Here is a 123,018-nt window from a genome sequence, read left to right as displayed (position 1 = left end):
ACTAAGCATAGCTATAGAGGAAGCAGGAAAAACAGATGCATTCGACAGGATTTTTTTTGTGTGTGTTGTATATTCAATGCCATCAATGAACCCAAGTGACGATCAGACAAATCATGTGCATCAATATATATTCATTTAACGAGAATAGTAGCTGATCTGCAGTCACTATATAGTATAAGGAGCTGTAATGCCCTTATCTGTACACCATTTACATCCATCGGTGGAGGTGCCAGGTGTCGGAGCCCCAAAGGATAAGTCGGAATAAAAGGATGTTCGGATTCGTCGGTTGTGACTGAACTTTTGTCCAAAGTTTAGTTCAGGAACCAGAATTCTACCCGAATTTGAACCCAAATCCCCCAAAAATCAATGGGTACAAGATCTTTGTAAAATGGTCAGAGTAAGATCTAGGGGTCTCGCTCCCTCACTCCTCCTGCAACTCTGAAACGGACTGATCTGAGTTCAGCACTGGACAGTAGGTGTCCGGTATGAACCCCGAACTTTACAGTTTGGGTTTGCTTATCTCTCACTGTAACCCAAGATCAGGATCCAGGACTAGAAAAAGACTAAAAAGAACCACCATGGTCTATAGGCTATGTCTGGTATTGTAGCTCACCTATAATCATTTGAATGATTAGATGCAAAGCTGCACAAATCACTATTTGGGTACGTACCCTTTTTTTTTTTTTTTTTTTTAAAGATACATTTGAACAAGTCAATGACAGATGTTTAAATGATTGTCAACTGAATGATTTGCCATGTTAAAAATATAAATAAATAATAAAAACAATAGAATCCTTGAAAAAGCTATAAGCGAAACGTGGTTCTGAGTCACAGTGGTTCTCTAGTATTTCATTTTCCCAGACTATTAGAACACCAATTCAAAGAAAATACGTAAATATCGACCTATGTCAGAACATTGCACTTTTTGGGAATTATGTGTAATTTGACAGTATTTTATTGCCCTCTTTTGGCTAGTTTCCTGTAATACAATGCGTGGTATTTTCAGCTAGTTTCTTTTTTAAAATTGTGGTATTAATTGTAGGACAAGGGGTGTTTGGTTTAATATTCTATTTTATGCCAGCTTTATGGTCCTGATTGTTTTGTAGGTCAAAGATGGAGATTTGTGCTTCTGGACATTTTCAGGTGCAGTTGGTAATGACCAACCTCTTAGTAAGGTAATTCTTAGGGCTCATGCACACACCATGCCATATGGAGATTATTATTATTTATTTATATAGCACCATTAATTCCATGGTGCTGTACATGAGAAAGAGGTTACATACAGAGTTATAGATATCGTTTACAGTAAACTAATTTACAATGTCAGACTGGTACTGAGGGGAGAGGACCCTGTCCTTGCGGACTTGTATTCTATGGGATAATGGGGAAGAGACAGAAGGTCCAGGGTGCAGCAGCTCTGGTGGTGGTGAGGCGGCAGCTCTGGTGGTGGTGGTGAGGCGGCAGCTTGGGTGGTGCTAAGGCGGCAGCTCGGGTGGTGGTGAGGTGACAGCTCAGATGGTGGTGAGGCGGCAGAATGATTATTGCAGGCTGTAGGCTTTTCTGAAGAGATGGGTTTTCAGGTTCCGTCTGAAGGATCCGAGGGTGGTGGATAATCGGATGTGTTGAGGAGTGAAATTCCAGAGGATGGGGGATATTCGGGAGAAATCTTGGAGGCGGTTGTGTGAGGAACGAATAAGTGTGGAGGAGAGTAGGAGGTCTTGGGAGGATCGAAGATTGCATGAGGGAAGATATTGGGAGATTAGTTCAGAGATATAGCGAGGAGACAGGTTGTGGATGGCTTTGTAGATCAGTGTTAGTAGTTTGAACTGGATTCGTTGGGGAATTGTGAGCCAGTGGAGGGATTTGCAGAGGGGTGAAGCAGGGGAGTAGTGAGGAGAGAGGTGGATTAGTCAGGCAGCAGAGTTGAGGACAGACTGGAGTGGTGCAAGAGTTAGCGGGGAGGCCACAGAGGAGGGTGTTGCTGTAATCGAGGCGAGAGATGATGAGGGCATGCACAAGAGTTTTAGTAGATTGTGGGGTTAGGAAGGGACTGGCAATATTTTTTGAGTTGGAGGTGGCAAGAGTTTGGACGTGCGGTTTTACGGACAGGGCAGAGTCAAGAGTTACTCTGAGGCAGCAGATTACAGGTGCAGGAGAGAGTTTGATGCCATTTACCATAATAGATAGATCGGGTAGGGGAGATACGTGAGATGGGGGAAAGATGATGAGTTCGGTTTTGTCTACATTGAGTTTTAGGAAGCGAGAGGTGAAGAAGGAAGATATGGCTGACAGACACTCTGGGATTCTGGACAGCAGAGAGGTGACATCTGCCCCAGAGAGGTACATCTGAGTATCGTCCGCATACAGGTGGTACTGGAAGCCGTAGGACTTTGAGTTGTCCTAAGCCAAGGGTATAGATGGAAAAACGTAGGGGCCCCATGACAGAGCCTTGAGGGACACCATGGAGGCAAGTGGACAGTCTGTGTATGGCTCCATACTATAGAGTTTAAGGAATTTCCTAGAAACAATCCATGATTGTTGCCTCGTACTGCAGATCACATGCAATGAAGTGAATAGGAAAGAGCAGCAATATCGCGCACAACCTATCGTTATAATAATAATAATTTTTATTTATATAGCGCCAACATATTCCGCAGTGCTTTACAAATTATAGAGGGGACTTGTACAGACAATAGACATTACAGCATAACAGAAATCACAGTTTAAAACAGATACCAGGAGGAATGAGGGCCCTGCTCGCAAGCTTACAAACTAAGAGGAAAAGGGGAGACACGAGAGGTGGATGGTAACAATTGCTTTAGTTATTTGGACCAGCCATAGTGTAAGGCTCGGGTGTTCGTGTAAAGCTGCATGAACCAGTTAACTGCCTAAGTATGTAGCAGTACAGACACAGAGGGCTGTTGTGAAATTGGATTTTGGGCTCCCCCGGTGGCCACTGGTGGAATTGAACTGGTGTGCATCATCCTCTCTGTTCACCTGTTTCCATCAGGATGTGGGAGTCGCTATTTAGCCTTGCTCCTCTGTCACTTCCATGCCGGTCAACATTGTAATCAGAAGCCTTTCTGTGCATGTTCCTGCTGCTAGACGACTCCCAGCTAAGTTGGACTTTAGTCCTTGTTTGTTTTTGCATTTTGTTCCAGTTCACAGCTGTAGTTTCGTTTCTGTGTCTGGAAAGCTCTTGTGATCTGAAATTGCCACTCTGATGTTATGAGTTAATACTAGAGTCTTAAAGTAATTTCAGGATGGTATTTTGATAGGGTTTTCAGCTGACCATGAAAGTGCCCTTTCTGTCTTCCTGCTATCTAGTAAGCGGACCTCAATTTTGCTAAACCTATTTTCATACTACGTTTGTCATTTCATCTAAAATCACCGCCAATATTTGTGGGGGCCTCTGTCTGCCTTTCGGGGAAATTTCTCTAGAGGTGAGCCAGGACTATATTTTCCTCTGCCAGGATTAGTTAGTCCTCCGGCCGGCGCTGGGCGTCTAGGGATAAAGCGCAGGCTACGCTACCCGGCTACTGTTAGTTGTGCGGCAGGTTTAGTTCATGGTCAGTTTAGTTTCCATCCTTCCAAGAGCTAGTTCTTATGTTTGCTGGGCTATGTTCTCTTGCCATTGAGAACCATAACAGAGGGCTATTAACTGCATAAAGTGTATGAGAACATGATGCAAGGAATCTGATTGTTTTTTTTTTATTATTTTTTTTTTTTAATAGGCCACACAGGGATTGTTAGGTTAATGCGTTGAGGCGGTAGGCCAATCTGAACAAATGAGTTTTTAGGGCACGCTTAAAACTGTGGGGATTAGTCGTATTAACCTAGGTAGTGCATTCCAAAGAATCAGCGCAGCACGTGTAAAGTCTTGGAGACGGGAGTGGCAGGTTCTGATTATTGAGGATGCTAACCTGACGTCATTAGCGGAGCGGAGGGCACGGGTAGGGTGGTAGACTGAGACCAGAGAGGAGATGTAGGGTGGTGCTGAGCCATGGAGTGCTTTGTGGATGAGGGTAGTAGTTTTGTACTGGATTCTGGAGTGGATGTGTAACCAGTGTAATGACTGGCACAAGGTAGAGGCATCGGTGTAACGGTTGGTGAGGAATATGATCCTGGTGCAGCATTCAGGACAGATTGGAGCGGGGAGAGTTTGGTAAGAGGGAGGCCGATTAGTAGAGAGTTACAATACTCCAGATGAGAATGAATAAGTGAAACAGTAAGAGTTTTTGCAGAGTGGAAAGTAAGAAAAGGGCGAATTCTAGAAATGTTTTTGAGATGCAGATAAGAAGAGCGAGCCAGTGAGGAGAGAACACGAGGAGTTCAGTTTTTGACAGATTCAGTTTCAGATAGAGGGTGGACATGATGTTAGAGACAGCGGTAAGACAATCACTGGTGTTTTCTAAAAAGGTCGGCGTGATAACAGGAGAAGAGGTGTATAATTAGGTGTCGTCAGCATAGAGATGGTACTGGAAACCAAATCTACTGATTGTTTGTCGTTATGTGATACACTGTTCTTGGAGGAACTGAAATCATTTTCAAATATTCTTGTCTATGCTTTTTTAAAAAAAATGTGCTTCATCTTTTTTGTCCTTCGGTTCCTGAAGTCATGGGAGGATTCTGAACATTAGCAAACCATTTATGGTCCAGCTGAACTGGTTAGGTTTTTCCAATAGATTTGAAGAATGGAGGAAAGACAGTTTCTCAGGTGCTAGTCAAGATGTGCATATCGTGACCCTTCTCCTATGATGAACGTTAGTTAATTCAACCCTACATAATATGATCTTTTGCTCTTCAAGTTGGCCTCTGAGAAGGTTCTCACCATCCTATATCTGTGACTACTCCAACCATGGCAAAGGTGAGGGAGTCAACATATTCAACAACTCACTGTATTACAATTGCTATAATGTAAGTTTCGTGTAAATACCAAAGTAATTTTGCGTAGGACCCTCCCAGGTACCACCCTCAACAATCGATCCTCCTAAGTTTCCTCCATCTGGCAAGACATTGACTCATCCAGTGATGAAGATGGCATCTATGTAATTTACTCTAAAGAGCAAAATGCTGGAAACATTGTCGATAGCAAATGAAATTCTTATGAATGAATGAATTCTCATGAATAAGACCTGGATGACACCATAATACATGCTAGGTGCCACCAATGTCTTCACGGTGTGGGTTGTTATTTGACACCTGAACTGTTCACAACAGAAGAGATCTTTTACACAAATGGTGCCAAGACAAGTCGGCTAAACATCTTCTTTATTAAAACGATGGAGAAGGTGCAAAGTTTTTCCTACAAACCTGATGGCAGCAAGCTCTACATGTACAGTGATGGCCGCTTGGCCACATACAATCTATACTTTAAGTCACTACCTAAGCCTGCCTAAAAAAAACCTCAAATTTATGAATGGAGACATTCCATCTAAACATCAACATTTCTCCATGTTTATTTACATCCTTTAGTCATTTTCTTAATATATCTTTATAGCTCTTTTATCCCACGCCTTTCCAGTGCTGATGCTCTGATGGTCCCCACCAGCCAAACTGTGACCTCAGCTGCAGTGGCGGCATCACTTGCAGTCCAGCAGAGACCATTGGAGCAACATAGCCTGAGCAGGGAGGAGGGTCCAGTAGTAAATATGGCTTCTTTTTTTCCACTTATGAGACACTTCTTCCTTTGCCCCCTTGCTTCCTGAGCTTACTGTCCACTTTGTCAAAGCAAGACAGACTGCCAGAACAGTGAGGCGTCACATTACACCTCCTATAATACTTTATGGGTAGGAGAGCGGTGAAGAGAAATAAAGGGATGGGAGACACACAGGTAGGCAAGCACTCGCACAGATCAAGCAGTAGCTTTCCAATTGCTGGATTCACAGGTACACAGGTCAGTACATATAGGTACATACTGTAGTTGTATAGGTTGAAAAAAGACACACTTTATGGGGAGGGGAGCAGGGAAGAGAAGTGAGGGGCTGGGAGACACACAGGTAAGCAAGCTCTCGCACAGATCAAACAGAAGCTTTCCAATTGCTGGATTCACAGGTACACAGGTCAGTACATATAGTAACATAGGTTGAAAAAAGACACTTTATGGGGAGGGGAGCGGGAAGAGAAGTGAGGGGCTGGGAGACACATAGGTAGGCAAGCTCTGGCACAGATTAATCGGCATCTTTCCAATAGCTGGATTCACAGGAACACAGATCAGTACATATAGTTACATAGTTATATACTGTAGGTTGAAAAAAGACACAGGTCGACGTAAGTTCAACCATTCTCCACCAGTTATGGTTTCTGTCTGTTCTCTGCATAAGGTAATAAGAACAGGAATCCCTTTTACTGTATTAGACAGCAGCTCATTTCCACCCCCTAGCTCAGAGACAGCTGATAATTAGAGCAAGAGCCGGCAGAGGGAAAAACTGGAGAAAAATGCGAGTCATAAGATGTCCATAAATAGTGGTATTCTTCAGGTGACGACTCCTTCGGAAGAGTCACCAACTTAGTAGTTCAATGATTTAATTTACATTATTGTTCATTAATAAGAAATAAAGTCAACGATCCACAATATTTGATTAAAAATAAGCATTTATTTGACCATTTAAGCTTCACTATCAGCAAAGTGTAAAGAAATATATATTTCATTTTCATATACAAAAAAAATATGTATGTACATTTGTAACAAAATTGATTGTAACAAAATAAGTAGAATATCCGCTAACGGATAATTCTGTCACGTAAATATGTCACTTTGTCCCAAAGAGGTTTTTCCCACGCAAACACAAAATTAGCAAAATATGAAGATTTCATTGCACTTGTACAGTGAGTACTACTAGTGGAATGTAAGACGTACTGTAATAACACCTAGTGGTCCCTTTGCTTTTAATGGGTGCAACCAACCAAGACCTTAAAGAGTAACTGTAATTTTACATTTTTTTCCCCATAAGTCAATAGAATATGTGAAAATAAGAAACATTTTAATATATCTTATTATGAAATCTGCTTCTTTCTTCTCTTGGACTGATCATTCATTCTCAAAATTCTCAATCATGGGTTCAATGAATACAGTGAATGAATACAGTGAATACAGACATTTGCCATTACTGAGATAGGAGATGGCAGTTGGAGCTCGTCAAGTTCTATGGAAAACTGTAACTGTAGTTCCTCCTCCTCCTCCATAGAATTTTAAAAGCACCAACTGTCATCTCAGATCTCACTAATGGGAAAAATCTGCCATCACTGATTATAGATTCTACACATTTTACCCAGGAATTGAGAAACCATGATCAGTCCAGGAGGAGTAAGAAGCAGATTTCTCTGGTACGATTTATAACAAAGCTTTTTATATTCACCTTATTTATTGATTTATGAGATAACATTTTTTTTCAATCTACCTTTACGTACAGTTTTTTTATAATGTTTAAATACATCTAAAATTAAAAAAATGAAGCAATTTTGCAAAATGATCTTCTTTCCTTTTCACATCTCCTATGTTGACCTCTCTGTATCTTTAAAGGGAATCTGTCAGGAGGTGTTTGCTGTGTAATCCGAGAGCAGCGTGTTGTAGGGGCTGAGACCTCGATTTTCCGTTTAATAGCAGACTACAAACCCAAAGTGCTCTGACCCTGCAGTCATTCTTCCTAACCTACTGAATGTTTGTTAGTAAACAATGAAAGATAGATGGCAACATGACTGCAGGTCCTGACTACACAGAGATTATTTGTAGTCTGTTAGCATGGAATTACGAAACAATTTTTTCTTTAGTCTATTTACAAAGTTACCTTCTTTTTCTTAATTTAGTTACATAAAAAAAGAATGTACAAAGGTGGACAAAGCTTTTAGGAACAAGTGACAGCTATAAAATGATTTTTTAGATGAGAGGATCTGCCATGGTGAACAATTTTCCTGCTTTTGAGTGAGTAGGCTTTTAAGTGCAATTGATAAGGATCATGAACAATTCTAAGCTGGCAATTTCTCCATAATTCATTGTCTTATTGAAACACCCTATGGTCGGGCATGGATCGTCTACAGAATATGGAAACTTGTTGTTTCGCCATACAGAGCTGTGTCAGGGAGTCTTTAGCTCAAATTACATGAAGCCAAAGCCTTTTACCCACCTCTTCCATTAGACTACCAAATGGCAAGAAGTCCCTTATAGATCCAAAACTTTGGACATTGGCATTTCGATATGTGTAAGGAAGTTGTCCCACCTCGGCAGATCCTCTTTCACATAATATCTGTCTTCAAAGTGTCCAAGTTCTTGGCTTCATGTCTTATTCATATATGGTATGTTGCCATGTTGAGCACTATCTCATCAAGAGTTTTCGTACCTCGCGGACGTCGTTTATCATGACCATAAGATGCAGAACTACGAAAACTAAATACCACCATCAAAGAATGGATGGTCTTGGACGTTGAAGCCGTAGAATGAGCATCTACATAAGGGAATGTTATGACTCCATGACCGCGGCCTTACACAAGAGAACTAGGACGTCCCAGGTGGTTATATAATAGGATCATTTATTCTTAGCATGTGGTATTTCCTCTTCAGCACCGACAATACATTCCGCATTACAAAAGGATCTGTCCAGGACATGAAAAAGGTCTTCTTCTAACCCATCCACTACAGCTGTAATATGGTGATCACGAAGCACAGCCTATGGTCAGACATGGCACTGGGTAGATCATTAGAACTACGGCTGGAATATGGTGATCAACCAAGCACAGCCCATGGTCAGAAGTGGCACTGGATAGACAATTAGAACTACGGCTGGAATAGGGTGATCAACCAAGCACAGCACTTGGTCACAAGTGGCACTGGGTAGATCATTAGAACTATGGCTGGACTATGGTGATCACCCAGCACAGCCCATGGTCAGAAGTGGCACTGGTAGATCATTAGAACTACGGCTGGAATATGGTCATCACCAAGCACAGCCCATGGTCAGAAGTGGCACTGGGTAGACCATTAGAACTACGGCTGTAATATGGTGATCACCAAGCACAGCCCATGGTCAGAAGTGGCACTGGGTAGACTATTAGAACTACGGCTGAGGTATGGTGATCACCAAGCACAGACCATGGTCAGAAGTGGCACTGGGTAGATCATTAGAACTATGGCTGCAATATGGTGTTCACCAAGCTCAGCCCATGGTCAGAAGTGGTGGCATTGGGTGGATCATTAGAACTACGACTGGAATATGGTGATCACCAAGCACAGGCCATGGTCAGAAGTGGCACTAGTAGATCATTAGAACTACGGCGGGAATATGGTGATCACCAAGCACAGACCATGGTTAGATGTGGCACTGGTAGATCATTATAACTACGGCTGGAATATGGTGATCACCAAGCATGGCCCATGGTCAGAAGTGGCACTGGGTAGATCATTAGAACTACGGCTGGACTATGGTGATCACCCAGTACAGCCCATGGTCAGAAGTGGCACTGGGTAGATCATTAGAACTACGGCTGGAATATGGTGATCACCAAGCACAGCCCATGGTCAGAAGTGGTAGCATTGGGTAGATCATTAGAACTACGACTGGAATATGGTGATCACCAAGCACAGGCCATGGTCAGAAGTGGCACTGGGTAGATCATTAGAACTACGGCTGGAATATGGTGATCACCAAGCACAGCCCATGGTTAGACGTGGCACTGGTAGATCATTATAACTACGGCTGGAATATGGTGATCACCAAGCACAGCCCATGGTTAGATGTGGCACTGGTAGATCATTATAACTACGGCTGGAATATGGTGATCACCAAGCATGGCTCATGGTCAGAAGTGGCACTGGGTAGATCATTAGAACTACGGCTAGAATATGGTGATCACCAAGCACAGCCCATGGTTAGATGTGGCACTGGTAGATCATTATAACTACGGCTGGAATATGGTGATCACCAAGCATGGCTCATGGTCAGAAGTGGCACTGGTAGATCATTAGAACTACGGCTGGAATATGGTGATCACCAAGCACGGCCCATGGTCAGAAGTGGCACTGGGTAGATCATTAGAACTACGGCTGGAATATGGTGATCACCAAGCACAGCCCATGGTCAGAAGTGGCACTGGGTAGACCATTGGACAACCCCTGAAGTAATGAAGAAAGGTAATAGACACAAGTAGTAAAGAAAATATCGGAAGAGTGCACGGGTGTGCGGCAGTGACAACTAGCTGGTGCTACATACACTTCAAACACAAAAACTGTTAACAACATACATTATACGGCAGAATTCACCCTTCTAACAGAGAGTGCTAAAATCAGTAAGGATTTAAAGAGACATGGACACCATCCCTTTTACTGCAAGGTACCATAGCCGAAGTGGCCATGCAATTAAATCTCACATTTCAGGGTCACCCCAAATGCAATATACGATAACACACACTGGCGTATAAATAATAATGCTAAAAAAAGGGAATTCTAAAAACACCAAAATGTTTTGTTTTGGAAAAATGTTAATGCCCCTTTTTATCTTGTAAGAAAATAAATTTCGTATCCATCTTATGAAGGAAGATTTTTACTGTGTTAATTCTTACAGTGAATATTGTGATATTTTCACAAAATAACCTTACCTGTGCTGAAATACAGCATATTGATGAAGGGGGGGAGATCTGAGGGGCCAACCCTAGACAATTTAATTTGGTTGGGTTAGGTGAACCTCAGGTGGCAAATATAACATCCGTTGACCTATAACTGTACTTATCTATCTTAGTCCCTTTACCCACCTTGGCCTAAAAAAGGGCCTAAAAAGAACTATTTGGTATCTACGAGAAGAGCAAAACTATTGAAGACCCGTGATAGGTGGGGACCCTGCTGAACATTTACATCGGACCTACAAGCTTCAGTTGACAGTACTGAGCATAGCGTCAATCTCCATGAGGAGCTGCATGATAATACTGATAATCACCTGATCCAAAAAAAAAGATCTTGAATCCTAGAAGTGTTGTGGTACACGGAGCAGCCGTCGTCCCATGCAACCAGTTTTTTCGAGTTCCCTTTTTTCTTTCGTTTGGATTTATGATCCAGAAAAGAACCTTGATCATTGGGTTTGTTCAGTTGGTACAATTGTATTTTTTTTATCATAAGTTCCTTATGGGCATGGAGATAAATCACTTGACCCCCTGAACTAGAATGAAAAATGTTCTAAAGTGCTGCTTATAGATTTACATATTTTCTGTACATACTGTATAATATAGAGAATCTCTTATCCATGAACAACCATGTCCAAATTATTGGATTAGTCATGCCTCTGGGCAATTAGCTATAGGGAGTGCACAGGTATCGGTCACAGCCGAGATTTGGAGCCCAAGATATCCCGATGGCCTCTAAGTCGAGTTTATTATTATAAATGGCACATAGTTAGTAGGGACCCAGATTTAGTTATGCCATAAAAGGTCTTCATATGGGCCTCTAAGGCCACTACACTTAATTCTGAGTCCTATCTGCCTCCTGGTCTTGCCACCAAATCGTAGACCGGTGATGAACAAATCTGAGAAAATTTACCAGGAACCATATTTCCCTTGAATTGCTCCATGGTCTATAGCTGGTCTGTGCTCGTAGTTGTAAAAAACCTTCAGAGATTTGTAAGGAAATAATTAGGAGAGTTATTTACTTATATCTTGTTAGTTTGGCTTGGTACCTAATGGAAATAAAATACACAAATAGGTCTAAACACACCATTGGACGTTAAAAGGGTTGTACAAGATCAGAAAAACATGGCGGATTTCTTCTAAAAAGAGTGCCACCCTTGTCCACAGGGTGTCCATGGTATTGCAGATTAGTACCACTGATTTTGACAGCCAAGTTACAAAACCACACACAACCCACGGACAGGTGACACTATTTTTGTCAAACAGCAGTGGAATCCTCTACAACCCCTCGAGTAAAAATTTTCTACAATTTTAGCCTCAGGGCTCCAAAATGTATACCTTTTCTAAATGATCGACAAATTTGATGTACCTGGAGAACAATACTGTAAAATAAATGGAAATGCAAAGTATACCGCACAGACAGAAGTAGAAAGTAGGGAGATTCCATATGTTTGCATTAAGTACTATGGCTTAGTCGAAAACGCGAAGGAAAAGCTCATTTTTTTTAGCATTGGGAATGTCCTGTTTTATCTGAGTCTACAATAAAGTTTTTGAAAAATTTTTTATCCAGAAAATGGTTGGTTTCTCCTTACTTTCTAATTCATTGTTACCACTGTGCAGGAGTGATTTTGTTATCCGAGCCAAGGATCGCTGGCAACTTCAACTTGGATGAGCTGGTTCACAACTTATTTCATATAACTCTTACACACCCTTTAGGAACCAATCAATTTTGTAAAAAAAATATGACTTTTTCGTCCACATCACAGTTCATTCATTCAGGTTTCCTTTGACTGTGGCACAGAAGAGATATTTTAGGTGAGTCGTAGAACCTCAAGCTCAAGAAAATGAAAGTCGTCAATTATATGTGCCAAGAAATAAAAAAGTGTAAAGCCTCCATCTCTCCTCAGTAACATTTCATCGTATGTTGAGTTCACGTATTATTGGGATGCTCCAAGTTTCTCTACAATTTTTACATAGTTCATTGTACGACAATATAAAAGGCTTGTGAAGCCATCGTCAAGGCAGTACTGTCATGACTATCTAGCCATCCTTCATTTTATGCCAGAAAACCTAAGGCATTTTGTTATTTTTACCAGTATTGGTCATCAGCACTGAAATTGTTGAAAAGTTGGAAGACCAAGGACATTTTTTTACTTAGGCAATGCCTTAATATTGAAATGGAATGTTCAGACAGTTGTTTAAGGTAGAATTATTTCACCTAAGTCAACTCCAGATGTCTTGATGAAATATTTAAGAAAGATTGAGCTTGTGCTTATTATCTGGACCCTTGTCCAGCCAAGAGCTCTTCCAAAGTCCCTTCTTCTAAAGCAGAACTGTACCGTGGATGGTCTGTGGACACATTTGTGAGGAGTCTTGTGGCTTCACGACTGGGACACATCACGTACCGGTTTGTGTTCTCTGGTTGATGGACCTCGACTGTGACGGGAGTGGCTTTTGAAAATATGTCATCGCCAAAATCCTTTGCATCCAAACCACCCACAGCTCCAAGTTCACCATCATCGCTAAAGGAAGAGGAAAGGGGCTCTTCCATGTTGACATATAGAATTTCTTCGGGATCTTTGGCCGGTGGTAAATTCTTAAGAATTATCTCCAATTCTGTATGGAGCGTTTCAAAAGATGGCCGATCCTTGGAATTTAGCTGCCAACAACTAGCCATCAACTCGTACCTAGAAGAAGATAAAAAGCGCTGATCATGAAAAGAAAGTCTGAAAGTAATTTACCAAGTGAGGAAAGTTTAAATGACATAAAATGGTTTGCAGTCCATTATACAAATAAGGGTAAAGACTAGTGATGAGCGAATATACTCGTTACTCGAGATTTCCCGACCACGCTCGGGTGTCCTCCGAGTATTTTTTAGTGCTCGGAGATTTAGTTTTCTTCACCTCAGCTGAATGATTTACATCTGTTAGCCAGCATAAGTACATGTGGGGGTTGCCTGGTTGCTAGGGAATCCCCACATGTAATCAAGCTGGCTAACAGATGTAAATCATTCAGCTGAGGTGAAGAAAACTAAATCTCCGAGCACTAAAAAAATACTCAGAGGTCACCCGAGCGTGCTCGGGAAATCTCGAGTAACGAGTATATTCGCTCATCACTAGTAAAGACCTGATCAGACAATGAGTCAGTCAAGTTTGTGCGATTACTGCAAAGGAAAAAGAAATTGAATTTCCACATGTACTTTTTGAAGCATATTTTTTTACATTTTTGCCAGCGACAAATGACAACATGGAAGGGTTGAAAAATAAATGTCCACACTAGCCTGTTGCTCTAAAGTCAGCATGAAAACAACATGCATGACTCCATTCTCATAGTTCTCGAAGGAGTCTTCAGAATCGTAGTTACAATACGACATCGATGTTTGATTAGTGGTGGCCCAACCTCTGGGGCTTCAGCCCACAAGGGCATTGTGTCGAACGAGCAGCGATTGCCTTGAATAAAAGCCACTTATTATAGTCTGAGGTTTTCTGACCACAAAGCATAATAGACAAATGAGCCAGGAAGGTGTTAAAAAAAATCATACTCATCTACCTTGTTGCCTATCCGTGCCGCTGGACCTCACCACCAGTCCTCCACTGGATTCTTATGTCCCCGCTTCGCTCCAGCCTAGGTCTCCTCTTCACTAACATTTCTTTCACTACCTACACTTAGACATGTGGGGCAGCATATAAATATGCACCATCTAGATGGAGACGGAAGAGTTGCTAAAGAGCAAAGCGAAGACAGGTGCCAGAGTAGATCAAGGACTTAGGAAGCTTGTGCATGATCAGCAGGTAGCTTAGGTGGCAGGGACAGGTGTGGGGCTAGGTGAACATGTTATTTTAATTTTTTTTTATCCCTTTCCTAGTCCATGTGATTCTAGAAAAATGGCAGCCAAGTGGCCACCATTTAGCAGGATTCGCTTGTATCAACATCCCCCAAAAATTCACTTGCAGTGAACAAAAGAAGTTTTTTTTCTGCTCTTAGGTCTCTTGACTCCAAAGCATTACAGATGATCCAGGAAGGTGTTAAAAAAACAATAAGAAATTATACTCACTTAGCCCATCTCCTGTCCCCCATCCTCCACTGATTTTCTAGGTGCCCCCTTGGCTCCGGCGCCGGTCTCCTTTTCACTCTGTCATAGCACTTCCAGCACTGTCTATGCCTTGACGTATGTTCTGATGTCATGACATGTAGAGCAGCTTATATCATGCTGTCAGAACATACGCCATGACCTAGCTGCTGCCGGAAGGGTTGGCAAAAAGTGAAGAGGAGACTAGTGCCGAAGCAGAGAGAAAGCTAGGAAGCCTGCAGAGAATCAGCAGTTAGCTGCAGTGGCAGAGACAGGAGAGAGGCTGAGTAAACATGTTTTTTTATTGCTTTTTATCCCTTCCCTGTCCATATGAATCTATATTGGCATGAATCTAATTCCCCAATGTGTAGGTTAATTAGAAACTGCACATTTTGGGAAATTCTAAATGAATTTCATCTGTTTAGAACTCATCTGTTAAAGAGTGTGACAGAGACTGTCGTATGCTTGCTCCTGAAAACAACAATTTGTGTAGTGTGAATACTTTTAATGCGGTTTTATTGCATTTTATGAAAACATGTAAAGTGTATACAGTCTAAAGTAACTAATGTAAAGTGATTATAGGTACTGATGCTGCTGCTTGGGTACTGCAAGGTAATGCCTAAGGCTAGTTTCACACTAGCGTCGGGAACAACCCGTCGCTGTGCGTCGGGCCGACGTTCCCGACGCTAGGGTGGTCTCCGCCGCACAACGGGGGCAGCGGATGCATTTTTCCCACGCATCCGCTGCCCCATTGTGAGGTGTGGGGAAGTGCGGGGAGGTGGGGGCGGAGTTCCGGCCGCGCATGCGCGGTCGGAAAAAGTGGACCGTCGGGAGCAAAAAATGTTTTTTTCTCCCGACGGTCCGCTACCACACGCCCAAGCGTCGCAAAACGGACGCGACGTTTGGCAATGCGTCGCAAATGCGTCGCAAATGCGTCGCTAATGTTAGTCTATGACGAAAAAACGTATCCAGCAAGAACTTTTGCTGGATGCGTATTTTCGGCAAAACGACGCATTTGCGACGTATTGCAGTTAACGCTAGTGTGAAACTAGCCTAAGATAACTATGGTACACTTGGCCCGGGGTTAGGGAGAGTATAGCATAAAGGTTAGTACTTAGGTAGTGATAGATAGGAACAATATGGAAGATAGGTAGTGGTGGGCCTTATTAGTGTATAATTGATAGGCATAGTTTAGGATATTGTTAAATGTTTGGGACCAGCCCAGGATGGGAGATGGAAAAGTCAAGTAAAATAGGGAAAGATCAAGTTCAAGCTGAAGTGGGCTGGAGGCATGTGGAGTACATATCCTTCTGGCAGCATGTGATCATACCAAATTTCCTGCTGACATACCTGTAATATCTGGAGCCTATGGCCCGAACTAGTAACTGGGAAGTGTCCCTTAATCCATTCCATACAGAGTAAGCCGGACGGAAAGCCGCATGAGGGAAATGTAACGGATCTCGAGGGTGCTATGGGGCCGGATAGGAAATCCTTGGGGCTGACCAGAGGATCAAGCGTAGGGATAGTCCAAACTGAATGCAAGCAAAAGCTTGAGATGTACTGTGTTGATGGAGCTGGAGGGTGCTGTGCCCGAAACTGTGTGTTAAAGACTGTTGTATCTGAACTGTCCAGTAAAGTTGAACTTGTTAAAGTGAACCAGGTGTCCCCTGATGTGCGCGACTGATCTAGAAACTGAGGACATGGATGCAGCGGAGGCCTCCCGCCTACAAGCGAGTGCAAAGCAAACTTCACAGCACAACACATATGGACTGGGACACTGTTTGTTTGTGTTGGCAGATATGCAACAGATACAGACTTATTTGTGTACTGGAGGAGTTTACACTTTCTGACAGTAGATGGCGATGTTGTTACTGTTATATGCTTAGTTAAATGTAATGCATATACTTGTTGTACTTTGGTTTCACTTTCTCTCTGGTAAAAGGTCTTTCAGACTTCATGTTAAGCTGTATTAAGAAGCTGATGTATGTACCTCATGTTCTGTGAAGATAAAAGTTGAATTACCCCATATAATCTACTCTCACAAGTTTCTTCTGCGACCAAACTGTGCAACAGTTTGTGGGGTGCCATGCTGTGGCCTTGGGCACCTTACACATCCTTAGTTATTCCTTTCTGAGCTTATATTCCCCACCATTCCCCGCTTGTTCGGCATCTGTATAATGATTTGAAACTTTTATGCACATTTTTGTTACTCCAGCAGAATGATATCGGGTTAAACAGAGGCACAAACACATTCCTCCACACACCATGTGGTTTAGACTTCAAAGGTTTCTGTCAGGAATCTCTTGTCAGATGTCCTAGATGTCTTATGCAACGGGAAGTGGTTTAATATCTTTCAGATCAAGAATGAAACAATTTCCCATTCTGGTTCAATATCATAATGGATGGCAAGCAGGGATTAGAGGCAAGTTCATGATTATGCAATGGGAAGCTATTATGTAAGGGAATAATCACAACTTGATGACAATAAATGGAAGAACATTGAATTTGAATTAAAGAAGCACCGCTCCTCCTTCCATCCAAGTTTTTATCCCCTTCACATTTTGCAGTCATCATGTTATACAGCACTGTGTACTTACAATTGCTCATTTTATCTTTCTAATCAACTAATTCTTCTCTTTTTTCTGCTCATGTAGAAACAGGAAGTCTCTTTTCCCTGCATTTATCATTACCCTTTTCACCTCCTCCCTCTACCAGGGACTTTTGCAGCGACTCATGACTCATGCAGGGAGAATTGACTTCTGTTTCTTCATTATTAGGCTATGTGCACACATTGCGGATTTTCCCGCGGATCCGCAGCGTTTTTTTCCGCAGCAGTTTTCCATGAGGTGTACAGTACCATGAAAACCAAATCTGCAACGTGTGCACATAGCCTAAGGATTCAACTAGTCAGTATGTAAGTGCAGCGCCCCAGAGTCCTGGTCGTTGCAGTACTGTTGCTCCGCCGCTAAGGGGAGCTATGGTACGTCTGATGGCACTGAAGGAGTTCATCTGACCAGGTATCACAGACACCAATACATTTCACAGTCTGGCCTCCAGGGGGAGCTAAGGGTTCTATTTATTAGGCCACTCCTCACAATCTGGTAAAACTGGGGGTTAGGCAGGAAGTTAGAAGAGAAAGCTGACTGGGTTGGAACCAGGCAACACCTTGTGGCAGAGGGTGTTGTAGGGGAAGATTCAGAGGGGTCCCTGTCAGGGGTGGGATCCTGACAGAGGCCTAGCAACCAGAGAGAACGTTACGGGACCGCGCCTGCACGATATAGCGGCGGTACCCCAAGAAAGGACAAGAAGCGAGGTTTATTGTGCTGAGTGAGAAACGAGATCAACGCAACAAGGGGAATACCAGTAGGAGTCGTGCTGTAAGATGAGGCAACATCCTATTGAGGCGCATAACCGGTGGCCGGAACGCCGAGGAAGTATAGAGCTCCAAGCCAAACTTCAAACCTACGGCAGGACAGTCAGTTATAGGCGGGCTGTCTCACCCAATTGACCTAGGAAGACACAGGGGGGTAACAACAGGAGTGGGGCGACGCTAGAGTCCCGGAAGAGCTCCGAGCCTCCCCGTCATATGGGTGCGTCCTAACCATAAGATCTGGGGGACGTGGAAGAACATCAGAATCGAGTTGTGAGGGAACACGAGAAACAGACACAACAGTTGTGAGGACTATCCCGTGGTGCTCAGCAGGGAAGGACTACAACACACAAGCACTAGAGGGTAGGCACAGATTTTCACCTGCAAAGGGAACTCTGGATGTGCCATCGGATCGACCAGGCTTGCGCAGCCCAGTTAACCGTATTCCGGATTGAGGACCCTGAAGCCTTCAGTAAAGAGGTAAAGAGACTGCAACCTGGTGTCCTCGTTATTTACCGCACCGCACTACCACCACCATCCACACCTTTCATTGGGCGCCCCTCAGCAGGGTCACGGACCGGGTCTAGCCACCGTGACAACCCCAGAGCAGAGACTCAGAGGCCCGGTACCGGGTACCCCTCGGCCCTGTGGCAGTGGGGGCGCTGCATAATCACGTGATATCATTGATCTAATGGAAAAGAGAAGAATTAACTGGCAATAAAGGCAAAATGAGCAATTGTAAGCACCCAGTGCTATATAATGTGGTGACTGCCATATATTTAGAGGATACAAATTTTGATGAGAGGAGGAGTGCTACTTTTAAAAAAAATGTAGTAGATATTATAAAAAAAAAGAGTAAATTATTAAAAATGAAAACATTTGGTACTTCATTTCCTATGGAACCATGGGGAAAGGCATAAAGGCAGGGGCATAACTACCACGGTTGCAGAAGTCGCCACTGCGACTGGGCCTGGTGGGTCAGGAGCCCGACAGATCATATGCACGCCGACACCAGCAAAAGTTAAAATCTGTTGCCGGGCAGGAGATTCCTCCCACACGGCAACAGACAGACCTGCCGTCCAGCACATGAAGAGTCCAGGCTTACAGCGACTTCTCTTATAAGGTTTCTGTTCCTGTCCAGCGGACATAACAAACACTTGGAGCCGGAAGAGCAGGCACCTGGCCGGGAGTGAGTGATGACCTCTCCTCCCCCTGCCCTGGACACCTTGAGGAAAGTTTCACAAGTTGCCCCCGCAACTGTTGTTACAGCAAAGGGGAACAGGGCTGAGCTGACGACAAAGCTGCGCCACCGGGAAGTAAAGTGAGAGGTGGCTCGGTAATGAGCGCACAGGCTGTGTAACGCTCACACACTCAGCAGGTGAGAACAGAGCGGAGAGGGCACCATCTGCTGCTCACACAGCGTAGTGCAGCCCCTGGGTCCAGTGTCTGGTGCCCTCATGCCATGTTTATGAAGCCCCTGTGTGCCACACTCTGGTGGTCTTGGCAAATGCTGACCCTATTGCTCTATATATTGTTCTAGGTTCCTTTTTGCACCTTCACCACTTTTCTCACTTGGGCTGGGGATGACTTATTGTAACTCATTCTCTTTTAGATGTTTCAATAAGGTGGGCCCATGGTAACCTGTATCTGACCTCCACACAGTGACATATGTGGGATCGCAAGGTTCCCACTGATCTCTAGACTAGGGGTCCTCATACACAGGGCAGCTCATGGAGAAGAGTGATTAGTTACCTCTTTCAGTCCCATAGACATTGGTATAGCGGTAGCGCACGAGAGACCACTGCTCCATTCAATGACCGCCGCTCCATTCCAATCAACATCAGACTGGTCCTCTGGAAATACTGGCAAATGCCAGATAGGTGGTCTGGCGGTTGGTCGCATCGGCCCACAACACTCATAATATTATATGGAGGACTATTGGGGGTGCATTATACTTCTTATATGATCCGCATGACTTCTATGTAAGCCCCTGATTAGTATAATGGTTTATTTTCTTTTATACACTGCTCAAAAAAATAAAGGGAATACTTAAAGAACAGAATATAACTCCAAGTAAATTAAACTTCTGAAATCAAACTGTCCACTTAGGAACAACACTGTTTGACAATCAATTTCACATGCTGTTGTGCAAATGGAATAGACAACAGATGAAAATTATTGGCAATTATCAAGACACCCTCAATAAAGGAGTGGTTCTGCAGGTGGGGACCACAGACCACATCTCAGTACTAATGCTTTCTGGCTGATGTTTTGGTCACTTTTGAATGTTGGTCGTGCTTTCACACTCGTGGTAGCATGAGACGGACTCTACAACCCACACAAGTGGCTCAGGTAGTGCAGCTCATCCAGCATAGCACATCAATGCGAGCTGTGGCAAGAAGGTTTGCTGTGTCTGTCAGCGTAGTGTCCAGAGCTGGAGACGCTACCAGGAGACTGGCCAGTACACCAGGAGACGTGGAGGGGGATGTATGAGGGCAACAACCCAGCAGCAGGAATGCCACCTCAGCCTTTGTGCAAGGAGGAACAGGAGGAGCACTGCCAGAACCCTGCAAAAATGACCTCCAGCAGGCCACAAATGTGCATATGTCTGCACAAACAGCTAGAAACCGACTCCATGAGGATGGTCTGAGGGCCCAACGTCCACAGATGGGGGTTGTGCTCACAGCCCAACACCATGCAGGACGCTTGGCATTTACCACATAACACCAGGATTGGCAAATTTGCCACTGGCGCCCTGTGCTCTTCACAGATGAAAGCAGGTTCACACTGAGCACATGTGACAGACTTGACAGGGTCTGGAGACGCTGTGGAGAGTGATCTGCTGCCTGCAACATCCTTCAGCATGACCAGTTTGGCAGTGGGTCAGTAATGGTGTGGGGTGGCATTTCTTTGGAGGGCCGCACAGCCCTACATGTGCTCGCCAGAGGTAGCCTAACTGCCATTAGATACCGAGATGAGATCCTCAGACCCCTTGTGAGCCCATATGCTTGTGCGGTTGGCCCTTGGTTCCTCCTAATGCAGGACAATGCCAGACCTCATGTGGCTGGAGTCTGTCAGCAGTTCCTGCAAGATGAAGGCATTGAAGCTATGGACTGGCCCGCCTGTTCCCCAGACCTGAATCCGATTGAACACATCTGGGACATCATGTCTCTCTCTATCCACCAATGTCACGTTGCACCACAGACTGTCCAGGAGTTGGAGGATGCTTTAGTCCAGGTCTGGGAGGAGGTCCCTCAGGAGACCATCCGCCTTCTCATCAGGAGCATGCTCAGGCATTGTATGGAGGTCATACAGGCACATGGAGGCCACACACACTACTGAGCATCATTTCCTTGTTTTGAGGCATTTCCACTGAAGTTGGATCAGCCTGTAATTTGATTTTCCACTTTGATTTTGAGTATCGTTCCAAATCCAGGCCTCCATTGGTTTATAATTTTGATTTCCATTGATGACTTTTGTGTGATTTAGTTGTCAGCACATTCAACGATGTACAGAACAAAGTATTCAATGAGAATATTTCATTCATTCAGATCTAGGATGTGTTATTTGAGTGTTCCCTTTATTTTTTTAAGAAGTGTACATTACAGAACAATGGCAGTACGGGAAACAAATATATACCAGGATGGGGCACTGGATAGTTACGCCACTGAGGTCAGACTATACAGCATTGTAACAAAGCTATAGTGTGCAAAATTAATTGGGAAAATGTGAATTTGGGTGGAAAATATTTTGGCATGGGGGGACCCATTTGAAAGTTCGCACCAGGGCCCATAACCTTGTAGTTACACCATTGCATAAAGGCATAAAAAAGCACTTACTGAGTTAATTATTACTAGCATTTTTGAAAAAATATTGATAAATGATAAGTTTACAACACTCTGTGTGACTGCAGACTTATGAATCCCCCAGCGCACGCTCTGTTCGCTGTGGCGATTCGCTGGTTTCTGAGCTGGGACTGGCGGGTATGTAGGATTTATACGCACTCCTGGCCAGTGGCCGTGGCCTCACTCCATGCACTTGTATGGAGGGAGGCTACACCCTCCAGTTGGCCACACCCACTGGCCATTACCTAGGCGCTTTTTCAGCGTTTTTTATTGGGTAACTTTATATTGAGGTTTTCTGGATTTTTTAAATAAATTTCCGAGCGGAAGTATGTTACTTATTTTAACCGTTTGGCGTCCTTGTTCTGCCATTTTTAAGCATTTTTAAGCAAAGCCTCTCACAAAAAGGAGGAAAAAAAGCAGTGTGAACATACCCATACAAGAAAATGATCGGGAATGAGATTTAACAAGACTGATTCTTCTCTCCTCTTGAAATCATCAGGTGAGAGGTGAGGTCCATATGTCAATGTTTTATTACCATGGGCAACATTGCAATAAAAAAGATACTCACAATCCATCCAGACAATCTGGTGGCTGCTTCAGCCGATTCCCTTGTCTCAAGTAGTCATAGATTTCACTGTTTTCTACACCAGGATATGGCGTTTGGCCCCTTGTTGCAATTTCCCACATGGTGACTCCAAAAGACCACTGACAAGAGAAGAATATTAGTCACTCTAAAATTTTGGACCAAACCCTTTTTTTTTTTTTTTTAGAAATGTCTCCTGGCAATCATCTGATCTCTTGTGGAATCCATTATAATCAATGGGACTACTTTGCAGCAACTGTTTAATTTTTCTACAGTGCCCCCGCAGGTAAAATGAAGAATTACACAATGCAGTATCAGTTGTCTCAATAATGGTTAGAAATTAAGCAGTCTAATTTATATGGATTAATCGTATTTGTTGCTACAGAAATACATAGCGGCGTCACTCACCACATCGCTCTTGGTGGTGTACACGCGGTCTGCCAGGCTTTCTATTGCTATCCATTTGACTGGCATTTTGGCAATCCGACCTTGCCTATAATAATCTCCATTGTAGATTTTCTTGGACAGGCCGAAGTCGGCCACACAGACGTTCATGTTCTCATTTAACCTGGATGAAGGAGAAATGGTCAGTAAGATCGTAATCACAGCTAAGCCACAACATCTTAGGGGCCAGGAGTCCTCCCAGCCACTAGGAGGAGTATAAGAAGCTCCTGTATTGGTCAAAATAAAGCTTTGGCATTGGTGCTCCTATTAGCTAAGCTATATCTGTGACGTAAAGCCTTAAAGGGTTCCTCCATTACTTTTATATTGATACATAGTATAGATAATCAATACCATATCAGTATCAGTGGGGCTATGCCACCCGCCACCCCCACCGATCAGCTGGTCTCAGTGCCGGCAGCGGACGAATGTTAGCAATTGTGGAGCTCAATAGTACAGGTCTGTTAACTATTTAGTGGCCATGGCCTGTTACTGCACTTCTACCCCTAATTGAATGAATAGGGGTTTATTTTCCGGCCACAGCCACTAAACAGTTGACAGAGCTGTTCTGTTCAAGCTCCTCAACTGCTAATGGCACCGAGAGCAGCTGATTAACAGGGGTGTCAGGTGATGGACACCCACCTTTCAGGTACTGATGATCTATCACTAAGACAGGCAATTAATAGGTCAACCCCTTTAAGTATGGCTAAATGGACTTCATAGATTAGGGGCATCTGTGATTTGTTTAATGCAAGTCTATACATATAATGTCTGAGAGGGAATGTTTCTCTTTGTAGAGGATACCAAATCGTTGTAAGGAGACTTATAGGCCATGCAATGCTCCTCTTGGAATTAAAATATGCAAATTGTCTCTTCGGGAAGGAAGGGGACTTGATGTCTAGTTCCACTTATTGGATGTAGATACTAGAAAAGTCAATAGTGACCCTTTGATGAGCCTTGCTAAATCGGACGCTCCATTGCAGACACGTTTCGGGGTGATTGACACTCATCAGTGCAAAGCAAGAGCCTTGATGTGGTTAAGTCCTCTTCATCTCTTAAGAGGCTATGTGCATATTTAAATTCCCAGAGGCGCATCGCATTGCCACTTTAGAAACACTGCCAGAGGCGTCTCACTCAGCCAAATCAGACCTCCTGTTTGCACTGATGAGGCGCAAACACCGTGAAACATGTTTCTGCAAATAGAGCATCAGGTTAATCAAGTTGACTAAACTATTAAAGAAAAATAATGAAAAAAAATGCAAGAATAAGAAAATATCACTTCTGGATCATTAACTATAGCTGTTCTGTGACTGTCCACATAATGTAAGAGTCTTTTTACCCCCAGAACCTTACATGCAATTCCTGGCGGCCAGATCTCTGTGAATGAAGTTCTTGCTGCTTAGATAATCCATACCGCTGGCAATGTCGGTCATGAACTTCACCAGCATCTGCGTTGGGAGGTACTACAAGCAAAAAATTCATACAAGGTCACAGAGTGCCATCTATATTCAGACATTTAGAAAATTGATTTCTGTAAAATGTAGCAACACAAGTGTGGATTTTGTGCCGTTCCTCTTGGAAATATAGAAATAACTTGACAACAGAGTGTTACCGCATTTCTTGTCAAAAAGGTGTGAATTTACATCATCTGACACTGGCAGCACTGAAATACCCAGATGTAAAGTATTTATACATTTCCAGGAGGAATACCAGAGGAACGTCTCATCATCACACATTACTATCAGTAATATTACATACCAGGGGGGCATCTCCAAGCCGAGAGTACAGAAGAAAGCTGTGCAGGTCTCCATGTTTCATGAATGGCAAAATAACCACAGGAGACGGATATCCTTCATTCTCTGTATTCTGAAGACAAACCCCTGAATGACAGAAAGCAGACGTATATACTAAGTGATCGGACTTCTACATTCATACTTGTCCACCGTGGTGGCAGGGGGATGTGGGGAACGGTGGTTTCAAGGTGCACTGCTAGGTTAGTTATAGGGGAAATGCTATCTCTCCTGACAAAGCTGTCTTAGGAAATGCTTGCAGTTTTACAGAAATAATATTTCTGGAGAATATTTTCCTTAAATTATACAATGTGCTGTTCCTCTGTTATTCTTCTTGGAAATCCTTTTAGACATTCACAATTGAGTATTACCTTCCCTATGTCAAATTGGGTGAATGCCTGCATATTCTGACACTATTAGCAGTAACTGGACAGTGCCAATTTTTACAGGAATAGGACCTCTACTGTGCAGAGATATGTCCTATAAGCTGCAGGGACACAAACTCCACTGTGCAGGGAAGTGCGCTCTACTGTGCAAGTACATGCAATCTACAGACCAGAAACACGCCATCTACTGTGCGGGGATAGGACCTCTACTGTGCAAAGACGCACCCTCTACTGTGCAGGGACACTCTCTACTGTGCAGGGACACCCTCTACTGTGCAGGGACACACTCTACTGTGCAGGGACACTCTCTACTGTGCAGGGACACTCTCTACTGTGCAGGGACACACTCTACTGTGCAGGGACACTCTCTACTGTGCAGGGACACACCCTCTACTGTGCAGGGACACTCTACTGTGCAGGGACACACCCTCTACTGTGCAGGGACACACTCTCTACTGTGCAGGGACACACTCTCTACTGTGCAGGGACACACCCTCTACTGTGCAGGGACACACCCTCTACTGTGCAGGGACACTCTCGACTGTGCAGGGACACCCTCTACTGTGCAGGGACACACTCTACTGTGCAGGGACACTCTCTACTGTGCAGGGACACACCCTCTACTGTGCAGGGACACCCTCTACTGTGCAGGGACACACTCTACTGTGCAGGGACACACTCTACTGTGCAGGGACACTCTCTACTGTGCAGGGACACATCCTCTACTGTGCAGGGACACTCTACTGTGCAGGGACACACCCTCTACTGTGCAGGGACACACTCTCTACTGTGCAGGGACACACTCTCTACTGTGCAGGGACACACCCTCTACTGTGCAGGGACACACCCTCTACTGTGCAGGGACACACCCTCTACTGTGCAGGGACACACTCTCTACTGTGCAGGGACACACTCTCTACTGTGCAGGGTCACTACTGTGCAAGGACACACTCTCTACTGTGCAGGGACACACTCTCTACTGTGCAGGGACACTCTCTACTGTGCAGGGACACATCCTTTACTGTGCAGGGAAGTGCACTCTACTGTGCAAGTACATGCAATCTACAGACCAGAAACACGCCATCTACTGTGCGGGGATAGGACCTCTACTGTGCAAAGACGCACCCTCTACTGTGCAGGGACACCCTCTACTGTGCAAAGACGCACTCTCTACTGTGCAGGGACACACTCTACTGTGCAGGGACACTCTCTACTGTGCAGGGACACTCTCTACTGTGCAGGGACACACTCTACTGTGCAGGGACACACTCTACTGTGCAGGGACACATCCTCTACTGTGCAGGGACACTCTCTACTGTGCAGGGACACAACCTCTACTGTGCAGGGACACACTCTACTGTGCAGGGACACGCTCTCTACTGTGCAGGGACACGCTCTCTACTGTGCAGGTACACACTCTCTACTGTGCAGGTACACACACTCTACTGTGCAGGGACACGCTCTCTACTGTGCAGGGACACGCTCTCTACTGTGCAGGGACACACACTCTACTGTGCAGGGACACACTCTCTGCTGTGCAGGGACACAACCTCTACTGTGCAGGGACACAACCTCTACTGTGCAGGGACACAACCTCTACTGTGCAGGGACACTCTCTACTGTGCAGAGACACATCATCTACTGTGCAGGGACACACTCTCTACTGTGCAGGGACACACTCTCTACTATGCAGGGACACACCCTCTACTGTGCAGGGACACACTCTACTGTGCAGGGACACATCCTCTACTGTGCAGGGACACTCTCTACTGTGCAGGGACACACTCTACTGTGCAGGGACACTACTGTGCAGGTACACACTCTCTACTGTGCAGGGACACACTCTCTACTGTGTAGGGACACACTCTCTACTGTGCAGGGACACTCTCTACTGTGCAGGGACACACTCTCTACTATGCAGGGACACACCCTCTACTGTGCAGGGACACAACCTCTACTGTGCAGGGACACAACCTCTACTGTGCAGGGACACTCTCTACTGTGCAGGGACACTCTCTACTGTGCAGAGACACATCCTCTACTGTGCAGGGACACACTCTCTACTGTGCAGGGACACACTCTCTACTGTGCAGGGACACACTCTCTACTGTGCAGGGACACACTCTCTACTGTGCAGGGACACACTCTCTACTGTGCAGGGACACACTCTTTACTGTGCAGGGACACACTCTTTACTGTGCAGGGACACACTCTCTACTGTGCAGGGACACATACTCTACTGTGCAGGGACACACTCTACTGTGCAGGGACACACCCTCTACTGTGCAGGGACACACTCTCTACTGTGCAGGTACACACTCTCTACTGTGCAGGGACAGACTCTACTGTGCAGGGACACTCTCTACTGTGCAGGGACACTCTCTACTGTGCAGGGACACTCTCTACTGTGCAGGGACACACTCTCTAATGTGCAGGGACACTACTGTGCAGGGACACACTCTACTGTGCAGGGTCACACTCTCTACTGTGCAGGGACACTCTCTACTGTGCAGGGACACTCTCTACTGTGCAGGGACACACTCTCTACTGTGCAGGGACACACTCTCTACTGTGCTGTTACTTGCAGTCTGCAGAGTAGAAACATGCACTAAACTGTGCAGAGTCAAACTTTCTACTGTGCAGGGACACACTCTCTACTATGCAGGGACACACCCTCTACTGTGCAGGGACACAACCTCTACTGTGCAGGGACACAACCTCTACTGTGCAGGGACACAACCTCTACTGTGCAGGGACACAACCTCTACTGTGCAGGGACACTCTCTACTGTGCAGGGACACTCTCTACTGTGCAGGGACACACTCTCTACTGTGCAGGGACACACCCTCTACTGTGCAGGGACACACCCTCTACTGTGCAGGGACACACCCTCTACTGTGCAGGGACACACTCTCTACTGTGCAGGGACACACTCTCTACTGTGCAGGGTCACTACTGTGCAAGGACACACTCTCTACTGTGCAGGGACACACTCTCTACTGTGCAGGGACACTCTCTACTGTGCAGGGACACATCCCTTACTGTGCAGGGAAGTGCACTCTACTGTGCAAGTACATGCAATCTACAGACCAGAAACACGCCATCTGCTGTGCGGGGATAGGACCTCTACTGTGCAAAGACGCACCCTCTACTGTGCAGGGACACCCTCTACTGTGCAAAGACGCACTCTCTACTGTGCAGGGACACACTCTACTGTGCAGGGACACTCTCTACTGTGCAGGGACACTCTCTACTGTGCAGGGACACACTCTACTGTGCAGGGACACACTCTACTGTGCAGGGACACATCCTCTACTGTGCAGGGACACTCTCTACTGTGCAGGGACACAACCTCTACTGTGCAGGGACACAACCTCTACTGTGCAGGGACACGCTCTCTACTGTGCAGGGACACGCTCTCTACTGTGCAGGTACACACTCTCTACTGTGCAGGTACACACACTCTACTGTGCAGGGACACGCTCTCTACTGTGCAGGGACACGCTCTCTACTGTGCAGGGACACACACTCTACTGTGCAGGGACACACTCTCTGCTGTGCAGGGACACAACCTCTACTGTGCAGGGACACAACCTCTACTGTGCAGGGACACAACCTCTACTGTGCAGGGACACTCTCTACTGTGCAGAGACACATCATCTACTGTGCAGGGACACACTCTCTACTGTGCAGGGACACACTCTCTACTATGCAGGGACACACCCTCTACTGTGCAGGGACACACTCTACTGTGCAGGGACACATCCTCTACTGTGCAGGGACACTCTCTACTGTGCAGGGACACACTCTACTGTGCAGGGACACTACTGTGCAGGTACACACTCTCTACTGTGCAGGGACACACTCTCTACTGTGCAGGGACACACTCTCTACTGTGCAGGGACACTCTCTACTGTGCAGGGACACACTCTCTACTATGCAGGGACACACCCTCTACTGTGCAGGGACACAACCTCTACTGTGCAGGGACACAACCTCTACTGTGCAGGGACACTCTCTACTGTGCAGGGACACTCTCTACTGTGCAGAGACACATCCTCTACTGTGCAGGGACACACCCTCTACTGTGCAGGGACACACCCTCTACTGTGCAGGGACACACTCTCTACTGTGCAGGGACACACTCTCTACTGTGCAGGGACACACTCTACTGTGCAGGGTCACTACTGTGCAAGGACACACTCTCTACTGTGCAGGGACACACTCTCTACTGTGCAGGGACACTCTCTACTGTGCAGGGACACATCCTTTACTGTGCAGGGAAGTGCACTCTACTGTGTAAGTACATGCAATCTACAGACCAGAAACACGCCATCTACTGTGCGGGGATAGGACCTCTACTGTGCAAAGACGCACCCTCTACTGTGCAGGGACACCCTCTACTGTGCAAAGACGCACTCTCTACTGTGCAGGGACACACTCTACTGTGCAGGGACACTCTCTACTGTGCAGGGACACTCTCTACTGTGCAGGGACACACTCTACTGTGCAGGGACACACTCTACTGTGCAGGGACACATCCTCTACTGTGCAGGGACACTCTCTACTGTGCAGGGACACAACCTCTACTGTGCAGGGACACACTCTACTGTGCAGGGACACGCTCTCTACTGTGCAGGGACACGCTCTCTACTGTGCAGGTACACACTCTCTACTGTGCAGGTACACACACTCTACTGTGCAGGGACACGCTCTCTACTGTGCAGGGACACGCTCTCTACTGTGCAGGGACACACACTCTACTGTGCAGGGACACACTCTCTGCTGTGCAGGGACACAACCTCTACTGTGCAGGGACACAACCTCTACTGTGCAGGGACACAACCTCTACTGTGCAGGGACACTCTCTACTGTGCAGAGACACATCATCTACTGTGCAGGGACACACTCTCTACTGTGCAGGGACACACTCTCTACTATGCAGGGACACACCCTCTACTGTGCAGGGACACACTCTACTGTGCAGGGACACATCCTCTACTGTGCAGGGACACTCTCTACTGTGCAGGGACACACTCTACTGTGCAGGGACACTACTGTGCAGGTACACACTCTCTACTGTGCAGGGACACACTCTCTACTGTGCAGGGACACACTCTCTACTGTGCAGGGACACTCTCTACTGTGCAGGGACACACTCTCTACTATGCAGGGACACACTCTCTACTGTGCAGGGTCACTACTGTGCAAGGACACACTCTCTACTGTGCAGGGACACACTCTCTACTGTGCAGGGACACTCTCTACTGTGCAGGGACACATCCTTTACTGTGCAGGGAAGTGCACTCTACTGTGCAAGTACATGCAATCTACAGACCAGAAACACGCCATCTACTGTGCGGGGATAGGACCTCTACTGTGCAAAGACGCACCCTCTACTGTGCAGGGACACCCTCTACTGTGCAAAGACGCACTCTCTACTGTGCAGGGACACACTCTACTGTGCAGGGACACTCTCTACTGTGCAGGGACACTCTCTACTGTGCAGGGACACACTCTACTGTGCAGGGACACACTCTACTGTGCAGGGACACATCCTCTACTGTGCAGGGACACATCCTCTACTGTGCAGGGACACAACCTCTACTGTGCAGGGACACACTCTACTGTGCAGGGACACGCTCTCTACTGTGCAGGGACACGCTCTCTACTGTGCAGGTACACACTCTCTACTGTGCAGGTACACACACTCTACTGTGCAGGGAAACGCTCTCTACTGTGCAGGGACACGCTCTCTACTGTGCAGGGACACACACTCTACTGTGCAGGGACACACTCTCTGCTGTGCAGGGACACAACCTCTACTGTGCAGGGACACAACCTCTACTGTGCAGGGACACAACCTCTACTGTGCAGGGACACTCTCTACTGTGCAGAGACACATCATCTACTGTGCAGGGACACACTCTCTACTGTGCAGGGACACACTCTCTACTATGCAGGGACACACCCTCTACTGTGCAGGGACACACTCTACTGTGCAGGGACACATCCTCTACTGTGCAGGGAAACTCTCTACTGTGCAGGGACACACTCTACTGTGCAGGGACACTACTGTGCAGGTACACACTCTCTACTGTGCAGGGACACACTCTCTACTGTGCAGGGACACACTCTCTACTGTGCAGGGACACTCTCTACTGTGCAGGGACACACTCTCTACTATGCAGGGACACACCCTCTACTGTGCAGGGACACAACCTCTACTGTGCAGGGACACAACCTCTACTGTGCAGGGACACTCTCTACTGTGCAGGGACACTCTCTACTGTGCAGAGACACATCCTCTACTGTGCAGGGACACACTCTCTACTGTGCAGGGACACACTCTCTACTGTGCAGGGACACACTCTCTACTGTGCAGGGACACACTCTCTACTGTGCAGGGACACACTCTTTACTGTGCAGGGACACACTCTTTACTGTGCAGGGACACACTCTCTACTGTGCAGGGACACATACTCTACTGTGCAGGGACACACTCTACTGTGCAGGGACACACCCTCTACTGTGCAGGGACACACTCTCTACTGTGCAGGTACACACTCTCTACTGTGCAGGGACAGACTCTACTGTGCAGGGACACTCTCTACTGTGCAGGGACACTCTCTACTGTGCAGGGACACTCTCTACTGTGCAGGGACACACTCTCTAATGTGCAGGGACACTACTGTGCAGGGACACACTCTACTGTGCAGGGTCACACTCTCTACTGTGCAGGGACACTCTCTACTGTGCAGGGACACACCCTCTACTGTGCAGGGACACACTCTCTACTGTGCTGTTACTTGCAGTCTGCAGAGTAGAAACATGCACTAAACTGTGCAGAGTCAAACTTTCTACTGTGCAGGGACACACTCTCTACTATGCAGGGACACACCCTCTACTGTGCAGGGACACAACCTCTACTGTGCAGGGACACAACCTCTACTGTGCAGGGACACAACCTCTACTGTGCAGGGACACTCTCTACTGTGCAGGGACACTCTCTACTGTGCAGGGACACATCCTCTACTGTGCAGGGACACACTCTCTACTGTGCAGGTACACACCCTCTACTGTGCAGGGACACACCCTCTACTGTGCAGGGACACACTCTCTACTGTGCAGGGACACACTCTCTACTGTGCAGGGACACACTCTCTCCTGTGCAGGGACACACTCTCTACTGTGCAGGGACACACTCTCTACTGTGTAGGGACACATACTCTACTGTGCAGGGACACACTCTACTGTGCAGGGACACACTCTACTGTGCAGGGACACACTCTCTACTGTGCAGGTACACACTCTCTACTGTGCAGGGACACACTCTCTACTGTGCAGGGACACACTCTCTATTGTGCAGGTACACACCCTCTACTGTGCAGGTACACACTCTCTACTGTGCAGGTACACACTCTCTACTGTGCAGGGACACACCCTCTACTGTGCAGGGACACACTCTCTACTGTGCAGGGACACACTCTCTACTGTGCAGGTACACACCCTCTACTGTGCAGGTACACACTCTCTACTGTGCAGGGACACACTCTCTACTGTGCAGGGACACACACTCTACTGTGCAGGGACACTCTCTACTGTGCAGGGACACACTCTCTACTGTGCAGGGACACACTCTCTACTGTGCAGGGACACACACTCTACTGTGCAGGGACACTCTCTACTGTGCAGGGACACACACTCTACTGTGCAGGGACACACTCTCTACTGTGCAGGGACATACTCTCTAATGTGCAGGGACACTACTGTGCAGGGACACACTCTACTGTGCAGGGTCACACTCTCTACTGTGCAGGGACACACTCTCTACTGTGCAGGGACACACTCTCTACTGTGCAGGGACACACTCTCTACTGTGCAGGGACACACTCTCTACTGTGTAGGGACACATACTCTACTGTGCAGGGACACACACTCTACTGTGCAGGGACACACTCTCTACTGTGCTGTTACTTGCAGTCTGCAGAGTAGAAGCATGCACTAAACTGTGCAGAGTCAAATTTTCTACTGTGCAGGGGCACACCCTCTACTGTGCAGGGACACATCCTCTATTGTGCAGGGACACATCATTTACTGTGCAGTGACACTCCCTCTACTGTGCAGGGACACATCATTTACTGTGCAGGGACACATCCTCTACTGTGCAGGGACACACCCTCTACTGTGCAGGGACACACTCTCTACTGTGCAGGGACACACTCTCTACTATGCAGGGACACACCCTCTACTGTGCAGGGACACACCCTCTACTGTGCAGATACACACTCTACTGTGCAGGGACACACTCTCTACTGTGCAGGGACACACTCTACTGTGCAGGGACACTCTCTACTGTGCAGGGACACTCTACTGTGCAGGGACACACTCTACTGTGCAGGGACACACTCTCTACTGTGCAGGGACACACCCTCTACTGTGCAGGGACACACCCTCTACTGTGCAGGGACACACTCTCTACTGTGCAGGGACACACTCTCTACTGTGCAGGGACACACTCTCTACTGTGCAGGGACACACTCTCTACTGTGCAGGGACACACTCTCTACTGTGCAGGGACACTCTCTACTGTGCAGGGACACTCTCTACTGTGCAGGGACACACTCTCTACTGTGCAGGGACACACTCTCTACTGTGCAGGGACACACTCTACTGTGCAGGGACACACTCTACTGTGCAGGGACACACTCTCTACTGTGCAGGGACACTACTGTGCAGGGACACACTCTCTACTGTGCAGGGTCACACTCTCTACTGTGCAGGGACACTCTACTGTGCCGAGACACACCCTCTACTGTGCAGGGACACAATCTCTACTGTGCTGTTACTTGCAGTCTGCAGAGTTGAAACATGCACTAAACTGTGCAGAGTCAAACTTTCTACTGTGTAGGGGCACACCCTCTACTGTGCAGGGACACATCCTCTATTGTGCACGGACACATCATTTACTGTGCAGTGACACTCCCTCTACTGTGCAGGGACACATCATTTACTGTGCAGGGACACATCCTCTACTGTGCAGGGACACATCCTCTACTGTGCAGGGACACATCCTCTACTGTGCAGGGACACACCCTCTACTGTGCAGGGACACATCCTCTACTGTGCAGGGACACATCCTCTACTGTGCAGGGACACACCCTCTACTGTGCAGGGACACATCCTCTACTGTGCAGGGACACACCCTCTACTGTGCAGGGACACACCCTCTACTGTGCAGGGACACACCCTCTACTGTACAGGGACACACCCTCTACTGTGCAGGGACACACCCTCTACTGTGCAGCGACACATCATTTACTGTGCAGGGACACATCCTCTATTGTGCAAGTACACACCCTCTACTGTGCTGGGACACTCTCTACTGTGCAGGGACACACCCTCTACTGTGCAGGGACACTCTACTGTGCAGGGACACACCCTCTACTGTGCAGGGACACACTCTCTACTGTGCAGGGACACACTCTCTACTGTGCAGGGACACACCCTCTACTGTGCAGGGACACACCCTCTACTGTGCAGGGACACACTCTCTACTGTGCAGGGACACATTCTCTACTGTGCAGGGACACACTCTCTACTGTGCAGGGTCACTACTGTGCAAGGACACACTCTCTACTGTGCAGGGACACACTCTCTACTGTGCAGGGACACATCCTTTACTGTGCAGGGAAGTGCACTCTACTGTGCAAGTACATGCAATCTACAGACCAGAAACATGCTATCTACTGTGCGGCGATAGGACCTCTACTGTGCAAAGACGCACCCTCTACTGTGCAGGGACACACTCTCTACTATGCAGGGACACACCCTCTACTGTGCAGGAACACACTCTCTACTGTGCAGGGACACACTCTCTGCTGTGCAGGGACACACTCTCTACTGTGCAGGGACACACCTTCTACTGTGCAGGGACACACTCTCTACTGTGCAGGGACACTCTCTACTGTGCAGGGACACTACTGTGCAGGGACACACACTCTACTGTGCAGGGACACTGCTGTACAGGGACACTTTCTACTGTGCAGGGACACACCCTCTTCTGTGCAGGGACACACCCTCTACTGTGCAGGGACACACCCTCTACTGTGCAGGGACACACTCTCTACTGTGCTATTACTTGCAGTCTGCAGAGTAGAAATATGCACTAAACTGTGCAGAGTCAAACCTTCTACTGTGCAGGGGCACATCCTCTATTGTGCAGGGACACACCGTCTACTGTGCAGGAACACATCCTTTACTGTGCAGGGACACATCATTTACTGTGCAGTGACACACCCTCTACTGTGCAGGGACACATCCTCTATTGTGCAGGGACACACCGTCTACTGTGCAGGGACACACCGTCTACTGTGCAGGAACACATCCTTTACTGTGCAGGGACACATCATTTACTGTGCAGTGACACACCCTCTACTGTGCAGGGACACTCTCTACTGTGCAGGGACACACCCTCTACTGTGCAGGGACACACCCTCTACTGTGCAGGGACACTCTACTGTGCAAGGACGCACCCTCTACTGTGCAGGGACACACTCTCTACTGTGCAGGGACACACTCTCTACTGTGCAGGGACACTCTCTACTGTGCAGGGACACATCCTTTACTGTGCAGGGAAGTGCACTCTACTGTGCAAGTACATGCAATCTACAGACCAGAAACACGCCATCTACTGTGCGGGGATGGGACCTCTACTGTGCAAAGACGCACCCTCTACTGTGCAGGGACACCCTCTACTGTGCAAAGACGCACTCTCTACTGTGCAGGGACACACTCTACTGTGCAGGGACACTCTCTACTGTGCAGGGACACTCTCTACTGTGCAGGGACACACTCTACTGTGCAGGGACACACTCTACTGTGCAGGGACACATCCTCTACTGTGCAGGGACACTCTCTACTGTGCAGGGACACAACCTCTACTGTGCAGGGACACACTCTACTGTGCAGGGACACGCTCTCTACTGTGCAGGGACACGCTCTCTACTGTGCAGGTACACACTCTCTACTGTGCAGGTACACACACTCTACTGTGCAGGGACACGCTCTCTACTGTGCAGGGACACGCTCTCTACTGTGCAGGGACACACACTCTACTGTGCAGGGACACACTCTCTGCTGTGCAGGGACACAACCTCTACTGTGCAGGGACACAACCTCTACTGTGCAGGGACACAACCTCTACTGTGCAGGGACACTCTCTACTGTGCAGAGACACATCATCTACTGTGCAGGGACACACTCTCTACTGTGCAGGGACACACTCTCTACTATGCAGGGACACACCCTCTACTGTGCAGGGACACACTCTACTGTGCAGGGACACATCCTCTACTGTGCAGGGAAACTCTCTACTGTGCAGGGACACACTCTACTGTGCAGGGACACTACTGTGCAGGTACACACTCTCTACTGTGCAGGGACACACTCTCTACTGTGCAGGGACACACTCTCTACTGTGCAGGGACACTCTCTACTGTGCAGGGACACACTCTCTACTATGCAGGGACACACCCTCTACTGTGCAGGGACACAACCTCTACTGTGCAGGGACACAACCTCTACTGTGCAGGGACACTCTCTACTGTGCAGGGACACTCTCTACTGTGCAGAGACACATCCTCTACTGTGCAGGGACACACTCTCTACTGTGCAGGGACACACTCTCTACTGTGCAGGGACACACTCTCTACTGTGCAGGGACACACTCTCTACTGTGCAGGGACACACTCTTTACTGTGCAGTGACACACTCTTTACTGTGCAGGGACACACTCTCTACTGTGCAGGGACACATACTCTACTGTGCAGGGACACACTCTACTGTGCAGGGACACACCCTCTACTGTGCAGGGACACACTCTCTACTGTGCAGGTACACACTCTCTACTGTGCAGGGACAGACTCTACTGTGCAGGGACACTCTCTACTGTGCAGGGACACTCTCTACTGTGCAGGGACACTCTCTACTGTGCAGGGACACACTCTCTACTGTGCAGGGACACTACTGTGCAGGGACACACTCTACTGTGCAGGGTCACACTCTCTACTGTGCAGGGACACTCTCTACTGTGCAGGGACACACCCTCTACTGTGCAGGGACACACTCTCTACTGTGCTGTTACTTGCAGTCTGCAGAGTAGAAACATGCACTAAACTGTGCAGAGTCAAACTTTCTACTGTGCAGGGACACACTCTCTACTATGCAGGGACACACCCTCTACTGTGCAGGGACACAACCTCTACTGTGCAGGGACACAACCTCTACTGTGCAGGGACACAACCTCTACTGTGCAGGGACACTCTCTACTGTGCAGGGACACTCTCTACTGTGCAGAGACACATCCTCTACTGTGCAGGGACACACTCTCTACTGTGCAGGTACACACCCTCTACTGTGCAGGGACACACCCTCTACTGTGCAGGGACACACTCTCTACTGTGCAGGGACACACTCTCTACTGTGCAGGGACACACTCTCTCCTGTGCAGGGACACACTCTCTACTGTGCAGGGACACACTCTCTACTGTGTAGGGACACATACTCTACTGTGCAGGGACACACTCTACTGTGCAGGGACACACTCTACTGTGCAGGGACACACTCTCTACTGTGCAGGTACACACTCTCTACTGTGCAGGGACACACTCTCTACTGTGCAGGGACACACTCTCTATTGTGCAGGTACACACCCTCTACTGTGCAGGTACACACTCTCTACTGTGCAGGTACACACTCTCTACTGTGCAGGGACACACCCTCTACTGTGCAGGGACACACTCTCTACTGTGCAGGGACACACTCTCTACTGTGCAGGTACACACCCTCTACTGTGCAGGTACACACTCTCTACTGTGCAGGGACACACTCTCTACTGTGCAGGGACACACACTCTACTGTGCAGGGACACTCTCTACTGTGCAGGGACACACTCTCTACTGTGCAGGGACACACTCTCTACTGTGCAGGGACACACTCTCTACTGTGCAGGGTCACTCTCTACTGTGCAGGGACACACACTCTACTGTGCAGGGACACACTCTCTACTGTGCAGGGACATACTCTCTAATGTGCAGGGACACTACTGTGCAGGGACACACTCTACTGTGCAGGGTCACACTCTCTACTGTGCAGGGACACACTCTCTACTGTGCAGGGACACACTCTCTCCTGTGCAGGGACACACTCTCTACTGTGCAGGGACACACTCTCTACTGTGTAGGGACACATACTCTACTGTGCAGGGACACACACTCTACTGTGCAGGGACACACTCTCTACTGTGCTGTTACTTGCAGTCTGCAGAGTAGAAGCATGCACTAAACTGTGCAGAGTCAAATTTTCTACTGTGCAGGGACACATCATTTACTGTGCAGGGACACATCCTCTACTGTGCAGGGACACACCCTCTACTGTGCAGGGACACACTCTCTACTGTGCAGGGACACACTCTCTACTATGCAGGGACACACCCTCTACTGTGCAGGGACACACCCTCTACTGTGCAGATACACACTCTACTGTGCAGGGACACACTCTCTACTGTGCAGGGACACACTCTACTGTGCAGGGACACTCTCTACTGTGCAGGGACACTCTACTGTGCAGGGACACACTCTACTGTGCAGGGACACACTCTCTACTGTGCAGGGACACACCCTCTACTGTGCAGGGACACACCCTCTACTGTGCAGGGACACACTCTCTACTGTGCAGGGACACACTCTCTACTGTGCAGGGACACACTCTCTACTGTGCAGGGACACACTCTCTACTGTGCAGGGACACACTCTCTACTGTGCAGGGACACTCTCTACTGTGCAGGGACACTCTCTACTGTGCAGGGACACACTCTCTACTGTGCAGGGACACACTCTCTACTGTGCAGGGACACACTCTACTGTGCAGGGACACACTCTACTGTGCAGGGACACACTCTCTACTGTGCAGGGACACTACTGTGCAGGGACACACTCTCTACTGTGCAGGGTCACACTCTCTACTGTGCAGGGACACTCTACTGTGCCGAGACACACCCTCTACTGTGCAGGGACACAATCTCTACTGTGCTGTTTCTTGCAGTCTGCAGAGTTGAAACATGCACTAAACTGTGCAGAGTCAAACTTTCTACTGTGTAGGGGCACACCCTCTACTGTGCAGGGACACATCCTCTATTGTGCACGGACACATCATTTACTGTGCAGTGACACTCCCTCTACTGTGCAGGGACACATCATTTACTGTGCAGGGACACATCCTCTACTGTGCAGGGACACATCCTCTACTGTGCAGGGACACATCCTCTACTGTGCAGGGACACACCCTCTACTGTGCAGGGACACATCCTCTACTGTGCAGGGACACATCCTCTACTGTGCAGGGACACACCCTCTACTGTGCAGGGACACATCCTCTACTGTGCAGGGACACACCCTCTACTGTGCAGGGACACACCCTCTACTGTGCAGGGACACACCCTCTACTGTACAGGGACACACCCTCTACTGTGCAGGGACACACCCTCTACTGTGCAGCGACACATCATTTACTGTGCAGGGACACATCCTCTATTGTGCAAGTACACACCCTCTACTGTGCTGGGACACTCTCTACTGTGCAGGGACACACCCTCTACTGTGCAGGGACACTCTACTGTGCAGGGACACACCCTCTACTGTGCAGGGACACACTCTCTACTGTGCAGGGACACACTCTCTACTGTGCAGGGACACACCCTCTACTGTGCAGGGACACACCCTCTACTGTGCAGGGACACACTCTCTACTGTGCAGGGACACATTCTCTACTGTGCAGGGACACACTCTCTACTGTGCAGGGTCACTACTGTGCAAGGACACACTCTCTACTGTGCAGGGACACACTCTCTACTGTGCAGGGACACATCCTTTACTGTGCAGGGAAGTGCACTCTACTGTGCAAGTACATGCAATCTACAGACCAGAAACATGCTATCTACTGTGCGGCGATAGGACCTCTACTGTGCAAAGACGCACCCTCTACTGTGCAGGGACACACTCTCTACTATGCAGGGACACACCCTCTACTGTGCAGGAACACACTCTCTACTGTGCAGGGACACACTCTCTGCTGTGCAGGGACACACTCTCTACTGTGCAGGGACACACCTTCTACTGTGCAGGGACACACTCTCTACTGTGCAGGGACACTCTCTACTGTGCAGGGACACTACTGTGCAGGGACACACACTCTACTGTGCAGGGACACTGCTGTACAGGGACACTTTCTACTGTGCAGGGACACACCCTCTTCTGTGCAGGGACACACCCTCTACTGTGCAGGGACACACCCTCTACTGTGCAGGGACACACTCTCTACTGTGCTATTACTTGCAGTCTGCAGAGTAGAAATATGCACTAAACTGTGCAGAGTCAAACCTTCTACTGTGCAGGGGCACATCCTCTATTGTGCAGGGACACACCGTCTACTGTGCAGGAACACATCCTTTACTGTGCAGGGACACATCATTTACTGTGCAGTGACACACCCTCTACTGTGCAGGGACACATCCTCTATTGTGCAGGGACACACCGTCTACTGTGCAGGGACACACCGTCTACTGTGCAGGAACACATCCTTTACTGTGCAGGGACACATCATTTACTGTGCAGTGACACACCCTCTACTGTGCAGGGACACTCTCTACTGTGCAGGGACACACCCTCTACTGTGCAGGGACACACCCTCTACTGTGCAGGGACACTCTACTGTGCAAGGACGCACCCTCTACTGTGCAGGGACACACTCTCTACTGTGCAGGGACACACTCTCTACTGTGCAGGGACACTCTCTACTGTGCAGGGACACATCCTTTACTGTGCAGGGAAGTGCACTCTACTGTGCAAGTACATGCAATCTACAGACCAGAAACACGCCATCTACTGTGCGGGGATGGGACCTCTACTGTGCAAAGACGCACCCTCTACTGTGCAGGGACACCCTCTACTGTGCAAAGACGCACTCTCTACTGTGCAGGGACACACTCTACTGTGCAGGGACACTCTCTACTGTGCAGGGACACTCTCTACTGTGCAGGGACACACTCTACTGTGCAGGGACACACTCTACTGTGCAGGGACACATCCTCTACTGTGCAGGGACACTCTCTACTGTGCAGGGACACAACCTCTACTGTGCAGGGACACACTCTACTGTGCAGGGACACGCTCTCTACTGTGCAGGGACACGCTCTCTACTGTGCAGGTACACACTCTCTACTGTGCAGGTACACACACTCTACTGTGCAGGGACACGCTCTCTACTGTGCAGGGACACGCTCTCTACTGTGCAGGGACACACACTCTACTGTGCAGGGACACACTCTCTGCTGTGCAGGGACACAACCTCTACTGTGCAGGGACACAACCTCTACTGTGCAGGGACACAACCTCTACTGTGCAGGGACACTCTCTACTGTGCAGAGACACATCATCTACTGTGCAGGGACACACTCTCTACTGTGCAGGGACACACTCTCTACTATGCAGGGACACACCCTCTACTGTGCAGGGACACACTCTACTGTGCAGGGACACATCCTCTACTGTGCAGGGAAACTCTCTACTGTGCAGGGACACACTCTACTGTGCAGGGACACTACTGTGCAGGTACACACTCTCTACTGTGCAGGGACACACTCTCTACTGTGCAGGGACACACTCTCTACTGTGCAGGGACACTCTCTACTGTGCAGGGACACACTCTCTACTATGCAGGGACACACCCTCTACTGTGCAGGGACACAACCTCTACTGTGCAGGGACACAACCTCTACTGTGCAGGGACACTCTCTACTGTGCAGGGACACTCTCTACTGTGCAGAGACACATCCTCTACTGTGCAGGGACACACTCTCTACTGTGCAGGGACACACTCTCTACTGTGCAGGGACACACTCTCTACTGTGCAGGGACACACTCTCTACTGTGCAGGGACACACTCTTTACTGTGCAGTGACACACTCTTTACTGTGCAGGGACACACTCTCTACTGTGCAGGGACACATACTCTACTGTGCAGGGACACACTCTACTGTGCAGGGACACACCCTCTACTGTGCAGGGACACACTCTCTACTGTGCAGGTACACACTCTCTACTGTGCAGGGACAGACTCTACTGTGCAGGGACACTCTCTACTGTGCAGGGACACTCTCTACTGTGCAGGGACACTCTCTACTGTGCAGGGACACACTCTCTACTGTGCAGGGACACTACTGTGCAGGGACACACTCTACTGTGCAGGGTCACACTCTCTACTGTGCAGGGACACTCTCTACTGTGCAGGGACACACCCTCTACTGTGCAGGGACACACTCTCTACTGTGCTGTTACTTGCAGTCTGCAGAGTAGAAACATGCACTAAACTGTGCAGAGTCAAACTTTCTACTGTGCAGGGACACACTCTCTACTATGCAGGGACACACCCTCTACTGTGCAGGGACACAACCTCTACTGTGCAGGGACACAACCTCTACTGTGCAGGGACACAACCTCTACTGTGCAGGGACACTCTCTACTGTGCAGGGACACTCTCTACTGTGCAGAGACACATCCTCTACTGTGCAGGGACACACTCTCTACTGTGCAGGTACACACCCTCTACTGTGCAGGGACACACCCTCTACTGTGCAGGGACACACTCTCTACTGTGCAGGGACACACTCTCTACTGTGCAGGGACACACTCTCTCCTGTGCAGGGACACACTCTCTACTGTGCAGGGACACACTCTCTACTGTGTAGGGACACATACTCTACTGTGCAGGGACACACTCTACTGTGCAGGGACACACTCTACTGTGCAGGGACACACTCTCTACTGTGCAGGTACACACTCTCTACTGTGCAGGGACACACTCTCTACTGTGCAGGGACACACTCTCTATTGTGCAGGTACACACCCTCTACTGTGCAGGTACACACTCTCTACTGTGCAGGTACACACTCTCTACTGTGCAGGGACACACCCTCTACTGTGCAGGGACACACTCTCTACTGTGCAGGGACACACTCTCTACTGTGCAGGTACACACCCTCTACTGTGCAGGTACACACTCTCTACTGTGCAGGGACACACTCTCTACTGTGCAGGGACACACACTCTACTGTGCAGGGACACTCTCTACTGTGCAGGGACACACTCTCTACTGTGCAGGGACACACTCTCTACTGTGCAGGGACACACTCTCTACTGTGCAGGGTCACTCTCTACTGTGCAGGGACACACACTCTACTGTGCAGGGACACACTCTCTACTGTGCAGGGACATACTCTCTAATGTGCAGGGACACTACTGTGCAGGGACACACTCTACTGTGCAGGGTCACACTCTCTACTGTGCAGGGACACACTCTCTACTGTGCAGGGACACACTCTCTCCTGTGCAGGGACACACTCTCTACTGTGCAGGGACACACTCTCTACTGTGTAGGGACACATACTCTACTGTGCAGGGACACACACTCTACTGTGCAGGGACACACTCTCTACTGTGCTGTTACTTGCAGTCTGCAGAGTAGAAGCATGCACTAAACTGTGCAGAGTCAAATTTTCTACTGTGCAGGGACACATCATTTACTGTGCAGGGACACATCCTCTACTGTGCAGGGACACACCCTCTACTGTGCAGGGACACACTCTCTACTGTGCAGGGACACACTCTCTACTATGCAGGGACACACCCTCTACTGTGCAGGGACACACCCTCTACTGTGCAGATACACACTCTACTGTGCAGGGACACACTCTCTACTGTGCAGGGACACACTCTACTGTGCAGGGACACTCTCTACTGTGCAGGGACACTCTACTGTGCAGGGACACACTCTACTGTGCAGGGACACACTCTCTACTGTGCAGGGACACACCCTCTACTGTGCAGGGACACACCCTCTACTGTGCAGGGACACACTCTCTACTGTGCAGGGACACACTCTCTACTGTGCAGGGACACACTCTCTACTGTGCAGGGACACACTCTCTACTGTGCAGGGACACACTCTCTACTGTGCAGGGACACTCTCTACTGTGCAGGGACACTCTCTACTGTGCAGGGACACACTCTCTACTGTGCAGGGACACACTCTCTACTGTGCAGGGACACACTCTACTGTGCAGGGACACACTCTACTGTGCAGGGACACACTCTCTACTGTGCAGGGACACTACTGTGCAGGGACACACTCTCTACTGTGCAGGGTCACACTCTCTACTGTGCAGGGACACTCTACTGTGCCGAGACACACCCTCTACTGTGCAGGGACACAATCTCTACTGTGCTGTTTCTTGCAGTCTGCAGAGTTGAAACATGCACTAAACTGTGCAGAGTCAAACTTTCTACTGTGTAGGGGCACACCCTCTACTGTGCAGGGACACATCCTCTATTGTGCACGGACACATCATTTACTGTGCAGTGACACTCCCTCTACTGTGCAGGGACACATCATTTACTGTGCAGGGACACATCCTCTACTGTGCAGGGACACATCCTCTACTGTGCAGGGACACATCCTCTACTGTGCAGGGACACACCCTCTACTGTGCAGGGACACATCCTCTACTGTGCAGGGACACATCCTCTACTGTGCAGGGACACACCCTCTACTGTGCAGGGACACATCCTCTACTGTGCAGGGACACACCCTCTACTGTGCAGGGACACACCCTCTACTGTGCAGGGACACACCCTCTACTGTACAGGGACACACCCTCTACTGTGCAGGGACACACCCTCTACTGTGCAGCGACACATCATTTACTGTGCAGGGACACATCCTCTATTGTGCAAGTACACACCCTCTACTGTGCTGGGACACTCTCTACTGTGCAGGGACACACCCTCTACTGTGCAGGGACACTCTACTGTGCAGGGACACACCCTCTACTGTGCAGGGACACACTCTCTACTGTGCAGGGACACACTCTCTACTGTGCAGGGACACACCCTCTACTGTGCAGGGACACACCCTCTACTGTGCAGGGACACACTCTCTACTGTGCAGGGACACATTCTCTACTGTGCAGGGACACACTCTCTACTGTGCAGGGACACACTCTCTACTGTGCAGGGTCACTACTGTGCAAGGACACACTCTCTACTGTGCAGGGACACACTCTCTACTGTGCAGGGACACATCCTTTACTGTGCAGGGAAGTGCACTCTACTGTGCAAGTACATGCAATCTACAGACCAGAAACATGCTATCTACTGTGCGGCGATAGGACCTCTACTGTGCAAAGACGCACCCTCTACTGTGCAGGGACACACTCTCTACTATGCAGGGACACACCCTCTACTGTGCAGGAACACACTCTCTACTGTGCAGGGACACACTCTCTGCTGTGCAGGGACACACTCTCTACTGTGCAGGGACACACCTTCTACTGTGCAGGGACACACTCTCTACTGTGCAGGGACACTCTCTACTGTGCAGGGACACTACTGTGCAGGGACACACACTCTACTGTGCAGGGACACTGCTGTACAGGGACACTTTCTACTGTGCAGGGACACACCCTCTTCTGTGCAGGGACACACCCTCTACTGTGCAGGGACACACCCTCTACTGTGCAGGGACACACTCTCTACTGTGCTATTACTTGCAGTCTGCAGAGTAGAAATATGCACTAAACTGTGCAGAGTCAAACCTTCTACTGTGCAGGGGCACATCCTCTATTGTGCAGGGACACACCGTCTACTGTGCAGGAACACATCCTTTACTGTGCAGGGACACATCATTTACTGTGCAGTGACACACCCTCTACTGTGCAGGGACACACCGTCTACTGTGCAGGGACACACCGTCTACTGTGCAGGGACACACCGTCTACTGTGCAGGAACACATCCTTTACTGTGCAGGGACACATCATTTACTGTGCAGTGACACACCCTCTACTGTGCAGGGACACTCTCTACTGTGCAGGGACACACCCTCTACTGTGCAGGGACACACCCTCTACTGTGCAGGGACACTCTACTGTGCAAGGACGCACCCTCTACTGTGCAGGGACACACTCTCTACTGTGCAGGGACACACCCTCAACTGTGCAGGGACATACTCTCTACTGTGCAGGGACACACCTTCTACTGTGCAGGGACACACTCTCTACTGTGCAGGGACACACCTTCTACTGTGCAGGGACACACCCTCTACTGTGCAGGGACACACCCTCTACTGTGCAGGGACACACTCTCTACTGTGCAGGGACACTACTGTGCAGGGACACACCCTCTACTGTGCAGGGACACACCCTCTACTGTGCAGGGACACACTCTCTACTGTGCAGGGACACTACAGTGCAGGGACACACTCTCTACTGTGCAGGGACACACTCTCTACTGTGCAGGGACACTCTCTACTGGGCAGGAACACATCCTTTACTTGCAGGGAAGTGTACTCTACTTTGCAAGTGCATGCAATCTACAGACCAGAAACACGCTATCTACTGTGCGGGGATAGGACCTCTACTGTGCAAAGACGCACCATCTACTGTGCAGGGACACACCCTCTACTGTGCAGGGACACACCCTCTACTGTGCAGGGACACACCCTCTACTGTGCAGGGACACACCCTCTACTGTGCAGGGACACACTCTCTACTGTGCAGGGACACTCTACTGTGCAGGGACACACCCTCTACTGTGCAGGGACACACCCTCTACTGTGCAGGGACACACCCTCTACTGTGCAGGGACACACCCTCTACTGTGCAGGGACACACCCTCTACTGTGCAGGGACACACCCTCTACTGTGCAGGGACACACTCTCTACTGTGAAGGGACACACCCTCTACTGTGCAGGGACACACTCTCTACTGTGCAGGGACACACCCTCTACTGTGCAGGGACACACCCTCTACTGTGCAGGGACACATCCTTTACTGTGCAGGGACACACTCTCTACTCTGCAGGGACACACCATCTACTGTGCAGGGACACACCCAGTAAATATTTGTAAATCTTTTCATACATTTCAAGAATGAATAACAGAGTTACAAGAAAATATGATTCAAAATTGTTATTTCTTGAAGAGCATATCTTTTCAGTACAATATTGAGCGGTGAAAGTTCTTCAAAATATGTAATTTTTGCATGTGAACCCTTTGCAGGAGACAACCAGTGTTTTCAATAAGCGGATCCCAAACTGTGCAGATTTGGACACATTGCAAGACAGCGATGTTCCTGACATTTCTTTTTGATGAATTAGACTCTTTCATTAGAATTCTGGTGCAAAACTGTTTGACATGTCGCAGCAGTTTGGGACTTTTCGCATTTTATGCCTGTCCCGGCAAGATCTACCTATTTTTTTTAAGTGGGTGGAGCTTCATGGGGAGGAGGAACGGTCGGGCACGACCATAAAATCCATTATAGTTTACTCCTGTTCTCAAAAGATGTGAAATAAGAATTAGTGACTTTAATCAGACACATTGTATGTAATAAAGAAAGAAGATATCTCCTTTAATTCTGGGACATCATTTAGCAAAATGGTCTGTTTTTCTCAAAAGCTAAAGACAAGTAATGCAGTAAACTTAAACATATTGATTGCAAACTGCAAAACACTGGCAATGGGAGCACATCCAAAATCAGATGGTTTCAGTGGAGATAATGTATCCTAGTAGAATCAAGGGATTAAAGTTTAGGAACGATAGGCTGGGTAAGGTAGGAGGAGGCTGCCGGCAGATGTTTTTGAAACATGCAGTACGAAGCTTCTGCCACAAGATGGCGACAAATAATTAAAGAAAAAGACTGGCATAGTGGACAAATAGTTATTGCAAAGTTTTCGACAAAGGATATTTGGAGCATCTATTGTAGCTTTCCAAAATATTACATTAAAAAGTTACTAATGAAAGAGACTTTACAAAAAATATTAAAAATGAGTCTGTATACAGAAAAGTTCTCCACATTTCTATTTGTAGAATTATATTTTACGTTGCTGTTGCTGAATGGAAACATATACTATATACTATTTAGTTTAGCCCCAAGAGCGGACATTACAAGGGTCCCAATACTCACCAATCAGACGCATGACATTGGGATGGTCGAACTCCTTCATGCACACGGCCTCGCTAAGGAAATCTTCCATCTCGGTGCGGGTGCAGATAGCAACTAAGGAGAAGTGAAAAAAGTTATGTGCAAGAGTCAATGCAAGTAATGGAGCAATAAGGATGGAGAGACGGATGCCCTCACATGATCTACTTATACAAAGGTGTTATCACCTATTGTGAATGGTGGATCCTGTCTTATCTACTGTATATAGAGGTGTTATCAGTCATTGTACAGGAGGAGGTGAGCTGTGATATCACCTATTGTGAATGGTGGATCCTGTGTTATCTACTGTATATAGAGGTGTTATCAGTCATTGTACAGGAGGAGGAGGTGAGCTGTGATATCACCTATTGTGAATGGTGGATCCTGTGTTATCTACTGTATATAGAGGTGTTATCAGTCATTGTACAGGAGGAGGTGAGCTGTGATATCACCTATTGTGAATGGTGGATCCTGTGTTATCTACTGTATATAGAGGTGTTATCAGTCATTGTACAGGAGGAGGAGGTGAGCTGTGATATCACCTATTGAGAATGGTGGATCCTGTGTTATCTACTGTATATAGAGGTGTTATCAGTCATTGTACAGGAGGAGGAGGAGGTGACCTGTGACATCACCTATTGTGTATGGTGGATCCTGTGTTATCTACTGTATATAGACGTGTTATCAGTCATTGTACAGGAGGAGGAGGAGGAGGTGAGCTGTGATATCACCTATTGTGAATGGTGGATCCTGTGTTATCTACTGTATATAGAGGTGTTATCAGTCATTGTACAGGAGGAGGAGGTGAGCTGTGAAATCATCTATTGTGAATGGTGGATCCTGTGTTATCTACTGTATATAGAGGTGTTATCAGTCATTGTACAGGAGGAGGTGAGCTGTGACATCACCTATTGTGAATGGTGGATCTGGTGTTATCTACTGTATAGAGGTGTTATCAGTCATTGTACAGGGGGAGGAGGTGAGCTGTGACATCACATATTGTGAATGGTGGATCCTGTGTTATCTACTGTATATAGAGGTGTTATCAGTCATTGTACAGGGGGAGGAGGTGAGCTGTGACATCACATATTGTGAATGGTGGATCCTGTGTTATCTACTGTATATAGAGGTGTTATCATTCATTGTACAGGAGGAGGAGGTGAGCTGTGACATCATCTATTGTGAATGGTGGATAATGTGTTACCTTCTGTATATAGAGGTGTTATCAGTCATTGTACAGGAGGAGGAGGTGAGCTGTGAAATCATCTATTGTGAATGGTGGATCCTGTGTTTTCTACTGTATATAGAGGTGTTATCTGTCATTGTACAGGAGGAGGAGGTGAGCTGTGACATCAGCTATTGTGAATGGTGGATCCTGTGTTATCTACTGTATATAGAGGTGTTATCAGTCATTGTACAGGAGGAGGTGAGCTGTGACATCACCTATTGTGAATGGTGGATCTGGTGTTATCTACTGTATAGAGGTGTTATCAGTCATTATACAGGAGGAGGAGGTGAGCTGTGACATCACCTATTGTGAATGGTGGATCCTGTGTTATCTACTGTATATATAGGTGTTTTCTGTCATTGTACAGGAGGAGGAGGTGAGCTGTGACATCACCTATTGTGAATGGTGGATCCTTTGTTATCTACTGTATATAGAGGTGTTATCAGTCATTGTACAGGAGGAGGAGGTGAGCTGTGACATCAGCTATTGTGAATGGTGGATCCTGTGTTATCTACTGTATATAGAGGTGTAGTCATTGTACAGGAGGAGGAGGTGAGCTGTGACATCACCTATTGTGAATGGTGGATCCTGTGTTATCTATTGTATATAGAGGTGTTATCAGTCATTGTACAGGAGGAGGAGGTGAGCTGTGACATCACCTATTGTGAATGGTGGATCCTGTGTTATCTACTGTATATAGAGGTGTTATCAGTCATTGTACAGGAGGAGGAGGTGAGCTATGACATCATCTATTGTGAATGGTGGATCCTGTGTTATCTACTGTATATAGAGGTGTTATCAGTCATTGTACAGGAGGAGGAGGAGGTGAGCAGTGACATCACCTATTGTGTATGGTGGATCCTGAGTCATCTACTGTATATAGAGGTGTTATCAGTCATTGTACAGGAGGAGGTGAACTGTGACATCACCTATTGTGAATGGTGGATCCTGTGTTATCTACTGTATATAGAGGTGTTATTAGTCATTGTACAGGAGGAGGAGGTGAGCTGTGACATCACCTATTGTGAATGGTGGATCCTGTGTTATCTACTGTATATAGAGGTGTTATCAGTCATTGTTCAGGAGGTGGAGGTGAGCTGTGACATCACCTATTGTGAATGGTGGATCCTGTGTTATCTACTGTATATAGAGGTGTTATCAGTCACTGTGCAGGAGCGGAAGGAGGTGAGCTGTGACATCACATATTGTAAATTATGGATACTGTTTTTTGTACAGTATAAAGAGGTATCTTTCATTGTAATCCTGTCTGTGATGATTATGATGATTATAATGAGACTTTTTAAAAGGCTCCTGTACAGAAGTGGAAGTCAGTTTCTAGTATTAGGCTTTGTGTTCAGTGTGGAAATTGTAAGATTTCTGAGCTGTATTGTATAGATAGTGACATGGAAAATTGAAAAGCAAAAATATCAAAATGTTTAAATAATCAATTTACCATAAAAACCTGATTTAAACAACATAATTTCCTGATAATTCATTATATTTAATGTAAAGACATGTGGTCCCTACACGCCATCATAGACTATCACTTACTCTTCATGGTCTTCACCGCCACCTTGAGAATGTAGTCGTCTTGGTTTAACTGACCCTCCATGACCGAGCCAAACTCTCCTGAGAAACAAGATCATAAATCACATTCAATGAGTGTTTTTTCACCTTTTAGACCAAGTTCCTCCTTTACATTCAGTACTGGGTGCACATGACATGTAGGAAAATGGCGGCCTAATTTGGCACAGTGTGAAGGACACCAGTCACATGGGAGGAAGTATAGATTACACCTCTTGGGTCCTGATCCATTTGGTCCCACATTGTTGTGTTCATCCACCATTATATTATTAGTTACTCGTTAGTATAACACATTACTATATTGATTAGTAAGTTAGGTCATTGCTCGTATACATCCCATGCAGCGTTGTGGCCTCCGGAGGGGCGGCTGCTGGTGGCTGCTATCTCTCCCCATTCATCTACGCCCCTACATAGCATAGATCCCTCAGGTATAGCGTTGTTGACCCTCTGGGACCCCTCGGAAATCAGGGTTAACAAGTTGCCCTCAAGGAATAGCAAGAGACAAATCTGGCTGGAGATCAGTTCCCCAAGAGGAAGCTGGAGGAAGCCATTAGATAAAGTGCTGCTTTCCAATAGCTTTTCCAGACTGTGGAGGATAAGACAGAGAACGGAAGTGGAGCCTGCTCGGCTCGTGTTACTGTTCCCACACATAGGAAAACACAGTGTGGATGAGGCGGCAGGAGCCTGCCCTGTGAGCGCTAATGGGAAAGACGGGAGGGAAAAAATACTCTTAAAGTTACATCGGAAGTCCCGGAGGAGAATTTATTTTGCTTTGCTTCCTACAGAATGTAACTAGTTCCAGACACAACTTTTATTGAATCGGGAATTCACAATAGATCGGAGCAATAAATCACTGTCACTCCATAGCGGGCCTCAGAAGAAAGACTGACCATGTAGTGGGGGGCACACATACTGAACGTCAAAACTAATGGGCCTCTTAGTCATTGAATTCTGATTTTTCTTTCAGTCCCATTATCCCTCCCTAGTGTATGATATCCATCCCCTCACCCCTGGTGTATAAAATCCAGCCCTTCGCTCCTAGTTTATAATAAACAGCTCCTGGTGTATCCTCACCCCTGTGTATAACATCCGGCCTCTCACCCCAGTGTATAACCTCCGGTCCCTCGCCCCTGTGTATAACATCCTGCCCCTTACCCCTGGTGTAAAACATCCAGCCCCTTACACCCGGGTGTATAACATACAGCCCCTTACCCCTAGTGTATAACATCCAGCCCCTTACCCCTGGTGTATAACATCCGTCCCCTCACCCCTGATGTATAACATCTGGCCCCTCACCACAGTGTATAACCTCCGGCCCCTCACCCCTGTGTATAACATAATGCCTCTCATCCCCAGTGTATAACATCCGGCCTCTCACCCTTGTGTATAGCATCCAGCCCCTTTCCCCTGGTGTATAACATACAGCCCCTTACCCCTGGTGTATAACATCCATCCCCCCACCCCTGGTGTATAACATCCAGCCGCTCACCCCAGTGTATAACCTCCGGCGCCTCACCCCTGTGTATAACATCCTGCCTCTCACCCCTGATATATATAGCGGTGATCCGATATCTGCTACTGTGCATGCGCCGGCGGTGCCATCTTGCTAGAGAAGAACAAAAATGTCCTCCTACAAAATGGCGGTGCATGCGCAGTAGCAGCTATCCGATCACCTCTATATACACAGGTAGCTGCTACTGCACAGACGCAGCGGGCGCCATTTTAAAATGTAAACATGAAGAACAGTTATTAACAGCACAATAAACATGTGATTATGCTGCAGCGCAGGTGCCACGGCCGGCACCTGCCTGCAGAAAGGGGTGTTTTTCGTCAGTATGTACAGATATTCATTATGTAAACTAGGGGGCAGGTCAGTGAGGGATCAGTGACCTGTCAGCAGTCTGCATTATGAATACCTACTCAGAGCACCACATGAAGACCCCCACAGTCCACCCCGGAGCACATGCAGCGCCCCAGAGTCCTGGTCGTTGCAGTACTGATGCTCCGCCGCTAAGGGGGGCCATGGTACGTCCGATGGCACTGAAGGAGTTCACCTGACCAGGTATCACAGACACCAATACCCTTCACAGTCTGGCCTCCAGGGGGAGCTAAGGGTGCTATGTATTAGGCCACTCCTCACAATCTGGTAAAACTGGGGGTTGGATAGGAAGTTAGAGAGAAGCTGACTGGGTTGGAACCAGGCAACATCGTGTGGCAGAGGGTGTTGCAGGGGAAGATTCAGGGGGGTCCCTGTCAGGGGTGGGATCCTGACAGAGGCCTAGCGAACAGAAAGAACGTTACGGGACCGCGCCTGCACTTCATTGCGGCGGTACCCCAAGAAAGGACAAGAAGCAAGGTTTATTGTGCTGAGTGAGAAACGAGACCAACGCAACAAGGAGAAATACCAGTAGGAGTCGTGCTGTAAGACGAGGCAACATCCTACTGAGGCGCGTAGCCGGTGGCCGGAACGCTGAGGAAGTATTGAGCTCCAGGCCTTACTTCAAACCTACGGCAGGACAGTCAGTTATAGGTGGGCTGTCTCACTCAAATCACCTAAGAAGACATAGGGGGCAACATTTGGAGAGGGGCGACTCTAGGGTCCCGGAAGACCTCCAAGTCTAGCCACCGTGACAACCCCAGAACAGAGACTCAGAGGCCCGGTACCGGGTACCCCTCGGCCCTGCGGCAGTGGGGGCGCTCCACACAAGCATATCATTAACTCAAAACTGAAAATAAAGATTACACAACAACCACAAGATGGATTTCATCACCAGGTATCATTGTAATCAGTATAACGGCACCGACCTGACACTGTCTGTAGGTTACTGTGCACAATCCTGCTGACAGGTTCCCTTTAAGGAAGCCACGAAGTAACTCAGCCAAAAAGTGGAGACCACGTAACGTTACAGAGCAGGTTCCCTGAGTGCTGAGGAGCAGAGGGCAGAAAAGTCACCAATACTCTGCTGACCCCATAACTGCACAGTCCAGACCTCCTCTGGTATTAACATCAGCACAAACACTGTGACCCCGCTGGGGTAGAGTGGTGTAAAGCTGCCACCACTGGACTCTGGAGGAAACACTTCTCTATCTAATGGAAGAGTCTGGGTTTGGTGAATGTCAGGAGAACGTTACCCCCTGACTGCATTGTGCCCGTGTATAGTTTGGTGCAGGAGGATAATGCTATGTGCTTGTTATTCTGGGTTCGACCTCATCCCCTTTTTACCATTGAAGGGAACTCTCAAAGCTTCAGCACAAGACATTGTGGACAATTGTAGCTTCCAGTTGTGGGCTCAGTTTGGAGAAGGCCCTCTTCTGTTCCTCATGACTGTGCTCACTGCATCAAGCAAGGTCCATAAAGACATGGTTGGGGGAGTTTGTTGGAAGAACCTGATGGGCCGCACAGAGCCCAGACTCCTACCCCATCCAACACCATGGGATGAACTAGAACAGAGATCCTAAATCCTGTAGAAAACCTTCAAGAGGAGTGGAAGCTGCTATAGCGCCATATTAATACCTATGGATGCAGAATGAGATGTCATAAAAGCTCTTGTAGATATTTCAATACCTTTCTCCATGTAGTGCATTTCATGGACATTATTGTTGTATAACCACAATTGTGCAGTGCCCCAGGTTCCTGGTCGTTGCAGTAATATCATTCTCCTCTAGGGGGGAGTGATGTTACGTTTGGAGGCAATGAAGGAGATCTCTTTACCAGGTATCACAAACATACAACACATTTCATACTGCGATCCACCAGGGGGAGCTATGCTCCAATTTATTAGGGCACTCTTCACACTTAGGTAAAACTGGTGGCCTGGAGAAGAAGTTAAGCAGCTGTTGTCTGAGCTCCGCTCAGGTAGTTGGTCCCTGACAGGGTTGGGATCCTGTCAGAGGCCTAGATAGAAGGTCACGGAGCTGCGCCTGCCCCACGTGCGGCAGTTCCTAAGAAAGGACATGAACAGAAAACTGTATTGTAGAGAGGGTGAGAAACGAAGTCATAGCAAAAGGAGTGGAAACCAGAAGGAGTTCTGCCCTGCACAGGCTGCCTCCTTCTGAGGCGCATGATCTGGTAGCCGGAACACCGAGGGAGCAACAGTCCTTTATGCCTTGCTCAAGAGACCGTCAGGACAGCTAATTTCACATTACTGATCTGCCCCATACCCAGGAGGCAAGGTGGCACCCACGAGAGGCAGGGGCATGATAAGAGTCCCTGTAAAAAGCCTCAGGCCACCGGTCATACGGGTTGTCCTATCCATCTGGGGGACAGAGAAAGAGACATAACATCTAGAACATCTACAACAGTTGTGAGGACCTTATGAGAGGCGAAGCAATAAGGTACTACAACACCCACGCACTAGAGGAAGGCTACTGATTCCCACCTGGATAAGGGAACTCTGGATTTGCCGGACTCTGCCTGGCCTGTGATCCGGTGCTCTGGACTGTGGATGCTGAAGCCTTTAGTAAAAGGTAAAGAGACTGCAACCTTGTGTCCTCGTTCTTCACTGCGCCTCTCACCAGTCACCATCTACACACTGGGAAGCTCTGGGGACACACTTCACCTGTGGGAAGGTATACCATCTAGCTGCCATCACATCACCCCAGCGGACCCCTTAACCCCTTCACCCCCGGAGCTTTTTCCGTTTTTCCATTTTCGTTTTTCGCTACCCTCCTTCCCAGAGCCATAACTTTTTTATTTTTCCGTCAATTTGGCCATGTGAGGGCTTATTTTTTGCGGGACGAGTTGTACTTTTGAACGACATCATTGGTTTTAGCATGTCGTGTACTAGAAAACGGGAAAAAAATTCCAAGTGCAGTGAAATTGCAAAAAAAGTGCAATCCCACACTTGTTTTTTGCTTGCCTATTTTGCTAGGTTCACTAAATGCTAAAACTGACCTGCCATTATGATTCTCCAGGTCACTACGAGTTTATAGACACCTAACATGACTAGGTTATTTTTCACCTAAGTGGTGAAAAAAAATTCCAAACTTTGCAAAAAACAAAACAAAACAAAATTGCGCCATTTTCCGATACTCGTAGCGTCTCCATTTTTCGTGATCTGGGGTCAGGTGAGGGCTTATTTTTTGCGTGCCGAGCTGGCGTTTTTAATGATAGCATTTTGGTGTAGATACGTTCTTTTGATCGCCCGTTATTGCATTTTAATGCAATGTCGTGGCGACCAAAAAAACGTAAATCTGGCGTTTCGAATTTTTTTCTCATTACGCCATTTAGCGATCAGGTTAATGCTTTTTTTTTATTGATAGATCGGGCGATTCTGAACGCGGCGATACCAAATATGTGTAGGTTGTGTTTTTTTTTAATTGATTTATTTTGATTGGGGCGAAAGGGGGGTGATTTAAACTTTTATATTTTTTTTATTTTTTTCACATTTTTAAAAACTTTTTTTTTTTACTTTTGCCATGCTTCTATAGCCTCCATGGGAGGCTAGAAGCAGGCACAGCCCGATCGGCTCTGCTATGCAGCAGTGATCATAAGATCGCTGCTACACAGCAGATTTGCAGGTGTGCTGTGAGCGCCGACCACAGGGTGGCGCTCACAGCCACCGGCAATCAGTAACCATAGAGGTCTCAAGGACCTCTATGGTTACCTTCCTGACTCATCGCCGACCCCCGATCATGTGACGGGGGTCGGCGATGCGCTCATATCCGGCCGCACGGCCGGATGCGGTAGTTAAATGCCGCTGTCTGAGTTTGACAGCGGCATTTAACTAGTTAATAGCGGCGGGTGATCGCGATTTCACCCGCCGCTATTGCGCGCACATGTCAGCTGTAAAAAACAGCTGACATGTCGCGACTTTGATGTGCGCTCACCGCCGGAGCGCACATCAAAGCGGGGGTCCCGACATGTGACGTACTATACCGTCACATGTCGGGAAGGGGTTAAAGCAGAGTCGGTCACCCTGACCGAATACCACAGGTGGCGTCATGAACATTTCCCCTTTAAAGACCTTTCCCCTTTAACACGGACCTCGCCGAGGGCCACGGGCCGGGTCAGCCACCCTGACATCCCCCTTGAGAACCGAAGGACCGGTACCGAGTACCACTAGCCCTACACGGGGGCGATCCAATTGCAGTAACTGATCTTGCAGATTAGTCTCGTATTTTCATAAGGGCATCAGATGTTCATTAACATGGACTAGATTAGGAAAGGAAAGAGCAACCTTGGGGGACCTCTCTCATGGTTAAATGAACCTTTGAAGACTTCTGCCATGGTTCCCTGCCTCCTGTAAATAAATAGCCCCTCAAGAAAGCCTTGTAACTACTATCAAGACCTCTAAACAGGAGGATAAAGCAGGAAAGCTTGTTCATGGGCTGATTTAGGGCCGCCCCTATAATCATTGCCAACAGTGGTACAATAAAGGATGTCCGAAGGACAATAGGCCTACTGCATGGAGACCTGGGATAAATAACCTTAAACCTGCGCCAACTGTTTCATTGTATCATCGATCGGCGCTCATTATGGGCAGAAATCCGCCAGTGTGAACCAGGCTTATGAATACTGACCACATGATTAAGTAGTATTATCAGAGGTTCTTGGTCAAGGTCATGATTTTAGGCCAGGTCTAGAGGGTGAGTTTTATCGCCCCCTTGGTGACAATTCTATTTTGGGCCCTGGTGACTTTATTTTTTTTTTCCAATGTTGCACTCCAAGAGCCATAACTTTTTTATTTTTCCATGACAGAGCCGTTGGCCGTCATGCCTTTCTGGGGGACGACTTGTACTTTTCAAGTTGTAATTTTATCAATTTCTCTGCAGGGCATAAAGAATGTGATAATTTTATAGTTCCGGTTATTACAAATGTTGCAATAACAATTATTGGAATTTTGCTTATTTTTGTAAATTTTTCTTAGTTTTTTGCATCATTTCCTTGTCGCTTTTTTATTTTACAAAACACTTTATTGAACTTTTTTTAGTTCATGTAGAGGGCACATGATTTCTTGACAGGCAACCTAATAGACCCCGCTCTGGTTAAACTGATCATTCTGTGCGCATACAGGTCCTTCTCAAAAAATTAGCATATAGTGTTAAATTTCATTATTTACCATAATGTAATGATTACAATTAAACTTTCATATATTATAGATTCATTATCCACCAACTGAAATTTGTCAGGTCTTTTATTGTTTTAATACTGATGATTTTGGCATACAACTCCTGATAACCCAAAAAACCTGTCTCAATAAATTAGCATATCAAGAAAAGGTTCTCTAAATGACCTATTACCCTACTCTTCTGAATCAACTAATTAACTCTAAACACATGCAAAAGATACCTGAGGCTTTTAAAAACTCCCTGCCTGGTTCATTACTCAAAACCCCCATCATGGGTAAGACTAGCGACCTGACAGATGTCAAGAAGGCCATCATTGACACCCTCAAGCAAGAGGGTAAGACCCAGAAAGAAATTTCTCAACAAATAGGCTGTTCCCAGAGTGCTGTATCAAGGCACCTCAATGGTGAGTCTGTTGGAAGGAAACAATGTGGCAGAAAACGCTGTACAACGAGAAGAGGTGACCGGACCCTGAGGAAGATTGTGGAGAAGGACCGATTCCAGACCTTGGGGAACCTGAGGAAGCAGTGGACTGAGCCCACTGTGTGCAGGAAATGGGCTACAGGTGCCGCATTCCCCAGGTAAAGCCACTTTTGAACCATAAACAGCGGCAGAAGCGCCTGACCTGGGCTACAGAGAATCAGCACTGGACTGTTGCTAAGTGGTCCCAAGTACTTTTTTCTGATGAAAGCAAATTTTGCATGTCATTCGGAAATCAAGGTGCCAGAGTCTGGAGGAAGACTGGGGAGAAGGAAATGCCAAAATGCCTGAAGTCCAGTGTCAAGTACCCACAGTCAGTGATGGTGTGGGGTGCCATGTCAGCTGCTGGTGTTGGTCCACTGTGTTTCATCAAGGGCAGGGTCAATGCAGCTAGCTATCAGGAGATTTTGGAGCACTTCATGCTTCCATCGGCTGAAATGCTTTATGGAGATGAAGATTTCATTTTTCAGCACGACCTGGCACCTGCTCACAGTGCCAAAACCACTGGTAAATGGTTTACTGACCATGGTATTACTGTGCTCAATTGGCCTGCCAACTCTCCTGACCTGAACCCCATAGAGAATCTGTGGGATATTGTGAAGAGAAAGTTGAGAGACGCAAGACCCAACACTCTGGATGAGCTTAAGGCCGCTATTGAAGCATCCTGGGCCTCCATAACATCTCAGCAGTGTCACAGGCTGATTGCCTCCATGCCACGCCGCATTGAAGCAGTCATTTCTGCCAAAGGATTCCCGACCAAGTATTGAGTGCATAACTGAACATTATTATTTGATGGTTTTTTTGTTTGGTATTAAAAAACACTTTTATTTGATTGGTCGGGTGAAATATGCTAATTTATTGAGACAGGTTTTTTGGGTCATCAGGAGTTGTATGCCAAAATCATCAGTATTAAAACAATAAAAGACCTGACAAATTTCAGTTGGTGGATAATGAATCTATAGTATATGAAAGTTTAATTGTAATCATTACATTATGGTAAATAATGAAATTTAACACTATATGCTAATTTTTTGAGAAGGACCTGTATATTGGTGGATTATCGGGAGCACATCACCTGTTTATATGGTATGATGTGCTGCAGAGAACAATTATGTTTTTAAGCCTACTTATAAATCATTGCACCCGATCAGTGAGTGGTCTGGGCATTTGTCAGCTGTTTGCACGCCTGTTTAGACGTGTGGATAATTGGAAAGGAGCATTCCTATGAAAGTTCGTTTCCCAATTTTCAGCCTATCTAAAGTGCCCTTAACAGGCTTTCATACATGGAAGAGCTAGAGGCCATTGTTATTTCGTAGTCTATCATAGCAATCCATCTCCATTTTGGTCTTTTAGTTAACATTAAAAAACAACCTGAAAATTGCAAATGTGAATTAGCCTTAAGGTACTGTCACACTCAGCAACTTTGCAACGAGAACGACAACGATCCGTGACGTTGCAGCGTCCTGGATAGCGATCTCGTTGTGTTTGACACGCAGCAGCGATCCGGATCCCGCTGTGATATCGCTGGTCGGAGCTAGAAGTCCAGAACTTTATTTGGTCGTCAGATCGGCGTGTATCGTCATGTTTGACATCAAAAGCAACGATGCCAGCAATGTTTTACATGGAGCTAACGACCTGTGAGAACGATAAGTGAGTCGCCGTTACGTCACTGGATCGCTCCTGCATCGTTCTGGAGCTGCTGTGTTTGACATCTCTACAGCGACCTAAACAGCGACGCTGCAGCGATCGGCTCGTTGTCTATATCGCTGCAGCGTCGCTGAGTGTGACAGTACCTTTAGGTCTAGGTAATTCTTCTAATCATCATTTACTTTGCACAAAACATCCCATTAGATCCTCGTTCTCCTGAAGGGGATTGTTCCCACTGTGCAACTCCCTTTTAGATGGAATCAGCTGATGGGGATATGTAGTAGCATTCATCGCCCATTGATAAATGAACCACCATGGAAAACATGGTTTCATTGGGTTTGCAATTAGTAAGCACTCATTAAGAAGGGTCCCCAGTGTAGGTTCCAAAGATGATGTCCATATGCCCTAATTATACATAATGAAAATAGGTTGCAATATAAATATTTTAAATAGAGGAGCTTGGTAAGGTAAATATCTGAGGAACTTCTCTCCATACAACATAGCGATGACTCTACCTACCTTCTCCGAGGGTCTTGCCAAGTGTAAGTTTGTGCCGATCCACCATAACGTCTCGGAGCTTCTCTTTCAGATCATCACTGATGCCCAGTCGGTTCACTGGAATGTGGGAACAATCAATTATTTTCTTCATGGAAATTATTGTTGTAACCTACACTAATAAAAACATTTAACACCGTACACTCCAAACAATCTGGGCATAACATAATCCAGATTCATAGTGTGACCACGAATAAGTCACCTCCCATATATATATACTTCCATATACAACTGGTCTAAACAACGGAGAAAAATGGCGGAAGCTTTTTTGTTGTATAAAATGATTTAGAAAATTTATTTCACAGCATAGGAGGGTGAATGTCCCCTTGAGAAAGCGGGTGCTGACAGCGGCGAAACGCGCGTCGGGTTGCGTGCCGTGGCCCCCTCAAGTTCTAGGTGAGACATGCTGCTTTCTGTTGTTTTGTATGCAGTTAAGCAATGGTTTGCTAATATAATATATTTTATAGCTGCTGACATTCACCCTCCTATGCTTTATGGGATTGTATTACCTCATGGTTCAACGCTAGGAGTTGGTGTCTGTTAGATTTGCAGGAGCATGTGTTTTCTCACCATAGTACGCTAAGCACAGACGCTACTACTTATGAGGGCCTTGGCATATATGGTGTCTTCCATTTAAGCACTTTCATTATTGTGTTTGTGTGTGTTTTATCTTTTTGTATCTTGTCAATAAATTTTCTAAATCATTTTATACAACAAAAAAGCTTCCGCCATTTTTCTCCGTTGTTTACTCCAAACAATCTGTACGGATAAAGTGAATCTCCACATTTTTTAAAGCTCTGCCAATTCTGGATCGTGCGCACCTGGCCTAAACGTTTATGCTATCTGTAGCCATCACTAGGGAAGGTTAGAGGTCAGATATTACTTTTTTGTGTTCTGTTATAGAAGATAAAAAAATGAAATATGAGCTAAGGATGATTCATCTCATGATGGACATGAACCTCTAACACAGCCTGAACACGGCTTACATACTTGAACACAGCCTAAATATCTGAACAGAGTCTAACTATCTGAGCACAGCCTAAATACTTAAACATAGCCTAAGAACCCGAATAGAGCCTAAACATAGACTAAACAACTAAACACAGCCTAAACACCTGAACACAGCCTAGATATCTGCTCAAAGCCTAAACGCTGAACACAGCCTAAATACCTAAACACAGCCTAAATACCCTAACAGCCTAAACATCTGAACGCAACCTAAATACTCGAACACTGCCTAAAAACCTGAACACAGAATAAATCCCACATACTGGCTAAGTACCCGAACACAACCTAAACACAACGTCTGAACACAGCCTAAATGCCTAAACACCTGAATACAGTCTAAATAACCATGATCAGCCTAAATACATGAACACAGCCTAAATTCCAAACAGTCTAGGTACCCGAACACAACCTAAACACAGCTGAAACGCCTGAACAGAGCCTAAACTCTTGAACACAGCCTAAATATCTGAATACAGCCTAAACACCTGAACACAGCCTAAATATTTGAATACAGCTAAACACCTGAACATAGCCTAAACATCTCAAAATAGCCTAAATACCTGAACACAATTTAAACACCTGAACACAGCCTAAAAGCATGAACATGGCCTAAACACCTGAACACAGCCTAAACACTTGAACACTCACTAAATTACTGAATACAGCCACAATGCTTTAACACAGCCTAAATATCTGAACAGAGCATGAACACCTGAACTGAAAACTACAATACAAAAAAATACCTTTTATAACTTTTAAGCAGTATAACCGGTACAAATATGACATAATTATCCCCAGATTGTACATAGACTAACACATTAAGAAATAATGACTAGACTGGAAAACATTAAATTTATAGGCTTATCAATTTCGCAATAGTTGTTCATTAAAATTTATACAATGACTTTCCAAGAAAACCGCCCTCCCTCCTGCTTATCCCAGAAGATCGACCTCATGGAGGAAGCCATCGCTTAGAGAAAGGACTTTGTGTAACCATGGAGCAGTCTGGATCCCAATGTTATTCAGCACAAAACATGAGCAGGAATTTCCTGATGTTCAGCCAAGTGGATGGAGTATGAACAGATTCTCTGCAGACTTCTCCAAATCTTACCTCTATCAATCTGGTCTAGTAGACAACCCCACCTATCACTGCGCTAATTTCCCAGTACAACAGACCCCAGTTGTCTGTACACGGGGGGCTATCCTGACATCTGGCATAATCCGCAAGTCATAAATATTTAGGAGTTACATAAGGCTGAATTGATTCACATCTGAACTTAATTTCTACAGAAAGCAACAGGATATTCCCATAGTTTTGATTCCTGTTGCTCCATGCTTGGTCTCCAGGCAATCAGATTGCGCCAGCAGTCAAGAAAACTCAATGTGGGTTCATTTGGCACCGACTATGGACAGAAGCCTGAGAAGGCCTAATTTTGAAGATTGGTGACCACCCCAAGTATAAGGTTTGATATATGGAAGAACATGTCAGACTTACAGGTAGCTTCTGTAGTTCTTCTACTATAAGACTTCCTTACTCGGTACCGGACCACAAATTCTCCTTGCTCCACCGTTGGTTCAAAGGCCTCTCTGAATATTTACATAGAAAAAAAGTCTTATTGCCTTGTACAAAATGACTTCCTTAAGCCTCATTGATATAGCGTTAATGTCTCCACTCACCCATAACGTGTCTCCTTCTTACGGAAACGTGCAAGGAAAATAGCACCTACGATAGCACCGAAAACTGCCACAGCAACCACCAGCATTATGTACCACCAATGCCACGAGAAAGGAGATGGTGCTGTATCATCTCTGAAAGCTGTTGAAAAAAATAGAGAATTTTTAGGTTTTCTTTCGAGTCTTGGTCACATATGGAAGATAGATATAGGACAAGGTTCTCCAGTGCATACAAAAAGTGCTGAGGAGACAAGAAATTGCCAAATACGTAGCTAGGGGAGATTGTCTCTACAGTTTCTGCAGAACACAGATTAGAAATACGAGTTTTAGATCCTTTTTCTGCCCTTTTGAATATACCATAGACAGAAGAGAGCGGTGATACTATGGATTACCTTTCAGCAGAATAACATGCTCTATTGGGGGTGCTTTTCAAGGTTTCTTGGACCCAAGTCCTCCTTGTCAAAGGTTACAACCATATTTTGTGCAACATGGAGATACCTGAATACCCCCTGGGGGCATGGCATGTATAGGATATTCAGTAGATAGAGAACCCATGTTCTAAGGCTCATAAGATTGGATATCAATAGTTACATTGATCCGGACTTCATGAATATTTTGTCCATGTTGTGCTTCTTACCTTGAGGAGAATCTAAAAAAAAAAAAAAAATTGACATATGTCAGTCATCAAAAAACACTTGACACCATACAGAGTAATATAATGAGTGATTGACTGAAGCTTCTTACCATAGCTGGTATCTGTAGCAACAATAAAATCACTCCAAGGACCATCCCCGGAGACCGTGTAAGAGGAGAGCCGAACAGTCAAATTGTCCACCGGCTGCAACATCTCAAGCATCACCTCATTAGTCAGGCCAGCATCTACCACGACCTGTGTAGTAAAAACTCTACTCTGAGTATATGATGTAATATTTATATATTCTAACCCCGGTATATACCATGTACATGGTACTGACACACAATCAGGACAGAGGAGCAAACACAACTAGTAAAGTAACAGTCAATCAACACGATAATATATCCACACACGACTGAAGCAGACTGGCTCTGTCATTGAGTTTAAAAAGCTTAAAAAGTTCTGTGAAGACACTCGAGGTCCATACTTGCCAACAATCTGGGAATGTGTGGAAGGCTTTGGAAAAAGAAGAGACCTATGGGGCTTTTGGCAAACTCATAGGTGCTGCTGAAATATCCTGGGAAGTAGTGTTTCTGGAGAGTTTCTGCTCCTCAGAGGCGGGCAAAAAGGTTTGGAAGGGGCAGGGCCTTTGAAAAGGTGGCATGATCACAGGGGAAATCAAGCTCCTTGACAATTATTCCTAAGAGTTGTCAGGTAAAGTTAGCATGTATGAGAATTACATATGGTTCCTGGTGTCTAAGGAGGCCCTCTGCTACATAAATATGCAGTACATAATTAAAGGTACATGATTTGGGACTGAAGAGATTCTAGTTAAGCCTCTGTATCCAGAGGCATAGATACAGGAGAAGGGGCTGGTGGGGCATTTTATGTAGGGGTGCCAATGAGATGACACACTCCCAAGGGGCATCCGGTCAAAAACTCTGCTCTGTTGGAAAGAAGCCATGACATTCGTGCACACAACTCACATATACTACACAGACCAGGCACATGGGTTAGTTTGGGGTCTTGTACCTCTGGTTGGTCTTGCATTTGATATGCCAGCTTGTAACCCTTCAATAAACCATTCAGTGGCGCTCTTGGCTCCATCCATGTAATTATGATAAAACTCTCGTTCTTTATGGCAGTGACATTTTGAGGGGGACCAGATGGAACTATCAAGGGAAAGATAAATCTCTTGTCAGCCTAGACCACATAATCTTGGCATGGAGCTAGGGTATCTTGTACATAAAAGACATAGTTTACGTTTATTGCATGAGATTGCAAGAAACAGCTCCACTCTTGCCGGCAGGCTGTGTCTGGTACTGCAGCTTAGTGAGCAGAAATACCAGACATAGTCCATAGAAAAAGAGCAGTGCTGATTGCATATAACCCCTTTAAGTGTTTATCTGTAAACATGCTAAGTTAGAAGTATCTGAAGAACTGACTAATTAAGAAACAGCAAAATGAAAGTGGGATAACTGCTAAAGGATGAAGTAAAAAAAAAGTCTCCTACAGAGAAGTGGAAGAAAACCAATGCCAGCAGACAACAGGACGGCTGACACAGACAGTATCGTTTGTGCCTTGTGTACTAATTACTCCAAGGGGCCAGTGCTGAAAGGGAGCCCCTCTCACTAGTTCGTTTTCTTTCGTTTTCTGCCAAGGAAGGCAGAACAGACACAGGAGTGAGAGACACAAGTACATTGATAATAAACATACACTTAAAATGGGACAAATGTTTGATTTTCTACAGTTGTGAGATGACAAAAAAGTATCATACTGTATATGCCAAATGTGTAAAGATAAAGCTCCATTTTGCATTTTTAAAAATTTTGTAAGCATTTTAACCTTTCATGTTAATTTTACAGATGGCTTTGTCTTTTAGCTCAGCACTTTGCACGACATTCAGCTGAAAAGGACTTCTGGAATGATGAGCATTGTGAACTGCTCTCTGTGAGCTAGCTGCACTCAGCCAATCAGCATCACCCACAGTGTTTTCAGAAATGCTGATTGGCTAAGAGCGACTGAGAGACAACGCCTCCCCTAAAGGTCCCTTTCGGCTTGATCCAATGCTAAATATCTTGTTGCAGGTTCTAGGTCTGTATAGTTTAAAGATGTCCTTGTTTAAATACAACAATTATATTGGTTGAAAAAAGGCACAGGTCCATCAAGTTCAACCTTTCTTAATCAATTATATGTTGTACATTATCTATCAACAATTATTTATAACCCCCAATGACATTTGTTATGAGAAAGGTATCCATCTCTTTTTTCAAATGCTGATATGGCATCTACCATTACTACCTCCTGTGTTCGGGCATTCCACAGACTGCTCTAACCGTAAAGAACCCTTTCCTATATAGCTGCCGGAATTGCCTTTCTTCCACCTGTAATGAGTGCCCTGGTTCTTTATGGTCCTTGGAAGGAATAAATGTGCTAGGCATTTGTATTGACCACACATATAATTATGCATACAGCAGAATGAGATCACCTCTGAAGAGTCCTTTTTATCTAGGCTGAACATGCCCAATTTTTCGGACCACTCATTATTGGAGAAACTTTCCATCTTGCTAATATCTTTATTAGAATGTGGAGCGCAAAATTGGATCCCCTATTCAAAATGTGGCCTTAGGGGCCCCATACACAAGTGATAATTGTCAGACTAACGATAGGTCAATTGATCATAGGCAACCACTCTTTTGGCAGCACTTTGTATCACCGAGAACAAAAGGTTTGGCAGTCTGAAATCAGACATTGCAGATCCTTATCTCTCACAACATCATCTATCAGGGCAGAGTCTCCACGCACCAATATATATAAGACTTTTGGCCAAGCCCGCCAATATTGGGTGGATTCGGAAAATGTTAGTCCATCGTGTATGGGGTCCTTTACAACAAATTAGTTGAGTGTTAATATTACATTGGGATCACATGATTTTATTTGTCTTTTTGTGCACCTTAAAATTGTATGTACTTTTGCAGCCACTGCTTGGCATTGATTACTGCTGCTAATAAGCTTACAGTGAAAAATACTTTGGTAGTAGGACCCCATATTTATTGTTCATCTCATTAACTGGCTTATTCTCTCATACCTCCTTCCAAGGTTTCCATTGGAACCCAGTCTGTCCAGTGGGACACCCCCTCACTGTTCAGGCAGGACACGCGTACATTGTAAACAGTGTAGGGGGCGAGATCACTGATTATATGCGTATAAGGGGGTACATTGGTGTTCTGGTTGTAGATCTTATGGTGAGGAGTTGTACTCAGGTGGCTTTGAGGAACGGTTGCCTAAAGGAAGAGAAGAAGAGACATTGTAAGACAACATCAAACAATAATTGTTTGGAAACTGAATAATTCAGAAATGGTCACTAGTGTAGTTCTTCTTTTCTGTTCCGACATACAGTCCTGAAGAAATGAAAACTCCCATGTGAAAACCACATTCTACCAATAATGGGGAACTTGGGGCAGGAAAAGAAAAGAAAACTAGAAACATAACCTAACATGCTAGTTTATATGATCATGATACAATTAAATTGGGCTCAACAGACACAGTATACCACAGCTAGCCCCATAATTAATTATTTTCTTAAAACTCAATATCATTGAGCAAAGTTTATAGGGTCCTTTTAGACCAATCAATTTTCATTACAAGAGTCTATTGAAGATGAGATAATCACAGATTTACAACTATTAGAACCCCCTGGAGATGGGAAACTGCTGAAGAACCCTGCAATAAGTGTTCAGTTATTCTGCAGTGCCCCCACAGGAAATGTTAAGCATTACACAGTTATCACAGAAAACCATGATGAAATCCTGTGAGTTGAGGTCTCCAGAGCGCAAAACATTCTCAGCTCTAACTAATACATCAGGAAACCAAACAAAGGAATAATGGGCACAACATCTCCCATCTGGCAAGACTAGCAATGAAGCGTAATGTCTAGTAGGGACTGCTTATAGACTTTACATACAATGAACTTATAGTTGATTGCTTAGACCCTATATCTTCCCTAAGGGTACCGTCACACAGTGGCATTTTTATCGCTACGACGGCACGATTCGTGACGTTCTAGCGATATCGTTACGATCTCGCAGTGTCTGACACGCTACTGCGATCAGGCACCCAGCTGAGAATCGTACGTCGTAGCACATCGTTTGAAACTTTCTTTCGTCGCTGGATCTCCCGCTGTCATCGCTGGATCGTTGTGTGTGACAGCAATCCAGCGATGCGTTCGCTGGTAACCAGGGTAAACATCGGGTTACTAAGCGCAGGGCCGCGCTTAGTAACCCGATGTTTACCGTGGTTACCAGCGTAAAAGTAAAAAAAAAAAACCGTACATACTCACCATCTGATGTCCGTCAGGTCCCTTGCCGTCCGCTTCCCGCTCTGACTGTCTGCCGGCCGGAAAGTGAGAGCAGATCACAGCGGTGACGTCACTGCTGCGCTCTGCTCTCACTGTACGGCCGGATCTCAGTCAGAGCAGGAAGCAGACGGCAAGGGACCTGACGGACATCAGATGGTGAGTATGTACGGTTTGTTTTTTTTTACTTTTACGCTGGTAACCACGGTAAACATCGGGTTACTAAGCGCGGCCCTGCGCTTGGTAACCCGATGTTTACCCTGGTTACCCGGGGACTTCGGCATCGCTCCAGCGCCGTGATTGCAACGTGTGACCGCAGTCTACGACGCTGGAGCGATAATCATACGACGCTGCGACGTCACGAATCGTGCCGTCGTAGCGATGTAAATGGTACTGTGTGACGGTACCCTAAGACCACCCAAGATTATCATTGTATTTTCTTTCTTTACCATGTAGTTTTTAATTATGTTCCTATTCTAATTATTTGAAATAATCTATGTAATGTAACCATTTAATAATACAAGTGTACTTCTCTCCAACTAGACACTCAACCATCACCAGATGATGATATAGAACTCTGGTGGCCACAATGTAATTCAGGAAGAACTTTTATGAATCTTCTTTATACCCAACTCAAGCGTTTTGGATTCAGTAACAAACTCTTGGATTATTAACAGAAAATTTTTGATCATTTTGGCAAAAACCACAGTATGATCTTGGCTTGGGTTTTACATATTTTTAAACGTTTGCTTTGACTAGTGCTTCCGGGCTTTCGTGATTGAGGATCATGAATGGTGCTTCCCATGATAGGTCATTATGTATAGGTCATGACAGGATCACCATGTAAAGTAATTCTCCTTAATTCAAGCCCTCCAAGTTCTCCTTCGCCCTGGATCATCATATGATAATATAGTTTGATACTCAACAAAATTTGTACTTTGTAATAGAACATTCTATAATGTGAGAACATGATCTAGTGCACTTTTTGGAAACATGAATAAAAACACATATGAAATAGTATGACAATTATTCGATATCTTCCTATCACATTTCAGAAATTTGGACACTTTGGCTATTGACAAAGTCTTGACCACAAACGAAGTTTCCCTTTGACTTTGTTTACACTCATGGGGAAGTAAATAATCACAGTCAGCAACTGATTCTTCCCCTTTCCAACTCAGTTTATTAACCATGGACAGGAAGTTTCATTCGTGCAGCAGGAGGACCATGATTCATGAATGGGAAAGATTGAGCCCTCTAGTCATATTTCTTCCTATGAACTAGAGGGCAATGTTCTGTTTTACTGGATGTGATGTGTCACCTATTCATAGGGAACCCACCTGTACGTGAGCTGTAAATCCTTCCATAGGTCAAAGCTTTATATGTAAAAGATAAACCAGCTTACCTTGGCTTTCAGGCGTCCTAGAAGCACGGAACTGCAAGGGACCACTTGTGCAAAGGAAAAGGAGGAGGTTCCAGCTTTAGAAATTGCCAAATTTATTTTGTTAAAAAAGGGGTTCCAACATGAAGGTAGAGACAGTTACACGTTTCGAACATTCATTGCGTTCTTTAACAAAACTTTGTTAAAGAATGCAATGGATGTCCAAAATGTATAGCTGTGTCTACCCTCATGTTGGAACCCTTTTTTTAACAAAATAAATTTGGCAATTTCTGAAGCTGGAACCTCCTTCTCCAAAGCTTTGTATAACTCTGGGATTATGCAGAGCACTTACGTGTAGTACAGAAAACTCAATGTGGCTCCCCAGGAGTTTGGGTACCACAGTGGTGCTGCCTTCCTCTTGGGGAGGGTAATGCCATGCCTGGAGGCAGAAGGGAACCGTTTGCCAGGTAAGCTGTACATGCAACACTTTCTGAATCCAGGCCAGAAGGGGGAGCTCTAAACCCAGTTTAAGGGGAGCTTCCCTAAATATACATCCTGGTCTGGAGAAGGAGTTAGTTAGTCTGGTAGAGACAAGAGACAGTGAAGGAGCACAGAGGAACAGAGGAGCTAGAGGAGAGATGCAATTGGGCCCCTCATAGCTGAGCGCAGAAACCAGGTACCGGGAACCCGAGGCTGTATGGAACTACAAGTCCCACAGCAGAACCGAAGGGCAGAGAGCTGAAAGTGACCTGCCCACATTACACCTGAGGTACAGCAGCATTCCAGAGCCTGGAGTCACCTTGTACCGAGACCCGAGAGAAATGGCTCAAGTTGCCTACCATGCAGATACTGTCCCAGGACAGGAGAGAAAGAGGACCTTGTCAGGACACTACAGGCAGCAAGGGACTAATAGTCAGTGCAAAGTGGAAGGCTCCCAAACAGACCTGTCAAAGGGGTTTCCACCGGTCTTCAGGCTGCCTGGACTCCATCAACACCTGTTGCCGGTACCCTGGATTGAGGTTGACTACACCTTCAGTAAGCAAGGTAAAGACTGCAACCCTCTGTCCTCTATTTATTTGCCAGCAGCCACCATCCTTTCCATACACATTGGGAGCCCTGGGGACCCCGCTTCACCTGTGTGAAGCGTCACCATCTTTGCTGCAGCAAAATCACCCCAGAGGACCCCTTTAAGCAGCGTCGGTCCCCTCTGACCAAGAACCACAGATGGCATCACGAACACAAACTTTATTACTAAAACCCCTTTAAAGACCTTTTCCCTTTTAATTGAGTGCCCAGGGCCATGGACCGGGTCGCTGCCACCGCGACCACCCCTTTAATTGCAACCGGACCTGGTACCGAGTATCCCCACTGCCCTGGCGGGCGACTCATCAATATACACCATACATGAATTGGCAAAAAATATTCAGCTGTGACGAAAAATATATTCAATTTCAACAAGTTATCTTTACCCTGTAAATTTCTTAAAGGGAACTCATCAGCATGATTATACATCTAGAAGTAGTGGTGTGGCTTTATAGGTGAGTATCTCCCAATAAAAATGATACCTTTTTTGTAGAGATCTGATGTGCCAGTCATGACAAATCTAGTGTTGAAGTCTTATACAAATTTGTCTGGATGTGCTCTGGGGGTGTGTCCATGGCATTGGTAGAAGCAGTCTATGGGGATGGACACACCCATTCACTGCTTCTTTGCTGGATTTCTCATGATTGGCACATCGGATCTCTATAAAAAAAAGTATCATTTTGATAGGGGGAATACATCCGAGAAAGCCATACTACTAATTTCAGATGAATAAGCGCACTTTTGGGTTCCCTTTAAGAAATGAAAACGGTAAAGGGAATGATCTAGACTCATAATATACTTTTATTATTTGATTTCTATGGACTGATCTGAGCGTTCATATGTTCAGAAGTGTAAAGAAGAGTCTTAATGTTCAAAATCTTATGTCTGAAAAAACGTCCCTATCTGCAACAATGAGTCTCTTGTGCTATAGAATTTGACTATGTCTTTTCAACTTCTTGTGTCCCACCTGACAAAACATGCCAACCCCACCCATTAGATCCTTCACACCCTCCCGCTACTCATTATAGTGGACGTGTTAAAAGACAGGACTCTCAGGAGGATTTTTTACATTCATTAGAGATCATTGTTGACTGTGAGTAACCATTATCCCCTGCCAGACCGAGATAATCCCTCATCCATTACTAAAAACAACGACATTCGAAGAATGTGGCAAACCAATTAAGTCCCATAATCTGGAAATTAACTTGTCAATTTAATTAATGAAGAAATCTGTTAAGCATGGATGGAGATAGTTCCTTCAGGCTTTACAGCAACATTGGTGGCAAGACATGAAGATCACAGCTGGGGGTGGCTGAATATAAGGTACTGCAAAAGGGTCTTTCATTTTGCCCCTCATATCAATGCCATACGTTCGATCTAGAAATGGATCTCCATCGTTTTTTCCGCTCCCTTAGATTAAAGGCTTTCTTCGCCAATTCACCGGACCCAGCACCAATGCATTCCCAAACAGAAAATCCAGGCCACACCCTTTCCTCACGTAGTTTGGGGCTTTATACAAAAAGCCATTTTAGGCCCCCCCATGGCTCACATGCCATGGAGACCTTTATAGGGTTCATACAAAATTCTTTTAGAACACTACGTGATGACATCAGTAGGGGTAAATTATCTTACCCCCCTAATCTCTCTACTACAGAGCGTCAGGCCTTACATGGCCTACAAAACGATAAGAGCCTGGTCATCAAACCAGCAGACAAAGGGGGTGCCCTGGTGATTATGAACAAGTCAGACTATCTAAATGAAATTAGACGCCAGCTGGACAATACTACTGTCTACATGAAACTACCACGTGATCCCACAACCACTACCCAACAAGCCATTTCCAAAACCCTCCTAAAATATACAGAGCTAGGAATCCTCGATAGTAAGACGTGTGAGTTTCTCACAAACCCACACCCAGTGATCCCCGTCTTCTATACTATCCCCAAGATCCACAAGAGTTTGGAGAAACCACCAGGGAGGCCGATTGTAGCCTCCACTGACTCCGTTCTCTCTCCCTTGGCAGTTTATCTTGAAAAAATCTTAACTCCATTAATCCGTACATCAAAATCATACCTTCTGGATACAGGTACCTTTTTGAATATCTTAAAAAAGCTAGGACGCATCCCTTCACAATCTATACTGGTTACCATGGATGTTAAGGATTTATATACGTCCATTCCGCACATAGAGGGTATTAACTCAGTACACAAACTCCTTACTCAGTCCGGCCTGCAATCTAACGAAGTCAATCTATGCGTTGAATTGCTCACCATTATCTTAACCCGCAATTACTTTATGTTCCAGGATGAGTTCTTTCTACAGGTCCGTGGCACCGCGATGGGTTCCAACGTAGCGCCCCCCTATGCAAATTGTTATATGGCAGACTTTGAGGAGAGCAAGATTTACCTCCACCCCACATTCAGCAGCCACGTACTGCTCTGGAAACGTTACATAGATGACGTCTTCTGCATATGGGGGGGCACGTTGGAAGCCCTCGCGTCTTTTTTCGATTGGCTCAACACAGCCTGGCCTGGCATCTCTTTCACCATGTCACATGACCCCAACAAAATCAACTTCCTGGACACAATGGTCACCCTTCATAATGATGGCTCCATTTCAACTGACCTTTATACCAAGAATACAGACCGCAATAGTCTGCTTCATTTTACAAGTTTCCATCCCACAGCCACAAAAAAATCGGTACCCAAATCCCAATTTCATCGGGTGACAAAAATCGTGTCGGATGCCAATCAGCGACCAGTCCGACTGCAGGAAATGGCCACCAAGTTTACCCAACGTGGGTATCCGCCATCCATTCTTCAGGAGGCCATCTCACCTTCACCTCCACGTCCCAATAGAGCCTCGCATCGTATCCCATTCATCCATTCGTACCACCCATACGCTTATATTCTGCACAGGTCCATACGAAGACACTGGCATCTACTAACAGAAGCCTACCCTACCGTTCAGGAATTCAATAATCCATTCCTTCCTTGCTTTAAGCGCCCTCCTAATCTAAAGGATGCATTAGTCAGGGCTGATGTAGGATCCAATAAATTATCCTCAAAACAACGCTTTCTACAGAATCCCCGCACAGGAACATTTCCATGCCTTAACTGCTCACAGTGCCACAATGTCCTCAAGGGTTCCACTTTTCATCATCCTCGTTCTGGGAAAATATTCCACATTCCAGATTATTTCACTTGTACCTCCTCATGGGTGATCTACCTGATTAAATGCCCATGTGGCCTCCTATACATAGGAGAGACCACACAACCTATACGCGATCGGATTTCCAAACACAAATCCACAATTCGCTGTAAACAACTTCTACTACCCATCCCATCACATTTCAACACTCAGGGTCACAACGTCTCACAGTTACGTTTCCAGGTGATTGAACACATCCCCCCTATGAGACGAGGTGGAGATCGGGTAGCTCGCTTAAAGCGTAGAGAGGCCTTCTGGATCCACACTTTAGAGACCCTCCACCCCTTGGGTCTCAATAGGGAGTACGATCTGGCCTCATTTATCTGACAATTAGCTCAATGTTTTGTATAACATCATTTATCCATAATTGAACGGACATTAGTGATCTCAATGATAGAGATTGGTGACCAAATATATTTGATGTATTATTTTTCTCCCAGTGACTGCTTTCTATGTTTTTACCCCTTACATATTATAAGTTTGACAGTATTTATCATGTGTACTAGTATCCCGGATTACCCTGTAAGTTCTCTCACAGGTAGTATTTGTACTGTTATACACTTGCATTTTTGCGCTATATGTGCCATATCCTTAATCCATATCTCTGTCTATTACTAGAGCCGTCTGTATTGAAGTCACTGCTACCACTCTATGACTGCACTGGATCAAGCTCTTTCACCACCTCTAGCACACGTATGGCTGAATCCGGCACTGAATATGGCATGTACAGCGGAGTCCTGTCTCCACTCACTGGATTTCCGTTTAGGCACCACCCCCTCTCTCCATTCACGTCGGTACTATCGGCTGTCTCAACCAGCGGAACCTATTTGACCGCAGCATGTTCCCTTGTACAGGAACACTGCGGCACGTCACTTCCGCCGTCCCTTACCATGCAGGCACAACAGGCTGCACAGCCACGCACTGGCTTTGATGGACACTTCCTCATTATGAGGTCACTTCCGGTTTTACGAGCGCTGTTTGTATTGGAGCAGAACATCATTAGGACATTCCCCGGGCTTATTTAACAGCGGTCAGTACACCCCCACATCAGACCAGCGGCGGACACCGCGTCTGATCACTGCACATGTTGCCAGGTCTCCAACAGGTAATTAACTCTTGAGCTATGTCACACCATTCCTATTCAGCTCCTTTGTTTTAGCGCTCACCCCATGTATGCTCTCCTTTTGTCCATAGTATTCACACCAGCCCAGCGCTTTGGTAAGGTACTCATTCAGGGTATACTTCACACCTCAGCACCTTTAAGTCACTAATCCACCTTTATGTGACCCACAGGCGCTGCATGTTTATGTGCCCTGAGACTCCTTTTGTCTCTTTATGCCCAAGCCACAGTTAAGTACGGTACATGTCTCACATCTTCATTTTCTATTGTCTCATGGACTGATAAGTGCCTCAATAGTCGTTGGTTCCTCTTCAGCATGTCTATATGTTTTCTCATGCGACCCGTGATCACATGGATGCTGTACTATTTTCTAGTTACAAATTTTGTATATACTTTTGTTGTTCACATTATTTGTTATATTGTTATTTTGGTTTTTTTCCACTGGTAGTTACTGATGAAGGTCCGTATGAGGGACCGAAACGTTTGTTGGGTACTACAATAAAATTTCACAAAACGCATCAAAGTTGAGTGCTAGGTTTTTTTTCTTGATTATATTAAGGTGTGGGAACCTACCTTAGCACCATATACACAGTAGTGCACACGTTTTTTCTATATGAAGATCACAGCGTCACATCTTTACATCGCATCTATCGATCATCAATGGGGACCGTTCATGGCATGACCATTGCAAAAATTCCACCATTTTTTTTTTCTGGTTGCAGGTTGAAAGTCGTGTATGACTTTCACTCCATAGACTTGAATGCAGTTCACATGTGACCTTGATTTTGATTTTTTACAGCTCTAAAATTGTTGCAGGCTAGCAAGCTGCAGACAAGTTGCCGAAAAGTTTTGTCCTTTGTGGAGGCCAAACCCCGACACTTTGCTCAAACCTTAACACGTTTCAGTGAAGCTTGGAACCAAAATTGACGTTGGGGGGAAAGCAGTGACTTTATCTTCTTATGAGAGTCTCAGATAAATTCCCTGAGGCAAACAAACTGACAATGCATCTGAAATATCAAAAATGGACAACATGGTCGACATGGTCTACTCTACTACCAGCGACCCTTTTTCTTCAAAATGAGCAATAACCGGTACAATGATCCATAGGATTTTTTTCTCTCATTAATATTACCTTGATGTTCTTGACATGGACGTGGTCTACAAGACCTTGTACCCACCTGTACTGTGCACACATTCACCGGGTGAGCACCACTCTCTCCAGGCTGCCATGATATCTCTAGTTGGGTAGTACTCCGAGTCACCAAGGTCAGGTCTTTTGGCTTCCTGGGTAGAACTACATTATATGAAGGGAAGGAAGAGTAACGTTATAACAGTGCCCAGAGCCATGCCAGTGACTTATCTGTGCTGTCTAAACTGTATCCCTCGTATCACAGGACAGATGTCTAGTATCAAAGCAAATAATAATTGAATCCAAACTGTATGTTTTTAGGAGAGATTATGATACAGTGAATCACATAGACTATGAAGTGGTTAAATAAGCCCTCACTCCCCTTTCCATATCCTCCCTCAGATGCCAGTGAGGTTAGTGGGCACTGAGTCAGACCATGCTGGATCTAAACAAGTGAATCAGCCGCATTCTTCCAGCAGGAATCTTCCGCAGAGATGTGTCACCAAGTCAAGGAGCAGGTGGGAATAATCAGCGTGAAACCTAAGCTCATGAGTTCATAAAAGAGCCTTTCTATCTGCACTTTTTTTGTATATTCTCTTAGATATTCGAGGGATGGCGCCATGTTCTGCACCCTCATCCACGATCTGGATATTGCACCCACCCTACAATCCAAGATCTGCTCATACCGGACCATAGGATGTAAGATTTCACCTCAGGTGCAAACCAGGATCTGCCCTCCATCAAATCTGTACAGAACAAGATCCCCTCACTAGTATATTATACGTGCTCTGATGCCCTCCCTTATTTATAGATTATACAATACAGGATCATGTACAATCTATTTTTCATATCCATATATATTATACAAGCACAACTCGCCTTTATACCATACAGTGCAAAATATGTATTGATGAAAAAGGTGTTTCCATCCAAAAAAGTGAGTTCAAAGCAAAAAAAAATTCTTTATCGTGATTTCATTAAAATACCTAGTAGCTTGGACATGGAAAAACACTAACGCTTTTCGATTCTGGCTGACTCTTAATCGTAGGACAATTTTATTTTTGCTTTTTACTCGCTTTACTGGATTAAAAACCTTTCTCATCATTTCGAAAAGAGCTGCTTGATACCTCACAAGCGTTATCCACGCACAGTGGAGTGGATTGCTCAGGAACCAGACTGAACATATATGTATTGGATGGGGTGAGCTGTATCCACAAACAATCATGTATTAATGTAAAATATGATGTCACCCACAATATATAATGCAGGATCTGAAACCCTTCCAGCCTGGTTAATATAGAATCCTCCCCTTCTTCTTCACTATCATAACCATAGCAAGTGAACCCAGGCTTTGATGCCTGCGGGACCTCCAAGGCTCTTCTGCTAAATAAAACGTTGCACATGGAAGGTGGGGGCTCTGTTACAGACTTTTCACTGTTGTCCAGGAGCCATAAATCCAAGATTTATTTTTTATTCTCTTTGCGTGCTTACTGTAAAAGTAATAAAATATTCTACACTCATTCCCCGCAGGTCCTGAGCTGCTCCTCTTCCTCTACCACCAGTATTTTTTGACAGCCTACAGCGGTGGAGTCAGAACAACAGCTCACGTGACCACTGAAGGCAATCACATGGCGCAGTGGTCTAGTGCCAACTGCATCTGTACCACCAATGAGCCAGGTGATTGGCTGCAGAGGTCACATTTGTTTAGTCATGATGCTACCAAGACAAAAGGGAGTAGTGGCAGAGAGGCAGTGGATGAGTACAGCTTTTTTATTATTATTTTTTACATTGGGTGAGTATATGGAATGAAAAAAAAAAAATCTTGGTATACATCATTTTATTCAATGGCCTTTAGCTCTATCTCGTTCCATGGCAACTTGATAGATGGATGAACGTTTTGGACAAAGCTCAATCTTGTACGAGCCTAGTTAGGTCCACCAGGGTCTTCTCTGCTGTTATCTTGATAGTATCAAGCCATCAGATTGCTGGTCGCCCTCTTCATCTTGTTCCTCTTCTATTCTTCTGACCATGATGTCCTTCTCCATTGATTGCTCTCTTCGTGTGATGGGTCCACATACATAGATAGAATGATTTTTGAACCCACATAAAAGAGGGGCCTGCCTGATCGTCAGCTGCCATGTTTACATAGGTCAATGATCAGGATCGAACGTTTCTACAAAACCTCGATTGCCAGTTATCAGCCCATGAAAGGGTTGTTGACATCCGTGTAGGATCTGATCTCCTCACCACACTATACAACCCCCTTCCTAAACTGTACAATGCAAAGTCTGATGTCAGCCCCGCACTATACAATATAGTATCTGATCTTCTCTATGGTTTACCTTTAATACTTGCGGTCCTGGATGTGGTAACACCTTTTCCATTATGAGCTTCACAGGAGAACAAAGAGGATTTATTAAGACCTGAGGGAAGAAAGGAAACAATAAGTGTTCTGTCCTACAACTCTCTGATATACGGCACTAGCCCGGATCTGCTCTGAGGGTGTAAAACAATATATTGCAGTGCAAACGAGTCTACATCAGACTTGTCGGGTCAAGTGTACAGACCGAGGACAATGGGTATGTCATCAGAGGCACAACATCATTTATAGGGATGGGTAAAGACGGGGCGGACATATCATTGGTGTCACTTGAGTGGTCACACAAGGGATCAAGCACTAAGGGGGCCACTACCACCTCCAAAGCAGGTAGAAATGTGCATTGATGAGCGATTGGGCTGCAAAGGGCCCTTATAATGTTCTTGCACAGGTGCCCTCTTTTGTCTGGGTAAAGAATTATTGTTCGGAGCATACTGTTATCCAGCCATAACTCAAGAAGGAGCGTAACTAATCTTGACAAGTTTAGCATGTGGAATGGCTAGTAGAAAATACTGCAATATCAATAGAAACTGTATGACGTTAGTAATATGGTCAGGGTCCTTCAAACATGAAAGACTCTGGACATGATATACAACGTGTCCCTGAATGAGGTGCTGTAGGGTTTTCGACTTTGCAAGATTCATGTGTGACTGTACAAGGCCCTGCAATCTCACGCTCCGGTGTCATAGTCATAGGGGTCCAGAAAGTTCTGTGGGAATGTTGTTTGGTATGGTCCACACATGTGACTGCCCATAACATGGAGGAAAATAACTGGTGACCCTTGAGCCTTGTTAACTGAGCTTAGAGTTAATAGAGTGGGGTCCTCTATTTCAGATCTTTTAGCTATAAAGGAGAGCAGTGACAAAGAGAATCTCTCATTGTGGAGGACCTGGCATGACCTGTGCCCAATAATTTAGATGGACATTGCATAATGCTTCACATCCCCTGTGGAGGCACTGGAGAGAAACTTAATGCTTCCAAGTTTCCCTACAAATTAAAGCTTTCTGGTGGTACCGTTTCTTGATCACTTATCATCAATTAGAAATTGTCCAAAGAGGACAGACCATTTAAAGGGGAAATAACAAAAAATCTGGTATGTCATAGATATGAATGATAAAAATTACATTTGTAAAGTTTATGTTTCAAGTGTAAAGCGATGTATATGGAGCATTCAAATGCTTTGAAAATCAGTAATGGCCAAGATAGCAGGCTTAATATACAATCATACCATACAACTGCTATGGCGCCCATAGAGAGAGGGTGTTTTGTCCAGGTTAATTTCCATTCTGCTGTACATATACGGTGTTTGTTGGAAGAAGTGGGCTGGGCTGTTCAGGCTTCCCCCAGCTCACGGGTCACACAGCTGTCACATGGCTTGCCGCCATTGTTGGTACGCCACTGAGGCGAGGCTTTCATGACTCAAACTTTTCTTTAGAAATATTGGTAATTATGGGTTTATCAACCAATTATGGTTCCCTCTTTAATAGTGAGAGGTGCAATTGTAGTATGCACACCCCAAGGTCCTGTATCAGAAGATAATTCTTCCATTATCCCTTTATTAGCTGTTCTTTTGTTAACTAAACAAATTGACAAGCGACAAATCTGTTATGACCCATCCGAGGGTGATCAAGGAGTGGAACAGGCTGCCGCGAGAGGTGGTGAGTTCTCCTTCAATGGAAGTCTTCAAACAGAGGCTGAACAGACATCTGTCTGAGATGGTTTAGTAACTCCTGCATTGAGCAGGGGGTTGACATGATGACCCTGGAGGTCTCTAACGACGCTAACATTCTATGATTCTATGACTCTATGTCCATGCCTGAAGAAGTCACAGAAATAGCGACGTCAGCTCTGTGAGTGTAGACTCCACTAAACAATCCACCATATCTCCAGCTTTTAGGACTCTTCTGAGTTTGACTTGGAGGAAAATTCCTTGGGATTCTTCAATTTTACGCAGAACAGGTCTATAGATAATGACCCGTTCTGTGTGTCTCTGCGTGGGGAAGGCTGGCACAACCACCACCACTCCCCGTCTTGTGCTCTGAATTATTATTATTTTTGGCACAGCTTGAATATATATGTTCCCCCTGAGGGAAGTCATTTTGTTTCCAATTCCAACTCTGGAATATGCAGGCATGTCTAAGCGCTCTATTTAGCATGATCTAATAGGTGCAATGTTCCAAAACAAACCATTCATACGTCATAATCTGCATCTGCCCCCAGACACAGGACAAGGGCTACGAGACCTGAGGAATGTGAAGACTCAAAGAAAAGGCCATATTTACATGTGAATAGCAGCCGTCCTCACTGTTCTGCTCCTAAACCAGGGGCCAAGATGGAGATTTCTGCCAACTTAGCAGAACTGTTCACTATTTATAGCATGTGAGCAGAGGCCAATATTGTAGGGACAAGTATCTGCTTCATAATACACCATGCAAATCTGCGATACCAAGCAGTGAATCTTATGATTCCTATGGATTTTTCTAGTTTGATGTACATAAAGTTTCATTATTGTATAATGCTAAATTTTGAAAGTTGAAAGCCATTTGTGCAGAAATGGAGCCAGTGGTACAGCACGTGACCAATACGACTGCTAATTGACTGTAGAGGTCAGTGCTGACTACGTATAAACAAAGAACTGGCTTACCGAGGAGTAGAAAGTGGAGGTAAGTATAGATTACGGTGCTATTTAATACCATTTGTGGCAATTGTAACTATTATTTTGTTAAAAGAAACGTATAAATTCCTTCATTGCTCAAGACCACCAGGGATATAGAAACTAACCCTAACCGTTATAGCCTACCAAGAATATACATTTTAACCACATTCATTAAACTACCACACAAGACACTATCATTAATCAGTACCCAACATTGTCAATGATATAGATAGCCACCCCTTAACTGCCTTAGACCACCAGAGAAACAGACATTAACCCTAATCATTACCCTAGAATACGAGGGATATAGACACTAACCCCAGTCATTGATACAGATCTCCCAAGATATAAATATTAACCCCAATCATGGAATTGCATCACCACAGATATAGACATTAACACCAATCATTACCCTAGACCATCAGTGATATAAACATTAACCCCTTAACTTCTCTTGACCACCAGAGATACAGGTATTATCTCCCATCAGTACCCTGGACCACAAGGAATATAGATCCTAACTCCTTAACTGCCTTAACCCACCATAGATACATATATTACCTTCATTCAGTACCCTGTACCACCACAGATATAGATATTAACTCCTTAACTGCCTTAGCCTACCAGAAATACAGAAATTACCTCCAATCTGTACCCTTGACCACAAGTTATATATATATATATACTAACTCTTTAACTGCCTAAGATCACCACAGATACAGATATTAACTCCAATCAGCACCCTAGACCACCAGGGATATAAATGCAAACTCCTCAACTGCCATAGCCCACCGAAGATACCAATGTTAACTCCAATCAGTAAACCTAGACCACCAGGGATATAAATACTAACTCCTTAACTGCCCTAGCCTACCAGAAATACCAATATTAACTCCGATCAGTACCCTACACAACCAGAGATATAGATACTAACCCCTCAACTGCACTAGATCACCAAGCATATAGACATTTACCCCAACTGTTGCCCTAGACTACCAGGGATATTGATGCTAATCATTTTCCTTCACTCATGTAGAAGATAACATAACTGCCCCAGACCACCAGGAACGTAGAAAAAGCTGGCCATGCAAACGAGATGGCTGACCATTTGTTCAGCAGGCTTCTATCTCTTCCAACTGAAAGTTTAACAGCCCGATGCTTCTCTAACTCTACATGTCTGTCAGGGGTGATTCGAGAGGCCCCCATACACATCAGATGGTCGGTTTAAATGGCCACTGACTAGTTACAAAGGCTTAGAGGGAACATTGGCAACGCAGCTGAATGATATGTGCAGTTTGAAGTTGGTCGCTACGACAGGCAGGTGCTACACAGAGGGGGCCCGAGCAAAACTTCTGCACCAGGGCCTACAGGTCCTACAGGTTTGGTGTTCTCGCGCTGGTCACCGCTGGATGTGCCTTGCAGGTAGATGCATAATTTGTGTGCAGAAAATTGCGGGTTAATTTATTTTATTTTAGTGCCTTAATGACAAGCAGCAATCGGCTGTGTGTAAATTTAGCTGGAAGGAAATGCTCTTAATAAGAGCTGTTTGCCCAGAGAGCGTGAGACGGAGAGTGAAAATACCACAGAGAGAGGAATGTGCAGCAGACAATGAGTGAGGGGTATGAAGGGGGAGCAAAGTGATGTATAGAGGACGAGGGGAGACCGAGGGGGCCGAGAGAGCTGACATCTAAAAATCACCACCATCATCCCACACCTGTACTGGACATTGGAAACTGCCTAAATCCTCCTGGGGGCAATATGATCACTAATCTGTCCTCATCTGGGCACCAGGACCCCAGTTCTCTGCCAGATGTGTTGCAAAGGGACTTTGGCATCTGGAATTGATCAGACCTCGGTTTGCAGCCTCCACCCTCACCAGACGGAGGAATAGAGACAACAACACAGCTGCCTTGTGGTCAACCCAATGACGTCTTGTATGGAGGAGAACTCGCATTATCATCGTACTGAGCGGTTATATAATACCGCCGGCCTGCGCTGCTGCCTGTGATTTACTGATAACATATTGGCTATAGATGGTCTCCACCCTGGGATAATAATGAAATCATCACAAGGGCTTTGGGGATTACAAAACTCTTTACAGAACCATCATCTAGGATAGCTGATAAATGCATGACCGCTGGGAGTCTGACCACCATCAATCACGAGAACAGGAGCTCCAAAATCCCAACATGTGAATGGAGTGTAGTGAGCATGTGCGAACTCTGCTCAGCTCACTGTTTATGTAGTGCCCCCACTGCCGCAGGGCCGAGGGGTACCCGGTACCGGGCCTCTGAGTCTCTGCTCTGGGGTTGTCACGGTGGCTAGACCCGGTCCGTGACCCTGCTGAGGGGCGTACAGTGATAGATGTGGATGGTGGTGGTGGTGCGGTGCAGTAAATAACGAGGACACCAGGTTGCAGTCTCTTTACCTCTTTACTGAAGGCTTCTGGGTCCTCAGTCCGGAATACGGTTAGCCGGGCTGCGCAAGTCCGGCCGGTCCGATGGCACCTCCAGAGTTCCCTTTGCAGGTGGAAATCTGTGCCTTCCTTCTAGCGCTTATGTGTTGTGGTCCTCCCCTGCTGTGCTTACGGGATAGTCCTCACAACTGTTGTGTCTGTTTCTCGTGTTCCCTCACAACTCGATTCTAATGTTCTTCTTCTTCTTCTCATCCCCCAGATCTTATGGTGGGACGCACCCGTATGACGGGAAGGCTCGGAGCTCTTCCGGGACCCTAGAGTCGCCCCTCTCCACAAGTTGCCCCCTATGTCTGCGTAGGTGATGTAGGTGAGACAGCCAGCCTATAGCTCTCTGCCCTGCCGTTGGTTTGAAGTAATGCTTAGAGCCCTGTACTTCCTCAGCGTTCCGGCCACCGGTGATTTACGCCTCAGTAGGATGTTGCCTCGGTCTAACAGCACGACTCCTACTGGTATTTCTCCCTGTTGCGTTGATCTCGTTTCTCACTCAGCACAATAAATCTCGCTTCTTGTCCTTTCTTAGGGCACCGCCGCTATGAAGTGCAGGCGCGGTCCCATAGCTTTCTCTCTGTTTGCCAGGCCTCTGTCAGGATCCCACCCCTGACAGGGACCCTACCGAATCTTCCCCTACAACACCCTCTGCCACAAGGTGTTGCCTGGTTCCAACCCAGTCAGCGTTCTCTCTAACTTCCTGCCTAACCCCCAGTTTTACCAGACTGTGAGGAGTGGCCTAATGAATAGTACCCTTAGCTCCCCCTGGAGGCCAGACTGTGAAATGTATTGGTGTCTGTGATACCTGGTCAGATGAACTCCTTCAGTGCCATCAGACGTACCATAGCCCCCCTTAGCGGCGGAGCCACAGTACTGCAACGACCAGGACTCTGGGGCGCTGCATTTATAGGAGTGTTGGTCGCACATGCTCATTACAGCTCTATTCACACAAGGCTTTCATGTGATTGATGGGGCCCCCAGCCCTCCAGTGATAACACATTTACCATTTCTTCTGTGTATAGAAGTTGCCCCCATAGAAATATAGAATGTGACATTGCTTATCACATGGGCTTAATCTTACTGCAGCTTATATCATGTGGCTCATGGCTCTCTTGTCTCTCAGGCCATGGATTCTAACCAAATTTCCACTTTGGGGTTTCCTATACTGTGATGATGTAAATGTAATAAATTAATAGAATCCCCAAAGCTCTCTAAGATTAGAGAAAAGGGATTTGCCATGGACACTGCAGAGGAACATATGAAAATTGATAATTGGGTTAGGAGTTAGTCTGTGGTTTTTTTGTTTTATTATGAGAAGTTCATTAGATTGTTATCATACACTAGATGGTGGCCTGATTCTAACGTATCGGGTATTCTAGAATATGTAGGTAGTATATAGCACAGGCTACGTACTATATTGCACAGTGATTTAGTATATAACACAACCGACATAGTATATAACATAGCTACGTAGTATATAACAGAGCTACGTAGTATGTAACACAGCGTACGTAGTATATAGCAGAGCTACGTAGTATATAACACAGCCACGTAGTATATAACATAGCCACGTAGTGTATTGCACAGGTATGTTGTATATTGGTCAGCCATGTAGTATATAGCAGAGCCACATAGTATATTGCACAGCCACGTAGTATATTGGACAGTCACGTTGTATATTGCACAGTCACGTTGTATATTGGCCAGCTACATAGTATATAGCACAGAGATGTAGAAAATAACAGAGCCCACGCAGTATGTAACACAGCCCACGTAGTATATAGCAATGTGGGCACTATATACGTGGTTAAAAAAGACTTAAAATAAAAAATAAACATATACTCACCTTCCGAAGGCCCCTTGAAGTCCTGGCGCCTGTGTGCAGTGCACGCGGCAGCTTCCAGTCCCAGGGTTGGTATGAGCGCAGGACCTGTGATGACGTCGCGGTCACATGACCGTGACGTCATGGCAGGTCCTTCTCGCATAGCATCCTTGGCACCAGAACCTGCCGCTTGCCCTGCCGAGGACAGCACGTGACGTCGGAAGGTGAGAATAACCTTTTTTTATTATTATTATTATTATTTGTAACATACGCAGCATCAATAGTAAAAAGTTGGTCACACAGGGTTAATAGCTGCATTAACGGAGTGCGTTACACCGCGGTCCATTAACGCTGGCATTAACCCTGTGTGAGCGCTTAGCGCTGACTGCAGGGGAGTAAAGCAGCGGCCACTTCACTGCCAGACTATGGCCGTCACTGATTGGTCGTGGCAATGGTCATGGGCATTTTGCCACGACCAATCAGCGACTTGGATTTCCATGACAGACAGAGGCCACGACCAATGAATGTCCGCGACAGAAAGAAAGAAAGAAAGAAAGACGGAAGTAGACCTTAGACAATTATATAGTAGATTGTATTGTTGAAGCTCAAAAGTTCAACATCCTGGACATTTATGTTTAGTGTGCTACATCAGTGACATGGAGAGGACAATGCCCTTAATGTCCCTCTGGACCTTCAGCTCCACTGAAGCGATTGGGGCTGAATTTCAATAGCACAGGAAGGAGGGAAGGAGATGGAGGAAAGGAGAGAGGGAGGAAGGCAGGGAGGGAGGAAGAGGGGAAGGCAGCAAGAAAGGAAGATAAGGAGGAAGGAAGGAAGGGAGTTGATGGAAGAATGGAAACAGGAAGGAGGGAAGGAAGGGAAAGAAAGAAGGAACTAAAGCAGGAAGGAAACAAGGAAAGGAGAGAATGAGGGAGGAAGGGAGGAAGGAAAGAAGAGAGGGAGTGAGGGAGAAAAGAAGAGAGGAATTGAGGGAGGAAAAAAGAGAGGGAAGGAATAAGGAAGGAATTAAGGAAGGCATGAAGGAAGGAAGGGAGGAAGGAAGGAATGTCAGTGGCTGCAGAGAGGAAGGAAAGAAGGAGATGGAAGAAGGGAGTGAGGGAGGAAAGAAGGGAGAGAGGAAGGAAGGAAGGAAGAGAGAGAGAAAAGAGGGAACAAAGGCAGGAAGGAAGCAAGGGAGAAATATAACGAGGGAAGTAGGAAAGAAGGGAGGAAGGAGGGAAGGAATGGAGAGAGGAAGGAGGAAAGGAAGGGAGGGAGAGATGGAAGAAGAAAGGAAGCAAGGGAGGGAGAGTAGGAGGAAGGAAGAAAGGAAGGAAGGAAGGAGGGAAGGAAGGAAGGAAGGAAGGAAGGAAGGAAGGGTGGAAGGAAGGAAGGCGCCATGTTTCGAATCTTGAAAAAAGAAATGAAGGAACAAAACAAAAGAAGGAAAAGAAGAATGAGAAAAAACAAAAGAGCCATGTTGCTAATCTTGTACAGTACTTTTAAAGAATAACTTTAACCAAATTTTTCATGTTGAAAAGGAGGGAAGGAAGGGAGAAGACAGAAGGAGAGAGAGAGAGGAAAGAAGGAAGGAAGCAAGGGAGGGCGAGAAGGAGGAAGGAAGAAAGGGAGGCAGGGAGGGAGGAAGGAAGGAAGGAAGGTGCCATGTTTCCAATCTTGAAAAAAGAAATGAAGGAACAAGACGAAAGAAAGAAAGGAAAAGAAGAATGAGAAAAAGACAAAAAAGCCATGTTGCTAATCTTGTACAGTACTTTTAACCCCTTAGTGATGGAGCCACATTTTTTAAATCTGACCAGTGTCACTTTATGTGGTAATAACTCTGCAACGCTTCAACAAATCCCAGTGATTTTGAGACTGTTTTTTCTTGACACATTATACTATATGATAATGGTAAATTTAGGTCGATATGTTTTGTGTTTATTTATAAAAAATATCAAAAATTTGAGAAAAATGTTAAAAAATTAGCAATTTTCTAAATTTGAATTATTATCCCTTTAATCCAGATGGTCATACCACAGCAAACCATTAATAAACAACATTTCCCACATGTCGGCTTTACATCAGCACCATTTGTAAAATGTTATTTTATTTTGTTAGCATTTTAGGAGGTTTAAAAATGTAGCAGCAATTTTAATTTTTTTCAAAGAAATTTACAAAATTTATTTTTTTAGGGACTTATCCATGTTTGAAGTGATTTTAGGGGTCCTATATATTAGAAAATCCCCAAAAGTGATACCATTTTAAAAACAGCTCCCCCTGACGTATTGAAAACTGCAGTCAGGTAGTTTATTAACCCTTCAGGTGCTTTACAGGAATTAATGCAAAGTGGTATGACAGAAATAAAAATGTGTATTTTTACCACCTAAATGTCTCTAACTTCTGAACAGATTACTAGAGCTGTCAGGCCGCTATTTGGTCATGAACTGACATGGCAAACATCAGGACCACAAAATGATGATCTGAGGGCACCAGTTTGGATAAAGAGGAAGCCCCCACACTCTGTTAACCATTTATAGTGATGTAGCCACTATTGACAGCAGCATCTAAGGGGTTAAACAGATTTGGACGGTGCAAACACTGATTGTTGCTGATGCAGCAAGTTGTCAGCTATAGTGTACAGCCGACAGATGCTGGATTGTCACCTGAAGTCTGGAATCACACACAGCGAGATACGTCCGAGTCTCGCAGGTTAAAAGCAAGGTCTGGCATCGGCACTCCAGAGCGGAGCGTGCGGCCACATAGCAACACATGGAGCCGCACGCTCCGCTCCGGAGTGCCGGTGCCAGAGCTTGCTTTTAACCTGCGAGACTCGGACGTATCTCGCTGTAGTGTGACTCCGGCCGTATGGGGAGGCTAGTCTCATATCTCTGGTCAGTTAAAAGACGTATTGGCTGTCATTAAGGGGTTAAAGAAGAACTTTCACCAAATTATTCATGTTTAACAGAACATACAATATCATAGTGGCTGCAGAGCGGAATAATTTTTTTTTTTTCTAAGTCCAAGTGGGTGCTGTCAAATAGCCACTCATAGAAGTGCACCCCCCCAGAGAAAAGCATTACACCCATTTGAATTTAACTAAAATTAACTCAGTAGGTGCCAAACACTGTGATTGCGAATGTCTCTAAAACTGGGAGGCAAAATTAAAAAAAACAAAAACATTTTATTCCGCTCTGCAGCCACTATTGCATTGTGAGTTCAGCTCAACATAAAAAATTTGGTGAAAGGTTTTCTTTAAACTAAAGCTAACAAAACATTTTAGTAACTTAGGTTCCTTTTGAAAGTTCCTCAAAAATATATCAGTTCTATCTTTTAGTAACCTCTGGTGATGAAATGTTTTTAGTCCCAGGTTATGTCTTTTTGAGGATCTCTTTGTTTTTTTTACTCTTATGATGGCTTCTGGTTTACATTTGGTTTCTAACTCTCTTCCCTTTGCCAACGCTGCAGAATTTTCGCTTCCTTCGGTGTTTTAAGACATATGTCAGTGGAAATAGTGAATTTCCCCTTCAAAACAGACAAATGCATGAGTTCTAAGAATAGGATCATAATGGAAAAGTCCCTGGAAACAACTACCAAATGGGAGGAATTAACAGAGAACCGATGAGCAAAGACTCCTTTTCAGCCTGAAGAGCCTAATTATTAACATCCCTCCCATACAGTTCCTCATCCCTCTCAGGTGCCCACAACAGGGCATGAATTAGGGATCTCACTACGTGATAACCTTAGGACGTTATTGGTCTGTCAATTTTATCAACTAGATCGTTCATTTGGATATTACTGTAGAAACAACTATATGTTCCTCACCATTCATGACAAGATTCCTCTTTTGGACTTTCAGAATTTCTATCTTGATAAAGACATGGACTGCATGTACACTTTGGATTCAATGGGTGTTCCAAATACAACCACAGGATAGGTGATACATATACTGCATGATTTCATGGAATCCCCCAACTGATTCCCCTACAACAGAGATCCCAAATGTCCTATATTTACCTATGACCACAATTACGAGGAGTTTATCGGAGTGGTGGTCAAGAATGGGTTCTGCCTCTTCATTCAAAGCCTACGAGGTTGACTATCTGGTGATCTAGATATTATACTTTTGCGGCGCGCCCCCACACCGCCGCAGGGCCGAGGGGTACCCGGAGCCGGGCCTCTAGGTCTCAGTCCTGGGGTTGTCACGGTGGCTAGACCCGGTCCGTGGCCCTGTCCGTCAGTGGGGGACGTCCGGTGAAATAAGTGGTGCTAATGGTGGTATAGCGGTGCAGTTGTGGGGAGCAGGTCGCGGTAAATAACGAGGACACCAGGTTGCAGTCTCTTTACCTCTTTACTGGAGATCTCTGAGTCCTCAGTCCAGAATACGGTTCACCAGGCTGCGCAAGTCCGGCCGGTCCAATGGCACTTCCAGAGTTCTCCTCTCAGGTGGAAATCGGTGCCTTCCTTCTAGCGCTATGTGTTGTAGTCCTTCCCTGCTGTGCTCACGGAAAGTGACCCCACAACGGTTGTGTCTGTTTCTTAAGTTCCCTCACAACTCGATTTGATGTTCCTCTGTAATCCACCCCTCCCTGTATTCAGGTTGGAATGGCACCCGTTTGTCAGGTAGGCCTGGAGTTCTTCCGGGACCCTAGAGACGCCCCTCTCCCGCAATTGCCCCCCAAGACTTCATAGGTGATATGTGGTAGACAGCCCGCCTGAGACCGACTGTCCTGCCGCTGTTTGGAGTATGGCTTGAAGCTGTATTCTAATCCACTCCCTCGGCGTTCCGGCCACCGGTATTGCGCCTCAGCAGGGTGCTGCCTCTTTCAACAAAACCCCTGCTGGTATTCTCCTTCTGCTTGATCTCGTTTCTCACTCAGCACAATCTGCCTCGCTTCTAGTCCTTTCTTGGGCACCGCCGCTAAGCTGAGCAGGCACGGTCCCGTTACGTTCTCTCAATGCCAAGCCTCTGCCAGGATCCCACCCCTGGCAGAGACCCTACAGTCTCTCCCTTCACAACACCCTCTGCCACAAGGTGTTGCTCCGTTCAATCCCATCAGCGTTCTCTCTAACTTCCTGCCTGACCCCCAGTTTACCCACTATGGTGGGGAGTGGCCTAATGAATAGCACCCTTAGCTCCCCCCAGAGGCCCTGCTGTGAAACATATTGGTGTCTGTGATACCTGATTGGAGGAACTCCTTCAGTGCCATCGAACGTACCATGGCTCCCCTTAGTGGCGGAGCCACAGTACTGCAACGACCAGGACTCTGGGGCGCTGCACTCCCCCCTGGTTAAACACAGTACTCCGGGACTGGGAAGAAAAACAACAATACAGATTAGTAAACAGACATACAATTTTGTTGAGTGCAAAACAATAAGTATACTTGAACAGGCTTCCCTTTATGGGAGGTGAGGACACTTTTAACGTTACAAACATAGTCAACTTTATAAATTACAGGCTATACATAACTCCTGTTACCCAACCGGGTATTCTACTTAGTGCAAATACTGGAACAATAAATTAACATTGCCTTTAAGAAACATACACTCTTAGTTTACCAAAGGCCTTCCTATAATCACATTACAGGGTAGGGTAACTTCACATTCTCCTACTTTGAACCTGCAGGACCGCCTGTCCCTATGGCACCAGACCTACTGCCTCTCCTTTCTTTTACAGGACCGCCCCGTTCAGCCAGGGCCTACTGCCTTTCGCTACTATACATAGTATAGACATAACATTCCTTTCTTTTTAGAGAACTCTGAGCCAGCTCTACTCGGCTCCTTTAAGGACTCACTCTCTAACCCCTACGGGTTCGCTTTCTGTCCTTAGTAACAAAGTAACTTTCTATGGGGACGCAGGGTTTACCTTCTATCCTCACCTTCATCATTACTTCTTTACTTTCAACTATGCAGATCTCTACTTCTACCCCTGCGGGCTCTCTGCATCTTTTCCTTTCTCAAAACATTATTTTTAGATTTCACAATTCAAACAAATTCAACACATATAACTTTTCATGTAAAACAGTTACATTTCTTTTCAAAGCATCATCATGGCATTACTGTTCTGCAACAGTATCTTTCTCAAGTTCAATTCTTCACATCCCCTTTAAGAGGGGACCAAGTCTTTCTGAGGTAGCTCGTCTTCTCAGCCTACCAGTCCATGCAAAGGTTCCAGCATTGATATCTTCGCAAAGTGTCTTTTAGCTAAAACCAGTAGGAAAGGTATCTTCGCAAAGTGTCTTTTAACTAAAACCAGTAGGAGGCACCCTTAAGAAGGTGCAACTATTTACAAGGAAGTTCGAATCATGCACAGTCCATGATTACCGCAGTTTGTGTAAAACTTCTGGAAAACAACAATAGTGACCCCGGGTCAACAAAGGGGCCACCTTTTAAAGTTTACCCTGGATGGGTTGTAGCAGCAAACAGGAACAAAAGAACAAACAGTAACTATTTACATCTTCATAAAAGAGCATTCAATTCAGAATCCTCCACGAGGCGCCACCTGGCGGGGGAACCCCTGCAATACAGGCAGGTCAGGTTCCAGATTCACTCCCGCGGCCAGGTACACCCCATGGGTGCGGGTCTGTTGCACAACCAGATCGTGTGCGGTGATGAGGGTCTGCGTTCCCACGTCTTTCTGCGCTGGTACATCAGGAACATTGGTCACTTGGAAAGGCACTTCCTTGGCCACCACGGTGGTTGCGGGGGTCATGCGGCAGATTGCAGGTTCTGTGATCAAACAGGTGGGGGCGACCGGGGTGGTTACGGATCGATCACACGGTGGCACCTTGGCTACAGGGGCTGGTTTCTCTTTCTTGTAGACGTTCAGAGCAAACCACCCCTTTTCCCCAAAATGCCGGGTGTAAGTAACGCTATCCCCCGGGTAGAGGTCCCGATCGGGGTGGCCCTCTCTAAGGTGTGACTCAACATCCCGTCGGTTGACAAAGATCTCCGCATATAGCCCCGGTTCCTTAATAAAGCCCCAGCCTCCTCGGAGCTTAAAGATGGTGACGATGCCCTGCCTGCGCGGGGCCTGGTGAGTGGTGGGGTCCTTGCGGGCCCGATCCTTGACCGCCAAATCCTTTTGATGGTGAGCCTCCCGCCCAGCCTGATGTACTTTCTCCTCCTCTCGCCACCGATGTTCTAGCTGGATTTGGTATTCCTCCCAGCTTAGGGCCTGTACCATCTCCCCCTTCTGGGTCTCCACCCCGGGGAACCCCATAAGATTGGATCCGGGGTTCACCCAGCGGCACACCGTGCGCTCCGCGTGGACCTCACACAGCAAGGGAGTAGGGGTGATTGGGGCTCGCATACGATGTTCCATGCCCGTGGCTTCCTCCCATGGTAGCAGGCGCTGGAGTCTATGGGTTCCCGGGAGAGGTGGTGCCGCTACAGGACCCACTAACACACCCTCGGCTGGCGGGGCAGGATCGGCGGACTCACCAACTGGTACGAGTTCACTTTCCGTAGCAGGTCCCGCTGGTTCTTCCGGTGAGAACTCCGATGTCCGGGAACCCTCTACCGGCTCCACCGGGTGCGGAGCCTGGACTCTCACATTCAGTTGGAGGAGCTGGTTATATAAGTCCTCCATCTCAGCTCTCAGGAATCTGGTGTTATCCATGGAGGACGGGCCACTGGGCTCATCCGGGTAGTCGGGGGAGACTTCCACTTCAACCCCACTGTCGGGTTCGGAGCTGCTGGCCATAGCGTCCTCCACGCGGGTCACTTCCTGGTCTTTTTCCCGCTCTCTCCTTCGGGAGCGGTTTCGTTTTCTCTGCCTCCGCCCCCCATTAAGGATTAGGAGGCGGATCTCTGCTGCTGACGGACACGTCCTCACCGTGCAGAAATACTTAGACTGGGCGGCCATTGCTGTTCGCGCTCTCCAGCTTGTCTACGCCCACTCCACGCCCCTCTTCTCTTCCTGCGCTCTCCTCAGCGCTGTAATGGCGGCGGATTTTGGCGGCAACTGGCGCAGCACAGTCTTACAATAAAGTACAGTTCAAGCACAGTAAATCACAGTCTCTAGGCACACATGACCTGATTCTTCAGGCTTAAGTAGATCCTGTTCGTGACGCCAAGTCTGCGGCGCGCCCCCACACCGCCGCAGGGCCGAGGGGTACCCGGAGCCGGGCCTCTAGGTCTCAGTCCTGGGGTTGTCACGGTGGCTAGACCCGGTCCGTGGCCCTGTCCGTCAGTGGGGGACGTCCGGTGAAATAAGTGGTGCTAATGGTGGTATAGCGGTGCAGTTGTGGGGTGCAGGTCGCGGTAAATAACGAGGACACCAGGTTGCAGTCTCTTTACCTCTTTACTGGAGATCTATGAGTCCTCAGTCCAGAATACGGTTCACCAGGCTGCGCAAGTCCGGCCGGTCCAATGGCACTTCCAGAGTTCTCCTCTCAGGTGGAAATCGGTGCCTTCCTTCTAGCGCTATGTGTTGTAGTCCTTCCCTGCTGTGCTCACGGAAAGTGACCCCACAACGGTTGTGTCTGTTTCTTAAGTTCCCTCACAACTCGATTTGATGTTCCTCTGTAATCCACCCCTCCCTGTATTCAGGTTGGAATGGCACCCGTTTGTCAGGTAGGCCTGGAGTTCTTCCGGGACCCTAGAGACGCCCCTCTCCCGCAATTGCCCCCCAAGACTTCATAGGTGATATGTGGTAGACAGCCCGCCTGAGACCGACTGTCCTGCCGCTGTTTGGAGTATGGCTTGAAGTTGTATTTTAATCCACTCCCTCGGCGTTCCGGCCACCGGTATTGCGCCTCAGCAGGGTGCTGCCTCTTTCAACAAAACCCCTGCTGGTATTCTCCTTCTGCTTGATCTCGTTTCTCACTCAGCACAATCTGCCTCGCTTCTAGTCCTTTCTTGGGCACCGCCGCTAAGCTGAGCAGGCACGGTCCCGTTACGTTCTCTCAATGCCAAGCCTCTGCCAGGATCCCACCCCTGGCAGAGACCCTACAGTCTCTCCCTTCACAACACCCTCTGCCACAAGGTGTTGCTCCGTTCAATCCCATCAGCGTTCTCTCTAACTTCCTGCCTGACCCCCAGTTTACCCACTATGGTGGGGAGTGGCCTAATGAATAGCACCCTTAGCTCCCCCCGGAGGCCCTGCTGTGAAACATATTGGTGTCTGTGATACCTGATTGGAGGAACTCCTTCAGTGCCATCGAACGTACCATGGCTCCCCTTAGTGGCGGAGCCACAGTACTGCAACGACCAGGACTCTGGGGCGCTGCACTTTCATCGCCCAGCCTTATAGGATTACGATAGCCCTTTTAATGTTGGTGGGTCCAGCCATCAATCTAATATATTGGAGCCCATGACAGATCCATGAGGGCAGATATCAGGGGAGATTAAAAACAGGATATTAGATTTTAATATACTTGTTCCTTTTGAGATAGGAGAATGTCAAAGATGTCTATCAATAGCTCGTGTATAAAAAAAACAATTTGCTGGCATCTGCCAATGTGTTGGCCATGGTCCATAATAATCCAAAAATGTCTATCTATGGAGTTGCCAGTCTCTTGCTCAACATCTGATGTCTTGTAAAAGTTAACAGGACAGGTTGGAATTTTCTGTTGCTTTGATGCCTTCCTCTTGCATAAACTACAGCTCCACAAAGTCCAAAAAAATAGAAGTTAGCGCTAGGCACCAAACACTAACATCAGTGGGATAACAAGATGTGCTAGAGCTAGAAGAAAAAAGGAGCAGCGGTGCTCCTTAAATAGAAATGGACAAAGTATAATGAAAAAATAGAAGAACTTACGGCACTCACCAAGCTGCATAAAAAACTTCCTTTATTTCCCAAACAATTGTATATGACTGGAGAGGGTTACATGGTGTGGGACTGGATAACAGCGGTTTCGCCTTCACTTAAGCTTCATCTGACCCTTTGATGAAGCCAGATGAAGCAAAAGTAAATGTGAAACAGTTGTTACCAAGTCCTACACCATGTAACTCTCTCCTGTGATATACAGTTCTTTACGCAGCTTGGTGAGTTCCGTTAAGTTCTTCTCCTTTATTGTATTTTATTATTAATTTTATTATTACATTTCCGCAAAGTTTAACTTCTACATAGTTAAGGAGCAAATTTTGGCTGACGTGAAGCAGCATTTTGTAGAGCAGTAGCCCAAGTGGACCACAACTGCCCACGTAAAATATAATCTGAATCGTCAGACACTGAGAGGCTGGCATCTTAAATTAATTAGCCTTGAAAACTCACATAAACAATCATCGGAGTTAGAAAAAAATGTTACTGTCTGCACCTAGACATCTGAGCTCATCTGGAAAAAGGTCAAAATTATTTCGACACATCTGACATACGCAAGCTATAATTACAGAACTTGTACAAATCCAACCGAGGTGTCAAATTTATGACACAATTGCAAAATAAATGTTCTTTTTGGAAAAAGTAACCATCAGAAGACGCCTGAACTCACGACCTTGCTGTGTAGCATCTGAAGAAAGTTGCAAGTTGTAGACAAAGCTTTTTGTATTCTTGATAACAAAAAAAAATAAAAATAACAGTAGCCGTCAAAATACACAGCGAGGAACTTTCAGTCATTGGTGGAATGTCAAGGAAATTTATTTTGTAATGATCAGATCTTAGAGAACAAATTATTCTGAACACAAAGTTCTTGGAGGAGACATCTTTATTTTTTAGCTATTAACTATTTTTATTTCTTCCAGAAATTTCTTTAAGGACTTCGTACAAAGATGACATTATGGATGATGTCTCAAACTGCACTGAGTCAAGGTATCGAGAGAAGGTGTGAAGGTGGCCATTGTACCCAAAACCATGTTGCCAGAGGTGCTAAGTAGGGAAGATCCGCATTTGGGGTGCTGTCATGGGACGTAGGTGGCATGTCCCAATTTCAACTGTATCATTAGGATTCAGATACAGCCGTATATAATGGAGCAGGGAGCCACTAGCTGTTCTCTCCACCATTCACATGTGCCATGTAAGACTCTGTGCAGGAGGTGCAATGGCGTCACACATCGCCAGGTGATACAAATCACAGAATACAGATCTGCTCCTCTCATCGTGGGACCAAGGTTAAGGTTTTTATTTGGCAGTTGAGTGAAGTGGAGGGGTAACATATTAGAAAAGAAAGGGGGAATTGGGGCATCATAATGTGTGAGGCCCGGGGGCATGAAAGTGAAAGTGCACTGGAGGCTTGATAATGTGTAAAGAGCATTGAGGAGGCATCATACCATGTGAGGTGCATTGGAAGCATAATGTGTGTGGGGCACAGGTGGCTTAATACCATTTGGGATGCCCCTCATTGTTTGGGGGTATTGTGGAGTCATCATTTTGTTTGAGCTACTGTGGGGGCATCATGCTGTGGGGTCATCCTGCATGAAGGGGCAATTTGGGGGCATCATTCTTTGGAAGCACTATACTGTGTGTGGGGCACTGTGAATGCTGCATAATGCGCGTGGGGGGAAATCATTTTGAAAGGCCATCATACTATGTGGTGAGGCATGGTAGGGCATCATATATCACTGTTGGGGCATCATGTGTTTGGGTTACTCTGCAGGGGTTGTGTGCGAGGGGCACTATGGAGGCCTCAAAATGTTTTGGAGGGACATTATGGGGGTATCATATTGTGTGAAGGACATTGGAGGGGCATTATATTGCTTGGAGGGCACAAAATAAAATGGGGTATCTATCTGTGTAGGAATAGTGAGGAGCTTTGTAATGGCCACTATTTGTGTGCATACCAATAAGCGACTGGTCAGGGTTATGGATGTGACTAAGTGGCTCTCTTTCATAGAATCATAAAATGTTAGAGTTGGAAGAGACATATTTGTACCAAGTTTAACACACTACTCAATAAATCAATAACATCTCCAAGAGATATATAATAATAAACTTGGCACTCAGTATTTGAACAAAAAAGAGCTTCCTTTTATTTGTGCATCCAGACAAAAATGGACCATTTTTGGTCCGTCACAGGACCTTCATCAGAACATTCTTTAACATGAACTGTATCCCAGTGTGCAGTTCATGTTAAAGAATGTTCTGATGAAAGTCCTGTGAAGGTCCTCAAATACTGAGTGTCAAGTTTATTATTATATTTTGACGGGTTGGATACCTGACTTGAGCACCAACAACACTTTTACTATAGAGTGCCATGTTAGTCTATACTATCTCCAAGAGATAGATCTAAAGACACAACCGAGTCCTCTCGACAGGTCTCTTACCCTTCACTTGCAGCAAGGAAGGTGTGGAGGCCAGCTCATCTATGAGGGAGTTCAGAGGTAGACCGTCTTGTAGCCAGATCACAAATACAGGCCCAGGAGGACCATGAGCATCACAGCTGATGTTAAAAGGCACATTGGCATAGACGTGTGTGTCCTGTGGTTCATCGGTGAAGATTGGCAGACCTGGACATAAGAAAGCATAAAAATATATTAGTAATTTAAGGTCATATTAACATGGAGGAATACAGGGCTCTACCGTATCTGATAAATGGAGTTTTTGCGATGAAAATATCTAATCCACCTAAAAAGAGAATACTCCTCAGCATAAGCTAAGTCATATGTCTCTCCATGTTGGGGTGACTCATTCTGGCCACGATTGTAATAGCATGAGTAATACAAATATTTAACTATGAAGTGGTACAAGGATGAATGTTCAGATCTGAAGGAAGTACATGTGAAGAATGCTGATAAAACCTTGAACCTATACAACAATCCGGGTCTAGCTGCTTGGAAACATTTTTAATTTTTTAATACATCTCAAAGATTTGAAATATGCATTAGATCAAAATTGTGAGAACTAAATATTGTTCCCGTGTAATACTTTATTTCACCTGCGGGGGAGCTGTAGGAAAATGAAGTATTGACAATCTAGTTAATCTAGAAAGGCAAGTTAAACCTTGGTATTTTTTTAAAAAGAAAAACAACTATAGTTTTTTTTCTATCCTTAGTGGATCCATCTAACAGAAAGGGATCGGCCACAGTTAGAAACAATCTAAGATAAAAAAATTATAATTTTCTTTATTTTGCATGAATAGATAAGCCACATCTCACCTTCCAATTGCAGGAACGCTGATTCAGATAAGATTTTCTCACTTTCGCCCTCAACTGCACATTGATACCAACCGGAGTCTGACAACTGTAATGAATGGATCCTAGGAAGGGATGGAGAGTGGAAATGACGTTAGTTCCAGCAATATCACAGTAGTTTTATTAACTGTGGGATGAAGCAGGGAATAAATAATGGAAATTTTTTGTAAATGTATTGTAAAACTTCTGCACTAATTTGAGACTTTTTAACAGTCAGAATATTAAACAGTAGCCGTCGTTTACATTTTTTTGTGCCATAAATTAATAGATCATGTAAAAATAAGCAACTTTGTAATCTATCTTATTAGATAAATTTGCTTTTTTCTCCCTGCTGTAGGAGTTCACAGTTGGTGCTCATAAAGTTCTATGGAGAACTGTCTTTTCAAGAGAACATGGCTAGAAAAAAAATACTTAAAAAATTGCAATGATTCACAAAAAATTCAAGTGTTCCAGTGTCTCCCTGTTCCAGACATACGGCCCCCTCTTTTGCATATGCAAATATAGTCTTGTTAGCCAAGTCGGTGTGGTCACCATGGAAACACCTGTAGAGAACAGTTAAGTATCATGCCCACTTGGCTAAAAATACTTGATTTATATATTGGAAAGAGAGGCTCATATTTCAGGAATGGTGAGGTGCTGGAAGAAAAGAAAAACATTGCCGGATTCAGGAGAACAGCGGCATATGCACTAGATAAAAAAAAATTACATATTCATTTATGTGACAAATTGTATATATTCTATATGTGAGGTCAGAGGAGAACAAATGGGGAAGAACAAAAATCATCCATCAGTCATGTCTGCGTGTTCATGATTAATCTGGGTGCACCGGAAGGGACAAAATAGAACAATAGACATCATTGCTAGTAGTTTTACTTTTCCTTCCACTTTCTGTTATGACCTTTTGCCCTACGCTTAGATTCTTATGAAATGAATGTCCGTTCTACAGCTGACTCATACCATTCAAATTTGCATTGATGAAATTCTTCGCAGCTGGACCTGTGCAGAGCCTGCATTCCTTCCACGAGGTCTGCATGTCTCCATTATATACAGCACAAGATAGTTGTAATGTTACATAGTCCAGATGGGGTTTATGATAATTTAACTATTGCTTCTCTGAACTAGGCTGCATCTATCTATCTATCCCATATCTATTATCTATCTATCATCTATCTATTATCTATCTATCTATCATCTATTATCTATCTATCTATCATCTATTATCTATCTATCTATCATCTATCTATCATCTATCTATCTATTATCTATCTATCATCTATCTAGTATCTACTGTATCTATTATCTATCTATCTGTCTATCTATCCCATATCTATTATCTATCTATCTATCTATCTATCTATCTATCTATCTATCTATCTATCTATCTATCTATCATCTATCTATTATCTATCATCTATCTATTGTCTATCTATCATCTATATATCTATCATCTATCTATTATCTATCTATCTATCTTTAATATATTATCTATCTATCTATCTATCTATCTATCTATCTTTAATATATTATCTATCTATCTATCTATCTATCTATCTATCTATCTATCTATCATCTATCTATTATCTATCATCTATCTATCTATCTATCTATTGTCTATCTATCATCTATATATCTATCATCTATCTATTATCTATCTATCTATCTATCTATCTTTAATATATTATCTATCTATCTATCTATTATCTATCATCTATCTATAATCTGTCTATCTATAAATATAGCTATCCATCTAAAAAAAATAAAGGCAGCACTATTCCATACAAAGTTGGGTGCCAAGCCTTCAAGGCTATCACCAAAAACGTCTTACATATTGAAAACTCCCCAAAAAATGGGGGCAGCACTCCAAGGTCAGATGATGAGGACATTTTGGCTTAAAATGTAAGGCTTTAAGCTTGAGAAAAGCTCTGCCATTTTCAGCTGATATGTCTTCACATGGGGTTATTAAAATCCATTTTTTCATCATTTGATTTTGGGAGTGATGCCCCCATTTTTCGGGAGTTCTCTATCTTTACAAAAAGAAAAGAAAAAAGTTCACTGTATCAACTGAAAAGATAATAAAGTTGAATAACTTTGCACTTCACTTTTTGGCGTGATGCTTCCATTGTTTTCATATACTGTATTTGGGAGGTTTGGTAGTTTGGCACCAATATGGTTTTGTCTCTTATACATCTAACCCTAACCCTAACCATAACCCTAGCTCTCAAAACTTGTAAATTAATTACTGAAGCTGTCTATAAAACCAACGGCAGACATACCGCCTGGTCCCAAGGTATGGAATAGCCCTATGTGCCACAGTAAAGACCCTCATACACATTGGATTATCATCTGCCCCTGCCATTATCAACAGGCTTTACAGACCCTCTAATGTATGTAGGGAGCTGGCAGATGATTCGTCAGGAGAGATGTTAATCGGGTATGTCCAATTTTGGACCGCTGCTCTATTTTCCCGGAGATAAGCCACCGGCTGAGATGTTTATCGGCGGCTTTCTCAGAGTTTACAGGAGCAGTCGGCTGAATAAGTGCTCTTGTGTGTGGGAGAGTCAGCCAAAATGACTGTCAGTGAAATGATTGGATGAAGCATCTTCGCCCGATAGCCATCGAATGTGTATGGACGGTTTAAAGCTAGGTAATACAAACTAGCAAAGCATGGGACCAGAATCTTAAAAGGCAACCACATACAGGCATGCTACAGCTAGCTTACTAAAGTCGGAATAGGCGGCTAATCTGGACTTGAGCTCGGGTCTTTCTGGGGTTCTATCAGAGTTCAGTAATTGGAAGAAAAATAGACCACCAAGCGTTGTGTGTGAGTGGTAGGTGAATGGCGCTCGTACGTCATTTGCGTCGTCTTTGAGCAGCATGTGTGCTGCCTGCACTTTTTTTTGGATGATGAATGTGGACTGATATTCAGGCTTTCAACAAACCTAAGTTCACTGATGACCAACGAGGTATCATCGTCTTGTGGTATCTGGATCTGATCGATATCCGTGTATGCCAAAGATTCTTCATCTCTAAACCATTCCACATCTGGTATCTCGGCATCACCGCTCACAGTCAGGGCGCACCGCAGAACAATGTCCTTGCCCAAGGAGGAGGTGATGTTGAATGGGTCCACTGTGAAATCAATGCCTAGGAGAACAAGAAAACATAGGGATAGATAGGTTAGATGTTCGCTTTACTATACTAACCCAGTATTTCCCAAATGTCAACGTGATGTATCACATAAATATATTTGACATACAAATACACAAAGAGTTTTCCACGCAAGGGCAGACATATCATTGATGCAACATATGCGCCCACACAGGTGGTGAAGAGGTTAGGAGGTCCACTACTATCTCCAAAATAGGTGTAAATGTGCATTATCATGAGCTATTGGTCTGCAAAAGAGCCCACTCGTTGGTTTTGCACAGAGGCCACATCTGTCTGTGTCCGCCATTGTTTCCACCCATTATTATTTTTAACTTAGATGGCACATGCTCACCTATCGACCCCCGCGCTGATCCTATATAATGCTCATGATGTCCACCACTGGTTTTCTCTCCTTCTCTTCTGGAGGTGTTGGAGTACTATATGATGGACACAACCAATAAATGTGAACAGGGACCACCCAACTCTTCCACTGATTGCAGTTATCAGAGAGAGAAGGATTGGGCAGATGGATACAGAGGCTGGATAGACAGCTGTCTGAGATGGTTTAGTGAATCCTGCATTGAGCAGGGGGTTGGACATGATGACCAAGGAGATCCCTTCCAACGCTAACATTCTACGATATCAACATGCCTGTTTCATTTATGACCCCAGAGGAGACGGAGAATTCTTGCAGCAGATACAACTGACCATACACATGAGATAACGCTTATGACTGTGCCATACACATGAGCACTCAGCTTGGCCACGCATTCATATGTTTTCAGTGAGAAGAAAGGAGAAAGCAGCTGCCATACTCCCATAGCAGAGGCTTATTTCCCCTGAAGATAAAAGGATCAGCCATTGATATGTAAACGGTTTTATTCTTCTTTCCCCCAGATTCGGGGGTCACTCATAAACATCAGATGGTCGTCCGATCCTCAACCAATGTGTGCTCCTCTCTTAAAATTCAGATTATATGCACGCTCTGCTGAGCCAATTCTGCAAGTCAGCAGGATATGTAACCAGTGCCATTTTATAGTCTTCACGGTAAAAAGCTACAAATGAGCCATGTGTGTAGTCTGATCCTTCCATTAGGGAGCTCCCTACATAATTAACTTTTTGAAACAAATCTCTCGCTCTGTAGAACCACCCTTTTGTTGTAATGAGAACAGTGAATTATTTATTGTTCTTGCTTATATAGCACCAGTGCATAACGCAGTGCTTTATAGGCAGTGTCATCACTGTCCCCAATGTGGCTCACAATCTAAATTCAAGGATGTCCTTTAAGTGTGAGAGGAAACCCACACAAACAAGGGGAGAACATATAAGCTCATTACAAATTTTGTCCTTGGTGGAATTTTAATCCAGGACTCCAGTGCTGCAAAGCAACAGTGCCCCTATGTTGGTAACTTATGGATATGCAAATTTCCTCTTCAGAGAGGAAAAGGACTTGAACTTTATTGGAAGTAGCAATCCAAAAAGTCTGATGAGAGGCAACATCCCGAAACACGTGTCTCCAAATAGTGATTCTTGTTTTAGCCTTTATCCTAGGTCATATGGCAAAACTCGTTAAAGGCTCAATATTAACTTTTAAGATTGCTACTTCCAATAGCTGGCACTAGAGATCAAGTCCTCTTTCTCCCCAAAGAGGCAATTTGCATATTTAATTTAATTTCCAAGAGAAGCATTACACGGCCCATAAGTCTCCTTACACCATCACTGTTCTCAAGGAGAGATGCTGCTCCTTAGCTTATGGATGTTTTAATCTTGTAGAGATTAAACCCACCCAATTGTGGGTGGGTTCTGTTTAAACCCTGTCCTTTTTTTGTCCTGCAATGCCTCAAATTTTGCAAGGACTGTTTCTGAAAATTTGGGACAGTTTCTAAGTATGGATTACTCAGAAGTAAGCCAACCTTACTGAAGATTGCTTTATATAAATACAACTTTAGTAAAGTTTTTCGGGGTGGCGCCTAAAGTTAACTAGAGGTGTAAAATATTGATTGAGATAATGTTGCTAATGAGCGCTTTCATCTGGCTCAGAAATGCCTAATTTACGGTTTGCGCCCCGACACTTGGCCAAAACCGCAAGACTGAAAGAAAAATCTTGCTTCATAGACGTTATCTATAAAGATGTCATTGTCCTCGGGTAACTCCGTAATGAAAGGCTGAGCTTTTGACCGATAATTCTCTTTGGTGAAATCTTTCTTTTCCTTTGGAATGATGAATGAACTTCCTCATGCGGTAGCTGTGTGCGTCCTGCCAAAGGCCGACTGACTCACTCATCAAACACTGCCCTGGCATTGTCCGCGACTTTCCATACAATGCTCGCTATTAATGGCTAATGCTGATCCTGACCAGAAGGGACACAGATATCGAATTGTATTAGACAATGTAACTTATTATTTATCAAATGCACAATCATATTATAACATTGTGAGTATAGAATATTCCAGTTATGGCTATATCTATGACCGACATTACGTGATTATTATCAACGTGATCATTGTCAGGACGTTATCATTGCCATTATAGAGATGGCTGGAGGTCATACTGTAAGAAGTGTGTCCTATAGATTTCGGAGACGTCTAGTGACAGTGCGCTGGAGATGAGACAGCTTCTGTCTAAGATTAATGGTGCGAGGGGCTTTCATGTGCAGAGTTTACTGAGCTTAAGCAAACATTGAAGTCAAGCCAGTTATTATACTGACCACACACACAAACCGCATTTGCCTCGCTATCCACCATGTAAAGGGAAGAATATATTTTCCCTACACATTAGATGAACATCAACTAAATCTCCCGACACTTGCAAATTGGTTCTATGGGTGTCTTAACAATCCTAGTTGTCTGAGAAAAGAAAGATTGGGCATGTTAGATTATAACATGCCTGATCTTCATTTTTTCTCCTGCTCTGAGAAAAGGTTAATTGCATATTTTATTTCCCACTGGAGCATTGCATGGCCAATAAGTATTCATAACCCAACTTGGACATCTCCTTAAGAAGAATCTTTACCCCATTAGAAACTTCATCAAAGGCCTCTTACCCAGTCACTCAACATTTTGCTTTGCACTGATGAGGAGCGAGAACCCTGAAACAGAGGTCTGCAAAAGGTTTAGATCGATATCTTAATTCACGTGGCAAGGCTCTTTAAAGGGAATCTGTCAATAGGATCAATCCTCCTAAGCCCTCTATATGGGCACGCAGGTCATTGAACATTGAAAATAAAAGGGCTGATATCTGAGAACTGATGCCTTATTCCTGAGAAATCCACATTTTTATTAATATGTAAATTAGCAGTTAATATCTATTGGCCGGACAAAGATCTCCCTGAAAATCTGCCCCCAGGGCTTATTATAAATGAATGGTGGAGTTACCAGTGTGAGACATTTAATGACTGACCGTCTGCTTTCCTGATCTACATGTCTCACACTGCTAACTCCCCTTTTCACTTACAATAAGTCTTGAAGGCAGATTCTTAGGGAGATCTATGTCCAGCCCATAGATCTTAACAGCTCATTTACATATTAACAAAAATGTGGATTTTTTTAGGAATAAAACATCAGATTGCAGATATCAAGGTATAATTTTTTTCAACTTTCTGTGTTCATGAGGCTCATATACACGGTGTAGGATGGTTTATCCTAATGACAGATTCCCTTTAAAAGGTCGATATTGAATTTTAGGATTGCTACTTCTGGTAGGTGGGACAAGAAAACTTGTTCTTATCCTCTCTGAAGAGACTATTTGTATATTTTATTTCCCAAGGGGTATTTCATGGCTTCAATGTTTCCTTATGCCAGCTCGGTGGCCTTCTTAAAGGGTTTGTCTGGTGAAAAGAAGTTATTACCTATCCAGTAGATAATGCTCATCATTGAAGGTTACGGCCTTGAGATGCCCTGTGATCTACTCATTTTCAGGGGATCATGAAAACTCACAAAATCTTTCCCCTGTCCACAACTGTAAATGCATATACCTCCAGGTAATTGTAGTCACTTCTAAAGGTACCGTCACACTCAGCGATGCTGCGGCGATATAGTCAACGAGCCGACCTAAACTAGATCACTGGAGCGTCGCTTTTTAGGTTGCTGTAGAGACGTCAAACACAGCAACTCCAGAACGATGCAGGAGCGATCCAGTGACGTAACGGCGACTCACTTATCGTTCTCGCTGGTTGTTAGCTCCATGTCAAACAGCCGGAGTGTACCGACTGGCTAGAAGGAGACGCTGCGACGCCCCCTATGCTCGTTGCTGGCGTCGTTGTTTTTGATGTCAAACATGACGATACACGCCGACCTGGCGACGAAATAAAGTTCTGGACTTCTAGCTCCGACCAGCGATGGCACAGCGGGATCCAGATCGCTGCTGCGTGTCAAACACAACAATATCGCTATCCAGGACGCTGCAACGTCACGGATCATTGTCGTTCTCTTTGCAAAGTTGCTGAGTGTGATGGTACCTTTAGCCACAAAAAGATTAGGTAAGGATGAAGGTTTTTAGACTTTGGAAGTAAAAGTAAAAGGTTTGTATTCACTGACAGCCAGCCAGCCAGCCGAGATCTTGATAACTAGAAAGGAAAGGACACTAGAAGTTGGCTAGATTCTGGCTGTGTTACGGATCTGCTTTATTTAGCCTCCCTCGTAATGAAGTTTTTACATTTGATCCTTGTTCGCTTTCCAAGGCACAAGTGGAAAATTCTTTTGTAGCGTCCAAAACATTCCAAGGAAGTGACCTCCGGCCCTTCTAAACGTTGTCCGCCTCAGTTCTCCGTGGTTCACATGGTGGATCTGAAGCAAGCTGTCATTAAATGTCTTGTAGTAAAAGTGCATCAGAAAATGGCCTACTGTTTAAATTAAGTTTTTATGCGTATTTTTTATGTGTTATATATTTATATTTCATATAATAGTTAGGTTTTTATGCATAGATAGATAGATAGATAGATAGATAGATAGATAGATAGATAGATAGATAGATAGATAGATAGATAGATAGATAGATAGATAGATCTATATATATACTGTAATTGTCTAAATGGTACTTCCATCTTTCTGTCTGCAACTTCCGTCACGGAATTCCCGCGTCGCTGATTGGTCTCGCCAGCTGCCTGTCATTGCTGCCGCGACCAATCAGCGACGGGCACAGTCCGATTAGTCCCTCCCTACTCCCCTGCAGTCAGTGCCTGGTGCCCGCTCCATACTCCCCGCAGTCAGTGCCCGGCGCCAGGGGCTGGCTGGCACATTTTAGCCTGGGGGGCAAGCACACAGCAGTGGCCCATGAGTAGCGGCCCATCCTTAAAGGGGTTGTCGGATCTTAAGCTACATCCCTAGTCACTATGTGTGAATCCTCATATCGTGCGCACTGTGCGCTGTGAGGATTCTCCGGTGCCTGCGCCGGGAACAAGTGGTCTTGTGACTGCAATATATAATATGACACACACACGCACAGTCCCACTGTAAAATTGACACGCACAGCCCCACTGTATAGTGACATACACGCACAGCCCCACTGTATAGTGACATATACACGCACAGCCCCACTGTATAATCACACTCACGCACAGCCCCACTGTATAGTCACACACACAGCCCCACTGTATAATCACACACACACACACACAGGGCCGGACAGGGACAAAAAAGCAGCCCTGCCACAAAAATCCCCACCAGTCTGTAGCGCCCCCACTGCCGCAGGGCCGAGGGGTACCCGGTACCGGGCCTCTGAGTCTCTGCTCTGGGGTCGTCACGGCGGCTAGACCCGGTCCGTGACCCTGCCGAGGGGCGTACAGTGATATGAAAGAATAGTGGTGGTGGTGCGGTGCAGTAAATAACGAGGACACCAGGTTGCAGTCTCTTTACCTCTTTACTGAAGATCTCTGGGTCCTCAGTCCGGGGTCCGGATAACCAGGCTGCGCAAGTCCGGCCGGTCCAATGGCACCTCCAGAGTTCTCTTAGCAGGTGGAAATCTGCGCCTACCTCCTAGCGCTATGTGTTGCGGTCCTTCCCTGCTGTGCTTACGGAAAGTCCCCACAACTGTTGTGTCCGTTTCTTAAGTTCCCTCACAACTCGATTAGATGATGTTCTGCTAATCCTCCGTCCCTCCCTGATGTTACGGTTGGGACGGCACCCGTATGACGGGTAGGCTCGGAGCTCTTCCGGGACCCTAGAGTCGCCCCTCTCCACAAGTTGCCCCCCAAGACTGCATAGGTGATTTGGGTGAGACAGCCCGCCTTAGACTGACTGTCCTGCCGTTGGTTTAGAGTATTGCCTGAAGCTGAATATTGTAATACTCCTTCGGCGTTCCGGCCACCGGTTGTTTACGCCTCAGTAGGATGTTGCCTCGGTCTCACAGCACGACTCCTACTGGTATTCTCCTTCTTGCTTTGATCTCGTTTCTCACTCAGCACAATCTATCTCGCTTCTTATCCTTCCTTGGGCACCGCCGCTATACTGAGCAGGCACGGTCCCGTTACATTCCTTCTTGTAGCCAGGCCTCTGTCAGGATCCCACCCCTGACAGGGACCCTACCGAATCTTCTCCCACAACACCTTCTGCCACAAGGTGTTGCCTGGTTCCAACCCAGTCAGCTTTCTGAACTAACTTCCTGCCTGACCCCCAGTTTACCCACAATGGTGGGGAGTGGCCTAATGAATAGAACCCTTAGCTCCCCCTGGAGGCCCGGCTGTGAAATGTATTGGTGTCTGTGATACCTGGTCAGATGAACTCCTTCAGTGCCATCAGACGTACCATAGCCCCCCTTAGCGGCGGAGCCACAGTACTGCAACGACCAGGACTCTGGGGCGCTGCAAGTCCACATACTCAAACACTCCCCACCCCCAATCAGTGAATTTTGCTATACTTTGTTCTGCCCTTCAACAATCCTCTTAAAGGAGTTATTTGAAGAGCCACATGTGAATGGCGCCGAAGTGCGCATGATCGACCACAGGTCCATTTACATAGTGCTCTTTAGAGCTCCAGCTCTCGGGATCATGGGGGTCTCAGCGGTTGGACCCCGGCGATTCCAAGATCTCGGCATAGGAGATTACTTGGGATAATCCATTTAAATGGATTTTCCAATATTTTTTAAAATTTTCCTATAAAAAAACTGAAAATAATAAACCAGTATTGACCTTCCCAAAGACCAATGTCGCCTCTCTGACAACTGAACAGGAGAAATGGCACCATGCAGTGTATATATACAGGACAGGAGGAGTGGTACTGTGCGGTGGATATATACAGGACAGAAGGAGTGGTACTGTGCAGTGTATATATACAGTACAGAAGGAGTGGTACTGTGCAGTGTATATATACAGGAGGAGTGGTACTGTGCAGTGTATATACAGGAGGAGTGGTACTGTGCAGTGTATATATACAGGAGGAGTGGTACTGTGCAGTGTATATATACAGGAGGAGCGGTACTGTGCAGTGTATATATACAGGACAGGAGGAGTGGTACTGTGCAGTGTATATATACAGGACAGGAGGAGTGGTACTGTGCAGTGTATATATACAGGAGGAGTGGTACTGTGCAGTGTATATATACAGTACAGAAGGAGGGGTACTGTGCAGTGTATATATACAGGACAGAAGGAGTGGTACTGTGCAGTGGATATATACAGTACAGAAGGAGTGGTACTGTGCAGTGTATATATACAGGACAGGAGGAGTGGTACTGTGCAGTGTATATATACAGGAGGAGTGGTACTGTGCGGTGGATATATACAGTACAGAAGGAGTGGTACTGTGCAGTGTATATATACAGGAGGAGTGGTACTGTGCGGTGTATATATACAGGAGGAGTGGTACTGTGCAGTGTATATATACAGGAGGAGTGGTACTGTGCAGGGTATATATACAGGAGGAGTGGTACTGTGCAGTGGATATATACAGGACAGGACGAGTGGTACTGTGCAGTGTATATATACAGGGGAGTGGTACTGTGCAGTGTATATATACAGGAGGAGTGGTACTGTGCGGTGTATATATACAGGAGGAGTGGTGCTGTGCAGTGTATATATACAGGACAGGAGGAGTGGTACTGTGCAGTGTATATATACAGGAGGAGTGGTACTGTGCAGTGTATATATACAGTACAGAAGGAGGGGTACTGTGCAGTGTATATATACAGGACAGAAGGAGTGGTACTGTGCAGTGGATATATACAGTACAGAAGGAGTGGTACTGTGCAGTGTATATATACAGGACAGGAGGAGTGGTACTGTGCAGTGTATATATACAGGAGGAGTGGTACTGTGCGGTGGATATATACAGTACAGAAGGAGTGGTACTGTGCAGTGTATATATACAGGAGGAGTGGTACTGTGCGGTGTATATATACAGGAGGAGTGGTACTGTGCAGTGTATATATACAGGAGGAGTGGTACTGTGCAGGGTATATATACAGGAGGAGTGGTACTGTGCAGTGGATATATACAGGACAGGACGAGTGGTACTGTGCAGTGTATATATACAGGGGAGTGGTACTGTGCAGTGTATATATACAGGAGGAGTGGTACTGTGCGGTGTATATATACAGGAGGAGTGGTGCTGTGCAGTGTATATATACAGGACAGGAGGAGTGGTACTGTGCAGTGTATATATACAGGAGGAGTGGTACTGTGCAGTGTATATATACAGTACAGAAGGAGGGGTACTGTGCAGTGTATATATACAGGACAGAAGGAGTGGTACTGTGCAGTGTATATATACAGGACAGAAGGAGTGGTACTGTGCAGTGTATATATACAGGACAGGAGGAGTGGTACTGTGCAGTGTATATATACAGGACAGGAGGAGTGGTACTGTGCAGTGTATATATACAGGAGGAGTGGTACTGTGCAGTGTATATATACAGTACAGAAGGAGGGGTACTGTGCAGTGTATATATACAGGACAGAAGGAGTGGTACTGTGCAGTGGATATATACAGTACAGAAGGAGTGGTACTGTGCAGTGTATATATACAGGACAGGAGGAGTGGTACTGTGCAGTGTATATATACAGGAGGAGTGGTACTGTGCGGTGGATATATACAGTACAGAAGGAGTGGTACTGTGCAGTGTATATATACAGGAGGAGTGGTACTGTGCGGTGTATATATACAGGAGGAGTGGTACTGTGCAGTGTATATATACAGGAGGAGTGGTACTGTGCAGGGTATATATACAGGAGGAGTGGTACTGTGCAGTGGATATATACAGGACAGGACGAGTGGTACTGTGCAGTGTATATATACAGGGGAGTGGTACTGTGCAGTGTATATATACAGGAGGAGTGGTACTGTGCGGTGTATATATACAGGAGGAGTGGTGCTGTGCAGTGTATATATACAGGACAGGAGGAGTGGTACTGTGCAGTGTATATATACAGGAGGAGTGGTGCTGTGCAGTGTATATATACAGGACAGGAGGAGTGGTACTGTGCAGTATATATATACAGGACAGGAGGAGTGGTACTGTGCAGTGTATATATACAGGACAGGAGGAGTGGTACTGTGCAGTGTATATATACAGGACAGGAGGAGTGGTACTGTGCAGTGTATATATACAGGACTGGAGGAGTGGTACTGTGCAGTGTATATATACAGGACAGGAGGAGTGGTACTGTGCAGTATATATATACAGGACAGGAGGAGTGGTACTGTGCAGTGTATATATACAGGAGGAGTGGTACTGTGCAGTGTATATATACAGGAGGAGTGGTACTGTGCGGTGGATATATACAGTACAGAAGGAGTGGTACTGTGCAGTGTATATATACAGGAGGAGTGGTACTGTGCGGTGTATATATACAGGAGGAGTGGTACTGTGCAGTGTATATATACAGGAGGAGTGGTACTGTGCAGGGTATATATACAGGAGGAGTGGTACTGTGCACTGTATATATACAGGACAGGAGGAGTGGTGCTGTGCAGTGTATATATACAGGACAGGAGGAGTGGTACTGTGCAGTGTATATATACAGGGGAGTGGTACTGTGCAGTGTATATATACAGGAGGAGTGGTACTGTGCACTGTATATATACAGGACAGGAGGAGTGGTGCTGTGCAGTGTATATATACAGGACAGGAGGAGTGGTACTGTGCAGTGTATATATGCAGGAGGAGTGGTGCTGTGCAGTGTATATATACAGGACAGGAGGAGTGGTACTGTGCAGTGTATATATACAGGACAGGAGGAGTGGTACTCTGCAGTGTATATATACAGGACAGGAGGAGTGGTACTGTGCAGTGTATATATACAGGAGGAGTGGTACTGTGCTGTGTATATATACAGGACAGGAGGAGGGTACTGTGCAGTGTATATATACAGGACAGGAGGAGTGGTACTCTGCAGTGTATATATACAGGACAGGAGGAGTGGTACTGTGCAGTGTATATATACAGGACGAGTGGTACTCTGCAGTGTATATATACAGGACAGGAGGAGTGGTACTGTGCAGTGTATATATACAGGAGGAGTGGTACTGTGAAGTGTATATATACAGGACAGGAGGAGTGGTGCTGTGCAGTGTATATATACAGGACAGGAGGAGTGGTACTGTGCAGTGTATATATACAGGAGGAGTGGTGCTGTGCAGTGTATATATACAGGAGGAGTGGTACTGTGCAGTGTATATATACAGAATAAGGCCACATGTTCAGTATTTGGTCAGTATTTTTTATCCGTATTTGTAGCCAAAACCAGGAGTGGGTGATATGTGGAGCATATGTTTCTATTATACTTTCCCTCTGATTGTTCCACTCCTGGTTTTGGCTACAAATACTGATGTAAAATACTGACCAAATACTGATAGTGTGAACGTGGGCTTAATACAGGTACTCATTAGGGTGGAATCACAGTAGAATATGGCATCGGATGTGAGAAGAAAATCGTACCACTTTTGTGGAAGAAAATGGAACCGATTTTTTTTTTATACTCTATTAGCCCATGTGGCAACATTTCACTTCCATATGAGAGAAATGTTCAGTTATGGATCTGAAACGTTGCCACATGGACTAATAAAGAGTCCGCTAGTTTTCTCACAATTAATTGGAATGATAGATAGATATATAGATACACACACATACATAGTAAGAATAGATACTGAGAATTACACCATTTATGCAGGACAGTAGAAGTATACACAGCTCCCAGTATACCGTATGTACTCGAGTATAAGTCAACCCGAGTAAAAGCCGAGGCACCTAATTTTGCCACAAAAAACTGCAAAAACTTATTGACTCGAGTATAAGCCTGGTATACATTGTCCCCACATCCCCGTCCTTGTATGCATGGCTCCTTATCCCCGTCCCTGTATGCATGGCTCCTTATCCCCGTCCCTGTATGCATGGCTCCTTATCCCTGTCCTTGTATTCATAGCTCCTCATCCCCGTCCTTGTATGCATGGCTCCTTATCCCTGTCCTTGTTTGCATGGCTCCTTATCCCCGTCCTTGTATACATTGCTCCTTATCCCCGTCTTTGTATGCATGGCTCCTCATCCCTGTCCTTGTATTCATAGCTCCTCATCCCCATCCTTGTTTGCATGGCTCCTTATCCCCGTCCTTGTTTGCATGGCTCCTCATCCCCGTCCTTGTATGCATGGCTCCTCATCCCCGTCCTTGTATGCATGGCTCCTTATCCCCGTCCTTGTGTGCATGGCTCCTTATCCCCGTCCTTGTATGCATGGCTCCTTATCCCCATCCTTGTATGCATGGCTCCTCATCCCCATCCTTGTATGCATGGCTCCTCATCCCCATCCTTGTATGCCTGGCTCCTTATCCCTGTCCTTGTATGCATAGCTCCTTATCCCTGTCCTTGTATGCATAGCTCCTTATCCCTGTCCTTGTATGCATAGCTGCTCATCCCCATCCTTGTCTGCATGGCTCCTTATCCCCGTCCTTGTATGCCTAGCTCCTTATCCCTGTCCTTGTATGCATAGCTCCTCATCCCCATCCTTGTCTGCATGGCTCCGCTGTCCTTGTGTGCATGGCTCCTTATCCCTGTCCTTGTATGCATAGCTTCTTATCCCTGTCCTTGTATGCATAGCTCCTTATCCCCGTCCTTGTATGCATGGCTCCTTACTCCCGTCCTTGTATGCATGGTTCCTATAAAAAAAAAAAAAAAAACACTTCCTACTTACCTTCCCTGCATGCCCTCGCAGCATCTCGTTCTGGTGCCAGCAGCTCCTATGGCTGGGCGATCACATGTCCCCCACTCATTAAGGTAATGAATATTTACCCACACCTATGGGAGTGGAGAGGGGTGAATACTCATTACTTTAATGAGTGGAGGACACATGATCGCTCAGCCTGAAGAGCTGCTGGCCCCGGAACGAGATTCAGTGAGGGCACGCAGGGAAGGTAAGTATGATGTGTGCTGGAAGCCGGCAGCTGTGGCTGTGCACACTGTAAGAGAAATGAATATTCACTGCCAGCGCAGTGAATATTCATTTCTCTTTAGCAGCGGCACAGACTTTAGCCTCAGCCGCCGGCTCCTACCTCTATGACCCGCTGCTCCCCCTCCGTCTTTCTGTGACAATGACTCGTGTATAAGCCGAGGGGGGTGTTTTCAGCACTAAAAAAATATGCTGAAAACCTCGGCTTATACACGAGTATATACAGTATACTACAATCTATTATATACACAGCTGCATATTATATATCGTGTTAAGGAATATAGAGCGGTGTATATATTATATAGTGTAGAGATGTGGCAGCAGTGTATATATAGTGTGAATTCCACACTATATACATAGCACCACACTATATAAACATCTCTACACTATATAAACATCTCTCCCTCTCTCTCAATATATTATAATTAAGACACCATTATACTATATTATGATGCATACATTATGATGCATACATCACATAAGAGACACCGAGGCTGATGTACATAGGAGACACCGCGACTGCTGAATATATATCACATTGAAACTACTGTACATACAATATATAGTTGATACTGCGACTGATGTGCATAGTTATATATTGTATGTGATACTGTGACACTGCTGTACACACATTATTTAGGTGAAACTGATATATATATATATATATATATACACACACACACACAGATATATAGTGCGACTGTACACAGCAGTATCACCTATATAACGTATATGCAGTAGTCAAAATTATACAGGTGATACTGCAAATGTTGGATACATATTATATAGGCAATGCTGCTACTGGTGTGTATATACATTATATATAGGTGATACTGCTGTGTATATATGTACGTGTGTGTATATATATACACACAGCAGTATCGCCTATATAACGATACAGTATATACTCAGCAGTATCACCTATATAACGTATATACACACATCAGTAGCAGTATTGCCTATATAATGTATATAGACTGCCGTATATACATTATATAGGTGATACTGTGATTATATACAGGAGTAGCAGCCAGTATCACCTATATAATGTATGTATAGCAGTCTGTATCTTATATGGGCAATACTGCTACTGATGTGTGTATACGTTATATAGGTGATACTGCTGTGTATACAGTGGTGTGATATATACACCCCCCCCGCAGTGTCACCTATATAAGGTATATACACATCAGTAGCTGTCTGACCTATTTAAGATATAGACTGCTATACGTACATTATATAGGTGGTATAGTGATTATATACAGCAGTATCACCTATATAATGTATATATAGCAGCCTATACACATTATATAGGTGATACTGCTGTATATAATCACTATACCACCTATATAATGTACGTATAGCAGTCTATCTTATATAGGCAATACTGCTACTGATGTATATACGTTATATAGGTGATACTGCTGTGTATACATGTACATATATATATATATACATACATACACACACACCCCGCAGTGTCTCCTATATAAGGTATATACTCATCAGTAGCAGTGTCACCTATATAAGATATAGACTGCTATACATACATCATATAGGTGGTATAGTGGTTATATACAGCAGTATCACCTATATAATGTATATATAGCAGTCTTTACACATTATATAGGTGCAACTGCTGTATATACATTAAAAAAAATTAATCTTGGGACTCACCCAGGTCCCTGAGATGGGGGGGGAGGTCGGGAGGATGAAGAGCTGAAGTGGGTCGGGTCCTGTCCAGCATAGGCGGTGAAGAGGAGAGGATCCCAGGCATTGGTGAGGAGAACAGTCTTCTCTGACGCTGGTGCAGGCCGGCCAGCATCTGAGCGTCAGACACACAGTCAGGTGGAGGCGCCCTCTATGCGCGCCGGACTTTTCAAATCTCTCCATGTGCGCGCGTGGTCTCCTGCTTGCCCGCGCTGGCACAGGCAGCAGACGAGCACGCGCAGGAACTAGCAATGCGGCCGTGCTCGTGCACTAACCCGGGCCGCCGCGGCACTTCTCAGCGCGGGCAATGCGCGCACACAGGACCTGACTGACAAGATTTAAAGGGCCGGCTGGCGAGATGCGCTATATATTAAAATCGCTGCCCGTCCTCCAGCGGCCCTGTGCAGCTGCTCAGGCACCGGCCCGGGGGGCATATGCATTCCTGCAACCCGGGCCAGTCCGCCCCTGCCCGGCGCCCACTCCATACCCCCCTCACCGCTCACACAGGGCTAATCCCAGCGGCAGGGCCGGCTCCAGGTTTTTGAGGGCCCCGGGCGAAAGTCTGAGTGGGCCCCCCCTTTAACACATACCACGATTCATGATCGCATATAAACACAGCCATGTAGTATATAACAGCCCACGTAGCATATAACACAGCCACGTAGTATATAGCACAGCCAACGTATCATATAACAGCCCATATAGTATATAGCATAGCCACATAGTATATAACAAAGCCCACGTAGTTTATAGAACAGCCATGTAGTATACAGTACAGCCCACACAGTAGTATATAGCACAGCCCACACAGTAGTATACAGCACTGCCCACATAGTAGTACATCGCACAGCCACATAGTAGTATACAGCACAGCCCACGTAGTATGTAGCAGCCCAGGTAGCATATAGCTGCCCACGTAGCATATAGCAGCCCACGAAGTATATAGCAGCCCACGAAGTATATAGCAGCCAACGTAGTATATAGCACAGCCCACGTAGAAGTATATAGTAGCCCACGTAGTATATAGCAGCCCAGCCCACGTAGTATATAGCAGCACAGCCCATGTAGTATATAGCAGCCAACGTAGAAGTATATAGCAGCCCACGTAGTATATAGCAGCCCAGCCCACGTAGTATATAGCAGCCCAGCCCACATAGTATATAGCAGCCCAGCCCACGTAGTATATAGCAACCCAGCCCACGTAGTATATAGCAGCCCACGTAGTATATAGCAGCCCACGTAGTATATAGTAGCCCACGTAGTATATAGTAGCCCACGTAGTATATAGTAGCCCACGTAGTATATAGTAGCCCACGTAGTATATAGCAGCGCAGCCCATGTAGTATATAGCAGCGCAGCCCATGTAGTATATAGCAGCCAACGTAGTATATAGCACAGCCCACGTAGAAGTATATAGCAGCCCACGTAGTATATAGCAGCCCAGCCCACGTAGTATATAGCAGCGCAGCCCATGTAGTATATAGCAGCCAACGTAGCATATAGCAGCTCAGCCCACGTAGTATATAGCAGCCAACGTAGCATATAGCAGCTCAGCCCACGTAGTATATAACACAACCCAATCAGTATATAAGAGCCCATACCTTGTCCTCCCAGCCAGGCTCTGCATCCCCCCGGCCCCCGCAATCCTTTGTTCCAGGTGGCAGGTGCTGCACACTTCCTGTTTGGCGACGCTCGGCTCATTCTCCATGCACTGGACTAAATGGGCCCCCCTGTCTTCGCAGGGCCCCGGCACTTGCCCGGGTACGCCGGGTGCTGACGCCGGCCCTGCCCAGCGGTAACGTACCGCGCTATGCCGTGGGTAACGTTACCGCTGCTATTAACCCCGTGTGTCCCCAACTTTTTACTATTGATGCTGCCTATGCAGCATCAATAGTAAAAAAAATCTAATGTTAAAAATAATAATAATAAAAAAAACCTGCTATACTCACCCTCCGTAGTCCGACGATGCGCTCGCTTCGAGATGCATTGCGAAATCCCCAGAAGACTTAGTGGTCTCGCGAGACTGCTAAGTCTTCTGGGTAATTTCGCAATGCATCCTGGGAACGGAAGATGGCGGCAGTCGCGCGCACATCGCCAGAGCGCCGTTGGATCCCAGGGGGTGAGTATGTAACTATTTTTTATTTTAGTTCTTTTTTTTTAACAGGGATATGGTGCCCACACTGCCAAATACTGCGTGGGCTGCGTTATATACTACATGGCTGCTATATACTACGTGGGCAGTACTATATACTACATGGCTGCTATATACTACGTGGGCAATGCTATATACTACATGGCTGCTATATACTACATGGGCAGTACTATATACTACATGGCTGCTATATACTACGTGGGCAGTACTATATACTACATGGCTGCTATATACTACGTGGGCAGTACTATATACTACATAGCTGCTATATACTACGTGGGCAGTACTATATACTACATGGCTGCTATATACTACGTGGGCAGTACTATATACTACATAGCTGCTATATACTATGTGGGCAGTACTATATGCTACATGGCTGCTATATACTACTTGGGCAGTACTATATACTACATGGCTGCTATATACTACGTGGACAGTACTATATACAGTACTACATGGCTGCTATATACTACGTGGGCAGTACTATATACTACATGGCTGCTATATACTACGTGGGCAGTACTATATACTACATGGCTGCTATATACTACGTGGGCAGTACTATATACTACATGGCTGCTATATACTACGTGGGCAGTGTTAGATACTGCGTGGGCTGCGTTATATACTACATGGCTGCTATATTCTACGTGGCCAGTGTTACATACTATGCGGCATGTGTTTTGTACTGCGTGGGCTGTGCTATATATTGCGTGGCCTGTGTTATATACTACATGGCTGCTATATACTGCGTGGCCTGTGTTATATAGTACGTGGGCTGTGTTATATACTGTTTGGGCTGTGTTATATATTGCGTGGCCTGTATTAACGCATCGGGTATTCTACAATATGTATGTATGTATATAGCAGCCACATACTATATAGCACAGGCCACGTACTATTTGTCTGCTATATACTACATGGCTCCTATATACTACGTGGCCTGTGCTATATACTATGTGGCTGCTATATACATACATATTCTAGAATACCCGAAGCGTTAGAATCGGACCACCATCTAGTATACACTATATATATATATATATATATATATATATATATATATATAATTTAAAAAATCCTGCAATTTTCATACTATCCACTGAGCCTAATATAGGACTCCTTTTTCCTGTTCTTATGGATATTAGCAGCAATTTACAGATTCAGACCCTCATTATTTGCATAGATAAATAGTCCAAGCAAGCTCTAATCTTGGCAAAGGTAAATGGGAAGGGAAGAGGTGAGCTGTGACATCACCTGTTTTATATGGTGGATCCTGTATGATCTACTGTATATACGAGGTGCTTCTCACAAAATTAGAATATCATCAAAAAGTTAATTTATTTCAGTTTTTCAATACAAAAAGTGAAACTCCTATAGAGTCATTACAAACAGAGTGATCTATTTCAAGTGTTTATTTCTGTTAATGGTGATGATTATGGCTTACAGCCAATGAAAATCCAAAAGTCATTATCACAGTAAATTAGAATAGTTAACAATAAACACCTGCAAAGGCATCCTAAGAATTTAAAAAGGTCCCTTAGTCTGTTTCAGTAGCTCCACAATCATGGGGAAGACTGCTGACTTGACAGATGTTGAGAAGGTAGTCATTGACACACTCCACAAGGAGGGGAAGCCACAAAAGGTCATTGATAAAGAAGCCGGTTGTTCACAGAGTGCCGTATTCAAGCATATATTAATGGAATGTTGAGTGGAAGGAAAACATGTGATAGAAAAAGGTGTACAAGCAACCGGGATAGCCGCAGTCTTGAAAGGATTGTTAGGAAAAGGCCATTCAAAAATTTTGGGGAGATTCACAAGGAGTGGACTGCTGCTGGAGTCATTGCTTCAAGAGCCACCGCACACAGACGTATCCAGGACATGGGCTACAAGTGTCACATTCCTTGTGTCAAGCCACTCATGACCAATAGACAACACCAGAAGCGTCTTACCTGGGCCAAAGAGAAAAAGAACTGGACTGTTGCTCAGTGGTCCAAGGTGTTGTGTTCAGATGAAAGTATATTTTGTATTTCATTTTGAAATCAAGGTCCCAGAGTCTGGAGGAAGAGTGGAGAGGCCACAATCCAAGCTGCTGGAGGTCTAGTGTTACGTTTCCACAATCACTGAAGGTTTGGGGAGCCATGTCATCTGCTGGTGTAGGTCCACTGTGTTTTATCAAGACCAAAGGCAGCGCAGCCGTCTACCAGGAAATTTTAGAGCACTTCATGCTTCCCTCTGCTGATAAGAGTTTTGGAGATGGAATTTTCATTCTCCAGCAGGACTTGGCTCCTGTCCACACTGCCAAAAGTACAAATACCTGGTTTACAAACAACAGTATCACTGTGCTTGGCCAGTAAACTCGCCTGACCTTAACCCCATAGAGAAACTATGGGGTATTGTGAAGATGAAGATGAGAGACACCAGACCCAACAATGTAGACGAGCTGAATGGTGCTATCAAAGCAACCTGGGCTTCCATAACCCCTCAGCAGTGCCACAGGCTGATCACCTCCATGCCACGCCGCACTGATGCAGTAATTGATGCAAAAGGAGCCCCAACCAAGTATTAAGTGCATTTACTGAACATACATTTCAGTAGACCAACATTTCAGATTTTAAAATCATTTTTTCAAGCTGGTGTTATAAAGTATTCTAATTTACTGAGATAATGACTTTTGGGTTTTCATTGGCTGTAAGCCATAATCATCAACATTCACAGAAATAAACACATGAAATAGATCACTCTGTTGGTAATGACGCTATATAATATATGAGTTTCACTTTTTGTATTGAAGAACTGAAATAAATTAACTTTCTGATGATATCCTAATTTTATGAAAAGCACCTGTATAGGTGTTATCAGTCATTCTACAGGAGATGGAGGTCAGCTGTGACATCACCTATTGTATTTGGTGGATCCTATGCTATATATAGGTGTTATCAGTTATTGTAATCCTGTCTATGATGATAATGAGACTGTTGAAAATTCATCTTTAAAGATCAAGAAGTATAAGTATAGTATTTGGCCTATTGGCCTGTGTAAACATTGATAGATATGTAATATTATTATAGTGATATAGTAAATTTAAAGAAAAGTTAAAAACATTCAGAAAATTCTTTTAACATGAATACCTGATGTAATAACTGGATCATTTTCTGATGACACATTCCCTTTAAAGAGTGACAATAACAAGTGTCACGGCTGTATTGCCAGTGTTCCCTGCTTGTGGCCAAACTACAATAATGTGCTGATGCAGATTCAAATCATGGTCTTGACCTGACTTTATGTGATGCCTATCGGTAAATTATTACTGTAAAGTCTGATTTCGATTGCAATGACTGATATACGTGAACGGGTTACTCCTGGGTGAAGGGTATACCGCTATTAACTACATTGGTGTTGTCAATTTAGGGAAACTTTTGTCCCATCCTCGGTCCCAACTCCAAACCCACCACTTTTAGCCCCAAGCTGTTTCCAAAAAATCATGACATTCACAGCAAATTTCGAGTAGCTATCATGTACGGAGAAGAACGGTCATCTGAACCAACCTCTAAAATCTGAGCATACCCACACTCTATGATCATTAATTTTTTATACACCTGCAATACAGTTGGCGCTCCATGCTTCTGGGAACATTTTAGCAGTGGCATTTGATTAAAGGTGTATGTTTTGTAATGATTTCTGGAAGCTTCATTAAGGCTGAGGTTATGGTGACTTGGCGCTCAATGGCAAATCCATAGATTCCTTAAGAATAGACTGCAAAGAAATGGAGAAATTGCAGAGAGGTCGAATGAAAGTAGAAGTGACAAGCAACCTACATGGAGGCCTACAAAGACAGGGTCGGTCACCTGTGAGATACTCCCCTAAAAAATCTATCTGCGTTGGATTTCTTTAGACAGTGGCAACTTGGTCGCAGTTGGTCTTGGATCGTATTGCAACACTAATGTAGCTCCAACGTAAGTCAGAACTTCTGTCTTTGGAATTCCATATTAGAATTATGGAGCTCTGATTGTGAAATTAATCACTACAGCATGTTGGAACAAAAACACCATTCTAAAATTTATACAACTTGTATTTCCATGGAATAATTCTTATCTAAGAGATTGTGCAATTTTATTTTTTAAAGCCCTAAGTTTTCCATCAAGACAGAACATTTTTAATTAGCAGAAATTACCAGGATATTACATAAGCAGAAGTATGATGTCACTTATATCAGAAAACACCAACCTGTCAATAATTATTTCACAGATGTAGACCGATGGTCGCTACACATGCAGTGATAATCTATCATTTACTTGTAACAGATTTACGACTTTAAGAACATGATGTTCACAAATAAGATGACACATCAGGTTTCGAGCAGTAAATATGGACATAACCTCACAAATGACTGTAACTGGAATGAGAAGTTACTCTTGGGCAATTTTGCCTAACTTTTCAACTTTATCGAGGATATGCTCTTATCAGAGATAAGGACTACCTAAAACACTATTAATTAGCCTTAATGTTTGACCTAGACCAACGGATAGGTAAAGGAGCTGATTTTCCAAGCCTAAAAGCAACCTCCCATATTGTGCTGGTAGACATCTAAAACCCTTTCCAACCCAGGTCGGGATGACTTTTTTTCCTCTTCTCCTTTCCAGAAGAACTCTTTTGTCCCTCCTCTTTTCCATGAAGACTTGTTTGCCCTTTCTCCTTTCCAGGAGGACTTGTTTGCCCCTTCTCTTTTTGAGGAGGACTTGTTTGCCCCTTCTCTTTCCAGGAAGACTTGTTTACCCTCTCTCCTTTCTAGGAGGACTTGTTTTCCCCTCCTAATTTCCAAGAGCAATTGTTTGCCCCTTCTTCTTTCCAGGAGGACTTGTTTGCCTATTCTCTTTTCCAGGAAGCCTTGATTGCCCCTTCTTTTTCTAAGAGGATG

At 45.5% G+C, this 123,018-nt stretch overlaps 1 protein-coding gene, 1 long non-coding RNA gene and 1 pseudogene across 4 annotated transcripts; 2 read left to right on the top strand and 1 right to left on the bottom strand.

Annotated features, from left to right (window-relative positions):
- The first annotated feature begins 4,599 nt into the window (after positions 1–4,599).
- LOC143803762 (olfactomedin-4-like) lies at positions 4,600–5,445 on the top strand (annotated as a pseudogene).
- Positions 5,446–6,576: 1,131 nt separating this feature from the next.
- On the bottom strand, positions 6,577–116,093 carry AXL (AXL receptor tyrosine kinase). The gene is made up of 20 exons (XM_077285688.1): positions 115,913–116,093; positions 101,659–101,863; positions 98,684–98,784; positions 97,853–98,035; positions 78,675–78,755; positions 76,382–76,497; positions 67,144–67,339; positions 65,088–65,227; positions 64,166–64,310; positions 64,059–64,070; positions 63,425–63,563; positions 63,243–63,334; positions 60,704–60,799; positions 50,957–51,034; positions 48,163–48,255; positions 24,672–24,793; positions 24,267–24,376; positions 22,881–23,040; positions 22,458–22,594; positions 6,577–13,292 (listed from the first exon to the last, which is right to left on the bottom strand). The coding sequence occupies exons 1-20, from the start codon at positions 116,058–116,060 to the stop codon at positions 12,881–12,883; spliced, it is 2,766 nt and encodes a 921-aa protein (XP_077141803.1). The 5' UTR covers positions 116,061–116,093; the 3' UTR covers positions 6,577–12,880.
- LOC143805929 (uncharacterized) lies at positions 74,533–98,872 on the top strand. 3 transcript variants are annotated; one of them, XR_013221356.1, is made up of 5 exons: positions 74,533–75,188; positions 76,735–76,850; positions 76,934–77,031; positions 96,335–96,401; positions 98,697–98,872. It is a non-coding gene; the product is annotated as an uncharacterized LOC143805929 (long non-coding RNA). The 3 variants fall into 3 exon arrangements; XR_013221355.1 differs by having other exon boundaries at positions 96,335–96,414; XR_013221354.1 differs by lacking the exons at positions 96,335–96,401; positions 98,697–98,872 and having other exon boundaries at positions 76,934–77,181.
- Positions 116,094–123,018: the final 6,925 nt, after the last annotated feature.

This window comes from Ranitomeya variabilis, chromosome 2 (assembly GCF_051348905.1).
Source record: "Ranitomeya variabilis isolate aRanVar5 chromosome 2, aRanVar5.hap1, whole genome shotgun sequence".
Taxonomy (NCBI): domain Eukaryota; kingdom Metazoa; phylum Chordata; class Amphibia; order Anura; family Dendrobatidae; genus Ranitomeya; species Ranitomeya variabilis.
Note: the sequence above shows the minus strand (reverse complement) of the source record. Positions and strands in the feature narration are given on the sequence as shown.

What these genes read in the sequence shown, in the direction of transcription:
- AXL (XM_077285688.1), bottom strand. Translation starts at nt 116,060, where the DNA reads ATGCTGGCCGGCCTGCACCAGCGTCAGAGAAGACTGTTCTCCTCACCA. An exon ending in AAGAACTACAGAAGCTACCT is followed by an intron (nt 60,800 to 63,242) that starts GTAAGTCTGACA and finishes CCCACATTCCAG; the next exon opens with TGAACCGACTGGGCATCAGT. An exon ending in CAATGTCATGCGTCTGATTG is followed by an intron (nt 24,794 to 48,162) that starts GTGAGTATTGGG and finishes TCTGTCATTCAG; the next exon opens with GGGTTTGTCTTCAGAATACA.